This window comes from Piliocolobus tephrosceles, chromosome 11, assembly GCF_002776525.5.
Source record: "Piliocolobus tephrosceles isolate RC106 chromosome 11, ASM277652v3, whole genome shotgun sequence".
In the NCBI taxonomy this organism is placed as follows: domain Eukaryota; kingdom Metazoa; phylum Chordata; class Mammalia; order Primates; family Cercopithecidae; genus Piliocolobus; species Piliocolobus tephrosceles.
The window spans coordinates 31,834,738-31,978,916 of NC_045444.1; positions in this window are offsets into that span (position 1 = coordinate 31,834,738).

Below are 144,179 nucleotides of genomic sequence, written 5' to 3' on the forward strand. Positions count from 1 at the left end.
CTAGGAGATGTGTGCAACTTCAAGCCTGTGCCTCACCCTGGAAGGGACTCTCCCCTTGTCTCCTACCTGTCTGTAATCATTCTCAAAATAATCTGTGGAGGTTAAAACAAGCTTGGAAATGAGTGCCAATCTAATAATTCTTGGGGATTCTCCAGGCTTCTAATCTGTCACAGTAGACCACATTTACCATTTAAGAATTCAGTAATAATTTTCATTGTTTTCTTCTAATCCATGTCTGTGGCAACCACCTTCTCCTCCCATTCTCTGCCAAGATTAAAGAGCCTGTTTGGCTCATCTCTCCTTAGAAAAGCTTGTCACCCTTTGGAGTTCAGAGCTACTGGTTACTTTACCACCTCAAAAAATAGTAATTTTATAGTTTATTTGGCCTTCTTTATGGATGGTGAGCAATATTCTCTAGCTTTCTACACCCTACTACCCTACTTGGAAATAGAATTGTCTCCTTTTTTCTGTTTTATACTGAAAAGTATCCAAATCATATTTGATTTATACTTCAGACTCAAACTATAGCCTGGAGCTAACAAGTATATCAAGACTGGGCAGAAACATAATTTTCTGACTTTGCCATTCTGATTCATTCAACATTCAATCAGAGTTATTTCACTCACTCCTCTGTTCTTTCAAAAATAATCTGATTCCAAAATAAACTTGAGCTAGAGGTAGTTACAGAAATTATATTTGTATTTACCATCTCTAATTTTAATTACTTCTCTGATAGAATATACAGAATATTGCATTATTAAGTTATAAATGAAATACAAACTGTAGTGAAATTAGGGTGTTAGCTTCATATCTTAACTGAGAACAAAAAAACAATTGAGTTAAAAATAATGTAAACAATTTTTGAACTCTATTTTCTTATTTTTAAAAGGCAGAAATAGTATGAAAATTAGTTTCAAATAAGTAGTGAAATAATTTACTGTATTTTAAAAGTCTGTCTACATGTTTCAATGTAAAATTAAAATTACTGTATAAAATTTATACATAGTTCCATTTGACTCCTTGTGCTTCTTGTGCCTCAGGGTTTTCTATTGCTTTGGAACCATTATGGTTCACTCACTTGCTCTAACTAAATTCAAGAACATATAATACAAACATCTGCTAATTTATTAAGAAGTTTGAGTTTTTTAAAGACAATACAACTATAAGGATATTACTTGGCTTAATGTGATCACTTATGTTAAAAAATATATACATACATATGGAAATTAAGAAAATAAACCATAAAGAGATTAAGGCAAAAAGTTGATTAGCTCTGGGGGATTAAAATGAAAATGTGGATTGTCTGTATAATATTCTAAATTAATTAATTTTATTTTTAATAATCACTTTAGAGAAGTCACCAATTCATCTGAAAATGATTTGTTCAGATGACTGCAGCATTTTGTCAGTAATGTTTTGAGTTATCTAAACTTACCTTCCTCCTTAAACAGTAAAGAGGAACAAAAGGCACAGTTGATTCCATTTTAGTCTCTGGATCCATGTTTTATTCAACAAAAATTTCTTGAACATTTATCTTGTATAAGTCAGCAATCTGTTAGATATTGGAGATTTAACTGTAAATAAGTAAGTGTAATTCCTGAATCCTGACTTCATTTATAGTTGTAAAATAAGTAATTCCAATAAATTTAGATGGCATATTAGCCTCTTCTCCCATTGCTAATAAAGACGTACCAGAGACTGGGTAATTTATAAAGGAAAGTGGTTTAATTGGCTCACAGTTCCACAGGGCTGGGGAGGCCTCACTCTGGTGGAAGATGAAGGAGGAGCAAAATCATGTCTTACATGGTGACAGGCAAGAGAGCTTATGCAGGGGAACCCCTGTTTATAAAACCATCAGATTTTGTGAGACTTATTCACTGTCATGAGAACAGCACAGGAAAAACCCATCCCCATGATTCAATTACCTCCCCCTGGGTCCCTCCCATGACACATGGGGATTATTACAATTCAAGGTGAGATTTGAGTAGGTATACAGTCAAGTCATATCAGACAGTTATTTTATCAGGAGAAGTGGAAAGGATTTTGTAGGTGACAATATGGCAGTTCAGTTTATTCTTGGGACTTTTGAAATCACATGTTAGGTTTTACATGTTTCAGACTTGCTATTCTGAATGTTTACAGTGGTGCACAGCAGATAAGAAACACACACAAAAACATTTGTAGAATGAAAATGTAATGAGACCAATTTGCCAAAGATAATTTACCAAGAAGTTCTGGGCATTCATTAAAGAAGATGGTTTTGCTGCAACGTTTATCTTCGTTTATATGACCTCATGTTCTGGACTACAAAAAGTCAATGAAGATTCTCTTTAGATGTTTTCTCCACATTACATTTGAAGTATGGGCCGCTGGAAATCTTGTAAGGCAAGCATAGAAAGTGGAATCTTCCAGAGTAGGTTACTCTAAACTCTGCCCTTTCCTTGAACAAGAACCTTTTTAAAAAGTAGAATTAAACAGAATCAAAGGTAGCCATTTGCATGTAGCAAAACATACAAGATATCTGTTAACAGTAGCACACAAAGAAGTATAGAAACTCAAACTATGACAGGAATAGTAAAACTTGCTTAGACTTTCTATAAAACACATAGATCATTTAGGAAAGTGATTTACAAAATATGGTCCATTAATTACTATTGTCTTAGAAGTCTTATCATGTGCTTTTCAGCTGGCTTAGCATTTTTAAAAGAAAAAAATAATTATTTTTCTTTACATACATTTTACAAATTTGAAAGACATAGCTAGTTGTAATTTTCACAGGAACTTCTGCCATGCTTTTTAAAGTTTATTTTGGACTGGTCAATGTGTCTCCAACTTTCATGCAATAGAACAAAATATCTTTTCAGATAACATGCCATTGTATGTTGTAGCTTTAAATTTTTTTTTTTTTTGAGACGGAGTCTCGCTCTGTCACCCAGGCTGGGGTGCAGTGGCCGGATCTCAGCTCTCTGCAAGCTCCGCCTCCCGGGTTCACGCCATTCTCCTGCCTCAGCCTCCCGAGTAGCTGGGACTACAGGTGCCCGACACCTTGCCTGGCTAGTTTTTTGTATTTTTTTAGTAGAGATGGGGTTTCACCGTGTTAGCCAGGATGGTCTCGATCTCCTGACCTCGTGATCTGCCCGTCTCGGCCTCCCAAAGTGCTGGGATTACAGGCTTGAGCCACCGTGCCCAGCCTGTAGTTTTAAATGTACAATTTTGGTTATTCTTATTGTGCTTTATTGTATCTGTACTTTATTAAAATGAATCAAAAATTCAAATGTGGTTTATTAAAGAAAATAGTAATTAAGTTGTTAAACATCTGAAAATGAGTTTTATTAGAAAGCTGCTAAAATTTTTTCCCTAATATCTGTAAAGTCAATATATCACCAACTGCAAACTCACACAACAGTGAAAAAAAGTCATAGAAGATTTTCTATTATTTTTTATTATTTCCATAAAGTATAGGGACCTCTCTCATAAACCAAACTACACTTTAGAAAATGCCGCTATGTGAGGTGATGGACATGCTAATTAGCCTGATTGTGGTGATCATTGATATAGGTACATGTGTACTTACATCAAAACATCATATGTACAAGTTAAATATATACAATTCCTATTTGTCAATTATACTTAAATACAGCTAAAAATATCTTAAAAACAAAGAAAGAATAGAAATATAAAGTAAAAAGTTAATGAAATTGATTTTCATTAAGAAATGAGAAAGCACACAATTACAAAGGTATTATCCAATATCATACTTTGTCACATCAATAAGATGTGGATATTCACTCTGAGAAAGCAAACCAAGTCATTGTTAATTTTTAACTGTATTATTATATTGGACATTGCATGATATCACTATCTTTCAACACAGTTAACCAACTGTATTAGGCCCTTCTTGAGTGGCTATAAAGAAATAACTGAGGCTAATTTAGAAAGAAAGTTTGAATTGGCTCACAATTCTATACAAAGTACAAGATGCAAAGTGCTCGTATCTACTTCTGGTGAGGGTCTCAGCAGGCATACAATCATGGCAGAAGGCAAAGGTGGGGAGGCAAGCATCTCACATGGCAAGAGTGAGAGCAAGAGTTGGGGCAAGGTGCCACACACTTTTAAACAACCAGATCTCACAAGAACTCAGTCACTATTGCAAGGACAGCACCAAGAGGATGACTCTATTCCATTCCTGAGAAATCAGCCCCCATGATCCAATCACTTCCTACTAGGCCCCAACTCCAACACTGGGCATTATAATTCAATGTGAGATTTAGAAGGGACAACATCCAAACTATATCACCAATTTAATTCAATTGTTTATCATAGCAGTTTGTTCTGTAGTTGGACACATTTTTGATGTCCGGTATATATATGAAAATGACTCACCTACTTTTTCAATGTATATCTCAGAAAACCATGATACAAGAAAAATAGTAATTTAATTTATATTCTCAGCTGTTTCACAGATTAGAAAAGGTTGTGTTGAGTTAATTACTGAAGGAAAAAGCAGCAATGCACATACCTGAGCATCAATCCACATTCTGGGTTTAAAAAATAATAACATATTAAGGTGACATTCACATAACATAAAATCAACTATTCTTATAAGGAACAATTTCGTGGTATTCAGTATATTCACAGTGTTTTGCATCTATTACTTCTATCTACTTCCAAAACATTTTCATCACTCCAAAGTAAAGATTTTACTCATTAAGAAGATTTTTCCCCATTCCCCCTTCCCTTAAACTCTTCATAACTTATAAATCTGCTTTCTGTTTCTATGGATTTACCAATTCTGGATATTTCATATAAATTCAGTAATATGATATATGAGCTTTTGTGTCTGGTTTCTTTTACTTAGCAAATGTTTTGGAAGTTTCTTCATGTTGTGGCCTGTATCAGCACTGTATATTTTTATGGCTGAATAATGTTTCATTATATGCATATACACCAATTTATTTTTACTGATAGACATTTGGACTGTTTCTACCTTTTGGCTTTTGTCCATAGTGATGCCGTGAGCATGTGTGTATGTGTTTAGTACCTGCTTTCAGTTTATCTGTGTAAATTCATAGGAGTGAAATTATGGGGTCATATGAGTAATGTCATTGAGTTGTAGGAGTTATAGTCCTGCTCTATATAACCACTTTTCTGTCAACAACAGACAATGCTACAACAGTGTTCCCATAAGATTATGATACCATATTTATACTGTACCTTTTCTATGTTTAGATACACTGAGGCTTACCATTGTGTTACAATGGCCTACAGTAGTCAGTGCAGTAACATGATGTACAGGTTAGTAGCCTAGCAGCAAAAGGCTATACCATGTAAACTAGTGTGTGTAGTAGGCTATGCCATCTAGGTTTGTATGAGTAAACTCTGATGTTTGCAGGGACTAACAATGCAGTTCTCAGGATGTATCCCTGTCATTAAGTGATGATGATTGTATTTACATATTCTGAAAAACAGACCATTATTAGGTGTATGATTTGTGAATATATTCTGCATTTCAGTAAGTTGAAATATTTCCTTTCTTTTGGTTGAATGGCCAAACAGGGACAAGTGTCTTGAGTCCATCCTTCAAGTCATTTTGAGACAGGTTAGAATACACCTGAATAATAATTTAAAAGTAAAGCCCCTTCTGCTTTCTGTGGAACCAGGAATCAGGGGCACTTTAGTCTAAGTGGAGCTTTCTTCAATTAATATTGCATAACAACTGAAAAACAATAGGTAATAAATAGACATTTGAATGAATTAGTTTAATGTGTTACTCCTAAGCATTGTTTCTGTCAAATCCTATTTATCATGCTTTCAACATTTATTGACAACTTCTGTTTTGCCCCATCTCCACATCCCTAACCAAGGACACCATTGTTCTGAAGTTAACTACTACAATTTTCCATCCCCGGAAAGTTGACCTGTCAAATCCATTTGCCACACAATAATCTAAATAATCTGTTTAATAGCACACTCTGATATTTTTGTTCCCAACTCATTTAGTATGTTCTTCTTTCTCTTAGGATATTCTCAGCATTCTCAAAGTAATCTTATAAGAGTCCTAAATTATTTCACCTTGTCTTTGTCATAATTTCCAGCTCTTTGTCATTACAGCTCACTAAAGCCAAGCTACACTTCCTAGAAATTGCAAAGCTCTTTCCAGTTTCATTTGTACTGTTATATTTAGTCATGCAGGTTGGTGGGCTTCATACCTCTGGGAAGAATACCACATAAAGAGAACTTCCTGGGCTGATACCCAACTCCTTGCCCTGGAGTGGAGTATATAGAGGTCACAACCTTTCATGTATTGTATTCTGTATGGTATTTTTATGCTCATTCTTGTCCACTTTGTTCAAGGATTTCCTACTCATTCTTCTATTCTCAGCTTAAGTGTCACTAAATCAGGTGCTTAATAACATTTTTTGAAGGGATAAACTAATCATCATGAATGTAGAGTGTTCTAGTTAATAAAACAATAATAAATATAAATAAATAATATAAATAAATATAATAAATAAATAAATAATATAAATAAATAAATATAAATAAATAAAATAAAAATAAAACAATAAATAAAATTTATTTAGCTTTTCTCAGCAATCCTGTAAGATTTGCTAGCGTTTGTTTGATTATTTTTTGAGACAGAGTCTTGCTCTTTCACTCAGACTGAAGTGTAGTGGCACAAACTCAGCTCACTGCAACCTCTGCCTCGTGGGCTCAAGTCATCCTCCTGCTTCAGCCTCCCGAGTAGCTGGGATCACAGGCATGCACCACCATGCCCAGCTAATTTTTGTATTTTAGTAGAGATAAGGTTTTGCTATTTCGGCCAGGCTGGTCTCGAACTCCTGGCCTCAAGTGATTCACCTGCCTAGTGCTAAAATTTTTATTGTATCCTCATTTATATACAAAACTTTGAATCTCAATAAGCTTGTAATGGCCCATATTACTGACAGTAGGTAGACATATAGAATATAACCACTACGTCTTCCAACTTAAAATTCTTATTTATTTGTTAGTGAAAACGGTGCTTCACCATGTTGGCCACACTGATCTTGAACTCCTAACCTCAAGTGATCCACCCATCTTGACCTCCTAAAGTGCTGGGATTACAGGCGTGAGCCACTGCACCCAGTCCCAACTTAAAATTCTTAGTTCTTTTCAGTAAATCAATATGGATTTTGCTTGGTCACATGCAATATTATTTTCCAGTTGCATTATTTATAAAATTGTTTCTCGAACAAAATTATATTTTTCTTGAGAATGGGCATCATACAATTAATTTTAATAATATTAATTTTATTTATTTATTTATTTATTTTTGAGACAGTATCTTTCTTTGTCTCCCAGGCAGGAGTTCAGTGGTGCAATCTCGGCTCACTGCAACCTCCACTTCCCTGTTCAAGCGATTCTCATGCCTCAGCTTCCCGAGTAGCTGGGAGTACAAGTGTGAGCTACATTGACTGGCTAATTTTTGTATTTTTAGTAGAGATGGGTTTTCGTCATGTTGACCAAGCTGGCCTTCAACTCCTGACCTCAAGTGATCCACCTGCCTTGGCCTCCCAAAGGGCTGGGAATCACAGGCATGAATCACTGTGCCAGGCCTTGATATTAATTTTATTTAATGTTTTAATCTTTAGTCTTATATAATAAATTAGAATAAAATTCAACAAAAGAAGTCTGCTTTATACATATTATCAATGATGTTATTTATTAACACTGATCGAAACACCCCAACCTACTGTGATGAACTTTGTAATGATACAATAATGCAGGCTATACAAAAAGTTATTTCTTAAAAATTTTACGGAGTAATGTACTACATAATTTTAGTGGTCAGACAATCTTTAAACACATAACCTACACTAATTAGTTAATCGAATTTTATTGAGCTCGCCAAAACATTCTGTTTTCTGTTCAGTTCCTATGTTTTCAGAGGACTTTTATGATTGGATCTTGCAATGCTACTGAAAAAATGGCTAATTTCTAGCATGTGGCCCAAAGCCATTCCACAAACGAAATACCAAATCTCTCTCTTTAATTCATGTGGAATACCACTGCAGTAAAATATTACTCCTCAGTTTTGAGAGTATAATTTACATTGTTTTTGTTAGTAGAAGTTAATAGATTTTTAAAATATAAAATACTACTATAAAAATATTGATTCTAAAATTCATGATCACTAAAGAAAGCTGGGTCCCTTTTTCATGAAGGCCCTCAACTTGTTTAATCAGTGATTGAACCACTGGACCTAGTCTTTTCAACAAAACTAGAATTGCCACCCTATTTAGCTTATGGGTTTTTTAGGGAATTTGCATTGCAAGACATGGAGAGAATTCAAGTAGTTTCTGCTTGTCTCCCAACTTTCATATTTACAAATCATTTAGAGAGATTAGTCTTTTTATAAGATTTCTATCTCAACATAACAATGCTATCATGTTTTTCGCAAAGCTTGCAATAAGACCCTGGAGTTGTTCCCTTCATTCTTCTGCTCCTAAGTTTTTCACTCTGACTTTTTTCCTTCAGAAACAGCCATGTTCTAGTTGATTCCACTATTCACATCGCTGCTGATTTCTCAGCTCTTTACCATAAGCAATAAAAAATAAATTTAAAAGGCTCATTAGGTTGTTTGTCACCTGTTTTAATTCTGTCAAGAACAAATGCTTTATTTTGATGTAACCACATGAAGTTTCTGTGATAAAGTACTTACAAACAAAATGCAACTATGGAGCATAAAGTTTTTAGGTATTTAATCAAACAGCTTAATAAAAAATATTCTCTCACTAACAGAGACAAGATTCTGATTACCTATCTTTGAGGAAATGGAATGTTTGAGAAAATTATTTGGTGAGCTTCACTATTGTACCTGTCACACACTTTTAATTAAAAATGTATTGATGCATGACTAAACTATGCTTGGTGAAAAACAGACCCACTTTAGTTCAATTGCAGTAATGTACACATAGTCCAATAGAGTAAACCCATGTGATTACAGCACAAAGACAGCTCCGGCACAGAGAGCCTCTCATGCCTCAATCTCAAAACACATGGAGATGAAAGGTGTCAAATATCACAAATCTATGTGGATGCAATCAACAATGAATTTACTAATGTACTCTAAATGCCTGTAATAAAGCCATTTTACTTATCTATGGCAAATTAAATATGTGAAAAACTAAATGTGAATGATGATTAACCTCCTTTTTTTCCCATTTTTAGTATTTTAGCACAATGTATTAAATCTATCTACCCTGACTATCTACAATGTCAGTGGCTGAAGTGAAATGCCGTATTTGAATATTTCGTTCACTTATCGTATATGTTATGATAAGTTTGGAAACTAGATCTAAAATATACTTTTTATGGTGAGGGATTTTTTGTTGTTGTTGTAATTTTACTCACAAAAACATATCCATTAACACTTTATTGCCCTGAGAAATGGAAATCAGAGACTAACATTGAAGTCATTAACCTTTATTGATTATCTTTGAAGTAGAAAGGGTAAGGTGCTTTTAAGAATTTCCACAACTATAAAGTAGAAAATAAAACCATAAAATAATACATTATTCCAGTTTTGACAGTTCTTTTTATTCCTAAACCAGGACAATATATAGATCTAAAAATTGCTTTTAATAATGAAGTAACACAATGAAAATGACAATCACTGACTCAAAAATCTCTACAAGAACCCACTATCTCTTTATTATACTCATCACTTGGAAAAAGTTGAAGGCAATTTACTTAGTTCTTTACAGGAGAGGCCTCATATTTGTGTTTCTACATAGGGTATTTATTTTAATCCTCACCACACCATTGATTATTTTATAGGTGAGACAACTGCCATTCCAATAAATAAGCTGAAGTTCTCCACAAAGCTTGTGAGTGACAGATTCAAACATTCTGTCCTCTGAATGCAATCTAGCTTCTTCTTACACTATTATAAGTAATTATTTGTTCTTAGGTAAGTTAACAGTGCAAAAGTGAAGTTTACTTGGGGAAACTCGCCAACATGCATGACCCTAATACATGCTATGTGTTTGCATACCTTATCTTACTTTGTTACTCTAATGTTTTAGAGTTAGCATTACATCTTCATTCTACAATAAGAAAATAAGTTAAAAGGGGTTATATCTTCCAAGGCTACTTGTACATGAAGGGTTACATTTCTAATTTATATGTCCCTAATTCTCAAATTTCTGTTTTTTTCTGCACTTACAGAAATAACATACATGGAAGATAAATATGAGTATCCTACCATTTGGATGCTGGGAGGTGAAGTTTACATTGAAGTCTCTAGATTTGGGCAAATAATCGAAGGTTGTTGTTACAAGACAACTCACTGCAGCAACCATCCAATACACCAAGACAGCAGGGTTTGCAGCAAAGAAAGAGTTTAATGATCACAGGGTGTCAAGGAAGGAGATGGGAGGAGACCCTCAAATCTATCTCCTTGAGGAGTTCCAAGCTGGGGCTTTTAAGGGAATCATGAAAAATGAGGAGATAGAAAATTGGGGTCATTAATTGGTTGGGGTAAAGGGGCTGAAGTCATTAGGATATGAAAATTGCATTGTTTAGTGAGTCACCTCCTGTGTGGTCCTTCAGACCATCTGATGTCAGTAGTTTCACTGGTACACAGGACCTGAAAGAATGTCTCAAATGGAAAACTTAATGTTTCATAATGTTCAAGTTGTTACCTACAGAGCAGTTAAGAGGAACTGTAATCTAGAGTCTACATTATTCCAACACAAGAGGCAAACAACTATGAGGAAGCTGTCAGGGAGCAAGCTGACCTAATGATTAATGCTGAGCATACTGTAAACTTGATTCAGCTTCTTTTCTCCCTCTCCCTTCTTTCCTCATTAATTTTATAAAGTAAATAGGGAAGGCTTAATGTTTAGGTGAGAGAATAATATTCATTGGCATCTCACTACAAAGAATCAGGGTAATTATAGATATATATCTGGCAGCAATATAAAAGTTGATTTAAAAGGGCAGAATGTTGACAAATGATAATGAGGTAAAAGTTTCTGACGGCCAGATGAATTGGCAGAGTGGAAGCTATGATGGAGAGTGGTTATTAGGGATATCAAATTGATTGGATCATCCCTGTTCCCATTCAATGGCAGATCCAATGTTTCGATCATTGATGAAAAGATGAGAGAAAAAAAAAATGGCACAGAGAAGTAAAAGTTGGAATGTGAAGCAAAAACAGGAAGAAATCTTGATTTTGAGCATAATGAATTTGGGATTTCTTCCACTGGGAGTATATTCCTCTGAGTACATTTCTATCCACTGACTTCCACTCTGTTCCTTGGCTACAAATCTCCATTTGTCCTTCTTGTATTTGGAGTTGAGCCCAATCACTCTCCCTTATTACAAAACCTCGTTGCAGTAGTTCCTTGAATAAAATCTTCCTTACCATCTTTTAATAAGTTATAGAATAATTATTAATGGTTACTAAAGCCATTATTTGATAAGAAAGAGGGAATATAGACACGGACTTAGCTTTGGGAAAGGTCTCTTTTCATTGGGAGGTAGAAGAGTCACTACATGGTCATGCAATTTGGTGGAGAATCAAGAAAGACAATATGAGGAAAATTAAGAGATGAGACAATTTCATTTCGAAAAATAAGACAGCACCAAATACATTCCAGGCTATATTCTTATCTCTGGGAACCAGAAATTATAAGGGAACTTCAATATTCTCTTTCATAAAAACATGAAGGCTAATGGCACTGAAAAAAATATATAAGTTGACAGGATACTATAACATAGACTTCATGAAATGTTGCATTTTTGAAAGATGCAGTCGTACCGTATCTACATTTTCAAACTTCTGACTTCCTCTGATATTTTCCCCTTCATTTCACAGATATCGAAAAGACTTTGTACATTTTCTTCAATAAAATAATTCATTCATCACACATACATTAGTTCATTAATTAAAGATATACTTTCTGCTAACATAGATGCTAGAGACCATAGAATCAAGAAAAATAAAGACAAAATCCCTGACCTCATGGAGGATAGATGAATTCTTTTTCATAATTCAAAATTTAGAATCTAACAACATAAAAATGCTACTGCAGATCCAAATCAAAGAAGCAATAATTTTTGAAGATGTTACTGTATTTCTTATTCTCTTTCACTGTGAGAGGCTAAAATCGATCTCAATAGGCTTTTAAAAGTTTTTCTCTCATTCTGCTAAGTCTATTTATTTAGCTATGGCTTAACTTTATGGGGACAGTAGAAATTTTATTTATCGATGCATTCTCAGGCAACAGGCTACAATTTGCTAAAGTGTTCTTGAACTAGGATTCTCTGCTCACTTTTATGGCAGGCAAGATAAGAGAATGAGGTTATTCCCCTGGTAATAAGATTCATTGAGTGGATCAAGCAGCCATTTTGTTATTCATATTCCTGAACCCAGGGCTCTTGAGAGGAAAGTTATTTTTAAGAAAAAGAGTAAAACACTTAAAACACTAAGCATGCTACTGAAAGTGTGTTGATGAATCTACAGATAAACATAATGTGAAAGAGATACAAGTAAGTCTTCTCGAACAAATGCTATTGCAGTTGTTTTATTCACTGATTGGCATATCTCTTCCTTAGAAACATTATTTTGCAAGGATTTTTTTTTTTTTGGTTGTTGTTTTTTATTTTGTTTTTAATAAATTGCAACTCCAAATGAACACTATCCCAATAATCAAGGGAATTTGTAGTAATCAAGAGAATTTGGAATAAGCTTAACTTTCTTAAAGAACTTAAGAGCTATTGAATGATGCTGCAAGGTCTTCTCTGTTGCAGTCTTCACAGAAGCAGAGAATTGCCTCTAAACACACATGGAACCACTTTGGTTTGTAGCTCCACTGACCAATATTATTCACCTTTACTTACATAAACTCTTCACTAAAAGAGAAACAGCATATTTTGAACAGCACATTTTCAGTGTAGCATACTGGAAGAGATTTATTACTAGGAAGAGTTGAGTTCTAGGAATGCTGCATAGGCCAGAGGGCAGTGCAGATATATGCAGAAGGAGTCAATCACGGTTCTAGGCGCCTTCTTCCCGTATGCTTTCAGGGCCTCCCCAAAGTAGCCATCTATTCAACATCTTGAGAGAACATGTGGCATTAGGGGCACCCTTATGGTAAGGAATGTTATTTAGTAGACCTTTTCTTCCTTGCTGCTTCATTCATTTCATTCTTTTCTCGTTGCTACTGTCTTAGCAACTGCAGGTTCACTTTGTCTTCTTCCACTGACCAGCCAGTTTTCAACTTGCTAGCATTCTGGAAATATTCATAGATGTCTAAATCCACATTCAGGTAGTTATGCTCTTATGTAGACCCAAACAAATTCTTAAGTAATTTCCCTAATGTGTCAAGGAGATATCTTAAAATAATGCAAAGAACTGCTTAGTATGTCTGCACCCTAATGTTCAGATTGTAAGCTTATACACATTTTCATTTAAAAAAAAAATTTAAAAAAACAGAAAGTCTTTCATGAATCATCATAGATCGCATGGTGTACATCCATTATGAAAAGATGTTAGAAAGCTGGCCTTTTTAAATTCTGCTTCCTCAAATAAAGTTCCTTCTCAGAATAGAACTATTTCAGCACCAAGACACTGTATTCCAAGTGTTGCTCCAGTGGAGAGCAAAAATTATACTTAATTGGATTTTCATTCATGAATCATATATCAGAAAGAAGACTCAGAACAAAGTCTATTATGAACGAAAACTAGTGACACATACAGCGATATGACACACACATTGTAGTGTAGTTATGTATTCATAATTATGTAATTATACTATATAAGTACACATACTAATATATATTAGTATAAACATATTATATAATTGTTTTTGGTTTGTCATATTTAAGGAAAGATTAGTGAATCATATTCAGTAGCTATGAAATGTATAGTACAGTTTAAAATACCTCCTGATTTATAATTCTTAGGTCTAACCTTATTTCTATCTTATGCAAAACGTGCCTTTTTGACTAGTTTCTCATGAATTCTTAAATTGTGCAAAATATTTATCCTAATATTTCACTTATCTTTAATAGATCAAAAGACTGTTGTTGCAATCCCTTGAGAAAATAAGGTACATTTTCCTGTTACCTTCCACAAACAAAGTAAGGGGTTTCATTTAGTTTCTAAAAAGCTGTCGATTTTATCAATGAACCTTGAATTTGTAAAATGTTTTCCCTCAATTTAATTGGGTATGAGCCAAAAACAAGTTATGTGAGACATTTTCTTCAATTATTCACTTACAACAAATTTTTATGTATTTATATATCTAGCTCACACTATGTGTGTGTGTATGTGTGTATATATATATAGAGAGAGAGAGAGAGTGAGTGAGAGAGAGAGAGAGAGATCCATTTATTACTGACATTCTTTAATTTAAGGCAATCTCTGTGCATTCATCTAACATTTTCACTGCAATTTCTGCCTATTACTTACCAAAGCATTGGAGAATTGGAAGCATAGTCTTTTGATATGCTAATATAATCACTTTTTTTCTTAGAGTATAAAAATCACAAAGAGACCATGACTATACACATTCAGGATTTATCACCTACAACCCAGTACCTGAACCAAGCTAAGCCTTGAATTTTTAACTTTCAAGTGCCAAATATTCAAACTCATGTATTAATTGTCAGGACCCCACAGTTGCTGCCCCGTTAATGAGATCAAATTCTCCATGGTTCTAACCTTGTTTAAAATTGAAAAGCTTTATAGTACAAACAGGTTTGGGCATATGTAAATATGTTCTCTATTTGTTAGCCTGTCTTTCAATCTTATTTCAGGAATAAGTCACTCTTTCCACAAGCTTCTGTGACTTTCTTATATCTGTCACTTCTCACTTGTTACCCAGAAGAAATCTATCCTGCTGAAATGCGTAAAATGTTCTTTATCTATCTCAGAACAGCTTTCCCTATTATTTGCATTTTTAAACCTTTTTTCTGAACACATCCAAGCACCTACTCAGCCATTTCCAAAAAGATGTGCATTGGGGGACACCTTCTTTGAACCAGCAATGTTAGCAGTAAATGTCTTACCCCTCAGAGAATTTGCAAGTTCAAAACCTCAAGGTATACATGGAGAGTTTAGATTATAATTTTTCAATATTCCTTCCTGCACATTTATCAAAAATGAATTTCATCTGCCACTGGACTGCTCAATTCTCCAGTATGATTAGAGCCATCTGGAGCATCTCCCAAACCTCATTAGTTGTTAACTAACCAAAATAGTTTAGTGTTGTCAGAATATTTCACCACTTCCCTGTTTATGTTGTTCTCCTCATCATCAGCAAGTATATTGAAATACATAGGTCCCAACACCAAAAGCCACCAATCTATCTTTCAAGTTCTCACACAAAGGAATATGCATGCTTTATCAATCAGTGTTCCTAATCTCTTAGCCTCTTTTCCCAAAAAGCATATATATTGATTCATTGCCATGATGCCTTACATATATTCCTAAGAACTGGATTGTATACAGCTGAGTTAGTATGCTAGTAAAGAAGCAATATTGGCCGGGCGCGGTGGCTCAAGCCTGTAATCCCAGCACTTTGGGAGGCCGAGACGGGCGGATCACGAGGTCAGGAGATCGAGACCATCCTGGTTAACACGGTGAAACCCTGTCTCTACTAAAAAATACAAAAAACTAGCCGGGCGAGGTGGCAGGCACCTGTAGCCCCAGCTACTCGGGAGGCTGAGGCAGGAGAATGGCCTAAACCTGGGAGGCGGAGCTTGCAGTGAGCTGAGATCCGGCCACTGCACTCCAGCCTGGGTGACAGAGCGAGACTCCGTCTCAAAAATAAATAAATAAATAAATAAATAAATAAATAAATAAATAAATAAATAAAATAAAAAAGAAGCAATATTTCATTTCCCGCTGACATTTTGACAATTAGAAATCATGAAACTAAGAACTCAGAGAAGAGACAAAGAACATTAGGAAAATATTTCTCAAAGAATACTTGGCAGTGTTTCAGTTTCTTTTCACCTCTAGGAGCAGCAGGACCTTCTATTAGACCTTGAAGCTTCTGTTTAGTTATGACTTTAGTTTTGGATATACATTAACTCATCTGACATGTATTGTTACTTCTTTTAGTTTATTTGTGATAATGTTAGCTCATGATATTATCATTTTAGCTAATTAATTGTTGTAAAATACTTAAATTATTTAAAGTTTTATGTTATTGACTTTATCACATTCTAAGATGAACGATTATTTACCAGAAACATCACTGTATCTAATCTATGTATATATAGATATATAATAACGTGTACAATAAATATATGCCACAACATATATATGCTAGTGATACTGTGAAAAATATCTATATCTATATCCCTATTACCAGGGAATATTTAAATAATTACCTAATCTCATTGAACTTATTTTGAAGAGATACAATTTCTCCTTTGGATTAAATAAATATTTTGGTCCTCCTATTTTAAAAATCAATAAATTGTTATAGTTCTTAGTGTGTTTACAATGCATGTTTTTATTATATTATTGTTTTTCTTGGATTATAATTTTCAAATTTTAGGAAACTCATATAACTCATATTTCTAACTATTGACTAATAATGTGCAAAGTTTCACAAATATCAGTCCAATATATATTAGATATATGATATAATACATAATTATATATATTCTATATATGTAATAATAAGAGTCAAACACTCTGCATAACTTATGCCTCCAGACCATATGTGCACTCCTATAATGTATAATGGGATAACATAAAAATCAAATGCTTAAATGTCCAATTCATTTTTATGACTCAGTGAGTAACCCGTTTTGCACTTTATGTCAAAACATGAATTTATATTACTAACTCCTTTGTACCTGATCTTTACTGCCACTCATTATTTACTGGATCATAGATTTTGGAAATGATGTCTGATGGTCCTATTAAAACATGCATAGGTAAAGGCTTTAGATATTTTGTGAAATCTTAAACAAATACACATTAAAAATGGGTTAACAACATTGATGTACCCTTTATACAAGAATCATCCAGCGAAACAAAAAAAGAAATGAAAAGTAAAGCTAAACAAAAAAAAAGCAGCAATATTCTAGGAGGAAGTGTCCTTCTTTAGAAGTCTAAATACAATTAGTCGGATTTTGAAAAGGAAAGCTTTCAAAGTGCTAATAATATGCCATTTATTGACATGCACAGTTTAGTCAGATTTTTTCATTTTCATATGCATTCTCATTTCCAGCACATCCAATATGCACTGCTAACCTGTTGTCTTTACCTCCTTAATTATAAACCTTTGTAATTAAAAAAGTCAATCTTTACAATAATTAATTTAAATAATTTAATTTAATGAATGCTTCTGAAATGGAAGACTTAAAATTCCAGAAATAATTTTCTGGGGTCACTTTTAAAGTGGTGAATATTGTAATAATGAGTGCTCATAAATTCGGTGTTCCTACTTCATGTATTTTCAGCCATTTAATGTATTTTATGGCACTTGCTCTTCCTGTTCAATGAATGTGTTATTCTACTCACCTTTAGCCAGATGAAGGTAGGTTAGTCATCTGGATAAATAGTATATCCTCTATTACAGACAAATTAAGAAGTCTTTTTAAAAGGACATCATATATGACTTGAAATTTGTATGAATTTACCTTTTAAAAATAGCATATTTGAATTGCTTCTCATATTCAAATCTTTTCATTTGCTAAATAGTAATAACACTCCATCATAATTAGGGTTTCTTGAGGGTTAAATAAGTGTGTGTGGGTGTGGGTGTGTATGTGTGGGTAGCTCTCTATCTAAATTTTCCAAATTTCTACCTGTGACTATATAATTTATTTAACATTTTCTTTGCAGAAGCTTCAGACAGAAGACTCAGTAATGACTTCAGAAAAAGTCAATTCAGTTTCCATTTTTTCTTTTCACAAAGAATAAAGTATTAATATTTTGCTAAACTATCATAAAAATTTTTTTCCTTCATAGGAGTCCTTCAGAATGTGGGTGAAATTACTAAGACCTTAATTGACTGTAATCCAGTTAACCAAAATCTGCATTAAAGGAAATGTTATGCCCTTCACTTCTAATGTTGTTATAAGAAAGAAACATAATATTATATAAAATATCGTAGCCTCTTTTATAATATACATATTCAAGTAAACTACTTGTATCTTCTTCATATCTTATACTGATCATTTAAAAACTAGAACTATATTTAGCACATATAGTTAATATGTTAAGAAAATATACACGTAATACAATGGCAGGGATTGCTATGTATTTATATATATACAATAAAAAGGTAAATTTTAATACACAGATTTGCTACCTGAAAATTCAACCTATTTACACGTTTTTTTCTTTCATCTGATTATTAGCTTATTTCTTGGTCTGAAATTGCACAATAAAGCATGTGATTTCAGCTGTATTAGAGTTGAATCTGTGTCATTATAGTAAGCAACTGGATTTCCTTTATCTTGAAGTCTTTATTTGTTCTCAGCAGTGAAAGCAATTTAAAATTCACCCACAGTTTTCCATTTGCCTGATAAACATATGCATTATCCTCATTAAACATTATCTAAGTATAATTTTTATTTATTTATTTATTTTTAATTTTTTTTAATGAGGCAAGATCTGACTATGTTGTCCAGGCTGACTCCTGGGCTCAAGTGATCCTTCCAACTGAGTGTCTCAAGTAGCCGGGATTACAGGTATGTACTATCATGTCCTAATGTTTATATTTTTTACACCAATTTTAACTTTGAAATATTTCCAACTCGAGAAAATACACTCAGGTTTACCAATTGTTAACTTTTTATAATATTATGTTGATGCATATGAGAGTTAATTAAAGGTGTGGTGATATTTTACCTCTCAATATTTAAGTATGTAACTCCTAAGACAATAGCATTATCCTGTATGAATGCAGTAAAACTTTCACAATAAGGAAAGTTAACATCTAGTATCTAATATACAGTAAATATTTAAATTTTCCCAGTTATCTCAATAATGCTTTTTGTAGCTGTCTTTTGCTTTGTTCTTCAGTCAAGGATTCAATCAAGGGTCATTTTGTGAAACTTAGTTGTCAGGTCTTTTATGTTAGAAACTAAAGGAGTGGGCCGGGCACAGTGGCTCAAGCCTGTAATCCCAGCATTTTGGGAGGCCGGGTGGATCACCTGAGGTCGGGAGTTCGAGACCAGGATGACCAACATGGAGAAACTCCATCTCTACTAAAAATACAAAATTAGCTGGGCGTGGTGGTGCATGCATGCAATCCCAGCTACTCAGGAGGCTGAGGCAGGAGAATTGCTTGAACCCAGAGGTGGAGGTTGCAGTGAGCCAAGATTGTGCCATTGCACTCCAACCTGGGCAACAAAAGTGAAACTCTGTCTCAAAAAAAAAAAAAGAAAAAAGAGACTAAAGGAGTGCTCAAAAGCCTATTAGGCCATGTTAAAAGGACATAGGAGATAGAAGATACCTTCTTTTATTGCTCAAATTATAAACAATTTGCTATGAAATGAATATTGACAGAATTGGATTATAAAACATTGGTTAAGTAAGAGATCCATATGTCCTTATGTATTCTAAAAAACAAATTATTAAAACAGGAGCAGGTGGGGTACTTTACTTAACAAACTGTCTGCTAATAAATGTAGAAGGAAAAATTGAAAGAGTAATGGAAAGTAATTCCCTTACCACAAATATGGATATGATTCCTTCAAATAAAAATTGTCTATGGTTGCTATTCTCAGATAGTCTATCTGAGAACCATATACTCAGATTCAATGATCACCTCAGAAAGTACATATTAACACACAAAGAGAAAATAATTGAAGATTTCATGGACTGTATAAACAAAAAGATTAAACTTAACATCAGCGATAATGGAACAAACTGACATCCTATGCCCTCTGATGTGATACTGGGAAGGACACCACATCAATTTAATAGCAGGTTGAAGAAAGAATTATAATCTATTTTGCAAGTGTCAGTAGCATAACAGCCCAAGAAATTTATCAGAGATGGAACAACCAGCTGATTTAATTTGTCATACTAATTTTGTTATGACGGTATGTATATGGAGTCTAATTCACAATTAAAAAGAGAAAAAAGACCCCTTTACTGGTTAAATATCTGGCTCCTTGACTGATAGGTTTGGTAAAGCATTTAGATATTTCTGAATATGCGGGTGTTCTATATGGGAAATCAATCCAGGTGTGACTCAAATTTTCAGTTTTCCTGGATTCTTATTTTTTACAAGGTCTCTATGTAATGAAGTTAGTAAGTTGTGTGATTTTTGAAATTAGTTTTCTTTCTCACATAAAAGGGTAGAAATGTGTGATCTTGAATCATAAGCAATGGATGAGTGACATGATGCTTGCCAATTTATCTAATCATCCCATACCATTTACATATTAACTTTTATAAAGATACTTGAAAAATAAATTGATGTAACAGGTATGTCTCTCTGTTTTTAAAACACACCAAGAGAGTCAACTACACTCATGTGATACTTATTTACTTTAGGAGGAAAAAAAACACATGGTTTCAGAATAAGGTCACAGAGGTGTTACATTCTTACCTCATCTACCTTTAAATGACTTGTTTTGTAGGTACTCTTATTTTAAAGAAAAAAAAAAAAAAAAAAAAAAGGAAGAACCTCTCTTTTTCCCAGGCTGTCTCAGTACTTTGGCAATTTAAATACAGAAGGAATTCTTTTTCATGGTGAAAAGACTATATAACCTCATGAACACCAGGGTTTATGATGGCCTTCAGCAACAGTACTGTGCTTGGCGCCTCTATAATTTTATTTGATCCAGGGAAAAACAGCTTAAGTTATAATAACGAACATTTTCTTCAAATTTCCTTTCTTTGCAGGCTTTCACGTGTATTGTTTTATATACGCCAATATCAGTCTTTGTGATTCAATGCTGCCAAAAATACTCTTTGATGAATGCTAATAAATAATATTACTCTGTAGTTTTTAAGGTTGGGAGTGGGAAAGAACAAAAGCCAAGTCTGAATAAATTATAGTCTACATTTGACATTGAAAATTGGACCAAATACACATGACTTCAAAAGATGAAATCTATCCAGTCGGAATATTCCCTTCTCCTCCTGTCCATGTTAATCAATGGGACCGCTTAATATAAAAGTCTTTATAGTATACACCAGCAAATGCGGGATCACATGTTACAACACAATAATCTATAGTTAATGGATGTGGAGGTTTTTGCAAAATTCCATGACATGTTGGAATGCATATTGTAGCTATGTTTCTTACAAATGAAATGTGTAGCACATGCTCTTGGGATTCTGAAATATTCATCTATTCTGGCAATAGAACTCCATCAAGACTTTGCCCTTGAGGAAAAAAGGTAGAACTTTCTACCATCTCTTTGTTAATAACTAATTATAAAGTGATTATAAATTATTAGCCAAGAGATAAAAGACTCACAGATAATAACTAGTAACATGGTGAGTACTGATTTTGAGTACACCTGGAGCATTTCATTTCAAAATGGTATGGCATTATACTTTTTTCATGATCAATTTCAGGTATTCTGTCAAATAATTTGAGGATCCCCTGTATCAATCCTCAAGATCCGTGAACATTTTTCAAAATGTGGCATGATAAGATTGAAAGAGACTTAACATATATAGGGTGACAGTGTAAATTTTCATCCAAAAAGGGGTACTTTTGAAAGTGAAAGAGAATGCTATCCAGAAAGGACATGGGTGACTACAACTATCCTGCAGAGGAATGGGACCTATGGCAACTCAATTAAAACAAAAACTGAGGACGTTAAAATGGGTCACTCTATCAGTGTCAGACCTGAGTCTCCAAAGACCTTTGCTTTGTATTTTCTTATATGTCATGACATCAACCCAAACTTAAAATGTCTAACATGACAATTATCTACAAATTTGGCTTCACCACTGGCTTGCCTATTTTTGCCAGTGTTAACATCATTCTCCCAACTACTCATTTCCATAGGAAAAAAAAATCTAATTTGGCATTGTTAATTTTCCTCAGTGTGATTGTAATTTGCATTGTATTTGTTAGGCAAACATTTATTTATACATATCATTTATATGGCAGATATTGTAGACATCTTCTAAGTCACCTTTGATATTGTTAGATTTCATAGTTTTCTAATCTAATTTATTTATAATCATCTCTTATAGTAGTTAAAATTGGCAATTGCCTGAATGCTACTGAAATGTGGTACATTTTCCTACGTTTATTGGCCATTTGTGTTTCCTCCTCTGAGAAATACCTGTTCATATCTTTTATCAGGTTTAAAATTTGTTGTTTCTCTTGTTCATATTTGCCATTCTTTTTATATTTTCATATTAATTATTTTCAGTTATATGTGTTATAAATATGATTACCCCTTTATTGCTTGTGCTTTCACTTTATTCCTGACTTCAATTGAACAGAAGTTCTTAAATTTAAAGGTTTCAAATTTGTCAATATTTCTTTTTATGCTTATTGTATATTTAGGTGTGGTGTTTAAAAAGTTATTTTATAGCCTGAAATAATAGAAAAATTCATCTACACTTTCTACTTACATTTTAAAATATATCTTTAACTCATCTGTAATTAGTTTTCAATTTATAAGTGAATATATATCAGCATGGTGAAAGTTGAAATTTTTATCATATTGAGATATTCCATTCCATTACCTTGATATGTCTTTCTATGTACTTGGCTTTTTCAGTCCTTGGCAACATATTTTATAAAATTCTTCATACAAGTTTTAGTGTATCTTTCATTAGATTTATTCCTAGAAATGCATTGGTTTTTGTTACTATTTCAAATTGTACTCTTCTTTTAATTATATTTTTTTGTTTATTGCTGTTGAATAAAAGCATCATAGATTTTTGTATGTTTATCTTAAACTATCTAGAATATATTACTACTAATAATTTCACTGTAAATTCACTTGATTTGTGTATATAAACAATCATAGCATCTGTTTGGGGGGGGGTTTCTCTTAATAATTTGCCTGTACTTATTTATGCTTTTCTTTATTTTCTTTTTCCTGTGTTGGCTAGGGCATTTAGTATACAATTGAAAAAAGTAGTGATAATGGGTAAGTTTATTTTTTATTTTAAAGACAATGCTTTGAATATTTTTGATTTAGAGTACTGTTTACTGAGAGTCTTTTGGTAGATACCTCAATAGGTTACTTTGCTAGAAGACTGATGATAAATAGGTGTTGAATATTATCAAATACATTTTTCTGCTTCTTTTGGATTTATCATGTGGTGATTATCATACAGTTCTCCTCCTTTAATCTTTTTATTAGGTAAATTAACATTATGTATTTTCTAATGTTAATCCAACCTTTAAATCCTGGAATAAATTCAACTTGCTCATGTTGGATAATCATTTTTATGCACTGTAGGATTTGGCTTGTGAGTATAAAGACTTTTGATCTATATTCACAGCAAGATTGGCCTGTAAATTGGTTTTCTCATGCTAGCATTGTCTGGATTCAGAAGAAAGATTATATTGGCTTAATAGAAATGATTGTGAAGTATTCTGTCTTGTTTATTGCATATAATGGGAATTATCTGTTTGTTGAAATTGTGTGGAATTTGCCTGTAAAACCATCTAGACCTGGGTTTTTCCAACAAGGTCTTTTCAATTACTTCTCCTATTTCTTAACTAGTTGTAAAAACATTGAGGTGGGCTTTTTTTGTTTGTTTTTTTAATTTGGTTTCGGTAATTTTTAGTTTTCTACTTATTTGCTCATTTTATCTAAGTGTTCAGATTAACTGGAATACATTTACTAATACTACATTTCACTGCATTATACAATGTAGGTTCCCATTTTGTGATCCTACAATTGTTTATTTCTTCCTTCTCGGTTTTATTCACTAATTTTGTAGTGTTTGCCTATTTTACTAGACTCTTCAGAGCACAAACCTAAGCTTTTTTTTTTATTTTCTATGCGTTTTTGTTTTCTTTTTAAGTTTTCAAATGTTATCTTTACTTTGTTTTACTTGTCCTTAATTTAAGTTTATTTTGCTGTGTTTCTAGTTTCCTCATTTCTCTTGCATTATGTTAGCACACTTACTTTTCAGGTTTACTTATCTTCAAATCCATATTTAATGCTATAAATTTCCATTTAATATCCCTTTTGCTAAATCCTCCAAGTTATAACATATAGCAATATCATAATAATTTATCACTAAGCATTTTTGTTAAGTGTATACCTAAGTATGTCTTGCTGTGATGATATTGAAAATGATGTAATTTTCTATTTCATTTTCCAATTTTTCATGATTAGTATGTACAAAAGCAGTTGATTTTTGTTCACTGATCTCATATATTTGTAGCTACATAGTTTTTATTTCTTTTTTGACCATCTTATTTTGTTTCATAAGATATTTAGAAGGATTTGTTTACATTTCCAAACATATGGATATTTTAAACTTTGTATTTTTGAGTGCTCTAGTTTTGTGTGGGTTTTTTTCATTGTTGAGGATGGATAAATGGCTATTCTTTATAATTATTCTGAACATACTTGAAAAGAATGTATGATCTCTAACTGTTGCACACAACAATGGTATTTTTCTGCTTTACTTTCCAATTGTTCACTACTAATATAGATGGATTGATAAGAAGGTACAGATAGACGATAGACATATCTTAATGTTTCATCATGAAATATAATTGAATACACTTAATGAACTAGATTAAATACATTACTTATGCATTTATAATATGTATACTCATGTACATATGTTTACGGTTGTGTTTATGTTAATCCACTCTAGGTCATTAAATATATTATTCAAATATTATTCTATGGCTCTATTTATCTTTTTCTGCCTAACCTATCAATGATTGAAAGAGATCTCCTGTAACTTCAAACTATGAAATTTTCACCATTTCTTCTTGTAGTTAAATCAATTAATTCATATTTTGACTTTCTGAAGATAATATTGAAGTTTAAATTCATTTGTTTACTCTGTGAATATCTTTAATAATTATATAGTGAGCCTCTCTGTCCATCATAATGCTTTTTTCTTAAAGTCTATTTTAACTGATATTAATATGACCATATCAAGGTTTTGGGGGGACCCATATTTGTATTGTGGAATTTAAGTAATTTTACTTTTAACTCTTCTATGTATATATTCTCAATAGCATATATATAACATATAATAGCATATATGCAAATATATGTATACACACACACATACACACACACACACCACACATATAGAGTATGCTACCCTAAGACTTTACAATGGTGATTATGACCTGCACTGTTTCTATTATTGTGGTACAATCTTCTTCTATTTTTTGCTCTATTATCATATGCTTATTAACTTTAGTCTATTATTATAGTCTACTGTGGAATGATATCATATGTCTCCTTCTGGCAAGGCATGCAAATTTCAACCAACTAATCCGTTACAAAGAAGTATGAAAGTCTATGTTTGTGTCATATGAAAGTTCTTTAAATGCAGACTATTTTATTAATTTTTATGTCCCCAGCATCTAAGGCCTGTTTTACAGGAGTCATTTGTATGAATAAATGGGTTTTAAATGAATATAAATGAATAAAGGAGGTAAGAAAAGAAGGAAGGAGAAGGGCGAGGGAGGGAGGAGAGAAAAACCCAAGAAGAAAGGAAGGAAGGGAAAAGGGAGAGAAGGTAGGGAGAAAGAATGTTCAACATCCTCACATAAAAATCCTTATTTCATACAATGTATAGATTACCTGGTAAAATGTGTAATACTGTAACACTGTATTTTCAAGGTAGTTGCTCAGATATAAGAGTTAAAAGTGAATAGATAGTATAATGACATCTTTATTGTGCATTCATTAGTTTCATCAAATGATGGTGCATATACCCCTTTGGACCTACCTCTGAATCAAGTTAGTTAGAAGTAAGGTAAAGGTTTAATAAATGCAAATTTGAGCGAGGTTTCAAAATAGTCTCATTAAAATGTAATATGTTATCTGTGTAGTGTATTAAATCTACATGGAATGATGATGTATTGTGGGAAAAGCAGTAAAATGTCAGGTTTTTTGGGTGAATTCGTAACTCGTCATTATTATCCCTTTACTTGCCTTAATTATTCATTATACCCACAGCTAGTAAATAGTAGTTTATAAATTTGCTGATAAAAAAGACCCATTGGTTAGGATATAGACCAGTTAGGATTGCCTCTATTTAGTTTAATAATAAATATAATCTCAATTTAATTATGATTTTAAAGTTTCAAAGTTATTCTGGAGATACTACAATAATTATTTCATACATTTGTGTTTTACTAGATTTCCTGTATCATATCTTTTAGGAACTGATGCCTATAAATCATGTACAAGTGGACAGGATGATGTGAACTCACAAAAGTATTAGACAGTATTAATAACACATTTAATTCATGTCTGTCAAACTAAAATAGAATTTCACCATTCCATCACGGTCAAAAATCAATTTAACACATTTTGGATGGTGATAAAACCTTATCTATTAAGTACCGGTCAATTCTGCTGATAACATGTTGGGGTGTGTCTTGTTTTGCCATTAGTATTAACCTTTGGTTTTTCTTGAATCTATGAATTGACAGTTCTATTCATATGGCTGGAACCCACCCTACTTTAAAGTAAATGAAAGTTGTCAGTGGGCTAAGAAATTCTAGATCTTTAAAGCCTATATCAAAAGAGGTATGAAAAAAATAATACTAGTGTTTCTTTGGAGTCTATAGTTTTAGCTCTTATTCTAAATCATATGTAAGAATTGGAATCAGGATTTCCAAGAGATACCTGTATGCCCATATTCATCGCAACATTACTCACAATAGCCAAGGTAGGAAAACAACCCAAGTGGCCAAGGACTGATGAATGGGTAAATAAAATGTGGTACTCATATAAATGGAATATTTTTCAGCCTTAAAAACAATTCTGCCATTTGTGGCAACAAAGAGGGACCTGGGGGATATTATGATAAATTACATAAGCCAGTCATAGAAGGACCATATTTTATAATTTCACTTACATGAGGTATCTAAAATAGTCAAACTTATAGAAGCAGAGAGTATTGGAGTGGTTGTTAGCAGTTAGGGGGTGGGGGAAATGGAGAGTTTTTCTTCAGTGGGTATAAAGTTTCAGTTATGCTGGATGAAAAAATTCTAGAGTTCAGTACAGCATCGTGCCTATAGTTAACAATAGGGTATTGTGCACTTTCTTAAGAGGGTAGATCTGATGTTAAATGTTCTTAACACAATGAACAAAGAAAAAAGAAAACAAAACTATACAAGAAAATTTTAAGAGGTGTTGGATATGTCTATTATCTTGATTGTGGTGATGGCACCCCGGGTGCATGTGTCTGAACTCATCAAGTTTAACACATTAACATAAGCAGTTTTTTGTATATCTGCTATACTTCAACAAACCTGTTAAAGAATGAATGAATAAGTAAGTGAATAAAAGGCTTATTGAGGGCAGATACAATTCCTAGTGCAATGTCTTGTGTTTGATAAGCACTGAATTACTACCATTCCAATTTTGATTCAGTTCACATATATTTTACCATTCTCTTATACTAGTCTGTTCAATAATTTAAGAAACACTAGTATATTTACCTTTAAAAGAACATTTTTAATTTATTGCAATTCCAAGAACTATAACCATAAATTTATAATCATTAGTCTTAAATATCTTTCAATCTTTTTAAAAATAGAAATTGCCATTAAAACACATAATAATAATTCCTGTGAAAACACTTACACATTTGTAAACTGTTTTTCAACACTTACTAATCTCATTTGTTTCTCAGAGCAACTCTGAGAGTTTGACTGGTGTCACCAAAAGTTTCTATATTTTTCTGAGGTAACAGATATTCAGAAGAGTTACATAATGAGTCCAAAATCATACATACCTAATTAAGACAGACCTTATGATTTGAAACCCATTACATCTTTCACTACAATATGTTTATCATATTTCTCTCATAAACTTCAACAGTCTTAGAACAAACTGTTCCTTATACTATTTGATCTGACATCCCGCAGTCAAAGTCTGTATGCCCCATTTTTCTTGAAAATTTCTAGAACCTATGCATTTATAGATAGAATTTTGTTGATTACATCTTGCATATTTATCACTAACAGTAGGGGATTTTATTTTTCATGGCCCCACTATCTATGACAATTAAGAGTCAAATGATTACACAAAGCATTTATAAAATGTAATATACTTTTTAGGTTCTTTCTTCTGATAAGACAAATCCGAATTTTTTTTTTTCACTAAAGTTGTAAATGTGAAAAAAAAATATTGTTTTCTATTCTGTCTTTCTTTTCCAGCATTTGTCTTTACAGGTTTTTCTGGAGTTTTGTTTCTATGGAAGCACTTTGGATCATAATTTATGAGGTAGGTTAAATCAGATAATAATGCATGCCATTTATACTTTATCATACTCACATAGCTTTATGGGTGTGTACCTTAGAGGCAGAGAGGCAAATTTTTATTAACACATGTTTATACATAATGGACCAATTGGGAAGTGGTAAGAAGTAATGGCTGTGATTTACATAGACTAAGAAATGTCTTAGAGCACCTCACCCTGTCTGGAGCCCCCACTGTGACAGATAAGCCCATGCCTGTGGGGGATGACAGCATGCTATTTATGGCATTTCCTTCTGAGACAATTAAGTAACATATGCCAGGACCATAGGGATTATCTTTGAGCTACACAGTATGTAACTCTATCTGAAGAGAAATATAATATTTTACAAATTTGACAAACCATAAGAAAGCTTAAATTGATTCACCCATTTTAATAAATACAATAACTTTTTTGTGCCTCAATAAGATTTATCTCCTGATAAGAGTAAGTTATAAAACATTAACATATTATATATATATATATATATGTATTATTCAGAAAATATGGCATATTTATTTTGTGAGTGTGATCTTCATAATGAACTCTTACATAGGCCTCTTGTTTTAACAACTGCTTTATCTTGCTCTATTTAACCCAAGTCAAATGGAAAAGTTGGCTCATTGTAGAAATGAAAACTAATTTCTTATGGTGCTATTGCACTATTACCCTGCACGCTACAGTTTGGAAAAGACGATGGGTTGACTGGGACTAATGAGGGCTAAGGAAAGGAGGAATTAGATGTCAGGACCAGTACACTGTTATAACCTTGTCCTCAGTAACATAGTGACTCCATGCAGTGCTGTGTTTATTGGGAGCATTTATGTGGTCCAAACTATGGCCTCTACGAAATTTAGGTTTATTGTTTCTATTTTATTATAGAAGTCATTGAGGTCTAGTGAAGTTTATTTAAAAATTCAAGTTCCAATGGGAAGTTGATTACAAATTAGAAATTACACATTAGGAAATGCTGGGATTAAAAGATCCACTACAGATTATTTGGCATAATTGCCTCATGAGGTTTACAGGTCTGCACAGTCTAGCTCATTTTCTTGGCACAATATAGTAGCTCAAGAAGTATTTGTTAGATGCATGAAGAGAGAGGAAAAATTGTTCTCCTGGATCTCTTCTCAGATTTCTTATCTCACTCAAGTTGATTTATGACCTGATTCTTCTTATGTTTCTGAAGTTCATACTGCACACCCATGGCCTTCCACAAGTAATTATACTTGTAATTCTTGGTATTCTATGGCGAGGTGTGTATGAGGTCATCATTGGTAAGTGATTTCTATTATGGCCCAGTTTTTAAAGACCTCTATAAAGTCCAGTTTCCAAAAACAAAGAGGAGGGAGAGAGGGAGGGAGGGAGGGAGGGAAAGAAGGAAGGAAAGAGGGAAAGAAAGAGGGAAACAAGAACAAGTAGATGTGAAAAAGCAACTGTAAAAGAATTAACTGACTTTCCTGGCTGCCCAAGAAGTTCTTGTTTGGTCTTTCAAATGATATCAATTTGACAGAGTAACTTTATAACAACCTTAAGCCTTAAGGCTGTGTATACTACATCATTCCTTATGATACTACAGTGAAATTGTATTCCTGTTTTGCCAGTTGAACAGGTGAAGGACCATGAAACTGAATAGTGAAATAGTGACAATATTAGATTTGAATATCAGACCTATAGATCTTGCAGAGGGCTTTGTTGGGTTTATAATAACTTGATATGTAAGAATATCTTTATTTATATAGTGCTTTGCATTGAGAAATTATTTCATACATAACCATTTAAACTCTGTCTCACCTTCTTTAGTAGCATTTTTTTTGCTAGAATCTATGCAAACTTTATAATTCATCAAAGAATAAAGAACAAATTCATTCACTTTGTGTTATTCAAAAATCCACCTTACATGCATTGTTTATTCCTCCCTGCCTTCTCCTATCCTTTATTCTGTCTTTCTCTCTCCTTTCTTCTACTCATATTTATTGAGTTTCTTCTCTGAGCCAGAGCCTGCAGTAAACACTACTCTCCTTCATGCAGGCAACTCTGGACAGTTCCTCCTGGTCCCCTGAAACCCACACCCTTAGAATCACAGCACTCCTTTGATTCCACAATCCCAAACATTTTCATACAGAAGAATAAGACAAAGCAGCACAGAAAATATTTATTGGCTAAGCTTCATCCTCACTGATTTTCATTTCTATATCTCCTCCCATCTCCAAAAGATGGGAACGAAAGAAAAAATAAAGGCAGGCTAGCTGTATTTTTCACTCTAAGAGTAGTCTAATATTAATGTACAACATCTATACTGAGAGAAAAAGAGAAAGGGGTGGTTATACTAAAAGTCATAATTTGTTGAAATGAATACATCAGGCAGTATGGTTAGAGAGCATTGTAGTACCTGGCACACTGGTGCAAGTACAGGGTCTTTTACAAGTAGGACGTCATGAATGTTGTCCCTCATATATTAATCACTTAAATAAGTGGATTTCCATAAATTATTTTTAATTATATGCACTTTCATCCAATTAGCAAAAGCTGACAATGATGTAGTCTTGCAACATAGGATTTCATTTCCCAGCATTTTTCACCCTTCATTTTCACTCTTTTTCAATAGAAGCCTTTCTTATTTTTAATAATTACTCCTGTGTTAACAAGAATAAACTTCTTAAGAAATAATGACTCAGTGACAAGGCTAGATATGATGCCTAGGAATCCTTGAATGGTAAGAAATATACAGTAAATATATTTATTTGAAGGATATTTGGGGTTTTCAAGGTTGTAGGAAACAGTAGCGGACAATGGTTAGGAAAAACATACCTCTGAAGGCTGTGAAGTATGAGGCTCAGCTATCAACAGTCCACTGGAATGGATAGATCAGAGCAGAGCCTTCCATTAATTATTAAACTCGTTTTCTGTTGAGTACCTTGAGATACAAGACCCAGTTAGGGTCATTCAGCTGATCCTAGAACAGGGTTTAGTGCCCTGGCTACCAAGAGGGGACAGCAAGAAGATTTCCCCTTTCAGTTTCTAAAGTGGGAGGGAGAGCATGACCTCGAAGTTACTGTGGCAAGGGTACTGGAAGCAGGCAGTGACAAACCCTCAAAGAGAAATAGAGGTGGATACTAACAAAAAGTACTATTTATTAGAAACTATAAAAAATAAGAGGAATGTGAAGTGAAAGTAAACAATGTAATTTTCAGAGTTCTATTCTGACCTTGGGAGGGAGAGCATGGAAGGTAGCAGAAATAAGAGATCATTAAAACAGTGTAGAATCCCAATTCAGAGTCAGCCAAAGACAACCTGTCATTCACAGTAGTAATTTTATTAACAATTAATCTGATATTTGGGATGACATGATTTTAAAACCCAAGATTGTTTCAAAGAAGGACTCAGGGGCCAGGCGCAGTGGCTCATGCCTGTAATCCCTGCACTTTGGGAGGCCAAGGCGGGTGGATCACAAGGTCAGGAGATCAAGACCATCCTGGTCAACATGGTGAAACCCATCTCTACTGAAAATACAAAAAATTAGCTGGGCGTTGTGGTGCGTGCCTGTAGTCCCAGCTATTCAGGAGGCTGAGGCAGGAGAATCTTTTGAACCTGGGAGGTGGAGCTTGTGGTGAGCTGAGATGGTGCCACCACCATACACCAGTCTGGAGACAAAGAGAGATACTCTGTCAAAAAAAAAAAAAGAAAGAAAGAAAAAAGAAAAAAAGACTCAGATCCAGTTTTGTAGTATCTCAATGCTTATTCACATTTCCCCAAGATAGCAGGCTCATCATGAATGACAGAACTTCTCCCAGGCCCTCTCCTCACTTATTCAGGGCTGCTAATGCATCTGTAGTCTCACTCATTGAGTCCTCAAGAACTCCTTCAAAGCAGCAACCAAAGGAGATCAGCTGATCACAATCAATGAAATGTTGGGGGAATGTACATAATAGGTTTACACACGAACTCAGAGTTTAATTATTTTAATTAATTGACAGTTTAATAACTGGATATTAAACTAATAGTTTTTAAATAAAACTTTTAATTTTCAATGGCTATGTTGTAATTGTAATTCAATTTATTTCATGGGAATATTCAAAAAGCTTTCCCTCTTTATGAGCCTTTCTTTACTCCAGTAAACTGACATAATACAATATCTTTAGTTTCTAGAAATTTATTTTGTTTCTAGCCTCTGTAAGCTTGAGTCAGGAAGTATGCCTTGCTTATGTTGGCGTATTTCATTTCTCTCTTTGTCTCTCTCTGTACATACATATATGCCATGTAAGCACATTGACATGTTGAAGAACTCCAACCAAATCCCCAATAGTGTTCAAGCCACAACCTCTCACTAAAATAACAAAAATATTGGACACTTTTGAAAAATTCTCAAATATCCAACAGTCTAAAATACAATGACAGTTTGTAGTATTGAGAAAATTATTTATTTGTGTTTTTTAGGCAAAACATTAAAAGTATACAATGTGTAGAGAACGGTTTCTCTCCTACTCTGAGGATATATACAGTGCTACAACCACATTATAGGGAAATTTATCAAAGCTAAATGCAATTATAAATATGCCTGTCACTTGACTCAGGAATTCTCTTTCTGGGAATTTATTCTACAGAAATTCTGTTACCAATGCATAAAATAAGAACATAAGCGGATTTACTAGGACATTGTCAGTAATATCAGAAACTGGGGAGCCACTGCTCTACCTCTTCCTCTAAGTAGCCTGAGGTGATCTTTGAAAATGATTCACTATTCACTTGACATAGAAAACCCCACAAAGTCATGCAAATCAAGACATTCAAATCGTGTTCATTTAAGAACACTCGTGAAACTGCCCAGGCCATCAAGGATATGCATATATGAAAAGCCACTATGTGACCTGAAAGATGTCACTTTTCAGAAACAGCGTGTAGCAGTCCAACATGGCAATGGTGGAGTTGATAAATGTGCCCAGGCCAAACAGTGGAGCTGGATACAGGAACGGTGGCTTGAATTTTTGCTGCACATGCTTAAATATGCAGAGTTATGCTGAACTTAAGGGTTTACATGCAGATCATCTGGTCATCAAGCATATTCAAGTGAACGAAGCACCCGAGATATGCCTTTGGACTTACAGAGCTGATGGTCAGATTAACTCATATGTAAAGAAGCCCTCCTTGTCGCATTGAGATGATCCTTACCGAAAAGAAACAAATTGTTCCTAAACCAGAAGAGAAAGTTGCACAGAAGAAAAAGATATCTTGGAAGAAAATGAAGGAACAAAAACTTATGGCACGGGAATACATTCAGCATAAAACAAATGCAATAAAAGTGAAAAAAAAAAAAAAAACCCTGGAAACAGCCCAAATGTCCAGCAGTAAAGTAGTAACTTAATGAGTGTGGTATATTCCTATATTAAAATGCAGCTTTTAAAAGAAATGAAACAGACCTCAATGTACTGATTGGGAAAGATAGCCAAGATATATTACAAAGTAAAAACACCACACTAACAGTATGTATAATTATATTATATCATCTATATAGTTGTATATGTAAAGGAAATATTTCATAGAAATTTACAGAAAGCTAAAATAAAAATGCTCCCTGAGGAAAGGATTAAATATATTTCTTCATTTATATTGCTGCATTTTTTTAACCTTTTCAACATATATATATATCAACCTTACAATCAGAAGAGTTTAAAAACAAAACAGGTATTATAGTGTAAAATGAACAAATCCGATTATAAGACAATGAACTCAATGTATTTCTAATTTTGTTAAAAAATAAGATTAATTAAAAACCATTAGTAAGGTTTAATCAAAATTTAACAATGTTTGTAGGTGAGGGGAACTTATGTTTTCTATGCTTCTCTTTATTTCTAAAAATCTACATAATAGAATTGTGCTATTTTTATAATGATGAAAATACATAACAGCATATCCATTTATAAATGATTTAGGTATTATTATGCATGTTATTGAATTTTTTTTTTTTTTTTTTTTTTGACAGGATCTCACTCTGTCACCCTGGAGAGCAGCGGTGTGATTATGGCTCATTGCAGCCTCCACCTCCCGGGCTCAAGTGATCCTCCCACCTCAGCCTCCCAAGTAGCTGAGACTAAAGGTGCATGTCACCATGCCCAGCTGATTTTTTTTTTTCTTCTTTTCTTTTTGTGGACATGGGGTCTTACCATGTTGCCCAGGCTGCTCTCGAACTCCTGGACTTAAGTGATCCGTCCACATTGGCCTCCCAAAGTGCTGGGATTACAGGTGTGAGTCACCACACCCAGTCATGGAATGATTTGTTTTAAATTTATTGTAATAATCCCATGGAGATTTTAAGAGATCATTTTGATAACTTGTGATAACTTTAAATTTGTTTTTCTCAAACACCTATTTTAGTTTACTCACAATATACACCAAGCCATTTACACAACGGAAATCTCAATATTAATATCCTATAATGAAGGTCAACAACATGCAAGAATTTAGATTCTTGGTATGCTCAAGAAACTTGAAAATTAACTCAGCAATTTGACAAAAAAAGAGAGAGATTCTCATTTATTAAAGCAAAATGGAATGAGAAGGCAAATTATTAAGACAATGGTGAAGTCAATAGGATGCCAGAAAATGAATGTGTTCCTGTGAGTATTGTTCAAACACATGCAGCAATAACAGTGTGCCAGCATTTTTCTAAGCCCATAGCAAATATTAAGTTACCTCATACTTACAACAATCTTAGGAGTACATATCATTAAAATTTTTATATTTTATGAATGAGAAAACTTTGTTTAGAGAAATTAAGTAGCTTTCTCAATGTCAGGATTCAAAATAACAAAACACGTTTTTGATTGAATCAACCAAAGGCCATAGGAACCACTTTAAACAAAGAAGTATTTATTAATGAGTTTGGTAACTTGTAGATACCATAGTGTTCTGCATGTACTATGATGTTCCATAGGACAATATCTACACTTGGGGTCACTTAAGTTACCTACCTGCCCCTCTCCAAGTCCCATGCTACTAAGTCTATCTGTCAGATGAGAAGTTTTCTATTAAATAATTTTTAAGAATTCTGAAAAGATTCTACCACTCTGAGCTATAATCTCAATATATTTCCCTTATTTAACTCAAGTTTCTTTAATGTATGGATTGTAAAATTGAGTGATTATTTCAAGTCTTGTGTATAATGATATGTCTCCAGGCCAGCTTCACTGAGAAGATAGTGAATAAATTTGATGTCTCCTCTCGTCTTCTTTACTAATGTTGGCATTTCCGTCTTTTCCTCTGTTGTTTATTTGGTGTCACAGTTTCTCAGCCATGAGTTTTTAGTTAGAAGTCAGCTTGAATATGTCATTAAAATGTTCATTAAAACGGTTCTTCTCTCATGTATATACATTTTTGAAAATTTATCTAGAACATTTGAAGATGGAAAGAAAATTTAAAGAAATTATTATTTAACAATAAAAGTTAGTAACCATGAGATGTCTTAGTGTCCAGTGGTTTTTGCCATATTCCATTAAACCCACCATACAAAGAAATCTTCTATTAATGTTTTCAGAAGAATCTCATTAAAATTATTGGTTTTAAATTTCTGGCAGTGTTACAACATGAATATATGTCACATACAGTGTCTTGCAATCCAGGGGAAAAACTACTTCTAATTTTTATTCAGATTCTGGTGCATTAAAATAAAGTAGCAATCCTTAGACTACATTTAATTATTCTTTGTCTCCTGAACCTTTTCTTACTGTCTCTTCCCTTATCCCCAGTCTGGGCAAAACACACACATTTCATTAGTGAATTGAGCAAAACTACTTGATTTGAAATCCACTTCCTGCTCATGTTGGCCATGTACCCTTGGGCAAAGTTCTTTAACCTATCTGTGCCTCAGTTCCCAATTCTATAAAAAGGGAGCCATAATAGTATCCATGTCCAAGAGTTTCTGTGAGGATTGAGTAACTTAGTATACATAAAGTACTTACTTAGAGGAGTACCTGGCACATAAAATAGTTATATAATAGTTTGTCATTTACATTTCACAAAGATTAAACTTGTCATACTACAGTTTAATGCAGTTCTATAGAACTTATTTTAATTATTATTGTATTATAAAACCAATATATGCTTATACTGAAAACATGAAAAAATACAAACTCAAAGATTATAATATCTTCCTCAGCTTTTTCCCATACTCAGGTAGAGTCAATACTTTAATCTTATTGTTTACAGGCACATAAAAAACAGCCATATGCCATTTTTTTCTGAGAATAAATAAGTACAACTTGAAAATGACTTGGGTAAAATTATGAAAGGTGAAGAACATCTACTCCCACTCCACCTGATATGGTTTGGCTGTGCCCCCCCACCGAAATCTCATCTTGAATTCTCATGTGTTATGGAAGGGACCCTGTGGGAGGTAACTGAATCAGGGGGGCAAGTCTTTCCCATGCTGTTCTGAAGATAGTAAATAAGTCTCATGAGATCTGGTGGTTGTATAAAGAGGGGTTCCCCTGCACAAGTTCTCTCTATTTGCCTGCCACCATTCATGTAACATGAGGCTTACTCCTGCTTGTCTTCCACCATGATTGTGAGACTTCCCCAGTCATGTAGAACTGTAAGTCCATTATAAGCCTCTTCCTTTTGTAAATTGCCCGGTCTTAGGTATGTCTTTATCAGTAGTATGAAAATAGACTAAAACAGTAGATTGGTACCAGCAGAGTGGGGCGCTGCTGGAAAGATACCTGAAAATGTGGAAGAAACTTTGGAACTAGGTAACAGGCTGAGGTTGAAACAGTTTGGAGGGCTCAGAAGAAGACAGGACAATGTAGGAAAGTTTGGAATTTCCTAGAGACTTGTTAAACGGCTTTGAAAAAAATGCTGATGATAATATGAACAATGAAGTCCAGGCTGAAGTGGACTCAAATGGAGATGAGGAACTTGTTGGGAACTGGAGCAAAGGTGATCCTTGTTAGGTTTTAGCAAAGAGATTGGTGGCATTTTGCTCCTGCCCTAGAGATGTGTGGAACTTTGAACTTGAGAGAGATGATTTAGGGTATCTGGAGGAAGAAATTTTTCAGCAGCAAAGTGTTCAAGATATGACTTGGGTGCTGTTAAAGGCATTCCATTTTATAAAGGAAGCAGAGCATAAAAGTTCAGAAATTTGCAGCCTGTCAATGTGATAGAAAAGAAAATGCCACTTTTTTGAGGAGAAATTCGAGGTAGTTGCAGAAATTTGCATAAGTAATGAGGAGCTGAACGTTAACACCCAAGACAATGGGGAAAATGTCTCCTGGGTATGTCAGAGGCCTCTCCCATCACAGACCTGGAGGCCTAGGAGAAAATGAAATGGTTTTGTGCACCAGACCCAGGGCCCCCTTGCTGAGTGCAGCCTAGGGACTTGGTGCCCTGCATCTCAGCCACTCCAGCCATGACTAAAAAGATAAAAGGCATAGTTCAGGCTGTGGCTTCCGATAGTGCCAATCCCAAGCTTTGGCAGCTTCCATGTGGTGTTGAGTCTGTGGGTGCACAGAGATCAAGAATTGAGGTTTGGGAACCTTCACCTAGATTTCAGAAGATGTATGGAAATACCTGGATGTCTAGGCAGAAGTTTGCTGCAGCGGTGGGGTCCTCATGGAGAACCTCTGCTAGGGCAGTGCAGAACAGAAATGTGGGGTTGGAGCCCTCACACAGAGTCCCTCCTGGGACACTGCCTACTGGAGCTATGAGAAGAGGCCACCGTCCTCCAGACCCCAGAATGGTAGATCCACTGACAGCTTGTGCCATGTGCCTGGAAAAGCAGCAGATACTCAATACCAGCTCATCAAGGCAGCCAGGAGGGAGGCTGTGCCCTGAAAAGCCACAGGGGCAGAGCTGCACAAGACCATGGGAACCCACCTCTTGCATCAGCATGACCCAGATATGAGACATGGAGTCAAAGGAGATCATTTTGGAACTTTAAGATTTGACTGCCGCACTGGATTTTGGAGCTGCATGGGGCTGGTGGCACCTTTGTTTTGGCCAATTTCACCCATTTGGATTGGCTGTATTTACCCAATGCCTATAACCCCACTGTATCTAGGAAGTAACTAACTTGCTTTTGATTTTCAGGTTCATAGGCAGAAGGGATTTGCCTTGTCTCAGATGAGACATTGGACTGTGAACTTTTGAGTTAATGCTGAAATGAGTTAAGACTTTGGGGGACTGTTGGGAAGGCATGATTGGTTTTGAAATGTGAGGACATGAGATTTGGGAGTGGCCAGAGGTGGAATGATATGGTTTGACTGTGTCCCCATCCAAATCTCATCTTGAATTCCCACGTGCTGTGGGAGGGACCCCATGGGAGGTAACTGAATCATAGGGACAAGTCTTTCCCATGCTGTTCTCATGATAGTGAATAAGTCTCATGAGATCTAGTGGTTTTATAAAGAAAAGTTCCACTTCACAAGTTCTCTCTCTTTGCCTGCCACCATCTATGTAAGATGTGACTTACTCATTCTTGCTTTCCACCATGATTGTGAGGCTTTCTCAACCATGTGGAACTATAAGTCCATTATAAATCTCTTTTTTGTAAATTGCCCAATCTTGGGTGTGTCTATCAGCAGCATGAAAACAGACTAATACACCACTCATGACTCCTTCTTCTCAAATGTCTTAAGATTATCAGTAGAAGACATGTGTGTTTTTTTGTTTTTTGTTTTGTAAATATCATTAACAGTCTAGGGAAACAAGTGGTGTGCCAAAGACTCTCCTAAATATTATGATGAGCTATAAAAGACAGAAAATTAAAAGGGATCCTGTAGAAAGAACAGAGAGAAATTACAGATCTTGATATAGTACATATTGAAAAACTTTGGGGAAGGATAGAATATATCCAGAGAAACTAAACATGTGAAATCAACACATACATAGAAAAAGATGGCCTGGGAATAGATGAATCACTTTCAGTTCTGTATTCAGAAAAGCAGCACTGCTTCTCCAATCCCTAGCTCATTATCTGCAAAAGAAATCACCCACAGATGCACTGATCCTGAGACCTGTGTGGAAAGTGTATATTGCTTCCCAGGTGATCACTTGCATGAGTGAGAGAGAAGCTTGGATAGTTACATATTTCATAATAGGTCTAAAGAAAAACAAACAAAAGAAAGCTCTATGAAGGAGATTAATGCTAATTTCCAAGAGCCAAATCAAGCCATCCTCACTTTAGAATCTAGGGAAGGACAGAAACTGGTGGCTATCTTCACATCTAAACAGTATAACACAAAACATACAACTCCTCACTGCTCTCTTTATAAGGCACTTGTTGACCTTGTTTTTGCAACAGTCTATTTTGGAAACACTTCGATGAACTCCTGAAGAAATCAACACCACTACTCATGATAATTAATTGACTTCATCATTCATAACTACAAATATGTTGGAAACAAATCTCTTGAAAGAAAGGATCAAAATGAGAATATAGAAGAGTAGATATATGCAAAAGAAAGTAGGCAATAATTAAAAGCAAAATAATAGCTGGCATCTTTAGAATGTTTGAGGGGACATTTCTTTTCAAATAAGAACAGGCTGCTATGAAGACAGAACATTCAGAAAGCAAGGGAGTTAGTAGGAAATAAAAATTTCAAGAAAATCACAATAGAAGAATGCACTTACTAGATAACCTAAACCTTTGTATTGAAAATGTTCCTTAAGTGTTGGTCAGGCTGAATTTAAAAGCATATGCCAGGAGATGGAAAAATAGAAATAAGGGTCAGACATCTTATTAGGTAGCTGCTGGATAAGAACCAGCATTTTAAATCTTAAAATAAGGCGGCCAGGCACAGTGGCTCATGCCTGTAATCCCAGCACTCTGAGAGGCCGAGGCAGCAGATCACAAGATCAGGAGATCGAGATCATCCTGGCTAACGTGGTGATACCCCGCCTCTGCTGAAAATATAAAAAGTTAGCCAGGTGTGGTGGTGGACGCTTATAGTCCCAGCTACTCGGGAGGCTGAGGCAAGAGAATGGCATGAACTCAGTAGGTGGAGGTTGCAGTGAACTGAGATCGTGCCACTGCACTCCAGCCTGGGTGACAGAGTAAGACTCCATCTCAAAAATAAGTAAATAAATAAATAAATAAATAAGGCAAGTTCTTGTGGAACCATGATTTTAAAAGTAAGGACTCAGGCCTAATTAAAGTACAATTTAAAAGGAAAAACAAAATAAAGTCATTTACATAAAGAATACAACAAGATTATCTCCTTCTGAATTAATATCTCTGAAATAATTAATTAGGATGGACTGTAGAAAGGTGAGAATATATATATAGAAAAGAGGAATATGTGAAATCCAAGAAGCAAAACACAGTGGTATCAATAAATTACTAAACAATTTTAGCATTTCCAACTAAAGATGCAATGATTTTCTCCTTTACAGAGGGATTAGGCAAACATAATTGCCACAAAAGAAAGACCAAGAGCCTACTTACATAAAAAGTTTCTTAAATACAACAAAGATAAGGTGGCCTAATAGATGTATTTTTAAATGGTTAATGTAGCAATGTACTTAATAAGAAATACACATGATGATAAATGAACATTTAAAAACTCAGTAATAAGATAATGCAAGCAAAAACAAAGGCATTTCTTTCATACTCTTCCATAACATTGGAAAACATACATGTCTGTGATAATATCCAAGGCAGAGGGAAAGACATTCAATCTGGTGGGACAAAAAGCTAGCCAAGATTCTCTACAATAGCTACCAAACTCAAGATAAACATATAATTCAACCTAGAAACTACTTCTATGCATCTGCCTTCATAAGTACGCATGCATGTACACACATACAGATTTGTCCATTGATATAAATAACCAAATATTAGATGCCACCCGAACATCTATGAGCAAGTTAATGATTTCACTAATACAAAACAGTAATCACAAAAGCTGACTATCTGTATGTATTAAAATGAAAATATCCTTAAAATGTTATAAGTATATAAAAGCAATTTGAAACCTAGTAACTGTTTTATGATACCATGTAAGATAAGAAACATGACTATAGTTAATATACTTAGATACTATCAACTAGTAACTCAGATCAACTTCTTGAAACAGGGAACATAAGTAGCACCTGCTTAAGCAAATAAGAGCTTACTACTCTGTTGTATAGAAAGAAATGCAGAGATAAAGTATTCAGAGTCAGAATAATATCAGCAGGACTCCACCTTTTTACACGTTTTTTTGTTTTGTTTTGGTTTGTTTTTGGGCTTTTTCAGTGTGGCCCTTGGCATTGTGTTTACAAAACAAGCTGCTGCCGCCCCACCCTTCACTTCAGGCCCCAAGCATCTTGACAGAGCTCTAGGCAGGAAAAAGGAAAGACTTGTGTAAAGGGGAGCAGGCCCACTAAGTGTGTCCCATTTTAAGAAGTTTCTCCCAACCCTAACATAATGACTTATATTTATTGGCCAGAAGGACATCACACCCCTTTCTGAAAGGAATCTGTGGGGGAGATTTTGTTTCTCTATTCTGAGACATCCAATAACAGCTAGGTAACCTGCAGTCTTCCCATACATAGTATACAAGAAAATTAGAGGAAAATAAAGGTCTGGACAGTTCTCACTAACAACATCAGTTGCATCTGGGAAAACACTGGGTTATTAGGGTTCGAGAGCTGAAAGGGGATAGGAAAGGTCAAGACATCAAGAAAAAATACTTTGACATTTTATGCTGTATATTTGTTGAAAAACTTTGCAACAAGAAGAGATTTTTGTATTGCTTACATAAAGTAAATAAAAACTTATTTGTATTGTGTAAAATGTGAAGGCTATAGAAAAAATCAAAAGCAGTAACTAAAATCATGCAAAATTCCATTGCATTTTCACAGGTGATTTTGTGTATAATTTTCACACTATATACAAATACCACACAAACAGATAATGTACATGTTGAATTTTATTCATGGTAAACACAGGAATGACATGGGTTTTTGAAACAATATTATATATACAGGTTCTTCCCGGCAGATAGTATTCACCACTTGGTAGTCTTTCCAATTAAAAAAACCCATGAACCCAATTTTCAATGAGTTTTAAGGATGTAGAAATACATTATTTAAGTCCCTTGAAATAAAAATCATCCTTACATTACTATAAGTGGTTGGGGAGATATTTGTTTGATAACTCCATCTATAATGCCTCAACTGTGTAAACAGATAAATAATTTTAGTTCATAATTTAATAATTTGTGACTACAATAAATATTTAAAAAATCAAAGTCTCATGTTATCAAAATTTCTTAGAAGTGTGTTAATGTTTAATATTATAATATCAGCTGCACGGGATATATAAAAGAGATTTTTTTTTCAACTTAGATTGTCATAAACCATTGTGGTAACCTTAACATAAACTATTAATCCCAACACTAGGGCATTTTTCTCCAGTTTGGATTGTACCCATTGGACCCAGTATAAAGGGTGTGTCTAACGCATAAGTGAAGTATTGTAAAGTCTCTGTCACCTGTTTCTTTCTATTTTCTTCCCTTCTACTCTTGTTCTTTTAAGACAGTGGTTAAATATTTATTTCTAAATATTTCTCTCTTAAACTAGTTTTATAGTCTTCTAACTTCATTTGAATAAGAGACATAAAAGTAAGAAGTGAGAATTGGAAAGATGCACTAAAACTGTATCATGTTTCCCTCTAACTTCCCACCGGTCCTCATCATCTAACCAAACCCCTAACACAAAAGAAAAGAAGTGCAGGGACTTAGCCCAGGAATTGTCTCTCTACTGTTAGCCTGAGAGTGGAGGATGAATTTAAATCCAAGGGAATTTGTAAAGACCATGTATCTGGGTAATTTTGGCTCTGGCCACGTGTGGAAGAATGAACCTCTAGGAGATGGTTAATAAAGAATAGTTGTGAGTAAGAATTGTCTGATCAGTACTTGGCAAAGTAGCACAGACTAGGCAGTGGTTACACCATTGATTGATGTGTTAATTAATGTTAACTTAATGATATATTGTAACATTTTATTTTTCAGGTAGGAGGTATGCATCCATATGTGTCTGGGTCTGTGAACTCTTTATTCAGGGGAGACATAGGAAATTAAGCCATTTCTTTCTCTGTAGTCACATTAAAAAAAAAAAAAAAAGTCCTGGCAATGCAATATATTAGGAAGATATTTACCTCATATTTGTTTATCATAGAAAACTTTTTACATTTGCATAGAATTTTCCTAAATTTAACCACAAATTTTTTTTTCACAGAGCTGAAATTAATTGGTACAAATGGAAACAGTAAAGAAAATGACCATTTACTTTTATTTCTGACTATCAATATCTTTTCCATTTTAATAATTGGATTTTAATAACTGGATTATTGTTGTTCTGTGGGATGCAATGTTCCTGCAAGAATGTTTTCAAGTGTTTTTATTAAAAAGATTATAACTGGTTTAAGAGCTAAATGATGCATAAAATTCTTGATCAGAAATAGAAAACATTTTTAAATTTATTGATAAATAATGTTTTTAGCAGTGTTCAACATTTTGAAGAAGAATCTGAGGAATAAAATTATTACCTTTATTATTCATCGATTATTGTCTCATTTATGTTTTAAAAACACACTTAATAATCTCATGATTAAGCAAAATATTGCCAAAAATGAATTCACCTTTTATCCTTTAAGCTTGGACAGTGTCTTCAAAATTTACTGTAAATACTCATTTAATGCTTTTTATCTCATAGGTGAGAAAATGACATACTTTGCCAATACTATATTTTTAACATGAGTGCAGTTACATCAATATTATTATAATTAACGATTACATCATGCTTTAGGAGGAAAGTACAGAGAAGGTTGGTATTAACATGCACGGTACACCGTTGTGATATCAATACTCTTTTTACTGTTCAGATTTTTTTAAAGCTAATAGCTGTCAAAAATACCCATTATAGGCTAGTCTATAATTTGTAGAAGTCAAGTAATACATTTTTTCTGAAGGTATAATGGATGCTCCATGGAGCAATTATTTTAGAAAGACAACTTCATCTCAGCTGTCTCATGCCAGCAGAACTATTTAAGAGCCTGAGATGCATAATTCAACATGGAAGGGCTGTCAGAGTTAAGAATACCTTTAAATTATAAAAACTTAGCACCACGAGTCAGTTATAATTATAATGGAAATGTAGTTTTCTGTCATTTTATCATGGCAAACATCTCTCAAGAAGCAATTTTGCGTGTTAAAATATTTTGGCAAAATGACTTTTGATTCCAAAGGGATACAGATTATCTGGTTTTATACCTGATTTTTTTTTTTTTTTTTTTTTTTTCACAAATTGAGTTTAACAGCCTGCACTGCTTAAGATGGCAAACATCGGAATATTATTAAAATCCCATCGGAAAATCTTGCAGAGAGACCACAGGCTACAGTAACTCACAAAGGCAGGTCAGGTTATGCATAAAAATATATTATTTTAATAGCAAAATATGACAGGCAGTTCTTCATCTGACATTCAATTATTTTACATGGCAAATTTCTGAGTATAAAAATGGTTGCCATTGTAGACAGAGTCTCTTTTCCTAGCAAATATTTCCACAATTAAAAACTAAAGTAAAGGGTAATAGTTCAAGACCTTCCTGGATTCTTAGGTTCTTTGCCTTTGATGGCTTCCCAAAACTTTCTGCTCTCCAGATGGTAGCCCTTGTCTTCCTCCTCTTCTACAAAGCTTTTATTATTATGAAAGATCAAAAGTAAAAGAAAATTGTTTTAAGAAAATGAGCTAATGAATAAAAGCACAGTAGCATATATCATAAATTTCAAGTACTCTTGTAAATTCTAATAGATGGAATATTTAAATGAACTCAGAATCCGCAGTTCTTTCCTACCAATTTTGAATAACAAGACTTAACAGGACACTCAATTTTGCATACTGCCATCAAAAATAATTCCCTAGGACAATGAGTATATTTGTTAACTTTATGTAAGTTTTCTTTTCATGTCAGCCATGGTAGTAAACTAATATTCTTTTTTTCCAAATAATTGGAATGAATTTTGGGTTCCTAATTTATTTCTAAAAATGAGTAGGCTGATTCAAATATTTTTGTTTCCCCAAACCATTTGTTGACTTCCTATTATATGCATCATTTTCTCCTTTATGTAAATCATAAAACTAATTTTCAATTATTCAAAATATTTAATTGTCCATTTTTAATAAAACCAAGTCAAGCCAAAACTATATTCAATTAAAGCAGACTGAGAAGAATGTGTTGCAAATCAAGCTTGATTATATTTTCAATTCCACAAATGCTTGTTGGGTGCGAAATATGTCTGAGGTATTTTCTAGACACGGGATTTATCAATAAAAAGGGAAGAAAAAATATTTTCATCATGTGGTTTATATTACTTATCTCAAAAAAGAGAAAATCCAGCAAGCTAAACACAAACTTTAGATATAATATATTTAATTGATGTTCTTTTATTACAAGGCTTCAATAGTTTCTTAAAATGAAGAGATACTTCAATAAAATCAAGGGCAGTCTTATTAATATTCCTATTTTAAGAAGTATAGGAAAATAATTATCCTCACACACATAAAATCCCTAAAAATAAGGACAAACATATCTGAAAAAAAAGAGAGCAAGAAAGGAAGAGAGAAAGCATACTTATTTATGCTAGTTGGTTTAACTTTTGTTATATCATTGTATCTACACAATAACATTGAGAAATGCTGCCCTCACTCTAAGGAAAAAACTGAGTATCAAAGAATTAACTTTCCCAACAAATTGTAAGTTTTTTTAAGGGTAATTAAATCTGTTTATTTCGAATTCTTCAACTTCTACCAAATTAGTTTTAAATTTTTTCACAGATTAAACAACCTGAAATGATATTTAGAGATACATTAATTCATTTCTCTGCCTCTGGAGATAATCTATTGTTACTAATTTTAAAAAATGAGTTTTCCAAGAAAATGTTTTATAAACTATTTTATATTATTTTTCATTACACATGGAACACAATCTTTTCTATTCAGCATTAATTTTGTACTTAAGCACATATACACCTACACACACATGCACACTGCTTAAAAAACATTCTAACAAGAATTTAAGCTGATATTGGAATGCCAGATTTTTCCCCTGCTCCTTACTTAGCCTATTGTAATTCAAGATGATATAATACTTGCAATCAGTAGCTGACTTTTTTCATACATAGATATAAAAAAAGCTATAAATACTGCATTCTTCTTGTTCATAATAGTACAATCTTATAGACATTGTAATGCACCAATTTTTAAATCATTACCAGAATTAAGTGTATTTTGCTGAAAAATTGAACGTAGTTACGGTATTATTTTATTGTATCACAGATGTAATCATTATCTAGAAAATAAGAAATAATGCATTACAGTAATGCACTACACATATGATTACTTTTAGTATAATGCAGTATAATGCTTAAATTAATTCCAAGCAACTTCCTAATTTTATTTCAGTACAACTAGATTGCAAGATACAGGGAAGAAGAATATAAAACATAGCCAATATTTTATTTGATTCATTTTGACTGAATCATGAACTGCTATAACACATGAAGATTCTGAAAACGTTAATTGCTTTAGAAGTGAATTTAATAATTTGTCTTTACTCATCTCTGGGAATAAATGAATGGAATTCAGAACTGACATAGAAACATGCAAAGTTCTATTTGTACACCACTGGGGTGGAAGAACGTTTTCAAGAAGGAATATGGAGGAGAGAGAAAAAAAATGGAAAGAGGGCCAAAGAGAGGGAAAGAGATAAAAAAGAAAGAAGGGGTCAAGTTAATTTGCGGGGTGGTATGAGCTTATTTGTGTGTTCAGCAAATCGGAAAACTAAATAGGCAAAGCTCCCAGCTTAACTTTGAGATTTGCCTTTTTTTTATTCTTCTGTAATGTAACAGTTCAAATGGGGACTTAAAATTAATGCTATAAATACAGACTTTTTAATACAGTGTTGCATTGTTTGGAATATCACATTAGGTTTTTCTAATGAGTCAACAAAATTTCTACATTGCCCCCTAATACTCTAAAATTAAGAAATTTAATAATAATTAATAATAAATATATGCATTTTAATAGAGGAAGAGTTAGTTGTACAACTTTTATGATGCCAAGCTTTGTATTCTGCTCAAACTGTGAGGCAGAGTGTTCGTGGTGTGGGATCCTATAGATAGTAATCTTTCTTTTGAAGACACAGAGACATTTTGAAGCTGACTCATATTCTCATAAACTAAGGGAACAATGTGTCAAGATTTCAATCTGGGCGTAGGATCTTGCTGAATATTACTATTATATCTTTCTCTCTTTCTTCCTTTCTCTTCATCCAACTCTACTTCTTCCTTTCCACTTCTGCCTCCCTTGATATCTATCCCATTTTTTTCTGCCTCTCAAATCATTAAAATATAATTTAACTATTAATTTAGTAGAATTAAGTATTCACATTTACTGTCCTATGTCTGAAACCATTAAACTTAGAGGTAAACAATTTTTTATCCTGCTTTACTTGTGCAATTTATTTTAATATTATTTAGGTGGTTAAATTGACCTTAAAGTACACTTAACCCCAGTTTATTAAGTATTGTGATGCCATATCATGTAAGTTTTAAAATATCAAATGACAAACATATCAAAGACATATTGTAGATAAGAGAGTGGTATTAAATCACAGAAAATTCAAAGATGGTTGAAACACTTTGAATAGCAAACTATTTCAGATGACCTCTTAAGTAAAGCACTGCCTTCCTATGACTTGATCATTATGTTCCACCATATTCTTATTCAAGTAATCTAGCCACTTTCAAAGTTTATTTCTTAACAAGAATGCTTTTGAATTTTTGAAACTCTGTAACAATACGTATTCAAGTAGAAAATTTAAAAAACACATAAGGTACCAAGGCAAACACCCCCAAATCACTCGATATCTCACTATGCTCCCCCAAAATGCCAAACACCATTCTACTAGATTTTTCCATGCATATATCATGCTTGGCTGTGGGATAATACACTTTTTACATATCTAAGAGGTTTTTAAATAAGAATTTTGCAATGTGTACAGAGAAATCATGAAAATGAAATAATGCCTGTTCAAAATCAGCATTTGGATGAATGGTAAGAGACAAAAACAACATTTCATTATTGAGTGGCAAACAGTGATGGAAATTATTTCTCAAACCCAGTTCAAAGTATAGTAAACAAATAGGATGTAATGGTGGGGGAAAGGAAGTGGAGGCTGAATAGTACAGAGAAGGTTGCAACTAGTAGAAACCTTGGACACTTAGTTTACTATTATTATTTTTGTTTGTTTCCGTTGGTGTCTGATTAAAAGATGGCAAGTTATAGATAAAGTGGACTTGGTGACTATTCATTTATATCCAGTTTTCTTTATATTCCAGAAATGATGTTTAGGATTTTCTCTCCCTCTTGACTCCACTTTCTTTGCTTCCCTCCATACACATATACTTCTTAAGTCCACATAACTTTTTAATACAAACAGTAACAGAAATTACAAGTATCTGAACTCTCTTGTGACTCAAGCACTGGTAAAATAGTTTTGTGGGCTGATTTGAGGGAGCAGACCCATCTCAAGAGAACTTTATGCCAATCTATTGTTCTAAAATTAGTAGTTTTCACATGAGTTTCATTTATGAGACTATGCTAAAGCCAGATCCCATCATCCCATCATAGCCAGGCTCAGCCTTTCCCTTTCTGCCTCTTTTCATGTAGGCTTTGTGATCTAAAAAAATGTCTTGGTCCACTATTCGTGAATTCTATTAGCAGAGGCATTCTTGCACTTACGTCAAGTTTTATTGCATATAAATGGAGGATAAAAGGCTTACGAGATTATAAATCAAACAAGAGTTTCTGGCAATATAAATCTTGGTTAGGTAGGCTTTTGTGTTAATGGGATTGCAGAATTCCATTGGCCAGTAAGAATTTAAATTCTGTGTTAGAGGCCTCGCTAATTTCTCACAGGAGTCCCTCACTAAAATATACTGAAAAATAAAGAGGAAGGCTTGCAAGCAAATTTGTATCAGGTCTTGAAATTATTTTCTAAGATAGTGCCAAAAATATTCCTGGCTTTTGAAAATGTATTGTCAACATCCATGCTGTACAATTCTAAGAACTGTCTTAGAACTTATTTAGTTACTTTAATCACTCAAATAAATGCAGCCAAATTGTGTTAAATGCAAACCAGAAGTATATGTGACATTGAGATAAATGGGATATGTTAGCCAATGGATTAAAGTTCTGTAAGGTAGTATTTGGCTCAATCAAATGACTGAATCACTATGTTCAGGTTAATCAATTAATTAAGTCAAATGAGTGTGGTAAAATTTCTGTGTTTATGGTTATGTATTTTTTTGTATACATAAATGCAAAATTAACTGTTTTGGGGAATTAACATGGTTTAAGTAGTTGTGTTTGAATAATTAATAAATGACTTTATTTCTAAATGTGAATCTAATAGTGATACACATGGTAGTATTCTCTTGATTGATTAAAAGTCATATTTAATATGTGGTGGTTATATAATGGGATGCATTTTGAGATGGTGAAAAAAATTTTCATATATGGTAATTGTAAAACATTCTTGTTTCTTCAAAATAGTCTAGATATATTTTAAGATAATAAATATTCGGGCCGGGCACGGTGGCTCAAGCCTGTAATCCCAGCACTTTGGGAGGCCGAGACGGGTGGATCACGAGATCAGGAGATCGAGACCATCCTGGCTAACCCGGTGAAACCCCGTCTCTACTAAAAAATACAAAAAACTAGCCGGGCGAGGGGGCGGGCGCCTGTAGTCCCAGCCACTCGGGAGGCTGAGGCAGGAGAATGGCCTGAACCCAGGAGGTGGAGCTTGCAGTGGGCTGAGATCCGGCCACTGCACTCCAGCCTGGACAACAGAGCGAGACTCCGTCTCAAAATAAATAAATAAATAAATATTCATTTATTAAATCTATATTTGTTGAGCATCAAGAATATACAAAGGAGTATGCTAGGTGTGGGATTATGAAACATAGTAGGATATCGTGTCTACGCAAAAAGGGAGGACATATGGTTAAGGAGACCCTTCAGTAGGAATTGAAGCCACTTCCTTTCCATGTAAGAAATGACGGTCAGATATAATGTCTATATTTTTACTTTTTATCCAAATTCTCTGTAGGGTTAAACATGTGACACGCCATTGTCAGTTTGCACAAGGCCAGTCCCTGATATCCTTTAATTTTATTTTCTGTGGGATATTTTCCTTTATTTCTCCTCTAATATATAATGGTAGACAAAGTGGAGGGGGTCCCATCTATGGCTAACCCAGAAGTACAATACAGCTTAGACCTGTTAGTGCGTAAGAACAGTGTTGCAGATGTCAAAAATTCATTATAGGAGAAAAGTCTTGGAATACAAACTTTGCTAATTCCTTGCCTCACTGCACCTCTTTAAAATTTATTTAAAACATGTTTAAGTCTGGGCAGAAAACATTTAGTACTTTGGGTCCCATGATGAGTCTTGGATATAAAATGTGTTTAAAGAATGGATCACTCCTGACAAAGGGTTTTCTAATTGTCTCCAGGCCACAAAAGACCATTTCTCCAAAAGTGCATCCTGGCATTTACCACACACTAGCAAATATTTAAAATAATATAACATGACAGTGAATGGGAAAAAGTTTTACAATAGTTTTCATAGTTTAAATATTGACAATGATTTTAGAAGCACAGACCATATTTTAACAGGCTTTAGAGGTTAGTTAACATGAACCTTCAGGAATAACAAGAACATCAGGCATTTTAGATGAGGAAATACATCACAAGTTGAGAAAAGGGAATAGTCAATGGCATCAGGTAGGTGTCAAATTATGGTGAGCTGCAATACTGGAAGGTCCCATCATGTGGGTAGAGCAGAAAGGGACATGATGCAATTCATGATTTGCAGGGCTGTCTTTGGCCACAATATGAAATGAAGAACTGAGAAACGACTCAGAAAGAGCAACTAGGAAATTATTGCAAAAATTCACACAAAAGATGTAGAACCTGGCAATTAGAGTGAGAATGAAAAGGAGTTAGATTCAATAATTAGATCAACAGAGGAATTGAGAGTAATGATTTCACTATTGCTCTGTACCATTATTTGTCTGTTAATGTAGGAATGCAAATGGCATAGGAGTTGACTGAGGTCAATATATTGATGCTGCTGCTTATGAGATGTATAACCTTGCACAAGTTACTTAATCATCCTAAAGTTTCAGTTTTCTTACCAAAAGTGTGAAGATAATAAATCTCAATTTCATAGAATTTTGGAACTTAGCAAGCTATGATAACTTTTATATATTTCCTTCCTGCTATAAGTATCTATACCTGGACAGTGGTAGCAAGAAAAATTACAGCCATTTTTAAAGTTATTATGGATATTTTCACTTTATCACTTTTTCAGAGAAATCATATGTTTGTGTGTTTGTGTGTGTGTGCATATTTGTGTGTGTGTGTGTGTATATATATATGTGTGTACATATCTATCTATATCACACTTGAAGTCGATTGGATTCTGTAAAAAATTGGAGGAGACACATCATATATAATGGTGCTATTTGGGCTCCAAGTTGGGAGTTCTCAAACGTGGCTATATATTGAGCTCATCAGGAATTCGGAAAACAAAATTTCTGGGATAAAAGCTGAGCCAATGGAATTAGAGTATCTGGAAATGGAAGACAGGAGTCATTTACTAGAGGATCACAAGTAATTCTAGTGCACAGCTTAAATTGATGACCACTGCTCAAAGTGTTTCAGGTCAGCACTTCCCAAAATTGAATATGCATAAAAATCACCTGGGAAACCTGTTGAAATGCAGGTTCCATAAATCTAATATGGAGTCTGAGATTCTGCATTTCTGCAAGATCTCAGTGGCTGGCTTTTCACTGATGAGTACACCAAACTTTGAGTAGAACAGATCTTGATAATTGAATTCAGAGATGCTTCTGTAGACCAGAAAAGTTTCTAGGAGCTTGGGCCAAGTGTTGTTGGATTTCAACAGCTGGTAAAGGATGGAGATTCCATTCAGTCACATGGATCAAGAAGAACAGAGTGTACATGGGGGATGCACAGAGAACAATGGTGGTCTCCCTCTAATGCTAAAGAGCCTGGGCAAGAGTTCAAATGCGGCACTATTCACAATAGCAAAGACTTGGAACCAACCCAAATGTCCATTAATGATAGACTGGATTAAGAAAATGTGGCATATATACATGATGAATACTATGCAGCCATAAAAAAGGATGAGTTCATGTCCTTTGTGGGTACATGGATGAAGATGGAAACCATTACTCTGAGCAAACTATCGCAAGGACAGAAAACCAAACACTGCATGTTCTCACTCATAGGTGGGAATTGAACAATGAGAACACCTGGACACAGGGCGGGGAACATCACACACTGGGGCCTGTCAAGGGGTGGGGGAATGGGGGAGGGATAGCATTAGGAGAAATACCTAATGTAAATGACGAATTAATGGGTGCAGCACACCAACATGGCACATGTATGCATATGCAACAAACCTGCAAGTTGTGCAGATGTACCCTAGAACTTCAAGTATAATTAAAAAAAGAAGTATATATTTAAAAATAATTATAACAATTGCAATAACAAATATCATTCATTGATTTTGTATATTGTAGGCACTCTGATAAACACTTCATGCTGATTATGTGATTTTATTCTCATGATAGTACTATGAGATAGATACTATCACCCCATTTTATTATTCATGAAACTTAAATAGGCAGAAAATCAGTATCTTGCTCAAGGTCATAAGGCTGATAATGAATTCAGACCTAATTAGCTCATTCTTTCATTCTTTGTCAGTTTTTCAGAGATGGTACAATTCTGCTTTAAAAAAAATCAAGTTACCAAATTTACAATTGTATATTCATATACTGCTAAAATGGAGTTTTAGTCCAAACTGAGTAAACTATTACAAATTCATTCAAACTCAGCTAAAAAAGCAACAATCTCTTGCATGCCTTAGTGTGTGAAACCAGATGATTCTCAACATGTGTACGGGTCTATCCAACATGGTTTAGAAAAGACATTTCTGAAAAATAATATCAATTTATTGATTCTGGGATTACAATACCTACTTGTGTTGGAGCAGATAGATCATAAAGAATCCTTCCTTAAATGATCAGTACATGTATACTGTTCCAGGAATGTGACAGGCCAAAAACAGAATAAAATTTTCTGGATAATCTGATTCAACATATCTGTCCCCAAGGATCTAGAATCAAAAATTTTCACAAGTACCCTATGTAAATATTACGGTATCCCATACAGCTTGAGAAACACGAATGTAGTTCATTGAATTCTGGCAAATAGAATTTTGAGACATTTTTAGTAATAGTTATTTGAAAAACATGATCGAGCTAATGGGACAGTAGACATTCTTATCCAGAAAACGGAAGATGATTTTACTATGTGCCATGTATATTGATTATTAAAAGTAACTACACAAAATGTATCCTCTATGACTCTGAATCCCTCTGTCAGTAGCTATACAGCAAGAGGGTAAACACTGTCATTTTCCAGTGCTGTAACAGTCCATAGACCATTCTGGCTACATATGACAGGGAAAATAGTTTAAATAAAATTATTCCCAAGAACTGCAAAACATGCCAGCCTAAAGTATTTTCATGAAACATTTTTTTCCTTCTATCAACCCAACTCTATCATTAGAATGCAATTATGACATCCAAATATAATGTATTCAAAATGTTTTCTTGCCATTCCTCACTATCCCCTAACTTCTCTTTCAGTATACTGAACCTTAGTCTAAGACTACACGTTAGAAAGAGCTACCTTAAAAAGCATCAGTAACTAAATCTGCACGCTATTAGTTTTATTTCAAGCAAATTTATAATTGCTAGAGAAATGGAAATGAAAATGGAAGCACTCCACAGAATGCTCCCCATGTCCCAAATAAAATGTTAATATCATAAATATAAAATTGGGGAGAAACTTTTATTTATTCAAAAATGTATATCATAAGTCAAGATGGATGCTGGTCTAAGAACTGAACAGGTGTGATCCTACAATATATTTTGCTAATTGTAGGACAAAACAATTGTCTAAAATCTTTCTTTGCTGTGAATAGTTTATGAAGAAATTCGATAGAGTTTTTGGCCCCCAAATTTGTCTATTATTCCTAACAAAAAATGTGAAGAAAGAGCTGATGCTGAAAACTTTTTACTTTTTTAATAGCAACTGCTTTTAAAATATCTAATTATTTGAAACTTGAAAAAGGCAGAGTACAGGAAATTGTCATTTAACTGTGAGCTATATCTTTTCTTGCAACTCACAAGGCCAAATAATGTCAGATGTTAGAAACACAAAAATAAAGATAAACGGGAAATCACTGTCTATAGATTCTTCTCAAGGTAATAAATTTAAGACACTTCTGAAATCACATCCTAGGGTTTTTAGGAAAATATCTGACAGCTAAGATGATACTTGAGAGAGAAACTAAATGAAAAATATCTCCAGGAAACAGAGAAAGACAAATATAAATTAGTGACTCAAGGGCATCATGAACTTATTGCCTTGTGATTTTCTTCACAATAACACTTTTTTTGCTGATTATTATAAGAAATAAATGTCAATGAGACAATATGGCAGAAGTTGATTCTGCTAGGTTGGTAAAACTGTGAAGGATATTTTTCCTTTGCAAAGTTGGCTGAGAGTTTATAAATATGGTTTCTGGACAGATTGAAAACAAATGAGCTTCAGTGTAAGACATTTCAAGGCATTTTTTATGCTTTTTTGATCTATCAACAATCAGGTATTTAATGTGTAACTAGCAATTCTACTCTTTATTGGGAAACAGGGCTAAAATTGAGACTTTAACTTTGCTTTATTAAAACATAAAATGATGGGAAAATCCTTGGAATGCTGTATTATATATATTTCCAACAAGGAACTTTTGGTAGGTACTTACAAATGTGTGCTATGTACTATTTGAAATAATGACAATGCATTGAGAAGGCATGGCCCTAAGCAACTCAGGGAGTGGGGGCAGCTGAAGAGGAGGGCGTCATAGGAGATATTAAATCATGCTTCCCTTTGTCATTAACAATTATGTATTCGGGTTCCAAGTCAATGTTTCATATATCATCGGAGCAATGCATTATAATTCTAGTATGGCTGGCACAGCCAAAGTAACATCACTCTGATGTCATATTAAACTCTGGCAAAGAGCCACAATGAGCATGAAAGTTTAGCCATTCTGAGAAGCATCTCTAGTATTATTTTTTTCAAACAAATGATTAATATTAAGCAAACTAAAGAAATAACACATTTGAAGAAGTGGAGGTCATTTTCCAACTGTTACTTCATAGTGTACACTGGAATCATGCCAGAGAGACAGAAGGGAAAGCCCTGTCATAAAATATGTTTCAATAAATTATTAATTTTTTCATAGGCAGTCTAAAGATTTAGAAGGAAGATGGCATTTTCTAACTAGGCCATAGGCTTATTGAGGTTAAAACTCTTTTTCTTTGCCCAACATTGCAATATGGATGAGCCTTTGCTCTAGCTTATCGTAACTGCAGTGCACAATCGATATTTAAATCCTGAAAGATCAGCAATAATGGATGCAAACTGAACAGATCAATATTTAGCCTTTTGTGGACTGTAACTTTTATCTTAGCCCCAATTACTCTGTGGCACAAGAGTTGATTTTTAATGTCTTGGGTGTCTGGAATCTCACTAATTTTAATTTTAATTTTAAATGTTAAATAATACATTGTGAGACACTTATAGAAATAACTGTTAATAAAAAATATTCAAAACATAGGCTTAAATAGGTTCAATGTCTTTTCAGAACCATTTAATAATAATAAATTTCAATTGTGATGGGCATATCTTTTTGTAATTAGAGAGTATCAGATTATTTTTAAATCCATGAAAAGATATTTCCTTGTAATGTCCTTTGGCAACATTGCATGACCACTTGTGAATGATTTGACCAGTTTATCTTTTTAGGATAAAAACTAATTACAGATCTAATACAACATTAACATTAAATATTATTTAATCAGATATCACAGTATAATTAATCAAATGTGATCATTTGTCATTGCAGTTCTATAAAGGATCTTAAGGAAATGAAGATTCTGAAGAAAGAAATAACTTTCTCTAGAAATAGCAATTCTCATTTATCACTGAGACCATTTATTCATAAATGTGAGCTCTGTTCCCAAATGCCCAAACTTATCTGATGCTAACAAAAAAAACCTGTAACTTTTACCACTAGGTAAATTAGAACATTTGCTATGAAGAAATACAAAGTACTCATTCTTTTTTTTTAGTACTTCTCAGTGTGTGTGTGCATATTGTCTCAGAATTTAAAAAGAGAGGAGGTGAAAATTCCACTTGAAGGAAGCACATTAAGGTTGATTACTGCTTAAAAACTGACAAAACACAAAAGGCAACCACCTGAAGAATATGAAAAGTAGATGACAACAGTAAAATTGGGAGAGACATGACAGCTTGAGGAACAACCAATATGGTCAAGTTTGGTTTCATGTAGTTTTTTTTTTTTCTTCTTCTTTTTCTTCTTTAGCTCCCCACTGCAAGACAAATAAATCAAAATCTCTTAGTAATCTCTTTCTGGCTCGCAGACTGGGGGGATAGAAAAGCCCCCTATAAGCTGAAGAGCATAAAGAGAATTCATTTTCTTACCCTGTTGTTTGTTTGTTTGTTTTTAACCTTCTCAGTCCCACACCAAATCCAGTCTTGTCATAGAACTGTAATGCAGCAGTGTAGCAGTGACACAAGTACCTAATGACATAAGAAAAAAAAAGCCATCATTCTAGATTCAGAAATGGAGAATGGAGTCCCCTTGTACAAAGCATGTAGAAGATTTCCAATTTTTTCTCTATATTGTCTTCCTTTGCTTGCCCCACAAGGTAGGTTCAGTTACATGGAACTGCACACCAGCTTGAGAGGCTAAAACACTGAGAGAATATCATGATTTTGTCTACACGAACCGCAACAAACCAGTTCATAGATACTGGAGTGTGAGGGAGAGATCCGAGAGAGGAGTGAGCTGAAGAGACCTAAATTTGTATATGAACCAATACAAGTTGTAAGCTTACCCTAAGCTGTCCATGTGCAGAACATACCCTGAAAGCATAGCAGAAGATTTGGAAAGTGAGCTGCTATATTAAACCTGGGCCTAAGTTCTAGCTCATCCTCTGAGTTGCTCTGATGAGAGGCAGATGCAAAAAATATAGTAGGCACTTTAAAAATTGAATTTACTTTAGATTCACCACCTACAAAAGGCAGTCTGACTTGTATTCTGTACATAAGTTGATTGTCTGCTAAAACGAATAAACAAAAATCAATAGCATCCACTGGATTTTAAGAAGACCCAGTTTCTCACAACATGGTTTTCCTTATGTCCAGGATACAATCCAAAGTAACTCAAATTATCAAGAACCAGGAAAATATTACCAACAATCAAGAGATAGACAATCAATAGATGACAATCCTGAGATGAACCAGATGTTGAAATTACCAAAGACTTTAAAGAAGTTACTATAATCATGTTTTATGAAATAAAAATGAGCAATTCAAATGAACAGGAAGTTGGGGAAAGAGAAACCATAAAATAGAAGCAAATGAAAATTTTAAGACAGAGAAATTTGCTCATTTTCCAATGTGTAAAATAAAATTACATGTTGGAATACTATTTAGCTTGTAAAAATCAGGAAATTCTGTCATTTGTGATAACACAGATGAATCCAGAGTATGTAACACTTGGTGAAATAAGCCAGGCACAGAGAAAAAAATACTGTGTAATCTTACTTATATGTGAAATCTAAAAAGTGAACTAATAGAAATAGAAAATAGAGTGGTAGTTACCAGAGGCTGGGGTGTGGTGGGATGGAGGAGTGGAGGGGAAAAGGGTAATGTTTATCAAAAGGTTCAAAGTTTCAGTTGAATAGGAGAAATAGGTTCCGCTGATTGATTGCACAGCATGGTTACTATAGTTACTAATAATGTATTGTGTATTTCAAAATAGCTAAAAAATGGATTTTAAATGTTCTCATAATAAAGAAATGGCAAGTATTTGAATTGATGAATATGGTAAAAATCTGATTTTTTCATTTGATTGAAGCATCACATTTTGTATGCCTCATCAATATATACATAATTATTATTTGTCAATTAAAAATAAAGAAAACTTTAAAAATAAATAATAAATCATTGGAAGGCCTGAATAGCAGAACAGATATGACAGAGGAAAAAAAAGTAAAATCAAACAATAGAAATTATCTAATCTGAACAACATAATGAAAAAAATACAGAAAATAAAGTGAACACAGCCTTAGAAACCAGTGGAATAATATTTAGATATTTACCATTTTGAAATTGGATTTCCTGAAATAGTGGAGAAAAGTGTTTTTGCACAAAGTGTATTTGATGAAACTGGTTAAAAGCATCCCAAACTTGGCAAAAGGCATATGTTTATAGACAGATAGATAGATATCTAGATAGACAGGCAAGAAGCTCAACAAATTCCAACTACAATTCTCTTAAAAGTATTTGTACATAGAGAACTCTAAAATATAAGAAATATTACAAACAGATAAAATTAATATGGGAAATAGATAAGTTCACAGGTTTAAACACTCTTGTTTGTATATTTGATAGAACAAGTAGAGAATATTTGCAAGGATATAAAAAATTATAACAATACTGTAGAGGACTACGTGTTCGCAAACGAGACGTTTCCGGTAAGTCCTGCACTTGGAAACGAAGCAGGGCGTTCCCGATAGGAGCCAGCTGCAAACAGCAGACCCTGGGGGCTTGTTTATGTGTAAACATCTTGAAAATCCAGAAAGTCAGTGAAAGGTCAGAAAAACAACAATGTGTCTTGTGACTTGGTAACATTCCGCAAATGACTGTATAAAATAAAGCGGAGCATTGTTTGGGGTGGCCGCCATGTTTGTCTTGTCTTGTGTTGTCTTGTGTGTTCATTCCTTTGTTTAGGAAACACGCGGACCCCAACACAATACCATAAACTAATTAGAACCAAAACTGGCAAACTATGGTTTATCAATCAAATCCAGACCACCACTTTTTTGGTAAGGTCTATGAGATAAGAATGGTTTTCATACTTTTAATAGTTGCATTTTAAATGGTTCAGTAAGTATCTACATAATGTCCTCAATTTTGCACCTTGGTCTGCAAAGTCTAAAATATTTACTGCTTAATAAAAAGTTTTCTAGTCTCTGAATGAGAGCTTAATTGACATTTATAGAACATGCCAGTTAGCCACTGCAGAAAAATGTAAAAAAAAAACACGCACAATATTCTTTCAAGTATTCATTGACTAGTCATTAAAATGGACCATATTCTTAGCCATATAACAAACTTTTAAAAAATAGTAGAATTAAAACCAAATATAATATGTTCTATGATAATATCAGCATTGATATAGAAATCAGATTAACCAAAATATATCTGGAAAATCCTCAACTATGTTAAAATTAAACAGCACACATGTATAATGGGGGTTATAAGATTATGTCTAAAATACAAATTAAAAATATTTTTAATTATAGTATATCAAATGAAGCTAAAACAGGTTTAAGAGAGACATTTATGGTAGCAAATGTTTATATCGAAATGTTATAAGTCTTACATAAAAAATAGGAGGATCCATCTTGAGAAACTGGAAAAAGAAAAGCAAATTAAACACTCCCCCCCCCCAAATAAAGAACAAAATGATGATGTAAAAACAAAATACAAAAAATTCAATACAAGAAATGGTATTATCTTAGGAAATATCAGGAAAATATGTAGACTACTATTGAAACTGACAAAAAAAAAGACTCAAATTCATATTATCAATAAAAAAGGAGCTGTCACTATTTTCAGTAACTAAAACCTGAAAACAACCCAGATACCCCTGAAATAGGGAATAAACAAACAAAAACGGAAAGAAACTTGATGTATGCAAACATATCAATTCCTAAATGCGTGATACAACATCATAAAAGCCAGTATCAAGTCAGGATATTGTATTCTATTTATATGGCATTCCAGAAAATGCAAAACTGTAGAAATGGCTAATAGATGAGTGATTTCGGAGGTCATGGATCAAGGTAGATTTTGACTGCAAATGTAGCCTGAGGGTTTCTTTTGAGAGGTGACAAAACTATTCTATATGCTAATTTGGTTGGTGTATGACTTCATGCATCAGTGAAAAATTATACTACTGTACACTCTAAAGGAGTTTATTTTACTGTAAGTAAATTTCAAAATAATTCAATTAATAATGGTAAACTTTTCTGTGGCTAATATGTGCTAGCCATTCTTAGATCCTTTAATGTTACTACTCTAGGAAACACAATATGAGTTAAACATTATCATTCTTATGTTCATCTCACAGATGAGAAACTGGGTTGAAAGTTTGAAAAATTTAACCCAAGTCACAAACCTAACACTTATTGGATCAGGGGATTTGAACCCAGCCAACATGACATCAGAAACCAAACTCTTGGCCAGGTGCGGTGGCTCACGCCTGTAACCCCAGCACTTTGAGAGGCTGAGGCGGGCAGATCATGAGGTCAAGAGATCGAGATCATGCTGTTCAACATGATGAAACCCCGTCTCTACTAAAAATACAAAAATTAGCCTGGTGTGATGGTACATGCCTGTAGTCCCAGCTATTCGGGAGGCTGAGGCAGATGTATCGCTTGAACCTGGGAGGCAGAGGTTGCAGTGAGCTGAGATCGCACAACTGCACTCCAGCCTGGCAACAGAGTGAGACTCTGTCTCAAAAAACACAAAAGAAAAAGAAAGAAAGAAAAAAAAAAAAAAAAAAAAAAAAACTCTTAAGCTTTACACATAATGCATGCATTTATATACACTATGTTTTCTCATACATGTACAAAAATGGATTAAAATAATTACTGCTAAACAAATGGAAACTATAAAATCAACAATAAAATTTGTGGTTTTGATAAGTCATTTAAAGAGTCTGGAAAAGAACATAAGTGACCTGAAGTGACTGGATTATGTCTGAGTGCCTCACTGTCCAAGAAGCTGATCTAGATATCAGGGAAAAATGAGTATCTATTGATGTGGTTCTAAGGTAACAGGTAACTTCTGCTTCTTTTTGTTATTACCTCATGACATGAATTTTGTGAAAGTGTTCAAATTGTAAGTATATTTTGGTGTGTACTCTGCATTGTTTGTGAATATTTTTAAGATTACCTCCTAAATTCCCCAGAAAATGCATTTTTTTCTTAATTAAGAAATATTTCATCTCATAACCTACACAGTCAAAAGTCTCCAAAATAATTAAACTGGCACATATGCCAGCTTTTTATCTCAGGTGTTTTGACAAACACATAACACTAAAGTCATATATATTACATAACTATCTTAATTGATGAACACCACTAATTACTCTTAACAAAATGTGTCTTTGAGTTGGCCCACCAGTAGTTTGATTAGAAATAAAGTTTCTAATAACTAATGTTAATGTTTAAAGTCATTCAGGAGAAAATATATCTGATTTCTTCTTCCTTTAGACAACACTGAATAAGACTTATTTTAATTGTTCATTTATCTGAACCCCTTGACTCCAATGTAATTTGAACTTTAAACTGATTAAATATTTATTATATTTTAATCTGACGTTGAAGAGTTCAGAACTTATCAGTGTCCAAAGGTGGGGAGAGAATGATTGAAAACAACAACAACAACAAAAAAAAAAAAACTTTAGAATTGGCTCTTATTAAGAGAAGTTGTCTCATCTGTATTATTTACTCTCTCACATTTTCAGTCTGATATAATCCTGATTAAAAAACTATCAATTTCACATTTTTAGAGACAAACTATATGAAATTCAAGCAAATGTTCATGGGAAAGTCTAATGTGTGCTTTGTTCCACCAAATAAAGTCATTTGGACTTTGTCAGTAATCTCTTTGTCTTTGGGTTTACATTCCATCTGTAATTAATTTCAACAACCTTCTTTCTGTGCCAATTAATAGATCATCGACATGTAGAAGTGAAGTTCAGTAACTGCCGGTCATTTTAAATATGAGACATGGTGCATTTTAAGGAGATAAATAAAAATCATCGGTAGATCACTTTGGATTTCTCAACACTTTATGGCATAGAAACAGCGTTTTCAGCCAATGAGAGAAGTTTATGCTTCATTTATTTGTTTTATCATTAGGTTTCATTGTTTGTAATGATTTTTTACTCCCAAATCCAATTTTTGTTAATATTTCCTTATTCTTTTTGTGGCCATTTGAAATTTATTCAGCAATGCAAACACCAAATAGATTACTGATCCAATGGAATATCAATCTTCAAATTTCTTAAAATACCAACATATTCATTAACATAAGAAGCATATGGACTATCAAAGTGGAGTTTGTCTTTGTATAAATAAATATTATCTGTTCTCCTTTTGTGGTTACTGAAACCACACGGTATGCACCCATCGAACTGAATGTATTTTCTTTTCCCCTTCCTCAACATATCCAAACCTTGTATCACCCCATTGTATTTTATGTTTACTCCATAAGCTCTCAGCACAGCGAAGACAATAGACAAACACTAGCAATAAGAAAGCAAAAAAAAAAAAAAAAAAAAACTCCAATCACCACTATGCCTGAGACAAAAGAAAGTTGTAGTTAAGTACATTTTTTTAAATAATGATCAACTCCCATACAACATCTCTGCTCCCTTAACTCAATAATGAACACCATTTATACTCAATTACTCATTATGATTTTCCATTGGAGTAATTCACAATAGGGTTACTAAAAGACACTCTTCTCCATATACTCCCAGAGCTATGTGGTAAGAGCATATCACAAATCTTTCTGTCCATTAATTACTCCTTTTGTAGCATAAGTTGAAAATTTTTGAAACTTGAGAATATTTCATTCCACAAACCACAATTGTCATTAAGTAGAACAAATGGGAACCAAAAAAACAAGTGTTTCGATTTTTTTGAATATGTCTGAAAGTCTGGTTCTTAATATGCTTGTCAGTTTCATATAATTTTCTGGACCTTAATAACTTGAAGTTCGTATACCAGTGAGAATATTAGTAACATGAAGAAATGTTAAATATTATAAGATAATTGAATATGTGGTGCCTCTTTTGTGTCAGTGCATTATATTCTTTATGATTATTCTGATTATTAACGTAATTGACTTATGTATTCTATAGTATATAAAAAGTCAGAATTCTGCACCATATATGCTTTTTCTTTAATTGTTGGAAAGAAATTTACTATAAGTACAAGTTTCAACTTGCCCTCAAGTTTGGTAGCTGTTACACATTATAGTCACTTTGAGGAGCACTTTGGGATACAATTTACTATTATCTTACACAGGATTCTTTAAAGGCATAAAAGGTTTGAGGGACTGCTGAGGCATCTTCCTGGAAACTCAGAAACTTTCTCTCTCTCTCTCTCTGAAACAAAATCCTTTATCACATTTTTTCGAAATTAATTATGAAAGCTAAAAATGAAATCTTACTTTTGTCCCCCACATTAATCCTAACTAGATCAAGGGTTTTTTTGTTCATATTAATGTGAGCATAGAACTAGTGAGATTTAATTTCAAACTTTTGTAATTATAGTTAAAATTAAATTTTACCATGGATGAATTGTCCATTTCTGTAGATGAAAGCAGAGTAGGAGGATTAGCAACTGGACCTCCAGTATGAGCTATGTTATCTTTGGTAATTAATTAAAATCTATGGGTAGAGACCTATATTTGGAACATTAAGGAATTTCCAAGCAGGGATTTTTCAAATTCCCTATAAGTTTAGTGTAAGAGGTGGGAAAGTAAGCAGTTCTTTGAGGAAACTTGAGAAGATCATAAAATAGTAGGGTAAACCTACAGTATCTTTTTCTGTTTACTGAAATAAGCAGAATTAGGAGCTCTTCTTGGTGTACTCTAGAAATTTCATAAAGCTGAAAAGCATGATTTTTATTTCCACAAAGGATAAACAATTGAGAAGCCACTACAGAGTGTGAGAAGGTAGTTAATTTATCCTTAAAATTGAGCTTGTACAGAGAAAATGAGGGAGGAAGCCAACTGACCTTGAGAAAGTGCTCTAAGAGAAAACAAATACACAACTAAAATTACTGGCTAAATGCAAAAACATAAATATTTTTATGCCAATGGCCAGAGTTGAGAATCGTAAAATATGGATATGTGTCATAGACGCATACTAGCAAAACAGGGTATTATTTTAAAAAACATTGCCCAAGAGAAAGTTTTTGTAGAGTTTGAAGGGAAAGGTCCTATAAATCTCTGAAGTAGTATCACAGCAAACAACATTATGACGTCCAGTGACCTAGGCCACCAAAGAGTTTTCCTGGTTTTACCTTTTTTATAAAAGCCATTCCATGACACAATGCATTACACAAGTGTTACACCATTAAAAAGTACAACAAAGTATCCATTTTCCTTAACCTGGCAGCCCTGTGCTTTCCAACTGCAGGGTTGTACTTAGAAAGGCAGCCCCCCTTTTCACAGCCAGGGCTGAGGTGTAAATATGTGTGTTTCCTTGGCAGTGACAATGAGTGTAATTGGGACAGATGTACACTAATTCCTTTCATCTCAGTCCAGGCTGCTGTATCCTCATCCAGATTTTATCTTAAGAAAATAATTTTTTGACACTGCCAATAAAAATTTTTGAATTGTTTTTCATAAATCAAATACACTACAAATGCCTAAAATGGTAAGACTTAAGCTTTGCATGTAATCCCATAGCAATTGTGTTATTGTGGGAAAGGAATAGTTTTGCTCATTTTATCCTAATACATATCTACTGTAGATTTGAGGGATTTATTTCCTTGAACTCTTCCCTTAATATTTTGTTATAATTTTTAGTTCTGGTTATTTGAGTTTTCAGGGTGGGCTGAGCCATTCTCCACTACTAGCCTAACCAGCCTTAAATTTGACTTGAAAAATATTATACACCCCACTTCGAGGCCTTGTCATCTGTTAATATGACATCTCTTTGGAAGCACATCCTGCACTCCTTTGCCTGAGTTTTTGCTCATGTTGTCCAGGCTCTTCCTCTCCTCTCAGTTTCATCTGTCATTACTGTCCATGGCAGCCTCAGTCTTCAGAGAAGTGTTTCCAGTCCAGGACATTGCCCTCTCTGCTACCCTACACTCATATCTTAGTTCTTCCTGTAGAAACATTATCCTGAATTGCTCCGTGACCTCTCTTGTGCTGCTGAATGAATATCTGATGTCGGTATTTTACCAGGCTTTCCATGTATAAGCATTCTGTCTATAACTAGACTGTAAAGTGTGTGATATGCATTTTTGTGTATTGCCCATCTTTCCCCATCCTACCCTCAGATGAACTAACATGTTACATTTGATATAATAGTATTTGTTCAATACATTTTTGCTAATTCCCTTTTAGTGGCCAATTATAAGTAGAAAATATCAAATTCAGTTCTCCATTTGTAATAGTTTAGACATTTTTAATAATTTAGTCAGAAGTAGCAAATACATAATCAAAGAGAATTGCAAAAATCATCTGTCGAGGAGCACTAACTGAGTTGGTATGTGTTACTATTTTGTCCAAGTGTATGATAATTCAGTGATCATCTGCCATTCACAGAAAATAGATTCATTTATTTTGTCCTAGAAAGTAGTAATAACATAATAACTTCAATAGTATTTTTTTAATGAGAAGCAACATGGTAAAAGCCAAATACACAATGTAGAGATTATGCCCTTCCATAATTATCGCCATCTACAATGTGATCCAAATCATCAATGTTACCACTATTAGGCCACTAATAATTGACATTTCATAGTCACAAATTTCCCTTGACAGAACAGCATGTCAGACATCTGTTACCACTCCACTCCATTGCTTCTGCATATTTATATTAACCTCCTTATTGACCTAATATTTGTCTTGTGCTTCCAGTCGCTGTATAAAAAGGTACTCTGAACACTTGTTCTGAGGGTTATAGGGCTCGCCGCCATGCTATGCAGCAGTCTCTGTGTCCTGAGAACTTATGCCCATCAGCTTGTTGAATCTTCTGTTAGATTTTATGCTGCATAGCTAGAATTTCACTCAAAAGCCATTGAACACATTAGAAAGATTACTTTGCCCCTTCTGACTCTAGCAGAAGCAATAAACCTGAACGCTATGAAAAGGCTATGAATTGATGGCCCCTGAGCTTAACAGTTGGAAATAATAAGTGACCAGGCTGACTGTTATGACAGTGTCCATCACTGAAAGTCCATAGGCTCTCACCATCTCTATGTGTGCAGTTTACTTGGAGCAGACATTTTCCTTTTCAGCCAGAAGAGAGTGTTGACTATATACTTGCCTTTGACTTAAATGGTCAAGTTATACTAACTGGTGAAATACACATTTCTAAATGCTGCTTCTTTCAGATTTTTTGCTACCCTTCTTAGAGGTTTCTAGGGGTTCTCCATTTATAATCCTGAGACTGATTCCACTGTGAAGTTTTTATTTATTCTTTGAATTTTAACGATTTCATTTAATCAGGCAAAAGGGAAACTCTTATCTGTATTTTAAAATTCGCCTATAGAATTTCCTTTTATTCTAGGTGTCTGAATAAAGTTCCAGCATGGGATTATCATTTTTGACATTTGAAAGAATCATATGGCTACTCTCTTGTGCTTGCTCAGAAATGCATTTAACAAATGGTACTTTCCTATGCTAACCTTTTTATTCCTACTTTAATCTATTGACCATTTCCTGTATCATCAAAAGAGTTCACTGTCTCTCAGTTTTTCCTTTACTTCTCAGTTGTTAAGATTGCATCATAGTTGTAGATCAAGGTTGCACTTCTGCACCTGAGAATGCCCCTTCCACATATTTCCCAGGCTGCTTCATCATTTACATGAGTCAGATATAAAAAGACGATAAAATGGAAAGTAAAAGGTTGACGGGATAGGCATAAAACCTCCAGACAAAATGTATGCTCAACAAATATTCATGGTTCAATGCTGTTGCCCAGACTGTGCATCCATAAGACCTACTAGAATTTTGAGATGTGATTATGAATGGGAGAAGATAAAGATTATAAACCGTGGCACATTCCTGTAATCTCAGCACTTTTAGGGGCTAAGGCAGGAGGATCACTTGAGGGCAGGAATTGAAGACCAGCCTGATCAATGTAGCGAGACCCAGTATCAACAAAAAATTGAAAATTGAAAAAATTAAATGGCTGTGGTGGTGCACGCCTGTAGTCCTAGCTACAGGGATTACTGGAAGACTGAGGTGGGAGGACTGCTTGAGCATGAAAGGTCAAGGCTGCAGTGAGCTGTTATTATTGCACTATTGCCCTCAGGCCTGAGTGACAGAGCAAGATCCTGTCTCAAAAAAAAAAAAAAAAAAAAAAAAGGAAAGGATTATAAGCTTTCAAAATGAATATGGGTGGCAGTCATTACCACACTCACTGTGCCAAGAATTTCCAGCTCTTGGGTAGAGTGATAACTGGGAAAGGAGCATCTTTCACTTTGTGTCAGGAAGGTTGGTGCCAGATATAGACAGGGACTATCATAAAATACTTACACATGTGCTTTGAAAGACTCACCACAACTTTATGAGGTTTGTGTTGTTCCAGTTTACAGAGAATGAAAAACTAAGCATGGTGATGTTAGGTAACCTTTTTAAGGTCACAGAACTGAGAAGGAGTTAGGGATGAGAATTAAATGCTAGCAGTTCTACCCCATCACCAGAGCTTTTCATTGAACTAATGCAGTCACATTTTAGGGTGATTTAAATATCTAAAGATTGCTTTTTGTTTGTTTGCTTTGGTTTTTACTAGAATGATAAAAATACTTTACAAAACCTTTTGGATGAGAATCTTGTAGATGAAACAACATGCTTCCTTTGGTGCTGGCATGGAACGAGATCTTATTTCCTCTGTCTTGGAAGTGTTAGGAGAAAGGAAGATATTTTCCCATGCATTGTGTTATTAGGTGCACTATCTTTGGAGACCAATATAATTTTTTTAAATGTTTTCTCCAGAGAAGACGTAATGATACAGAATTTTCAGTTTGAACCATCCACGCACAACGGAAACAAAAATAGTTTCCATCTTTGTAAACTGGATGACAAACAACTGAAATTACTACAAGCCAGGTACTTCCCAGGTTTAAATTAGTGAACAAGTATACCTATGTAACAAAACTGCACGTTCAGCACATGTATCCCAGAACTTAAAGTAAAACTAAAAAAAAAAAATACATGTCATGTCTCAATAAAAGTCTTTAAAAATAGCAAATGTAGTAGCTTCAGAAAAGAATTATGTCCACAAGAGGAAGTTCAAAAATGATAGAATCGAATAGAAAGTTTGAAATCCTGAACCGTATATGTTAAAAGTTGAGGATACCTTATTTTGTCCTTACCATATGTGATTGCATATGTGTATCTCAACTGTAAATGTTCAGCTGAGGTTTTATCTTTTTAATTTTGTTCTAGTCTTCTCTCTAGATGAGTACATGAATAGAGAAATAAAGTATATGGGTTGGCTTACAGGGCCTGAGGGTGTACACAGCTTTCAATGATAGTTTCAAATGGCCATGAATTTACATTGACCTTACAATGTCCCTGTTTATCCTGAAGTGCACATACCATTTTCCCCTTTGTTGCCTTGATTAATGACTCTTCACTTCTTTTCTGTAGTTTCTCTTTTCTAAACTTTCCTGTTGATAAGTATGTTTCGATTGGAAAGCAGAGTGTCACCACGGAGTTGGGGTCACTTCCCGTTGGTCTTAGTTACTTGGAATTGCCAGCCCCATGGGTTTAGCTTTTACAGTGCTGCAGATATTTCATCTTGGTTATGTAGTCCCTGTGACTGGGCCACATTGTCTATTATTTTAGATTGAGTAGCCTGTGCTCCCTTTTTTGTATGGCACTTGAGTAACATTCCATGACTGCTGACCCTAAAGAAAATGAGATGTGCCTCCCACAAGACAAGAACTGAACACTGAAACTTCTAAATAACGTTTAAATAGAAGTCAATGCACTAACTCTAGACTGTAAATCTATGAACACTTTTTAAGTTCCCAAATTTAATTTTCTTTACATCCCCCATATGCCAGTTTCACTTGTGTTGAGTCCTGCAAACTATACTATCTTTACTCTGTTCCCTTTAAGCATCCGGGTGCACGGACCTAATTTTATCACAGAGCTGGCTCTACTTTTAAAAATTACAACTCAACTCAAGACTCTAGGCTGACAGTTTCAAGTACTTGGTTACATCTGTTTGCCTCATACATAGGAGAACCCCATCCCTTAGGTAAAATTTGAGGTTTCTGGTATTTTTTATAATCTGAAAAAACAAAAATAAACTGCAAGGTCTTGGTCTTGTTCCCCTTATTAGCAAAAAAAACAACAACAACAACAACAAAAAAAACCACCTTTTGAAGTAATTTGAGAATAACAAAGGTGGCCATCTCGTTCTCTCTCTCTCTCTCTCCCCCCATCTCTTCCTTCCTCTCTCTCTTCATCCTTCCCTCCCCTCGCTCCCTTTCTCGCTTGCCACTGTGGAACATGCAATAAGAAAACAAATCTTAACTGCATAATTTGTAACATTTTTTCCCATGATGCAGTCTATCATTATTTGGATGACTAAAAGCTTTAATTATTTACTTTTGGGAGTCCCTGAAACCCATGTCATTACAAATACTGAAGAATTTTCTGGGAAAGGTTTAAAACACTTCCAGTTACACCCTTGACTTAATATCTCAAGAAGGAAAAAAAAAAAATAATGTTTCTACCACATATTTTATTAAACCCTTTAGGTCCTTTTACAAGAGAGGAAATACCAATTAATGTATAATTTAGCAGAACAAAATATTATCCCATTTCAACCAGTGCCCACTTCCTTGAAGTTTATTCAAGCATTAATAACCATTTAATGCAATTTAACTACACTGAGGTATCCATTACATTAATATAATATATCCATCAGGAAATTAGAGTTTTGTCTCCATAAATTTTGTATTACAAGAAGGTCCTTATAATTTTATTCTGCATTTTATGATGCTTAATTTTAAATCCTCAGTCTCTGTTGCAGTGTGAGATGATCAAAATGTTCCTAACGTTAAAAGATTACAATTACTTGATTTATTGAGCCACAAAAAAGAATTATATATATATGTATAGATAGATAGATAGATAGATATACATATTATTAGCATAGTGGAGGATTTAAATCACTGGATTTGCCAGAATCATCAAATCTCATTAAGAATATAACAATGTGACTACATTTTTGAAACTTAATCATTAATAGTGATCCTTTGAAAGAATATACATTGGAATGGTGTCCATAAAGTAATATCTTCAGAGTTTTATCTGTGTTTTCAAGGATAAGTTACATTACCTGTCTATGAAAAATTATATCTGTATATATAGTCTTACATGCTTTAGCTTAAGAAATATCTGATCATGGAACTTCAGCTACATTTCAATATGTAAGAAAAGAATGTAACCACATGACAGTGTATGTTAGAATGTTAGATATTTAGGGGACTTGATAATCTTTCTAATGGACATTCTTATTTTTCAGGGAATGCTTAGAGATAAAAAAAAAAACAAAAAAAAAAAACAAAAAAACACTTCATCAAAGTGCCTCGGCTATATTTAGTGTTGGGATCAGAGAACAGGGCTATCGTGTCCAGGTTTACGCATTTCCTACAACCTTCCAAACTCTCATCCAGGTGATGTATAAACATGTACAAACAGTAATGGCAGACACAAATTTATGCTTCAGAGTGTCTTTCCTTCCATGTCAGGAGGATTGAGGAAATATGCCATCAAGCCTTCTGAGCCATTTGCAACTTTTCCCATATCACAACAGCATAAAAACAAACTATACTGTAAAGAGTTCAACCTATCTCCATTAGGTAAGGGTTACAAGCCTATCTGGGTCAGATTTGTCTTCTCAAGTAAAACTTGAACCTTTATCCCAGGAATTTTATTCTTTTTACATAATTATTATGATCTACTGTTTACTTTTTTTTCTTATTGCATAGCATTTGCTTAAACGGTATCTACAAAGAGAAGATTTTGAAAGTAATAATCTGAAAGATCAAATAAAGGGTGAAAACTTCTAAAGTCTTGTTAAGTGAATTGCTGAAGTTGTAATTTGATTAATTCAAGAAAAAGTTTGTTACTAAGGAGGCTGTAATGGTGTTTACATGGGGAAAACAAATATAAAGCCAGGAAGATATTCCACAAGTTTCAGCAAGATAGACCAACCCAATGTACACATCTGACCCCTTATCCATTGCAAAGTTGAGACACTATCCAGGGAAACAGAATAATTTCCTAAGTTTTCCTGCCTACGTTTCCTAATTGATTCAGTTCAAGAGGTTACTCAAAAACCACTGTTCTGAATGCTAGAAGGCAAACAACTGTACAAAAGATAAATGAATTTTTCAGTGATTTTTAGCTTAGTCCATATGAGTAAGTGTTATGTCTCAAGCTATCGTTTCCTATTCCATCTTTGTTATCTATATGCCTTGTAACGAAATAAAGTGAGATCATAAACATATGTTGTTTGGCTCTATTTATCTTGCTGATCAAACAGTAAGGATGAGATCCTAAAGAGTAATGCCTCAGCAAGAATAGATCAATAGCTTTAAATTCAATGAGTAGAGTTTTCTTCCTTGACAACAAGGAAGGAGAGAAGAGAATGAAGAGAGGCAGCCAAGTACTCACTTTGGCAGAGAAATGAATCCTGGAAAGGGCTTCTGCTGGAAGGTGAGTTCGCTCTGTTTCTCTCATGCTTTCTTTACTGTTTCCCATCTTTTCTCTATCATTTTAAAATATTCTCACATCTATCTTCAGGTAAAATAAACGTAAAAGCTCTTGCCTTATTTTTCTTTTTTAATTTGTGTCTATCAAACCTGTAAGCAAACTTTCACATTATTCATTCAATAAACATTTATTGGGCACCTACTGTGTACCAAACAAGTTCATCTTATGGCTCTTGCACAACTTTTTAGCATAACCATTGGCTTCTTGGCTTTCCTCCATCCGGGAGGTGTGCTCAGATGATAATTGTGGATCTGTCCTACCTACACTTAGGCCTGGCGTGGCGGTTCACGCCTGTAATCTCAGCTCTTTGGGAGGCCAACGCAGGTGAATCACTTTAGGTCGGGAGTTCTAGACCAGCCTGGCCAATATGGAGAAATCTCATTTCTACTAAAAATACAAAATTAGCCAGGCATGGTGGCAGGCGCCTGTAATTCCTGCTCCTCAGGAAGCTGAGGCAAGAGTATCTCTTGAATCTGAGAGGCGGAGGTTGCAGTGAACTGAGATCACACAACTGCACTCCAGCCTGGGCAACAGAGAGAGACTTTGTCTCAAAGAAAATAAAATAAAAATAAATAAACTTCATGTTCAGGCATTCAGACACCATGCATGACCCAGAACGTCCAACTCAAAAATTATTCCTCACACTTTATCAACTCCACAGTTGTACAGAGGTTAATTTAACAAAGACTAAAAAATAAAAGTATTACTTTATTCATTCAAAATAAGATGTGTCTGGCATATAAAAATCCTTACCAAGAGTATTTGTATTTGATTTTTTAATGTCTTAAATAATTTGTAGATGAGTCTTTCACTGGTAAATTATCTCAAAGTTTTGTACAAAATCTCCCCACTACCACATACTTGTTGAATCCTGAGATCCCATTTCTACAATTTTGAATTGTTCTCCTCTGCTGATGTTTAAAGTGAAAACTCACCTACTAAATCAAACATTCTGACTGGCTATACAGAAAATTGATAAAGTAATTTCTAAATTATCTGATTATCTTATACTGGGATGACGTGGCCTTAAATTTGAGAGGAGGTTTTAAAAATAGATGCCAGATTTCATTTTTTATATAGAAAACGGGATCAGTGGAGAAAACAAAGTACAAACACGAAAATATTGGTTATCTCTGTGTAACAAATCATGTGAGCAGAATTGTTTTTTAGACTGCAGTGAACATTGTGTGTCACTGTATAACAGTAAGGTCTATGTTACACAAATTTCATATTCTTTTTCACTGTTGGCTATATTTATTGAGACAAGTTTATTGGAACCCATTGATAGTTATTAAATACTTATTTCACCAATTTTCTTCTTTTTTAGAATGATAGCAGTTCTGAATTCAATCATTTGAATTTGCCAAGAAAAAATATTATTACTTCTACATTTACCAATAGAATAAGCAGGTAGAAAAGTAAAAGTCGACTAACACTTGAATCTGTTTCCCCAAATCAACAGGAAATATGTTGATTTATCAGTAGTTTTATGGATGATAAAATTGTACTTGATAAACACAAAAAAGATATTACTCAGTAAAATATTTAACATTTTAAGAAAGAAGAGGCATGCAATTTCAGTTTCAAGAGGCAGTGATAGATACTTAGAGATTTCATGTTTAGTTTGACTTGGCCTGTTTAGATTTAACAGTTAATTTCCAGTTAGAATTAATGTTGAGATGCCCTTCCTTTGTGACCTAAAAGTTAAAGGTTTCAGTTTAAATTATTTGAATTTCAGCTTGTCCAATTAAAACAACACAAATTATATCCTGAAGAAATTAAAAATAGCTTTGGTACTATGTTCTTTCATGCAGTAATCTTTTACTTTTTACTCTAGTATAATAATTATTAGCTTCCAAAATGTTTAACTCAACTCTTAAGACCTTCTATAAAATCGTAACTTTTGTTCTCTGAATGATTACAATGTACCCAGCATTGTGGGAGACACTATCAACAAATTTATCCACAACACACGAAAGAGTTGTTATTATCTCCAATTTTCATTGTTCAAAAATAGAGCTTCAAACAAGTAAATTAGCCAAGGTAACCAATATTATGCACTGCAGAATCGGGCCATTCAAATGTGAGTCTAGCTGTTCTAAACCTTGAGTATATTCAATCAGGCTACACAAATTTTGGCAATTTGATATCTGTGGCTCTGGAAAGTTACGCCCTGTCTTTATTCTAATTCTAATTTTTTTTACTCAGTGTAAATGACTATTGCATATATAAGCAAGCTGGTCTTTATTATATTATACATGTGAAACAGTGGATACAACAGAATGGATTCCCTATTACATGAATTCCCAATTAGAGAATCAAATATTGGGCATAGTAATAAGAGTCACTGAGTCAGTGTGCCTGCGCACACACTCTGTCTCTTTCTCTATTGGCTTCTTCTAAGCATCCAAACTGTAAGGTATGGCTTAACTCCAAAAAGTAGAAATGTCTGAGGTTGACATTAAGAATATAACAACACCCAGAAAAAGCTATTTTGCCAAAGGAGCTGTTCTGCTTTTCTGATGTTGACTTGTAACTGCTCATCTTATGTCTACTTTTCAAAACAGACTCAGTACATTTTCTCCAGCAATTTGGAAACTTAGAATTTTTATCCTGAGGTTTATTATCCATTAAAATATAGAATTAAAACTATAATCAAACAACTCTGCAAGACAGAAGTTGAAGATTTATATTTACTTTTATATCCATTTCTTTCATAATTGACAAGGAAAAAAATGTTCTTCAATCACTAATCTGATTTTTATCTTATCAATTTAAATATCAATGGTAAGTAAAAGAAGACTAGATCTGCTCTTTTCACAAATTCTAGTTTTATTTTATTTTTTAGGGCAAGTAAAGCTATAGGATTTTAAAATATTTGTGCTCTGGGGCCAGAAAGAAGTCTCCTGTAATTCTAGCTGCTCCATTTATTTATTCCTACCACACTGAAACATTACATAATCTCTGGATCCTCAGTTTACTGGTCTGTAAAATGAAGATAATAATGTTTACTTTTCAGTGTTGTCAAAAAAGTGAGGGACAGCAGGTATAAAACATCTTCAGATCAGTAAGCATTCAGTAAATGTGTGGTCATTATGATTATTTAGGATTTAGTATAATGGCAATTTGTCTGTTAGAGAGGTAGGAAAAAATAATCCTGTAGAAATTTAACAATATGAGCATTCTATACCCTTTGGGAATGACACACAAACACATTTTTTGTATCACTGCTTTCTGTAGAAGGAGTCAATGAAGTATTATAGAGCTATGCTGTTTTTGTTTTGTCGTGTTGTGTTTTCTGTTTCCCCTAAGTGGCATTAAATAAACATTACAGACTGCAATAGGATAAAGGCTGGTTTCTACTGCAATATAAAAAACATCCTAGGAAGACAGGGTATAGCTATGCAGTTCCAATTGGGGCAAGGAAAAGTATATATAAAAGAGCGGAGTTTGGATTGCTGAAATACGACTTCTCATCATCAAAACAAACAAAAAAACAAACAAACAAAAACCTTTGTTAAACTTCCATACATAGGATATTTGGCGGACAATGCTCCCGTAAATTAAATATCCAATATGCAGGTGATTGTTTTCAAATACAGATATTTAGGATTTATATCTCCTTGAGTTTATGAAATTAAATGAGTAGAGGTCCAGAATTTGTGTATAGTATTATTCAGTAAATGAATCAGTGCTTATCTTCTAATCATGTTTATTGTCAACGAATTTCAGCAGGAAAACCTGAAGAAAAGATTGTTATAGCTCACAATTGCCAGGCATAGAATCCCTTCCATGCATTTTAGCTTGAAAATGATCATTTATGGCAAAAGCAATTGTCTTTATAATTTGATTGAAACAAGCATATTATGACAAAAAGTTATCAGCAATACGGAGACACTGTGTGTCCTCTCCCACTATTTCAAAAAGTGAGTGGATAATTGTGCGGTAGGCTTTGGTAATCTTTGCTAATTGCCCTCACTACTTAGATGATACCTCACCACTTTTTGTGTGCAGTACACAATTATGCCTTTCATTTAGACAATTCGCTATTATTCTCTGCTTCCTAGTTCTTGTTTCAAACAGGCGATAAGCATCTTGGGAACAAGGTTGTTTCTTATCCATGTTAATCCTGTGTAGGCCACAATCTTCATGGTGCTGAGCAAAAGACACACAGCTAGCGGTTAGTTAATAAATCTTAAGATTTCTAGCCCTAGTGAAACATGTGGGAACGTGGACCTGCTTGTGAGCTCTCAGTGGGAATATAAATTGATACAGCCTTCCTAGGGGGTAATTTGTCATGTATCAAATGTAAATGTTGAAGTCCTTCAACCTAACAATTCCTAGCTAACATGTTTTTCTTGAGGTCTTTCTCTGTGTATCATTTCCCCATATCACCACCACTTCATTCTCTACCCCACCTATTTTTCCAAATTGCTTAAATCTCAGTCTTTACTTTCTTTTAATTCTACATTTATTGAGCTTTAAGTAACAAATTAAAATTGGATATGTTTAAGGAGCACAATGTGCTCTTTTGATGTAGGTATAGATTGTGAAATGTTTATTAATCAAGCTAATTAACATATCCCTCACCTCTCACTGATGTGTAAGTGTACATTGTGAGAATACTTAAATTCTGAGGTCAAATGTAACCTCCTATTGGCAGCTCTTCTTAATCTTAAAAATGTCAGGTGGTTTTATTTTGAATTCCCCAAAATACCTCTTATCTCAGCATTCACTATTTAACTTCATAACTGTTGTGTACTCTGTGCTCATCAGAGTGTCTACCATATTGCATATACTAATACACGTCTATTAAATTAGTGAATAAATGATTGAGTAAATGAATGAATACACTGATGTGTTTGTATCCATGGTGTGAATAATTGTCTGCACATATTTAAAAATTACATTAAAATTTAAGAACCACCGTAACAACATTTTTTACACAGTGGAAGTCTTTATTTTATTAAAGAATTATTAAAGTATAAAAGAAAAGAAAAATCAAATTTAATGTTCTTTTTCTATAATCGCTTCATTAAAGAATAGTCCATATGCTTTCTATAGACACTGTCTTAGCAATTATAATATAGACGTCTATAAACAGAAAATGCATGGATCTGGGCCCTCCATTAGTGAGTGTAATAAAACTGGGAACGAATTATCCCGTGATCTTTGAATTGTTTATATCCGTGTTCTACTGTGGTCCAAACTAGCAAGGATTTACTCCTTAAAAACACTAAACAACAGCATGACTAATAAGAGGATCCTCACAGATCATTCCAACTAGAATGATTATTTCCTTTTTTCCACTTCTTACACTGCTAAGAATCCTTTAACAGAGAACCCTCTTATAAATCTATAGTGAAGATAAAGAAGGCAACAAAGCAGCTATGTGAAAGTTCATTTTTTGATTCAATTTTCTTATATGTTGTACATATTGAGAATAATCACTTTAGTTATCTCTATTTTCCTTAAAAAGAATCTAAGATCTCACTTTGTAAAATAGTAGACTATCACTCCTATGTATGTATGTATGTGTGTATATGTATGTGTATGTATATGTATGTATGTATATATGTATATGTGTGTATATATAAAAAATTTGGGGGAAAACAATCATACCCTAACTCATCTAATCCTTAGTCAATTAATTAAATGACTTTTATATCTACCCAGATTCTTAGCATTCATTTGATACAATTGCCTAAATTATAACTGGGGAAACTCAATCACAGAGAGAATTTTTTTGTGTCTTTCGTGGAAACTGAACCCAAGTACCTGACAGACATGCCACTGGAAACTACCTCCTCAGACCCAGTCCAGGGCTTCCAGCACCCACAGATTCCCTCCCACTTCAATCAGTGTGTGACATTCAAGTATTTTAAATGACAATTGAGATCTCAAACCTTGTACATCTCAATCTGGTACTCACTCATCCCTGAATTCATTCTAGCAAATACTTACAAGTTGAAAATAATATTTTACAAATTTTTATTATACTGATTTGCCAAAAATAACACACAGCAGTAACCCAAACACATCACAGACTCTCTCTGTCTTTCACGCACACACACCTACACACTCTCTCTTTCTCTCTGTCTCTACTAAACCAAGGGTAGTAATGATTCCTGTCTAAAAGCAAGAAAACTTAAAAGAAAAAACATCTATTATACAGCATGCAAATATTTCCTATGACTCTCTTAGGCCATCCCCCCACCCCTTTGGTGAGATTAATTGTGTGACAAATGACATGAGATGGCCTTATGAAATTTCAGTCTGGAGCAATTTTTACTGCTAATGGAAATTATAAATAATATGTGCCTTTCGTCAACTGCATTCTTCAGTAATCTAATTGTATCAAGCTAATGAGACCTGGGTTAGGAAATGTTCTGAGGTTCCCATGCCCCAGGTCAGGGAAGGCTGAAAACATCTCGGAGCAGATGTGCTCAGTCTCAGGAGGATGGCGGCTGGAGCACTTGGTCACTCCACAAAGCACTGGCTGTGCAGGAGCCTGTGCACTTGACCTCTCCGCTAGAGGTAAAGAGCCTTCCTGTTGGTTAGCAGCAAAAATGAGGAGGGAGGAAGGGCAGAGGAAGATAAAAATTCTCCTTCTTACCCTCTGTACCTCCATCTTTTATTAATTTTGTAGAAAATTATCTCCATTTCTTCCCAGGGACAATGGCTGTAAATGCTGTCTTTTCAGAAACTAACACATGTCTTGGCATCTGCCTGTGTTGAAGTGTCCAGGAGGTCAGGGGAGGGTTGCATGAGAACTAAAACACCTCTTTTCTTCATTTCTCCAAATCAATATTGTTTACTCTATAATTACAAAGGTTGATGCAACACCACTCCAGGCTGTTATAGACTTCAACTGCTTCAAAGAATATTTTATATTATGGTTGGATGACAGGCGTTTAAATAAAAATTTTCAACATGTTCCTAAAGTTGCATATACTATAACCTCCACCAACAACACACACACACACACACACAGCCTTGAGGTTAGGATGTGTGGGCGGCTGAGCTGAGATATAATTACCTACATCCTCCAAATGATGTCACATAAGGGCAAGATGATCTTAGGGGTTGATTTTCATATTTTGGTCAATATCCAAAATCCAATATGAGATTTTTCCCCTATCAGTTACTCATAAGTTATTTTTTGTTTTGCTTTGTTTAGTTTTTTCATTTCAATTCAGCTGGAAAATAGTTTTCTTACTCTCTCTTATTTTTTTCTTTGTGTGTGTGTGTGTGTTTTTTTTTAACCAAAGTACAATCATTCCTACTTTCCCATCTTTCCCCAGCCCTGTGTACCATGAGAGTGAGTACACACACACACACACACATCTGTCACATCTGTGCTGCCTTTGTTCCTTTGACGCAAGGGAACACTGATTTCAAAGTAGAATACTAGCAAAGAATTGTTCCTTTAGTAAGCCTCCTGGGGTTTTATTTAAGATGTTTCAAATGTCCAAGAATGAGGACGCTCACTGCTTTTGTAAGAATGTGATCAGTTCTCACGGTGAGCCTTTTTCCCTCTTTCTTCTCATGTTCAACTCAAATTCTTTCCTCGCCCTTTGTGCTGTCCATTTGCTGTCGGCCAAAAGATTCTTCCTCTCCTGAGGCATTTAAATCTTTCACATATCTGTAGACTGTTATCATGCTCCTCTTAGCAATCACTTAGCCAAAATATACATTACTTTGTGCTGTTTTAATCTCTGCACATAAATCAAGCCATTGGTCCCCTAATCATTTTGTTGTTCTTCTGTGAAGTCACTCCAATTTGGCTTTGTGTTCTGAGGTGACAAAAATGGAAGACAGATATCCCTACTTAGACTCAATTCTGTCATGTTGAGACACCATCACCTCCTGCTCCCTAACATGAAGCTTTTTGTATGTGAACTAAACCAATACTCTTCTCATATTGTTGGATTGCATTGCTGTTACATCCCTTTCTCCCTGAAGGTCTAATCTGGTGGAAACCTGGAAGTGGTTCATTATATTGTTTTTCAGCAACAATGAATATAGAAATCACATTTATATTTCTTTAAGACAGCAGAAGCAGACCTTCATGCCCCCACCCCAAATTCTCCAAACATTTATTGGAGCTATGAATTTTTCACATTTTTCCAGGGAGTTTCCGTTAAGAACGAAACCAGACATGGAAATTTCTAGGCCGAACATTTTAGGAGAGGGAAGCAACAGCTTATAATGAAAATACTTCTTGCAACTTTACCAAATATGCTTCGATATAGGCATAGAATCAAAAGTAGTTTCTTTATAAGCACTTGCTAAATTTCAGAAAGAAAATTAAATGAAACCTGAATACTTATGAAGTTCTTTGGAGGCACTTTCTTCCACAAGTGTATCAGATTGCTTCTTTTACATTTGTGTCATTCAGTGATAATCCTTCAGCTTCCTGATTGGCTAAAGTATTTGGAACCTACTGGCCTTTGAATCACTCTTTATGCTGAAGGCGGGCGTGGCTGCTAATCTGTGGGTCATTAACACCTCATATATGTTAGTTCAGAGATGTGGGGTGTGCCTGCGTTTGCACTGCCAACATTAGTAGCATTTCTTGGAAATTCGGAGGTTTTGTTTTCTGAGGGTTTGGTTTGAAATATTTTCCACATAGGCATTTCACTCTCACTCTGAGTAATCAGTGTTTTTGGAATTTGATTTTATTTTAATTCTTCTTTTCTGAACTCATTGATTAGTGGGGATATGCACCAGCTGGAAAGTCTGAAGAGGAGGTATAAGGCTTGCTTAATTGCTCTCTGAAGATGGTATCTTGGGTAAAATGAGTATATCGCATGTTTCAGCTCCATCTTGATCCTGATTCCCAGTCTTTATCTACAACAATATTTTCATTCTTATGGAACATACAAACTCCAAGTTTGACTCTCGTGATAAGTCTGAGACTGTTTTTCTATTAACATTAGAAAACTGAACTAATTCTCTTTCTCATGCTTTCTTTGGCATTTGACGTTGTGTGCTACCTGTTAAATTAAGTTTAGCCTAAAGCTGCCTCCTAACGTATTTTAAGTTCAGCCTAAAGGTTTCTCTGTACATAGTGAACTCTATCCTAACTGTATATGTAAACAGACTGTAGCCTACTCTTGTACCAATCACTGAGTTTTAGCCAATCAAAGGAGACCAACTGTTCAAACTGTGCTCAAATAAAGCAAATGCCAAGCTGTAAGCAATCCAGCTGTTTCCAAAACTCACTTCTGCTTTCTGCATGTCATTTTCCTTTTTTTGTCCATAAATCTTCTTTGCCCATGTGGTAGCTCTGGAGCCTCTCTGAACCTATTCTGGTTTGGGGACTGCCTGATTCTCAAATCGTCCTTTGCTCAATCCAACTCTGTTCAATTTAATTTGACTTAGGGTTTTTTATTTTTTGTTTTTTCATACCTCTTAGGCCATCATATCTTTAATCTAAATATTATACATTATACATAGGATATATATACATACATATATATATACACACACACCTAAGTACAAAACTAAGGGACTTACATACAAATATATTATATAGAAGCCTTGAGTTTGTTTTTTAATTCATATGTCCGTACACATTAATGTACATTTCTTGCTTTTATCTCATTAGAATAAACATTTAAAATTATAGTAGAGCAAAGTTCTTATCTGCCTTGCCCAACGTTTCTCAGAAGCCAAAATAATCTATTGAAAAATACCAAGGTAAGGAATATCAAACACTTTGGAGAAAAGGTTTGTTTTGAAAATTTCATGAATATATTTGCTTTTTAGGATATAGATCATTTTATGATACCAAATGCATGATACAGAACAATAGCAGCAACACCAAACTCAACTCCTTACTGCAGCAAAGTAGTAATCCCAGGCAGTAACTCACTTAGGCAGTGCTTCCTGCCAGCAAGCTTTTGCAGTCTCTGTTCTTTCTACCTGAAATGCTCTTCACTCAGATACAGGCATGGCTTGTCACTTCTGCTCTAGCACATTTTTACTTAAATGTTCCCTTCTATGTGAGGCTGCCTTTGACCACTTTAAAACTGCAACATTGATACAAACACTTCTATACACCTTCTCTGATTTATTGATTTCCTCTATCCCTTATTAATATTGAGCATATCCGATGTTTTACATAATTATTCTGATGTTTTTCTGTCTTTTCTGCTAGAATGTAAGCCTATAAAGGAAGACCTTCTTGTCTTGTTGTTGTATCTTTGGAATCTATTGTAGTCTTTAGCCCATTGTAGCACTTGACAGGTATTTGTTGAATGAATAAATAAAAATAAAATTCCAATAGAAGCCAGTGAATTGGAAAGTACCTTGGAATTTAGTGTAACAGACTGATGTCTAACAGATAAATTTCCATAAAGCAAAACTAAAAATGAAGTAAATGTAATTGAAATGGCAGAACTGAATTTAGGGAAATTAATATGTTAATAAGAAATTTTTATTTCCTCTTTACTTTTGCATTATACATACACACATATAGTCAACTTGCAAATAAATCATTAACTTCTAAATGATAGTCTAATCGGATGAGGCATGTAGTCCATTGCTAATGTTATATCTCCCAACATTCTATAAGATATAAAATAGAGAAGAGTATTGATTTAAGTAGGAGTGCTTACATAGAAGTAATGTTTTCCGAATCTCTCTATGTCTTCAGAAGTAAATGAAATCACATTTCTCCCATAAAACCACTGCCAACTACTTCAGTCCATATACATTATTCTATTCTCTACATTCATATTTTCAGTTGATAGGTTTTGATCATTTCTTTGTGCTATATACCACTGAAGCGCTGGAGAGACACAGCTAAAGAGACAAAATCTTATGAGACAATCTTGTTTAATTTTACCATGATCATTAAACAAAAATACCACTTCCTACTCACTTTCCCTGCTTTGTTTTTTCTCCCTTGCACGTATTACTATCCAACATACTACATACTTTACTTATTTATCCTATTTACTTTCAGCTCGTTTACTAAAATGAAAGGCATGCAATCTTATCGCATATAGGACAAGATTCAGCACACAGAAGAACCTTCTTATCCTGCCTTTCATTGACATTATGTGGAAATACAACAACTGTACTCCTGTGTCTGTCAGGATACAACCAAGGAGCACAGACCATTCTGACTATATAAAACAAAAGGAATTGAAGACAGAATCACTGATTACACCAAGATTTAGAAGAGGCAGCAAAGGCAAACAGGGTACGATGAGGCAATCCGGAGTTCAGCAACAACAGAAAGTGTCCATCATCCATACATTTGAGGGACAATGGGCCAGGTAGGTTTTGTGGAGCTCAAGGCCATGTTTACATGGAAGAACTGGAACCATACTGGGCTCCTCCAGCAGAAACTGAGCGACAGAAGAAACTGGGCTACTGCTGGAGACACTGCTGTGGGTCAGAAAAGGGAAATCATTCCGCTTTCCCCTCACATGCTGTCCAGCCTCTCAGCAGCATTTCCCACTGGTGAAACCTAAGCCAAAGTCACCCACTTCTTCTTGTGGGAGATGGGCCAGAGGCAAACAAAACATTTGGGCAAAGGGGCAGGGTGGATGTGTCTGAAGGCAAGGAGGCTCAGCAACTGAGAACACCTAACATGGCAACACTTTTGACATGACAGTTTGAACATTAAATTCAATTACATTTTTCTTCAGTAATGATTATTATCAGAGGATAATTTACAAATTGACATTAAGAAAAGAAGGTCTTGGCCGGGCACAGTGGCTCACACCTGTAATCCTAGCACTTTGGGAGGCCACGGTGGGTGGGTCACCTGAGGTCAGGAGTTCGAGACTAGCCTGGCCAACATGATGAAACCCCATCTCTAATAAAAATACAAAAATTAGCTGGGTGTGATGGCAAGCACCTGAATCCCAGCTCAGGCAGCCGAGGCAGGAGAATTGCTTGAACCCAGGAGGCAGAGATTGCAGTGAGCCGAGATCACACCACTGCACTCTAACCTGGGCAACCGGGCAAGACTTCATCTCAAAAAATAAAATAAAATAAAATAAAATAAAAGTCTTACGGTTTAATCTCTTCTGTTTTTTACAAATCTCAACATTACCCAAGTAACAAATCTGTTTAATTTGATCTTTATATTTTCTGTGTAAATAAGTAAGAAGTGGTAAGAAAATAACTGCATTAGTTTAGCTTTTTTTAGGAGAATTAGGAATAAAAAAACTAATGCTTTTATGCCCTCCTCAGAAAAAAAAAAAAAAAAAAAAAATGCATAACAAAGAGAGAGAGAGAGAGAGAGAGAAATCTGTAAACACCATATCGAAGGAAGAGCCTCTGTAAATACAGAAGTTTGGTGAGTATTTTCAAGCTGCTTAATACTGCTGACTGGGCATCTTTACATGACAAACACCAGATGGAAAAATCAGTTGAGAGTCACAAGCTGAGGATGATTTCATTATAAAATGATCATTTACTCATAATTATCCAGAAAAGTCCAAAACCCTTCAGTGCTTTTGTAATAACATTTGTGTTACCCAAATATAACATGAGTGTACTTTTGCTAAAAGTTTATACTCTAATCTGCAGGAGAAACCTAATTATTCTAATAAGACACATAAAATGTCTGTCTAATTTTAAAACTGGAATTCCGATTTCCAGTAAAACATTTCACCATCACACCATTTGCAGTTTTTCCTCCTAAACTGCTGTCTACAAAAATACTGTAATAACACAGCTTTTCTGATTAACCAAACAACCAATAATCAAGAAGACAGAGTGACTTACTCTCATCCTTATGTAAATAAAAAGCTTATTTTCGTCCTCTAATAGCTGCACATAACAATAAAATGCTTTTAATAAGTTTTAAGAGACTTAGACCAAAAAATCTATTTAGCCAATGTCACTTCCAATGACCACACAGCGTGTCTAGGGCTGCATCATGACATGTTTGCATCGTTATTTGGTGGTAAACAAAATGAAAAGATCTGTCATTGGAATTTAAATAAGAGAGACTGGTTACATAAACTACAGCATTCTAAATTTCAGTACTGTACAGTCAACAGCTCGAAGCTCCCCCTGCCAGCTAAACACAGTTGAATTGTTTTCCCAGAGAGGAAAGATTAATAGCTACAAATCATGGCCTTTGACCTTTGACATAAATTCTAAGTGAAATGCAATTGGAAAAGCTGGTGAAACCTTAAGTTATTGCTGTAAAGGAGTATAATGACCACATATCTATAATAACTAAATATATACACCCAATTTGGAGTCACAGATTTTCTCTCTAGCTTACATTACAGTATGTCTTATGAATGTACAAGTTTTAGGTTTACATCCCCACTGTACTTCTGCAAAGGAAAGCCTCAAATTGCTGACTCCCTCAATAATGCAGATAGTTTACAAGTATGATATCCAAAGAAAATAAACATGTATAAATATAAGGAATATATTTCCTTTGACATTTTAATTGCCTTTATTTAAAAGTCATTTTGTACATTACTTTGTGGTATTGCAATTCTGAGCCTTCTTGAGGAACAGAGAGGCTGACGACTTTTCCTAAACATTTAACTAGTTAAAATTAGAGAATTACCATAAAGTTGGGTTATATGTGTGTTCTTTGAAAGAAAAACATGTAGCTTTTATTATTGACCATGACATTCAGCAGTAACTTATTTACCATATTATAATTACTAAAATAAGAATGACATCATAGCTTAATTATAAAATGATAATCATTCATAATTATATCATTCAGCATTATATCATTCATAATTCATTTATGATAATAATAAAATATCAGTTACAGGCAACTACCAAGAACAAGTCAAGTCTGTAGCTTTTTAATTATATTCAACTATGCTTTCTATGAAGAAACAATTAAATTAATACCTATGTACCAAATGAGTGTGCAATAGTTAATGGCCTTTTTCACTGCAATGTAAAAATGGAATTCCAAATACTATTCAGTGGCACAGAAACACCACACCAAGCTGTACTTTTCATATCCCTTTAGGAATAAGAGTTATCCTATTATAAATTCTGGAGGAAAAATATCCCAGGATTACAGAACTGATAAGCAACAAGCCATGTTCTGATGGGTCAAATAAAAAGCTTTCTGTAAAACAATAAAACACCCTTTTTCATAAATCTCATAATCCTGGATAGGCCTATGCAATGTAACATAGACAGTATCACCAGTTTCCAAAAGAAAAGAGAAACACACACACACACACACACACACACACACACAGAGAGAGAGAGAGAGAAACAGCCCATTTTTATGATTCTGAGAGTCTAATCCTGAAATATGACTCATGGTTCATATAACACATTCATTCGGTGGTGGTTACGGACATGCATTAGTGTTGAAATGAAAAAATAATTCCTTAAAAGGGAATTTCTGTTTGTTAGCTCTCTCTTAAAATTCATCATTTTGTTTGTAAGAGCATTAAAATAACTTGTTATAATTCTCTAAGGAGAAAGAGGTAAATGCTCTGCTGTTGTTAATCTTAAATGTGTGTCATTAATATTTAGTTGTTTCCAGATGCTGAGCTATTAGAAACCCGAGCATTTGCATATCTCTTCTTGGCTTTCAATTCTAGATGGCATGCTGAGAAAATGGGTTCGTTTCCTTTTCCTCCTGAGACCTAGATGAAAAATACGACACATGTATTTAATAGGAACAGAGAATGTAAGATGACTGGGTAGTTATCAACATCATAATAGATACTTCAATGAGGTTTTAGGAGACGGAAAGTGGACACAAGTGTGTAAATCAATGAGCACTGCAGAATTTGCTACAAAGAGGCTGCTCTGGGAGATGAAAGCAAGTCTTCTCCTCAGACACTAAAGTGGATTGGGCTCAGAAGAGAAGTGTTCATGGAGCAAGGGAGGGCGAAGTAGTCACAGGTGTTCATGGAGTGAGAGAGGGAGAAGTAGTCACAATGCTGACTTAAGGATCAGTATTGGTGATAGTTCTGTCAGGCAGCACAGTCTGCCCCTGTGCAAAGCCTAGGCAGTCCAGCATTTGTCTCTGTGGGGACAAAACAACAGGAATTATTTACTAAAGAACTTAAATGAACTATCTGGGGAGGAAACAGTCAGAAGACAAGTGTGGATATTGGACTTCTAAATACAATTCTGTCCATTGTGACATTTGACGTGTAGCCACACACCCAGCACGTTGTTGCTAATCCTGTAATAAAATATGACAGTTGTCCTGCCCCTCTCATATGCACAAGGCTGACTGCCTATTCAAGGGAGGAGCACGAATAGAACTGTTTGCAAATTTGCCAAAGAAGCCCACATCTGCTGACCAACTCTGCATTCTTAACTATGGACAGGCAAATCAGGATCATCAGATGTGTGAAAAAAAGCAACAGCATGAAAAAGAAACGCCAAAACAAACAGAAACATTGATCGCAGGAGAAGGAAAGAGAGCAGGTACTTCTGTAAGCAAATAAAAAGGTAAAAACCATCATTCTTAGCAAACTATCACAAGAAGAGAAAACCAAACACCGCATGTTCTCACTCATAGGTGGGAACTGAACAATGAGATCACTTGGACTCGGGAAGGGGAACAATACACACTGGGGCCTATCACAGGGAGGGGGGAGGGGGGAGGGATAGCACTGGGGAGTTATACATGATATAAGTGATGAATTGATGGGTGCTGACGAGTTGATGGGTGCAGCACACCAACATGGCACAAGTATACATATGTAACAAACCTGCATGTTATGCACATGTACCCTAGAACTTAAAGTATAATAATAAAAAAAAAGGTATAAACAACAAAACCTCTCTTGTATAAACAGAAATCGGAGGTGACATTATGTCAATATAACAAAAACATGATGTTATATAAAAGAAAGAAAAAGATCACAGAGTGAAATTAGTATGCTTGGATAAATAGAGATGTAAATATGATATAAAGATAAAAAGATCAGAGAGTGAAATTAGTATGCTTGGATAAGTAGAGATGTAAATATGATATAAGGAGAAAAAAGAGGGGAAGCAGGAGGAGGAAGAAGTTTGTCCCCACATGTAGAACAGAAAGACAAAAAGTGTGAGAGACAAAATATTAGTCATGATGAAACAGTAACATTCTACTAAAAATATTTCTTAAAAAATAAAATTGAAAGCAAAGTTGGAAGGAAATTATCTAATTATCAGAAGAATAACAGTGGAGAACTTCATGGACTTAAGACAGGAGTCTAAGTCTAAAGATTCAACAAGTGCTCAATACCTAATGAAATTTATATATTTCTAAACTATTCTTGTGAAAATTTCAGAACACCAAGGATAAAGATACCGTAAGCTTCTAAAGAAGTGAAACAGCTAGCATACAAATAAAACTGAGACTAGTATAGGCATTCTCCCCAGAAATACCAGATTGTAGAATAAAGCACTGCAGAAAAACAAACAAACAAACAAACAAAACCACATGATTTTTATTTCAAACTCCATGTCATGCCAAGATATCACTCAAATGTGCAGCCCAAATAAGGACATTTTCAAACAGACATGATCTTTTAAAATGTACCTTCTGTATATCATTTTCTAGAAGGTTCTTTGAATATGTGTTTCAAAAAAAATAATACCTGCGAAACAAAAAGAGGCAAATATTGGATCTAAAGAAGGGTGGATATAGCCCAGGCCAAGTGTGGGCTGATGGCTGTACATTAGGTTTAAAAATGAGCTGGTCAGAATTGAAGCACACAGGCAGAAGGACTAAAGGGGGAGGTCTTCAGGTAGAAAGAGGGTGTTAGAGAGGATGGAAATAGGACATAAGACAGCATGTATGAGAGGTTGGAAGTCTTGAGATTTTGATGAATTCACAGAGAGAGTAGCATTAAAGTTTTCAAGAAAATAAAAAGATGCACAAATAAGATGCTCCAAATAAAAGATCAAACAAAATGCTTCGTAGCACTTGGATGAAGTATAAGAAATGAGAATCCAGTTGTCCTCAATCCTGGAAATGTTTTTCTTTAAGTGTTCCAGACATCATGACACCAGACTTTCAGGAAAGAAAATTTAATCCCATTTGCTGTGGCAGTGAACAATGTTTACAGGGTCACAGCAATGCAAACACTGCAAATTGGTTTCCAACTTCAAAAATCAATCTATGGACAAAAGATGAAAAGAGAACCAGTTTGATAAGTTAAAATAAATCAAAAGAATAAAGGAAGAATGAGGCAGATGAAAGGTGGAGGGAAGGGTAGTGTGAAATACTGACTAGAGCTGATGGTTTATACATAGAAGAGTATGTACCCTATTCAAAGTTATAAACATAATATACGGAAAAACTGAAAGTAATGATAAAACTGTCAAATGTTGAAAGCAGGGAGCAGAAGAGAAGATGAGAGAGAATGAAATACACACACACACACACACATTTTTTTCTTTCTTTCTTTCTTTCTTTTGAGATGGAGTCTTGCTCTGTCACCCAGGCTGGAGCGCAGTGGTGTGATCTCAGCTCGCTGCAACCTCTGCCTGCCGGGCTCAGGCGAGTCTCCTGCCTCACCCTCCTGAGCAGCTGGGACTACAGGTGACCGCCACCATGCCCAGCTAATTTTTGTATTTTTAGTAGAGATGGGATTTCACCATGTTGGCCAGGCTAGTCTCGAACTCCTAACCTCGTGAACCACCCACCCTGGCCTTCCAAAGTGCTGGGACTACAGGCGTGAGCCACCGTGCACGGCCATAAATCATATGTGTTTAAGGAAGTGAACAGACATTGCCTCCAGTTGGAAAATTAAGAAAAACAGATATAAACATACCTAGAGTTAAAACGATAACCTGCAGAAGAATGAAAACAGAAATGATTAGAGAAAAATTTTCCTGGAGATTGGGACTAGGAGCAGAAAAAAATGAATTGGGTGACTCTGCTTTTCATTAGAAGACTTTTTGTACTATTTTCTTTGCTATAATGCACACATAACCCTGACAAAATTTCAAAATGAAAATAAATTTAAATTCTTTTAGAACATTTCCACCCAGTTTCAAATGACTGAAATTTAAAAATCACATTTTTAATACTAAAAACTACTATACCAATTAAAAAAATGTCTTTGTGAAACCACCGACTACTCTGAACTGTAACATATATACTATTTCCACTAGAAACTTATTTCAGAATGTGAAAGAGCATTTAGGAGCACCAAAATTAGCTATGAGTTCAACCTAATGTAATTTGTTTGAATGTTTGGGAGCATGATCAAAGTGATTCATTTTTTTTTTTTTTTTTTTTTTATCAGCGTCTGCTTGCATACCTGTGACTTTTTCAGAAAACTCAATATTTTATTATTCGAAATTATTTCATTGGACAAATTTTGTTTCTAGATTAAGATAGAAGGTTGTAATGGTTCTCAGAGATTTGTGATGATTTCCAAGATCTCTAATCTGTGAATTAAAGAGGATTTGTGAGTCTCAACATGGTCTAACAGGTTAAAAAATGCACTCCTTTAAAAGCTGCTACATATGAAATTGAGTAAATATAAGCATTTTTCACATTGAGTATATCTCCCGTTACTTGGTTTTTGAATCAGTAATACAGTGTCAATACAGCAAATATTGTGCCGTAAGTTTCGTTTTGCTTTGTTTTTAGAGACTGGGTCTCGCTCTGTCACCCATCCTGGAGTACAGTGGTGCAAGTATAGCTTACTGTAGCCTTGAACTCCTGGGCTCAATCAATCTTCTTACCTCAACCTCTTGAGTACTTGGGACTATAGGCAAAGACTGCCATGCCTGGCTAACTTTTTTGTCGAGACAAGGCCTCACTATGTTGCTCAGGCTGGTCTTGAACTCCTGGCCTCAAGTGTTCCTCCTGCCTCAGCCTCCCAAAGTGCCAGGATTACAAGCATCAGCCACCATGCCTGGTACCATAGCTCTTCTTAGACAGTCAGCAAAGGTCAACCAGTGACCTGTAGCATTGGCATACTATTAACTACTTCAGGCCAAGTAACAATCTGAGCTGGATCCATATTAACGATTCCAAGAATCATCCTAGCTATGACGTTTGGTGAAATTTACTGCTTTTGTATGGGATACAATGAGTATTACCAATTCATCTCTAGTCTCTCCTGATTTCACCAATGGCTAGAAGAGAAATCAGGTTGGTATGTATATTGAAAATTGGACAATACACACACACATACACACACACAATTAGGATCAATATATAATAGGACCATATGTAAAAAATATATATGGAACATATATATTATATATATAACATATATGTTATATATTTTATATATATATAATATATATAATGTATGGTCCAATTTTCCATAACTGAGCTGATAGGAAGATGTCAGTGGACTCTTTCAAACATTAAGGATTTTCAAGTATGGAATCTTTTTTATTGGAATCCAGATGCAATACTATACAAATAGGAGGCACATTGAAAGTTCGCAGGCATGGTCAGCAGTTATAAACCAAACTAGACATTGATTCCATGTGGAAATGCTTGGGAGAAAAAGGAATGGTCAACAGGATGTATCACATCTCTTGGAAATAAACACCCAAAGACTATCTCCAACAAAGGAATACAACAGGAGCATCAGGAGCATCATTGTTGCAATAAAGGCAGAACGTTTATTCTAAATCCATGTCTATCTCTGTGAATTCTGGATATCATAACCAGCAACTTGATTTTTACATATTATGTCTATGTAAAAATGAATTTTAGTTCTTTATAATACTAGGGGAAAGATTGAGCTCACTATCAGCCTAATATTAAATCCATGTCAGTTCCCTTTCTGTTTCTCACATTTTTCTTAGAGTTTATTATATTTTACATTTAATGTTGAAGATTTCATAGAACATGCTTCTATAACATGAAATTGTATTCCATGCAATTCTTCTTTGCACTGAAATATTTTCAATGTTTAAAATATTGGAAATACATTGAAAGCCTATGATAACAATATCAGCATGCAAGATACGGTCACTGGGGCTGTGGCTTCTCATTTTTTCTGATGCATTCTATAACAATGGTGCATGGAGGACATAATTTCACACACAGCATAAAGTAAAAGAGTGAAAAGAAGCCCTGCTTTATAGTAGGACTTTAAGTAATATAAACGTAACTAAGATTTCTGTTTTATCCCATTGGGCCAATTTGATCAACTGGTGAAATTTACTATCTGATCAGAGAGCTAAGAAAGAATGATTATTATTACTAACAGCAAGGAGAGAGTTTCAGAGCAACTGAACAAAATGAAACACACTTTAAATTAATTTGATGTTTCTCTAGAGTCTAGAGAAGTAAAGGATGTATATTTAAGCAGTCTAACAGCTGAGACAAAGCACTACAACCTTTCTCAGTCAATTGCATTATCAAGCAGAATATATTTGTAAATATCTTTTAAGACACTAAAATCTGCTACTTAAATTAAAATCACAGTGTTACCATAATTCATAGCATATAGTAAAATAGTTAAAGGTAAATTACTGATGTCCACAGGAATCAAGATGAAGAATCATGGTAATATTCTTGAGAAAAGGTATTTTGTCCTCTAGAAAGCTGTAGTTCCCCTGCTAGGGCCGGAAAAAGGTAGATGGGCAGTAAATCTACATTGTGTGAATGAGTGTTAGATGGCTCATTTGTAATTACAAGTGGCACTGGACAGTTAGCCTATCCTGGTTCAACTCCTGAATGCAGGATTTACTATTAACTGCGTGACTGGGGAAACAAAGTAAACATTTCTGGGTCTCAGTTTTTTCATATGCAAAGAAAAGAGAATGTAATAGTTCCTACCTCCTAGGGTTGCTGGGAGAATTACATAATCAATTCCATGAGAAGTTGTAGATCTCTACCTGGCATAGAGTAAGCACTCAATAAATGTTAAATCCTATTTTTATGTATACCCAAGGGCAAATATTCTCAACCCAATATGCACTAAAATGTGTACTCCATCTTCGTGTGGGATTTTTTGTGTTCATTTATTTTATTTTATTTTTAGTGATAGTGGTTAATGAATTTGTTTTGCTTTGGTCCCAACAACTTGGTCCTAACATGTAAAGAAAAATGCTTAGAAATTCCAAAAGTATGCCATGCCTATATGTTATCCACACATTTGTCTGTCCAGGCATTCTTTTTCAGCAAAATTTTCAAGAACTGACACAAAAGACTATTTTTATTGATGCTGGACACCTTGGTGCCCCAGTGTTACACAGAGAGTGACATATTCAAAATTCTAGAGAAATGACAAATTTCAACTTTACACACTGTTGGTAAATGTCCATCTGTAAGATATAATTAAGTAGGGTATAACTAATACTTACATAAAAATACCATTTTATTGCTGAACTTTTCTATTTTCAATTAACATTGCTAATCTTATGTTTTTACTTTCTTTCTTTATTACATTATTTTTTCACAAATATTAACTGAGTACACACATTATCCTATCAACCCATTAATTAAAACACTTCAATTTCTTCCCCTTTCTCTAAAGATATAAACTAAATAGTTAATTTACTCTGTAAGACCCTGAAGAATCTTTACCTTACAAATCGCTTTGGCTTCTTTTAGAAACATGATTTCCAGTGCCTCCTGCTTTCAGCCCCTGGTCCCCCTTTAGTTCCTCCAATGTGCTACGTCCTTTCCTGTTACAAGATTCTTCAAGTGGTCTTTTTCTCCTCTGATTACTCTCACAGCCTCTTTCTTTTTCTTCTACAAGAAGGTATGTCCCATAAAATAAAATAAGTAGTGACAACATTGTACCTCTCTCTTTCTCTCTCTCTCCCAATGATAGATAGATAGATAGATAGATAGATAGATAGATAGATAGATAGATAGATAGATAGATGTGTGTGCATATGTACGTGTGTATATAGATGTATGTATATATAGATATATGTGATGTTTTATGAAGCAGAGATGAATAACAGTTTATGAGCCCTGCTCAAAATGTCGGGTCCATGAACAAAATAAATTATTTTGTTTCTCTCTCTCTCCCAATGATAGATAGATAGATAGATAGATAGATAGATAGATAGATAGATAGATGTGTGTGCATATGTACGTGTGTATATAGATGTGTGTATATATAGATATATGTGATGTTTTATGAAGCAGAGATGAATAACAGTTTATGAGCCCTGCTCAAAATGTCGGGTCCATGAACAAAATAAATTATTATTGTAGTTTTAAGGCATTAGGTATTGAAATAGTTTGTTAAGTACCAATAGATAAACAAAACATGTTGCACCCATGTGGATTAACGTCACTAGAAAAAAACCACACAGCTATGGAGACTAGTTTTGATTTAAATTCCAGTCTACTGGAATACATGCACTTGTCTACTTGACATGTTCACTTTGATGCCAAATATACAGTTAAAACTTAGCATGCCCAGGTTCAAATTCTTAATGCTACCCCTCTGAAAAACTGCTCCTTGAGATATTCCCATCTCAGTTGATTATAAATCCTCTTCCCAGTTGCTCAGGCCTAACAAGATTGTGGTCATCTTTGACTTCATTTTTACATTCAACAATAAATTCGGCAGCAAATCCTGTTGGCTCGTGCATAATAATATATCCAGAATTTCATCATGTCTCTTTATGGCCACAGCTGCCATCATCTTCATCTCCACATTGATCTCTGTGTTTCCTAAAGTCCTGGGGTGGTTGGTGAGGGCTGTTGGGACAGGAAGGTTGTGCTCAACACAACAGGCCATGTTATCCTTATATGTTATCCTTATACAACTGTGAAGTCAGATCACATCATCAGATCACTCCTCTTTCCAGCACCCTCCAGTGGCTTCCTAATTCACTCAGTAAAAGCCAAAGTCCTTAAATGCCCAAATCGTCTTTGTGATCCAGGACTTTTATGTCTGACTCATCTCCCACCCAAGCTTCCCTCCACTCACTCACTTCTAACTATATTGGCTTCCTTGCTTTTCCTTGAATTTACCTGCCTAGTTCTAGCTCTTGGGCTTCTGGGTGCTATTTTCTATTCTTCTTGGAATCTTTTACTTGCTGTTGGCTTCCTTGCCTCCATCAGATCTTTGTTCAAATGTAAAATTCTGAACATCTTATTTAAAATTGGAAAACTCTCAGCCCATCTCTCTCTAGCAACCTGCATAGGTTTATTTTTCTCTATCACCTTTATCCTATCTGCTATTAAACATTTCCTTTTATTCTTCACTCTCCCAAACCCTTAAAACACTGGCATCATGACTTGTGTAGCCTGTTTTATTTACTGCAACATCCTATCCTGTGGAGCAGTGGAGATGTTACAAGCATTTGCCTGATGAACAACTGTACATATGTCAGTCTTGCCTTCTTCCTGATTAAAACCCAGGCTCCTCAAAGATTGATCTGACGCCACATGCTTCACCAGTACCCTCATGATATCCAGCACATATTTGAGAATAGGAAAGTTTTATACAAACGTTCAATGCTTGCATTGAAAGGATTCTCAGGAATTTGGTAGCATCCATAAGACTCTATTGATAGTCTTAAAAATATTTTTTCCTATATCAGTGCTCATTTACAAGAAAAATTATGTTATAGAATTGTAATATAATTATATTATAGAAATAGTTTCTTGTAGAAATTTGGTCTAAAGTCACACAAGAAACATTAGTTAATAATATTTACTAACATTTAAACCATACATCAAAAATACAGATTTGTTATTATGTATTATTATATTTCATTTTGCTTTGTTTTGCTGCAATGTTCTTTAGAACCACCTTTGGATGGTTAATTTTATGTATCAGCATGACTGGGCAGGGGAGACACAGATAACTGGTAAAATATTATTTCTGGATGTGTCTGTGAGGGTGTTTCCAGATGAGATGAACATTCGAATTGGTTGACTGAGTAAAGATTGCCCCCATCAATGTGGTTGAGTATTATGCCATGTGTTAACAGCTTAAATAAAGCAAAGAGTCTGAGGAAGGGTAATTTGCTCTCTCTTATTGAGCTGAGACATCCATCTTCTGCTCTCTTATGTTGTAGCTCCCAGTCTTCAGACCTTCAGACTCTGGGATTTATACCCATCACAGTTCTCAGGCCTTCAAATTTGAGAGCCACACTATCAACTCCCCTGGTCCTCTGGCCTTTCAACTTACACTGAACTACACCACTGGCTTTCCGAGTTCTCTAGTTTGCAGACAGCAGACTTTGGTATCTCTCAGTTTCCATAATCATGTGAAACAATTGTTATAATACATCTTCTGTATATATCTCTCTATATAGTCATTGGTTCTGTTTCTCAGGTGAACCCCAACTAATATGTATCTAATTTATCTTAAATTATTTAAGGCTCAAGAAAATGCAAGAATATAGTACTATTACTCTCCCAAGTTTACAGATGGGCAACTGAAGCACAGAGACCTTATGAATCTTTTTCAAAATCACAGAAAATAACAAATGTCTAAGCTGGATTACAAGCTTAGAATAGCTCCAAAATCAGTGATCTTCAATGCCAGACTATGTTGCTTCTCTAATATTAAACACAAGTACAACACATCTCACACACATAGGCACATACATGTATACCATTCTAGGAGTAAGTAAAGAGATATTTATGTATTTTTTCTGAGTGAGTTATTGGCACATTAGGAAAGTCAGAAATGGTACAATACAGTACAGATATGTCCTGTGCATTGCAGAACTTTCTATCTATGGTTCCCGTTCCGTATGTGATGCAGCATGCCCTTCAGTCATCACAAGATCCAGAAGCCCCTCACACTTACAAATGTCTCTGGGATGGAGAATGCAGTGCAGCACCAATGGTAAAATTAGCCCCATTCCTTCATTTCTTATCAATAATCTTCCCAAGTAAAACTTACAGGTCGGCTGGGTATGGTGGCTCACGCCTGTAATCCTAACACTTTGCGAGGCGGACGTGTGCAGATTACCTGAGGTCAGGAGTTCAAGACCAGCCTGGCCAATACAGTGAAACCCTATCTTTATTAAAAATACAAACAATTAGCTGGGTGCTGTGGCACGCACTTGTAATCCCAGCTACTCGGGAGGCTGAGGTAGGAGAATCTCTTGAACGTGGGAGATGGAGGTTGTGGTGAGCTGAGATCCCACCACTGCACTCCAGCCTGGGCTACAGAGCAAGACTTCGTCTCAAAACAAACAAACAAACAAAACCTTATAGGTTAATGTGAGTCTATCTTAATTAAAAATTATATACATAAAAAAACAAAGATTGTCCAGCTTCCCATGTGAACGTCACTCAATGCTAAACCAATCTTCTTGGTTAAGTATCTCCTGTATTTCTTTATTGAGTTATCCCATTGCAACTAATTGTATTTCTTTCTCGTCTATTTGTATTGAGATATTAAAACATAAAGTGACTATTGTCTTGGCATGAATTTCATACTCATAGCGTATTATCTACTATGTCTACTATAAACCCATATTTCATATGAAAACTTTCTATAATTTATCATACTTCTCTCAAAAAAATAGTTGATCAAAATAAGGAATAGAATTGTATTTGCAACCAAGCATCCATTCAATTAGGTGAGTGGAGTCTGGAAAGAAATACAATTTCTTTCACAAACACCTCAAACAGTGCTTAAAACAGATTGGGCTGACAACTCTCACAACCTTAGTGTCTCCTCCAAGATTTACAATGGCATACCTCCCCTTTTTAGCAAATTAAACCTTATGTCAAGGCTTAAAATGAAATCCAAACCCCTTCTTCTTTCTCTGCAGAAGGAACAAATTGGCCCCACATGCCAGTAGTCGAGGAGTGCTGATAGAAAACAGAGTGAAGTGAGAGCTCCCCAACCTGGAAGGCGTCACGTGGCCTAATCACCCAGGATAAACAGTCAATTCTACTTTAAGTTTTACATAAAAAGACTGGTAAAATACAGAGGATTTAAATATAAGAAGTTTTTTATACCACACAAAACTGACTGGATGCCAAAATTTTACATTTCTGTGCTGTGCAAGCACTTTATGGGGAATGTGCTTTTTATTCCACTTTTACATGTTTGTTATGAGTCTGTTTTGCAAAGATTGCTCCAAGCCTAGGTAATAAAAATAAAAAATGCACACAAATGGTCATGATTAACGCATAGAGCAATCTATGCTTTTATACATATGAAATGCATATCTGTTTCTTGATATTTCAATATAGCAAAATATGTGTAAGTTGCTCTAGTTTTCACAAATTCATTGTAACAGCAGATCTTGCTGTGAAATTATTCTAAAAGTCCTAGAACACAAAGTTCTTAGTTTTTTAGGCTTATTTTGCCAGGAAAATATTCCGAGTCTGTTTCTTATATGTTACTTGGCATTAGTCTATATTGAGAATTGACAGGAATTGCTTCTCCCTAAGAATCTGAGAATGTGGCATGCATATAAAAAACTCTAAATGCATTATTAGATTATCGTCTTAAAATGAAATGTAGTATATTGATCACTACACATATCACACTAATTTACCAAATTAGTATGATGTTTTCCAATGACAGTGGAACAAAATCTGGTTTTAAACACTGTAACCAGTGAGAAATGTGGTGGATGTCCTGATGAGCCATCACTTTTTAAGAGAGTTTTATTTTCAGGATGCATTTCTAGATGTGAATGTGTGTTTCTTTACTGTTAAGATAGTATGGAGAGATATGAAAGCTCTTCAAGGAAAACCTGAACTATAGAAAATTAAAGTTTAAAACAGCCGTATGCATATATTGTTTTTGAGGTTGGGCACTGCACAGTTCTAAAAGACTGTCATTAATATGTGTGATCATAATAGACTTTTATTTTTATAAAGTGTCTTATCGAAAATCTGCTCTTTTTCTTGTGCACATAAGTACCACCTAAGCTAGAGAGGACAGGTATTTTACAAGCAAGAGAGAAAACTATCTTTATAATCATTGAATGGCTGGGCCGTAGATGAAATTAGAGCATGAAAATACTTCCTGTTTTCTGTTTGCATTCATATGGGATATTTTAAATAATCTGAGAAGATATTTTACATTAATTCTCTCAGTGACGTTTTGAGATTTTGAGGTAAACTTTCAGAAACTAGTATCTAAAGGTGAGAGTTTAAGAAAGAAGAAATAAAAAAAGATAGAGGCTTTCAGTGTATTACTACAATAAATTCTTATCCCGTCTCTTACTTCTTTCAGATTCTTCTGGCTTTCATTTGTAATTAAATCCCTGGTTTAGTTTATCTTAGCTCCATAGCAGGCAGCATATTAGAAAGTATATGGTAGTTGCCAATTTATTTTGCAGCGATTTGGTTTAGAGTTACATATGGATTAGTATGAAATGATTGATCTCTTTGTCTTATAATATATATGGTCTAAATTCAACTTCAGTTTCACAAACTCTTAGATGAAAAACAATATCAGGTTTATTTTACTACGGAAATTTCTTGTTTAATAGGTAAACCTGTAAGATGTTTGAAGAAAGTGGAAAGAAACTTGATTCATCCCACAATATGCAATTTTTTGTAGATGCATGCACATATGCCTGTTTAGAACAAATAAGTCAATTCAACGATGATCTATTTGTTGTGGTTCAGTTCCATATAAGTCATCCTGTGATGTTGCATCAGTTTCTGAATTGTCCCTGAACAAGTGATCCTGCAATTTCTTCCAGTCATTGTGGAGAATCTTGTGATTAAAACTGTCAGGAGTTCTGTGAATGATTATTTTCCGTGGCTCCACAGCCTTGCACCCACTAAAAGCCAATTTTAAAAAAAATATTGGATCAGTTATTTTACGTATGAACCACAACTGCCTTAGAGGATCTATTTCAGTTTTGCCTATAAGTTGAAATGTGAGTAAAATAAACCTTTTGCCCCAGCCTCTTCTTTATATTTGGGCCAGATACATTCCTGTAAGATCCTCCTCCCTTAGGAAAAAGGTAAACAGAAGAATCACATAGTACAGAATGAACTTTTTTTCCAATTAATTGGTGGTAAAATGGAAGAAGATGTGTCTCCTAGCACTACTTAGGACAGGACATCAAGAGAAAACCAGAAAATGTGAAGTTATGAATGAGACACACTGTCTGCAGTTTCAGCTGGTTTTCCTCTAGCTGTTTCTCCAAAACATAAAATTTCTATGTCCCACCAATACAGTGCATTGGCAGAGACATTATTGTTTCAATAAATCTTAATTTTGGAACAGATTCTCATTTGACATCTGAATCATTTCAATTCATTTTAGTTCCATCACTTTTTGCTTCCTGCAAACCAGACGCGGGTCCTTTAAATTTTTACTATTGCCAAAAGTCTATTACTTCAAACTAGACATCGTCTGCCTGTTTTCAAAGAGCAGTGAGTGACTGCCTACTTGGGCTTCATGGCTCTGGGAAGAATTCCTCTGAGAATGGAAAATTCATTTGGGTTTGCATCCATTGTTTGGATTTCATAAAAGGAAGTGAATTTTAGGATGATCGCATACAAACACACACAAACACAAAGTCTTATGCTGTAAGGCCTCAGGAATTAAAATATACATTGAATGTAAAAATTGGACCAAATTTCTGAAGTGAGGAATATATGTGAATGTAATTTGCATGGATTTTTTTCTAAGACTAGTTGGTTCTAGAAGAAACTGCAAACTTTATTGTTATCCATCACCTTGTGAAGCTGCATTTATATTTAACAAGTTTTTTAAAAATTTTCCAAGATTTATTTTCTTGTACCTAGAATACTAAGTAGAAATATAATTTGTGAATTCCTAAAGAGTTAGTGATAGAATATATGTGAGATAAGAGTCTCTATGAGTTTATTTTAGATATAATTATAATTGTATCAAAAATATTTTTGTATTTACATGTCTGTTATAACTGCAAGTTTAATCCTCAACTTATGAAATGTCTTTATGATATGTAATATTCAATAATATTGCTTTATTAATTATAATAATAATATATTTTTAACATTCTACTTGAAATAAATGAATGCATTTTCCATTTTACAGATTAAAAAAATATAAATCAATATAATATAATGACCAGAACAATAGATTTTTAAGTAGAATAGATTTTTAACTATAATTTTTAAGTAAAATAGATTTTTAAGAACAATCAAATTTCTCATGAGTCAAAAACTTCACTTGTCAAATTTTTCCAGTTCTCAATCCTTCTTTCATTCTTTCTCTTTTCCTCCCCTCAATCCCCACCCCCCATTCTCCTCTCTCTCTTTTTCTGTTATTTCTATAACTGCACTTGAAATTAACTGCCATGGGAAATCATCTTGGGCAAATGCAAACAAGATAAATCCTATTTTCTAGTTCCTCCCCTTTTGTCATTAGTTTTATCCGTGCATTCCTCAGCCTGCCCACCATTTTATGCAATGTCGAATTAAAACAGTTGCCACTTGGAAAAACAATTTTATTGTTTTGAATGAGTTGTCAAAACATTTCTGTAAATAGAACAGATTCTATTTTAAATAAGTTCTGCCAGAATCCAAGTGACTGCTTTAAAAGCTACAATTCCAGGCAGACCAATACATTACTATTTAGTTAATCTCCATATCATGAACCTAATCTAATATCTGGAGAAGGCTGCTTTGTTTTCAATGCCACCACCAAACAACTGACTTTCTCAATTTGGCAAATTAAACCAAACAAGCAAACATTGACTGTCATGAAGTGAAAACAATATTCTTGAGGAAATGCAGTTTAAATAGCCGGTTGTAATGACTATGATAAACATAATAAAGCTATTTTGGCAAATGAGGTGTTTGAATATCTTTGAAGATCTGCAAATATTTAAGCAAAATAAGTTATGATAAGATTCTGAAATCAATTTTTTTTTTTATAAGTGCTGTTTTGGTCAGGGTCTTTGCAGGGAATGGATGGGAACATTGGAGAAAAGTATAATAAATGAACTATTTTCAAAGATATAGACAATGTATAATGCAACTATCAGAACAGTAGAAACCTGGGGCTGGTAGGAAGGAGATGCCAACTGCATTAGGCCTGAATGGTGAAGGGGAGGGTGGCTACTAGAACCCAGAGCCACAGAGCGCAGACTGCCAGGTGGAGAGGGTGCCTGCCAAGAGCTGCTGACCTCAAATCCTGGAACTCAGCCAGCTAAGGAGGTGACCCCAGGGCTCAGGTGCCAAGGCAATGCATTGCCTGAACACACTCTCCTCCTCTAGTCTCCTGCCAATTTTCCTCATCAATTACTCCACCTTAAGCCAGAGGTCAGTGGACCTGATGAAGTGTGATGAATGATTCTGTATGAATCATTGTCCTGGACCTTAGGGCAGAGGGAAGAAGAGTTTGGATTAGGAGAAGCAAAGAAGACACAAAAAGCTGATTAAATGCATAGATATTTGTGTTCTTGGATATATTAAGATCACTGATGGGATTGTTTCCTTTGGTGTCTGTATTTGGGGTTGATATAAAGACTTACTTTTATGTAAAGCTTGCTACATACTCTCCTAAGAACTTTACATCTATTAACCCATGAAATCTATCCCAGTGATCTTGTTTTATTATCCTCATTTCACAGACAAAGACACTGAGGAACTAGGTGGTTAAGTTAGATCTCACAGCTAGGGCATCTAGGCAGAATTCTTACCTGTTACATAATAAATTCAGTCCCTGCCATGTTGTAGCAAAGTCCTTTTGATTATTTCAGAAATCTGAGTGGGCATGATAGCTCAAAATACTATCTGCATTTTAATTTACTATTAGAAATACTTATGTATATTAAAACAATATTATAATACATAAAAGGCAATATGTGTTTACTCAACCAAAAATTATTGATTATCTTTTATGTACCAGAGTTTCCACTAGCTAATTAAAAAACTGAACACATACAAAGTTCAAAGGTTTACTTATGGGGGAGATGGCAAATTTTATTTATGGGATATATAAAATCATTGCAGGAGACATATATTAAAAAATTGTTCATTGTTTATTAGAAATCCAAATTTACCCAGGTCGTCTTTATTTTTATCTGCTAAATCTGGCAATCCTGGGATAAAGAGATGTGTGACCCTTGGAGAATGTGTGGAAAGACATTCCAAATGGAATGAATGAGAAAAAACCCTTGTGCATGAAAGTGTACGTATATATTGAAATGCTTATTTGGAGAAGAGAGAAGCATAAGGTGATTTCATGGTGTGCAGAAGAAGGCAGATCAGAAAAATTTTACTGAAAACACAGATTGAGATTAGATGATTAAAGACCATCTAGTCTGTCAAGAAGAAATCTGAATCACAGAGAGATTTTAAGTAGAGACAGGATGTGATCATATTTTCATTTTAAAACCATAACTTAGATGGCAATATGAAGGATTAACCAAAGTAGAAAGGGGAGACATTTGAGAAATCTCTTGCAATCCTCCAGAAAAGCCTATAGTAGAATGAAAAGAGATTAATTATTTATATTAAATATGAAAAAAGCTTTCTTTTTTTCTCTTAACATTTTTGCCCACTCCCATCCAAACTTTGGACCATCTACTGCCTCATAAGGTGGTGGTGGTGGTTGTTGTTGTTGTTTTTAAATCTCCACAAGCCTTACAAAGTGTGGAAACTGGCCTGTGGACACTACAGTGATCCCTGGCCCTTCTTGGACCTATGAAGAAAATGATAAATTGTCTTTTGATGAATGCACTTGGCCCTGGCAGTTGGTGAGTGCTGTGTATTTGTGAGACTATCCAGGGCTACCACAACGAAATGGATGTCTAAAACAAGAATCCCCAAAGATTCCCAGGTGTGGTCCATTTGGAGGACTGGAAACAAATGTGAGAATCCCAGCGTAGCTCCCAATAGGAAAATGGAAAGGACAGGACTGGTCTCCTTCTCTATTTCCTTATTCAGGAGGTGGCAGGAGCCTACAGTAAGGATACTCCAAGTGTGTTAGCATAGTTTCATCTCTGCAATATTTTATGTTAAATTTTTAAGATCACTTATTGTAAGTGCACTCTCTAAAGGTAGTTTCATCCTAGTTAAGTATATCAAAATTGAATTTCTATTATTTCCACCAAGTACCTTCTTAAGTATAAAATAAGCAGTTAATCTTAAGTATAAAATTGATCATAGGAAAAATATTTTTAGAAATAAATTTCTCATAAGAAATGGAGGCAATATTCTGTATTTTCCTTTTCAATGAAATAACCATTCATACAAAACACATGTTCTTCTTATCTTACCTATACAATTCCTGAAAAGTCACAATCTGATGCTAAATGCAAAGGTTACAAAAACACCTTAATAAATTTATGTCATATAATATTAACTCCTACAGTTGCTCTTTTTAAAATGTGCTTTTTGTAAAAAAAAAAAAAAAATAGCAGAAATTATTTAAAGTCTCGATTTCTTCACACCACAACACAACATGACTTGAACAAGAAAAACCAATGTATCAAAAGTACCTAATATAGTAATAAAAATATCCATTGTATTCAATCTGTAGTGTAAGAGAGCACTTTATGTATTGAGAGAGCATAGAAATAGCGAGGGCCTATATCTTATTAATATAAAAGAATAGCTGAGCTTTACCCTCATACAGTTGAAATCATTCCGGAGTGACTGGAAGTAAAGTTTACCTTATTGAATACATGAATGTTTCTTATAAGGAAAAAATAAACAAAGAGCCCACTATTTAAAAGCCTTTCCATTCATTAAAACAAACCAAATAGGAACATATTTTGATACGATTCCATAAAGAATGAGACATTGCTCTAGTTTGTCATGCATTCATTTCTGTATGTGATGCATAGAGACACTAAGAATGGATTCTATACTAACTACCGGTGCTTACTTTCCTTCAATGGTAATTGTCTTAATGTCTGTTTTAATCAGTATTAACTACTAGCAATAACATGCTTTTAATTATGTTTTAAGCGAGTCCTTTATTGGGCTGTTTTGGGAAGCAAATTAGTCAAACGGAGCTGTTAATCAAAAACGTGTTACTGGCACAAAATAAATGTTCATTTAAGGAGCCATTTGAAATAAACCTGGCTCATTGCCTCTGACAACCTGCAAGGACACCAGGGCCTCCGGAGGATAACTTCTTCAGTACTCGCCTGGATACGCCTTGCTGCTCAGAAGTTATAAGGAGAAACATTAAGCAGTTTAGGTCATTCATCAGCGAACTTTTACTACTGTACTCAAGAAATTAGCCTCCTAGGAACTTCACAGCAGATCTATCCCTTCATTAGCCAAGCAATATTGAGAGAGATGTTCCTGTCACTTCCAATGGAGAAATCTATTGCACTGAATTTTAGTGGTATCCCTTTTGTCTATGAGCTGTCTTTGCAAATTCCAAGGTATTTAGGCTGAAAAACTAGCATAATTATCTCTGAACATTTTTCGTATATATTCATTTCCTTTTATTGAACGATCTCTGGCCAAAATGTACCGCTATGCACAATTATTTATTTTCTGTTACTCTTTAGTCTTAGGATTGGGCTTTTTCACTATTATCCTTTATTAGCAAGCTGTAAATCGATATACAAATTTGGGAAAATATCTCAGAGAAATTGAATGGATGAATTAATTCTTCAATTTTAAAATTAAGCTACATAAAGGATATTCTACCATATTATGATTAAAATATTAATTTTAAAGTCTATGTATATTTATTTGTTGGCCAATCTACTTGCCCTTAAGGTTTTGGGTTATATTTTACTATTCTTTCCTATCCTCCATGTTTGAAGGTTAATTTTCTCCCTGTATCATAAAATATTTTTGAAAATCCAATCTCCGAAGTGGATCTACTCCTTTTGAAAAGATTATTATGTATGTGGCCACTCAAATTGTTCCTTATACAGTCAGTTAATTCACTACAGTGTCTGGCATGCAACAAATAAGTGGTTAATGTTTGCTGAATATTTGTTCAACAAGTACATATATCAAGCACCGACTATGTGTCCCATTGAGAAAGGCATGAGGACTACATAGGGAAGAAGTCACGGCAGCAATCCTCACTGACCTGTACAGTCTGGTATAGGGTTTCAGTAGTTTCCTACTTTCTCAACAATGACAGTAATCCAATACAGCATTAAGAAAGCTCCACAGGCTGTCTGAGGGTGTCACCATCTGTGGTATCTATTTGCCACTGTCTGACTTTCTGCAAAGTGTTGCCATATTTGTAGACCTTTCACCACGGACTTCTTGTTTCTTTTTAAATTGTTGTTTTGTGTATCTTTTAGTTTTCTCTGTTTTGACTTTTGATCTTTGCATAAAAAGAGTCAAACAGGAACAAGTATCCGCATAGATTTCCAGGTGTGGTACATTTGGAGGACTGGAAACAAATGTGAGAATCCCAATGTAGCTCCCAATAGGAAAATGGAAAGGACAGGACTGGTCTCCTTCTCTATTTCCTTATTCAGGAGGTGGCAGGAGCCTACAGTAAGGATACTCCAAAATGATGCCAGGACATAAGATGTAATCTGATCAGGAGACAGAGCTTGAGAGGCTAAAACCCCCAGTCAGATGCAGAGGAAAAAAAAAAAAAAATCAGAAAATTCACTCTGAAGGAAGAAAGAACAGTGAAGCCAAAACATCCTGGGTTTGGTTTGGCCAGCCCCAGAAATACCTGGCACAGAAAGAAAGAATCATAACAGCATGTCCAGAGTACAGTACAGCTGTAAAGAATGCAGCTTTTCACATTGACTCTCAGACACCAGAAGCTGCAGTCCTGGTGAAAGCAGGATGTGGAAAGTGGGATTGGGAGGGTGACGGAGAGTCGGAGGTGCTCAAGAAACATGGATACAGTTTTGTTTCCATAAAGATTAGAAATGAGAGAGAGTTTTGAGGCATCTTGCATGAGTTTATTACTACCATACACCCTGACTTTTCCCAGAAAAAAATAATGACTCACATTAATTGACCTCATGCTGTGTGTCATTTTGGTGAAAAGTACTTTATAAATATTATCTCATTTAATTTTCTCTCTAGGTAGCTCTTATTTTTGTCCTCAATTACAAATGATGAGACTGGTAATTTAAAAGATTAAGTAATTTCTCAATCACACCTCAGAGATAGGACTTGAACCCAAGTCTCAAACCGAAACTTACAGCTTGGAGAACAACCAAGGAAAGACACAGATCTGCGTGACTGTGACACGAACTAGAAATAAGCATTTATTTTATTATTCTAGTGAGCTGTTGCAGTTGCTTGCTCTAAAACGCAGCTTTATCTTATGCTGAATAATATAGGAACTTCTCCAGCATCACATACACAATACTCTCCAAATCGTTGTGAGTTAGATGGATGAATGGATAAGAGATTAAATAAATATAAGCAGTTACCAGGACTTAAATTTTTATTTATCTAACATACCAGTTAAATATAATTAACCCTGGCTGCTGGTGGGGAGTGTGGCTTGCAGACTGCTCCACACTGTATATTAAAGCTCTTTCCTGCTGTCCTGGCTATATATCAATTTCCACTGTCTTATAGCTATAAATTATTTTTCTTATAAAAATTCAGTGATGAAAATTTCATTATCCTATTTGTTTGTTTTGTTTTTACTGGTGAGGAAACTGAGGCTTAGATATGTCAAGTAATTTATGAAAGGCCACATAATTATTAAAAATAAAAGCATAATTTTAAATGCAGATGTTCTTATTCAAGGATTTTTGGATTTTGCTTTCTTTCTTCCTTTTTTTTAAACTATTAATGTCTTCTCCTATCGTAGCTCTCAATAGTCTGAACATCCTAAAAAATAAATGAGGCAAGGGTTCTCTTTTTCAAGACTTGTCTCCATTTATTAACTAGCTAATGTTGCAATGTGAATTTGAATGATTTAGAAATCATTTCTGTATATAATGGACAATTAATATGTCAAAGGATTATATACTTAATCTGTACCATAACAGTTATTTTAATGAAAATATATTTCAATTTAAGTTGTGTCAATTTAAATCATGCTCTCTCTTGACTAATTCCTGTCATAAATGAAGTACTTCTATCATAAAATTTTTCTAACAGTAGAACTTTTTAAAAACACTTCTCCTTAAAGGGTATAGGCAGACATGAAAGATGATCAGGAAACAGGTGAGAAATATGAAGAGATGGTCATAAGAATTGCACTGAATTTTCCTTTTTGTCTTCATTGGTTCCAATTCTACCCTGCCCCCTGCAAAGCACTGCTGTGGTTTCTCTCTCATAGCTGTCAAAGGTGGTGGAGGGGAAAGCATCCTTCTAATCCTTCTGCAGAAAACCATAGATGATCAAAGGTGGAATAAAAAGTTGAGTTCTTGTGCTGATACCATACAGCTGCTCAATTAACATGTGCTAATTGACTCAATATAAAAGAGAGTTAAGAATTGAAGGCCTGGATTATGGTGGGTGACTTGTGCAATACTGATTTTATTCGTTCCCATTAAATTCTATCATGTATCTACTCAGAAAAAAAAAAAAGCTTTTAATTATTAAACATTAGAAGTTTAATTCAGCATTAAGAATGACTCAATTTTTCTATCTATTTAAGGCCATGAAACATCTCTCAGTCAAATATTTTAATAAAATTGGAAATTATTGAGGGTTTCTGAAACTATCTTTATGAAATATACAAAGTTATATAAATTAAGACAATTTTGACTATTGTTTTTTCTTTGATATTTAAAAGCTCATTATTTTTTTGGAAGAACACTTGAACATATCAACAAAAAATTTGGGGTTATAGGAAAAGTGGATGTGCGCGTATGATAGAGACTGACCACATAACTTTTCAAATGATCATGTTGTTCATTAAGTGTTAGGTTAGACATCTCTAGTGATCATCATGTTGCACAAGCCACAGTGAGAGATTACTCCCGACTCCACTGTAAAGGATTTCCAGTAAATGGTACAACCACAGTCTGCCTGTCTTAGATTTCTGGACCTACAGAAATATGATATTTGCAATATAAAGTAATTTCCAATTTCCTTGCCTATATCATATGATGCATTTATTTTAACCAGCACTGACAGCAACTTTCTTTTGGTTTTAAAATTCCATCGAACTCTCCTTTTCTTTCTTATGGGTATAGAGCCAAACAGATATCACTGGTGGAAGACTATGGGGAAGCTAAAGACTAAGTCCATGCAGGTCACAAATCAGAACTACCCAGCATCCATGTATAGCGCCAATGTGGAATGAAATCTTATTTGGAAAATTTTAATAGCAAAATAAAAGCTTTCATTTTCAAAGTGAGATGTTTTGGCCCTTCCGCATGTCATTCAGAATGGAACCAGAAGTTATAGAACTTTGTGAAAACCCTATATAGGATTTGTTAGGCCTAACCATCCTAACATTTATTAGGCCTAGTATTTAATTTTTTTAAGTAATAATTGTGTCATTTGGATTTCTCATCTTTGTTTTTTTGGGTGGGCGGGATAAACACCTATAGTTTTGATACTCCACAAAATGAAATTTAACTATCACATTAAGAATAATTTCATGGATTCTCACAGCGGGTGATACTGCCCTGAAGGGGGCGATCATTCATTCTGTGGGAGGTGAAAAAAATTTCTCTTTTTGAAACACAGATACTCTTACAGTATATTACAGTACATACACTAAAATGCATGAAGGGATTAGACAAAAAATGCATGAAGGTATTCGACAAAAAAATTAGACAGTATATAAACAGACATACAGTAAATACACTAAAATGCATGAAAGGATTAGACAAAAAAATGCATGAAGGTATTCGACAAAAAAATTAGACAGTATATAAACAGACATACAGTACATACACTAAAATGCATGAAGGGATTAGACAAAAATAAAAATATCCAAAGGCTTCTTAGAGGAGCAATAATAAAAGCAAGTTTGGAAGTTCCTGCACTATTCCATTACATTCAAAGGTCAGGGGAAAGCCAACATATGATACACATTTCATAGCAATTTATGCAATCATTCAGTTTCTAGTTGCTGCATTTTGTAAACTAAGACAACATTATTATTTCAACTTTATTCATTTTAAATATTTTTCATTAAGTTATGTTCTAGGAACAGAAATCTGCCAGCTCTAAATAATCTATAAATATCTAATTTCCTTCCTTGGAGTTATAAGTACATGTTTGACCCATATAAAATATTTTCTCCTATTCTAGATATCTTTAAGGATAATTTAGAGTTTACAGGAATATTTTCATCACCATCCTTCTTCCTACATGAGTCACTTACTGACCTTGGATAAACCGTACACTAATGCACCTCTGGGTACCACTATTTTCTAACTAGGTGAGATGCTCATTCAATATTCACTTTTATGTGATATGCTTACATGAGTGTAAATGATGTCCTTCAAACTCTTAGACAATAGACCCATGCTGTTTAGTTCATAGAGAGTATAAATCAAGTATAAATATGGAGCTTAATTATCACTGACATGTAAACCTGTTACCACTACTATGTTTATCTGCCTCACAATATTTAAGCTTCTATCACCTCTGTTCATAACCAAATCTCCAAGAGTAAGATAAGCAAAGAAAAAAAAAAGAAAATTGGCACATTATTTTGAAAAGATTACCAATACTTGTCCTAAGTCTAAGGATGAAGTAACTTTTAAATGTAACCTAAAATAATAAAAAGAAATTCAAGAATGTCTTAACTTATATATAACAGAAACATTAATACAAATAGTAACACAGTATATAATTTCTGTTAAAGTTAATCAAAGAATGAGTCATGGGAAAACATCTCAAACATATCAGAAAATACTTATAATTCTCTCAAAGCTGACTTGAGAAATTATTACATTTGGTTGAGGGTGATTCAGAATAAAATACCACAGTATTTCTATTATAAATCCATATTTTAAATGCTTAAAAGTAACATTGGAAGGAAATAAAATAATCTTTAATCTCACACAAATTGGAAACAAAAACTACCCAATGTATACATTTATAGTAACTATAATGACTGTATGGCATATCCTAGATTGTATTTCTATGTTAAAAAGTCTAAAACAATCCTTGACTATAGTTTACATTCCTACCAACAGAGTAAAAGTGTTCCCTTTTCACTACATATATGCCAACAGCTATTTTTTTTTTATGATGGTCATTCTTGCAGAAGTGAGGTGTTATCACATTGTGGTTTTGGATTTGCATTTCCTTGATAATTAGTGATGCTGAGCATTTGTTCTTATTTTTGAGAATTGTCTATTTATGTCCTTAGATCACTTTTTGATGAGATTGTTTGTTCTTTTATTAGTGATTTGTTTGAGTTTCTTGTAAATTCTGGATATATTAGTCTTTTATCAGGTGTATAGACTGTGAAGATTTTATTCCACTCTGTGGGTTGTCTATTTACTCTGCTGTTTATTTCTTTTGCTGTGCAGAAGTTTTTAGTTTAATGAAGTCCCATCTATTTATGTTTGTTTTTGTTGCATTTGCTTTTGGGTTCTTGGTCACAAGTCTGCCTAAGCCATTGTCTAGAAAGTATTTTCCAATGCTCAGGGAAAAGTTGAAAGCAATCCCCCTGAGAACTGGAACAAGACAAGGATGCTCACTTTGGCCACTTCTATTCAGCATGGTACTGAAAGTTCTAGCCAGAGCAATCAGACAAGAGAAAAAAATAACGAGCATGCAAATTAGTAATGAGGAAGTCAAACTGTTGCTGTTTGCTGATGACATAATTGTATACTTAGAAAACCCTAAAGATTCATCCAAAAAGCTCCTAGAACTGGTAAATGAATTCAGCAAAGTCTCAGAATACAAAATTAATGTACCCAAATCAGTAGCTCTGCTATACACCAACAATGACCAAGCTGAGAATTAAATCAAGAACTCAACCCCTTTTACAATAGCTGCAAAAAAACAAAACAATAAAATACTTGGGAATAAATTTAACCAAGGACGTGTAAGACCTATATAAGGAAACTTACACAAAACACTGCTGAAAGAAATCAAAGATGACACAAACAGAAGAAAACATATCCCATGCTTATGGATGGGTAGAATCAATATTGTGAAAATGACCACACCACCAAAAGCAATCTATAAATTCAATGAAATTCTCATCAAAATACCACCATTATTCTTCACAGAACTAGAAAACAACCCTAAAATTCACATGGAACCAAAGAAGAACCCACGTAGCCAAAGCAAGACTAAGAAAAAAGAACAAATCTGGAGGTATCACATTACCCGACCTCAAACTACACCATAAGGCAATAGTCACCAAAACAGCACAGTATTGGCATAAAAATAGTAATACAGACCAATGGAACAGAATAGAGAACCCAGAAATAAAGCGAAATACTTCCAACTGATCTTCAACAAAGTAAACAAAAACTTAAAGTGGGTAAAGGACACCCTATTCAACAAATGGTGCTAGGATAATTGGCTAACCACATGTAGAAGAATGAAACAGGATCCTCATCTCTTACCCTATACAAAAATCAACTCACGATGGATAAAAGACTTAAATCTAAGACCTGAAAGCGAAACATAAAGTATTTAAACTTCAGAGGAATGAATGCCATTGATGAGAGTGAAAACTTGTCAGAAAGCATTAAAACACTTTCTGTGAGGTTCAGTGTCATAGCATTATAAACACTATAATTCAATGCTGTAGTTTCTACCTACAGTTACACTTTTAGATTAATTATATTGCAGTAGCATCTTAATAGGAAAAAAAAAACACACAAAGAAGAACACTACAAAATGCTGGGTGACTACTGGTTGCTTCTGGAGTGATCTTTTTTTTTTTTTTTCTCAAACCTTCATGAGTTACTGTAGGCCAGGCATTTAGGCTTAAGAACTCACAGGGTTGCCAGAGACAGACAACAAATAACCATAGAAAGTGAAATATCCACCAGTAATTGTTCTAGGCAATGAAAGCACTTCTTTTTCACTGTCAAGTTATAACAATGAAATTTCATAGATTGATTTTGAATATGACAAGGAAAATTTATTAAAGGGAATCTCAATGGAACCATTAACCACCGTGTGGGATTTGGTAAGACTTGGACCCTATCTCCCTATCTGCAGTGTTTTAGTGACCCAGGTAATAAACATTTTCTCATATTTTGTAGTGTCTCATCAGTCACTGAGGATAGCATTCAAGGTTTCCAGGGTATTAAGTTGTAATATAAATTCAGTAGTAATGAAACCATTATACATAGTACTGATTGGATAAGCAATTTACAATGCACCATAAAAATCAGCAGATCTTTTAGAAAATAATGTTATTGAATAACATCAAGAAATTAAATCAGAAAAAAATGAAGGTATTTAATAAAAGTACCTATATATTGTTTCTTTAAGCAGAATACTCAAAGTAGCATTTAGTATAAAATGAAAAAATATTTCAGGGAATGATTTCTTAAATTATTACTATCATATAACTAGTATTCCAAAATTATTCAGGAAAGAGATTTTCAGAAAACAAAATAAAATATAGCACAATAATTTAAATGCAGCCTCACATTTCTACATATTCTTAATAAATTAACTTATTCCCATAATCTTGAAATAGTATTTTTTTTATTTTAAATTCTGACAGGGACACACCACAAGCTGATCGTCACAGTCCTTGGTAATGGTTAATGATTTTAAAATAATTTATCTGTTAAAACAAAATCACAAAAAGTCTCGGGAAGAAGCAGACTAAGAATGTTATAGAAAATGGCCATGGCATGTGAGTAGCTACAAAAAACTATATTTTAACCAGACTGAATTATGTGTTGTTTAGTAAATTTTTCTGCCTGGAGCACTATTTTCATTTTTACGTATAAATTGTAAACTAGTTCTTGTCATTTTATTGTCTCATGTAAATATCAGTATTGAAATATTTAGTAACACCTATTTTACTAAATATTATAATTGTCTGATCAAAATTTTGCCATAATATTCAAATTAAATACTTTATAGAGCTCATTTTGAATAAAGAAATTACAAGGAATTAAACAGAAAAGTAATTATTGGGAAGCAAAACTACCTTTGTTTGGACTAGAACTTTTTCCCTTGCCATTGGTTTGCTTTCAATCAGTTTGAACCTCTATACTTTTACAAGTATAAGCAACAAGGCAAGAGTAGTAGGGAATATCCCTCAAAACTTATTGTGTAAGCTCAAATATTAGGTTCTTCTTTGGAGTAAAATAGGCTTTTCACTGTTTACAAAGTTATCCCAGAGTTTTGAAAATTCTTTGTGTTTTTCCCATGTATTCGTCTATTCAATCTCAGCTGCTACAATTAGAAAGAAAGCATGAAAATGCTTTTTTTCTTGCGTCTGCAAGTTGGATTACAACTTTCTATGTGACAAGTTTAAAGTTTAAAGAAAAAGCAAGGGTATTAGAGAGGGAAGATAGAATAGAAATTCATATCTACAATACGCTAAAGATAAAAAGTACTTCCACTACTGTCATTTTTTCACTCTCAGTTGAAATTTTTTCAAAAATAAAAATAAGTTTTATCACGATTATCTCCATTTTCATTCTTCTTTAACTGTACTTAGTTCTCATTGAAAGTAACCCTAATGTAAGTACCTGGACCAAATCATACTTTTTTGCGTTTATTTTGACACAACTTGCCTTATTTATAAAACAAACTAATGGCCTAAAGTGTCGCCTTATCCTCCCTTTGCAATAAAATTCTATATTGCTATAAACTTTATGCACTTTTTAAATACAAAATTGTCACCTGAAAAGATGCATTTACTTTTTAATCTCTATATATAGCCTACTAAGAGAAATGTAACAATGAATCAAATCCATTATATCAAGAATAGAATTGAAGAGCCTAAATGGACCAAAGACTTTGGTTAATTTTTTAAAAACTAAAACTAAACTGCATATTACTGTAGAATATGCCAGAGTCGAGAGTTACATCCACACAAGAGAAGGCTATAGCAAAGATGGGAATGTGACAGCTGGAAGGAGAGAAATATATGCTCAGAGGCATATTGACTTTATCTTTTAAGATGAGAGACATTTGGGAATGTTTAATTATTGATGAGAAGCATCCAGCCATGAGATTATACCCAAATAAACAAAATGCAAAAAGAAAAAAAAAACTACATGAGGTTTGTGTTAAGATGTTATGGGATTTTTTGCATGAATTTCTCCACTTAAGCTAAGATGCTTGGGCATGGGGCAGAGAATAAAGATTGCAGGATTTATCCAGCTTTGAGTTTTCACTGAGTAAGCGTGATGAAAAGGCAGAAGATGGAAATTGATTACTGGCAAGAAAATGTTCTTAAAATAATAAATCTTGAGATCTAAATTGCATAAGACATGGAGTAATAAAAAGAGAAGATGAAGAAAGATGAATTTAGACAAAGGAAAATAGTTAATAAACTGAAAGTTTTGAGTATGTCATTGAAGAAATACTGTTGCAGAGGACCTTGAAAAGGCAACTGAGAAGGTACCACATCTTCAATCAAGTGTGAAATTATAATAGTGAGTTTTAAACATGCAGTTATCTACAAGTGGTACCCTAACACATTTTTGCAAATAAAAAAGTATTTGATGCCCTCCAGAATATTAAATAAGGAATCTATGGAGGTCAATATCATAGGGTCCATGAAGAAGTGGAACTCACCCAGAAGTGTAACAGAAAAAGAAATCGAAATCCCAAACTGATTTGGGCCACAGGGATGAACTGTAATCAATATAAATGAGAACAGGAAGCCACAGGGCTCTTAGGTGAATATTTTCTTGAAGAAAGAGGAAATTTTTTTTAAGTATGATTAAGAATCTACAAATTCTTAGTTTTATAAGAAAGGCAACTTCCTTGTCTTAAAAATTACAGAGAAAGTGATAGGTCTAACATCATATTCTACAAAGTAAATATTTTCATTTTTGAATCACTTATTTTTTTCTAATTTATGTTATATTAACATAGAAAATTTAAAATTATGAAGTTGAAAACAACTCAAAAGTTGTCTCTTTTCTCTGTATTCCCAGGAAGAAATGATTAGCAAAGAATTTAGAAAGAATGATTATAATACCCATAACTTTTAAATAGCATATATTTAGAAGGAAACGTTTCAATTATTTGTTATACAAAAAGAGATGTTTAGACTATCATACGTTCATTTTAGGATACAAAATACGCTTTCACATTTTAGGCAGTAATTACTGAACTATTCCTTAGATTCATATTTGCAACAATACACTTTTAGGCTCTTTGTTTAATAAGATAATGTATTGATCTTAATGAAGAACACTTCCATTTCATATTGTATTGTTTCTAGCTAAATAACAATCGTATGCTGGTAAAAAGGATTGCAGTTAAAAGCAGAATAAAAGAACAAATACAACTGGTCATTAGAATAACTACATTGTGCTCTATTTAACCAACAACACTACATAATTTAGAAGACAAAGGTTTGTAAGACAAGTCAGTATTTAAACGAGCATCACAGGGATAAACCTCCATCATTCTAAATATTCTATCTATACTTGGCAGCAACGTGAGAAGTGTGATACATGTGAACCCAACAAATTCAAAGTTGCACTTTTCAAGATTTGAGAAGGTGCTAAAACTTAGTACTAAGATATGAGAGGGAAAATATGTGTAAACCTCTTAATGTTATTTTCACTGGCTAAATTCTTTATTTCTTGACTTTTTAAAAAAGTAGGCTATTAAAATTAAAACAATATGCTAGAAGACATTTTGGCAGAAATAAGTCTATAACACTATTTTTGTCATGTATCTTTTTCTTGGAAAAATTTATCCAGCTATAGACATCTTAAACCCTACAAATTGTTCTTGTTAAAAGTGACTAATACTGGGGGTGCTCAATATACATATAGTGTTTTTCATTGATAATTTATATTTAGTTCTTAAGAAACCTACTCTTAATGTTGGCATGTCATATTTTTCTGTTACTATAATCAGAAAATGTGTAGTCTGTTATACTGTAAAAAAAAGGAAGCTACTTTTGGAATGTAGCATGTTAACATGACAGCATACTCTTAATATTCATCTTAATCTTCCTAATATAAGCATTCACATGTGGCTTTTTGTAGGAAATAGCTCTGCTTATGAGATGTTTTTTGGTGTATTTTGTTAGAATGGGTGACGCAATAAATCATTCTGCTTTTGGAAAAAAAATTACAAAGAAAGTGATTAAAATTTCAGGTAAAATAGAGTTGACCAGGATGAAGCAAATATGAATGAGATGAAAATATAAACATTAGTAGCTCATATTTTTTTTATTCTGCACTAAATAATATGTGGAACAGTAATATTATAAATAATGTATATTGGTTTTTCAATGTCTATGGGAAGTTATAGAGTAACAAAACAATATAAATGGCATAAAATCGGACAATGTAAAATAATCTATATAACTAAAATGTGTCTGAGGATACAAAGGAGAATATAGATCAATATAGATGAGAGTGTAATAGAAAATCAAAATAATAGAGGTTTGATTCATGACCTAAAATAGAGATATAGTTACTAGAAGAAGTAGAAATTATAACATAACTGACCCAACTTGAAGAATGGAAGAAATGAAAGTGTAAAGTAATGTATTTTATTTCACTTCCCCATCTTCCATGTAGATAATGTGCAACATTGATCAACTAGGATTCAGAGGTAAAATAATAATTTTTAGAATTACTTTTTTTCAAAATGCTGAAAGTTTTAACATTTTACTCACATGAAAGAAGATGAAGTGTGACAGAGAAAATGATGTTCAACTAATATCATTTTTAGTCTTTGGGTGTTTGTTTATAATCTATTTGTTTATACTTTATTATACAGAACACATGATGTTTCTTATTTCCTGGTTCTGGAAACCATTTTGGCTCTACTTTGGTTTATTGCAAGCCATTCTCCTTGGGACCTATCCATGAAGACCACCCAAAAGTCAAAGGCAGGAAATGGAATGGCTCAGTAATTTCTCAATGATTTGGGTCATACTAAAGCTCCACATTCTTTAATAATTGCCTATTTTACTTTAGATAAAGTTCAAGGTGTAAAACCGTGGCTCATAAATCCCTAAATATTAACTGAGTCCTAACTGCTTGTGAGGTTGTGCTCCTCCTTGTGCTTATTGGGAAAATGATGATGAGCTGTGCTTCTGGCAGTTCCCAAGGTCCATCCTTAGGAAGTTAGGCAGGATGTCTCCCATAACAGACCTTTCCTTAGAAGTCCCTGACTTGGGCAAACTTTAGTCTCCGGAGAAGCAGAATGAATATGAGTGTATATGTGCAGAGAGGATAGGGATTTATTTTAAGGAACTGGCTTATGTAATTGTAGAGGCTGACAAGTCAAAACTCTGCTGAGCATGTCCTCAGACTAGAGACCCAGGGAAGAACTGATGTTGCAGCTCAAGTCAGAAGACAGTCTGGAGGCAGAATTATCTTTTTCATTGGAACTCAGACTTTTTCTTCTTAAGGCCTTCAACTGATTGAATGAGGTCCACATACATTACGGAGGGTGACCTGCTTTAGTCAGAGTCTACTGATTTAAATGTTAATCTCATCCACAAAATATCTTCCCAAGGGCATCTAGATGGGTATTTGACCAAATTTCTGGGTCCCATGGCCTAGCCAAGTTGATACATAAAGTTACCCATAACTTCTAACCATAGAAGAAAATTTTTGACTATTTAAATACTGTATATGACTTTAATTTTTTAATTGTTATTTAAGATATCTACTATAAAAAAGGACAAACAGTGATAAATTAATTATTACAAATAGAAGCAGTGAATTTTGGCGATCACTACACACAACACTAAAATACCACAGGGATTTCCTGGTCTCCAAAGATTTTATTTTTCTTTTCACATAATTGAAGATTATATTAACCTTTGTTCTCAAGGCTTCTGTGGAAATTTGTTCTACTTTGTATTTTCTGCTATAACTTTTATAAAATTCTCATGCATGTTTCTCAATCCCTGTTTCTTCTATGCCATGTAAAAAATTGCTGTAAAAATAGGTTGTCACATCAACTCTGCCTTTGACTTCATTTGTTCCCATTGAAAGCTATTTTTAAAACTGTACACTTAACCTAAAATAATTCCAGCATAGTTTAACTTACATTGTTCTAGCTTACATGATACAAATAAATTTTTACTGTAAAGCTTTTATATCTTAATGTGAAATGAGAAAAACTGATTTAGTAATAAGTAACCTTTACTTTTTACCCACTTCATAGTAAAACTGGCAAAAAAAAAAAAAAAAAAAAAAAAAAAAAAAAAAAAAAAAAAAAAAAACCTACTGACCTGCCCACTTTGTTTTATGTGCTAACACTGAATTAGAGTTGGATTGGAGATTATTTCTTTCTTTTTCTGCACTGTTGATTTCTTTGTAAAACTAAATAGCCGTCATGTTCTGATTCTGGGAATATGAGTTTATGTTCTGATTCTGGGAATACGAGTTTTAGGAGAGTCAATGAGAGAACAATGTATGTGCTCACAGCCAATCTATATACATTCTGTTGTCTATTTATATGAAATACATGTAAACTGTATTTGTAATGTCCTTACTTGTTCTCTCCAGGCTCTATAGATAGAACACATAGAGCATGTATTCTGTGTCCACACATTTGTGAAAAACGTCTATACTCACTGCTTCAAATGATTCAAAAAACAGGAAATTAATATAGAAATCTCTGTGTGTGGAGAAAAACATAGAACAGGCATCCTATCAAGTATGATTTATAACTTGGAAGATAAAATTACTCAGTGATACATGTATAAAAGGCTGACTTTTAGAGAAAATATACAAAATATCTTGCTGAAATCACTAATCTTAATGTCAAGGATTCTGAAGCTCGCAAAAGTTGAGTGATCGTCCAAGATCATATGTGGAATCAGTGTCAGGTTGAGATTAGAGGTCACCTTTCTTGAAGAATAATTTAGACCCACATCCCTATTCTTCTCTTGTGACTCAATTTTCCTATTACACTTCATACTTGATAGATTCCTATGTGCAAAGACATTCAGAATAATTCTAAAGGAATTTCGGAAAAAAGAAATTGTTTCCACAGAAACCAATACAGGTTTTTAATATTGTTAAGAATAAAAAATTAGCTAAATATGTTAGACATAATTAATGGAAACTAGTGTAACTATGAGATTTAACTAATAAAAAATATCCAAGCAAGAAACTTAAATCCTTAGTGCTGTAGTTTCTACCATGTTGCAGAAATAGCAATGCATGTTCTGACTGACAAAACAATTAAATCATCTATTGGACTGAGCAATAGTCAGCTCTTTCATGAGAGGCACAGAGCTTGAAGTTATGCAACCAGAGTGAGTTAGTTTGAAAAGTCAGAAATTTATCAGAAGACTATAAAGACTATAATTAGGCTGGGCATGGTGGCTCAGGCCTGTAATCCCAGCACTTTGTGAGGCTGAAGCAGTTGGATCACTTGAGGTCTGGAGTCAAATAGCAGCCTGGCCAAAATGCAGAAACCCAGTCTCTACTAAAAATACAAAAATTAGCCAGGCAAAGTGGCACACGCCTGTAGTCCCAGCTACTTGCCAGGCTGAGGCAGAAGAAACACTTGAACCTGGGAGGCAGAGGTGACAGTGAACCAAGATCACGCCTCTGCACTTCAGCCTGGGTGACAGAGTGAGACCCCATCTTAAAAAAAAAAAAAAAGTATAATTAGTTAACAAGTTAACATATAAATGTTATATTGATTTTATGTTTGGACAAAATCTTTCAGGAGTGATTTAATAACCATACTTTGCAAGTAGAACGAGAACTTTCATGAAGAATGATAACCAGCTATTTTCTAATACCATATATAAGGCATGTAATTTTATGATGATATACCAAAATAGAACATGTTAGTGCAATTCCATTAGGGCTTTGGCAATTACACGAAAGCACTAATAATAAAGTTGGCTATATCTTGACGTCAGCAAAGAGAGGTGATTCTTTTGAGCTCTTCAAAAATGAGAGAGAATCTTGATATGAGGAAGAGGTGTCAGGTTTAGCTTGATTTGCTTAAATATAGTACGATAGACTCCTGTTTAAGGTCCTTTTGACTCTATGATTGTGTCATAATTTAACAGTAATATGTCTCAAGAAATATTTTCATAGGTGTCAAATGGAAATTGAGTTTGGTATGAACTTGGGAAAGTTATTAAACTTTCTGGGTTCTAGTTTTAAATACATAAGATTAGGAAGCTGGGCTAGGGTGAAATTTTTAAAATGTGTCTTCTTTAACCATAGATATGAGATATTCCACAGTGCCAACTGAGTGATGCTCACAACTCTCTCCTTTCTTCAACCTGTACAGGAAAAGAGATATTACTCATAACCTTTTTGGGATAACAACAATAGCATTCCTATTATTTGATTGCCAGTATGCTTTCATATGGCTCGTTCCAGAATTGAAGTGATTGTACAGTATTTTTTTTCTTTAAAAAAAAAAAATAGAGATGGGGGTCTCACTATGCTGCCCAGTCTGGTCTTGAACTCCTGGGCTCAAGCGATTCTCCCACTGTAGCCTCCCAAGGTGTTGAGATTACAGGCGTGAGTCACTGTACCCTGCCAGAGTAATTTTTTTTTCAAGTTTTTCATGTTGATACATTTTTATTATTATTTAAATAAATACATATTATTTTATTTTATTGTGCTACTGGTAGATACTAAATTTATTTATTTATCATTTTAAAAAAATATTGCCATAGATAGATATATCTGTAGTTTTTTCCATCTTTACTGGTTTTTCCATTTGATATATTTGCAGAAGTGGAATTATTAGGTTCAAAGGTGTGAACATTATATAAATCACCACATTATTAAAAAAATTATACATGATTCACCAGCAGAGTACTGAAATCCCAATTTCATAGTATCTTCACCAGCATTGGAAATTACTTAAACTTTTCTTTGCTAATGTAATATGGAAAATAAATTGCACTTTGCTATCTTTATGATATTTCTTGGGTTACTGTATTATTTTTACTCTGAGTTATATTTTGTCTATGATAATTCATATGAGTGGATGATAGGTGTTAACCAGAAAACAATAATGATAGTTAATATTCCTAGTATTTTGAATATATTATCTCACTTAATCCTTAAACATCCCTATGAAGATAGCACTGTTTCAGCTTTCTAAAATAGATATGGACGTTTTGAAACAGGAAGTGAAGTCACTCAGTTCACACCTGTTGTAGCTCTGATATTTCAGAATTGTCCAAATGTCTAGAGAACAGGATGGTAGGTGTGAATGAATACACACAAGATAAATGAGACTACTTAAGTCTCTGTGGAGTTTTACAAGTCTCCTAACTGGACTTTTACAATGTTTTATTTGACTTCTTTGTTAGTTTTTTTCATTTTTATTTTTTTAATTCCTGTATATTCTACAATCATTTATTAAAACTCATATGCTGATATGTCATCTGATATCCTAAGGAAATCATAGTACAAAATTCTCTTTCTCTTCATAAACAATATTCTAACAATCTATACTAATTTTTTAGGTAGAATAAAACATGGGAGGCTTTAGTTCAATGTAGTAATACATTTTTAACTGAATAGCTTGAGAACTAGCAGGTCAAGTGATTGGCCCAAATCTCAGTTAGCAAGTGATAAAACTGACATTTTGTTACACCACGCTTCCTTTCTTTATCTTGCTATTGACTCTTCTTTGTCTAGAAATATGTTTGCTGTAATTATGGCAAGCATGATGCCAGAGTCTCTCTGTTTTAAACTCTCTTACAAGCAAGGTGTTAAATTCTCATTATTCTAAGGCACTACCTGTACATTAAATCTTCACGTAGAGGCAGAATGTGAGAGTACAGTACGTGCTTCTGAGGAGGATACAATTAACCCCATTCCTATTTGTACTCCATGTCACATGGTCACATTAAAAGATTTTATTGTTTTGCAGATAAGGATTGTTTGAGGCATCCAATGTTAATCTTGAATTATTCATGAAGTAACATTATTTATTCATTAGTTCCTGGATAATTTTGCTTAGCCCAAGTACCTACAGTCTTTTGTTTCTTATATGAAGATGGGTTAGGACATTAGACTTATATGAGATGTACTGTATTACAGGGCAGCTTCTAACCATGCAACCTAACATAGATACTTGGAGATGGGATGCACTGTTAAAGGAATAGATAAGAAAATTAAGCTACGGGATGCTAATCAGAAACAAAGTCAAATCTTTTTGCACTGATGGACAATTGCTCAAATGCTAGTATCTCACAATTATCAGTGCTTCTTGATAACCTAGTATTCGAATCTCTAAAAGGACTCAAATAGTGAAGGGACTCAAAACATCAGTTCTGGACAAGGAGAGTATTTAAAACCCTTAGCTTGAGAACATATGTAAATGCTCCCAAACAATGCTTTATCAACCTGTTGACTTGAGAATAGCATAGAAACTCTCTGGGGAGCATATAAAACAGTGTTTTAGGGATTATCATATAATAAGAAATGGTCTGTGTGAATGAGAAATAGAGCAGGAGAAAGATAGAGGATAAAAACGGAAATACAAGAAAAATAAGGTGAGGGTGCTCCAAAAGGTTTTTATGATTTAGAAGATATCCCCATGTATGAGAATAGGAAGGAGTTACAATTGACACACACAAAACTAAGCACATGAGTTTATTGCTGGAATAATTACGTGATGTATTTTTCAACCAATCCCTTTTAAAAGTGAAGGGGATGGCTCTATTACACCAGGACAACAGATAAAATCCAAGACTGTGTTGGATATATCAGGTCATGTCACTATGCTAAAAATACAGGACTTAAGTGAATACTTAAAATGAATAAATAGTATTATGTTTTTATCAGGACACACTGGAATACACACCTGGAAACTTTGGAGTACCATGCTTTAATAGAAATAATGCCAGTAGAATACATTTAAAGTGAAATATCTTGGATGGGTGTGGAGGTTCATGTCTGTAATCCCAGCAATTTGGGAGGCTGAAGTGGGAGGATTGCTTGAGCCCAGGAGTCCAGGACCAGCCTGGGCAACATAGCGAGGCCCCATCTCTAAATATCTATATATGTGTGTATATATATGTATATATATGTGTGTATATAAATATAAATATATATGTGCATATACACACACACACATATATATATGAAAAACAGAAGAAAATAAAAAATAATAAGTTAATGTCCTTTAAAATATATGTGAAATTGTTGAAGAAACTCAAAACATCTAGCTGGACTAAACAAATGCAAAAATAATGATAGTCCTTTTAAAATGGTTGAAAATATATCAAATAACCTGTGAATGAGACTAACGTGGTCTAGATACATAGGCTATAACTGTAGCCAATGTGTGTGATGCATGAAGTATTTCAGTACAACATAAAAAGAGTTGAAAATACATTGTCATGTTTTAGGGAGTTTGAGTTCACCTGGGTTAGACCACAGCTCTGCTGTTAGTTATGTAGGTGACCTTGAGGAAGTCACTATCTTTTTGTGTCTATTGAGTCACTATCTAAGGATATGCACGTAGCCTTCTTCTCAGATTCCTCACTGCTAGCCATGTCTGAAAAATCTTTACATAAAGAGAAGTAGCTGCAACACCAACCCCCATACTTGGTTAACAAGATGTCTCTGAGAAATTTCTCTCTAATTAAGACTATCATTGTATGTTGTTAGAGTTGGACACACTCGTTTTCTTTTAACCTTATAGTCTAGAAGTAGGAATACAGTCCATCTGATACCAGGCTAGGGCACCTAGCGAAAACCTGCGTAAAGGGTAGATGTTAAAACAATTAAGAAGGAATAGCATGAAACAAGGTGATCTAGAATTTAGAAAAGTGAATATAGGTTCAATATAGCCCTAAACCAGGAAATTCTTGGTCAGTTATCACTGAGCAAGTACCATCTTGATTGAACCTACACTAAGCTATAATTCCATTATATATCTGAAAAGAACTCAAGGTCCTGATGCTAAAACTGAGTTTTTTTCTCCTTCTTACCTGACACATGTGTTTCAAGTATAAGAACCATCCTTTCCAGATTTCTGAATGAAAGAACAATGTCACCTTCAGAGAACACTAAGTCTAACACCAGCGGTGCATTTTTTACCCTCCAGGCTACAGGAAAGGATTATTGCTTCAATATATTAAAAGGATGAGTTTTATAAACATTTCCAACAAATTATCCTTGATAGAGTAAGCAGAATACAATGGGGCTCCCATTGTGTGCGTGCTTGTATGTGTGTGTGTGTGTGTGTGTGTGTGTCCACTCATGCAAACTTTGAGGAAGGATTGTATGTGACTAATGTGTGTGTTATCAGGCCTATAGGTTATCACGCTAAAATTTTCCATCAGAAACATCACATTTCTTGTATTTTATGCAATATATTTTAATAATTTTGTGCATAAAATAAAGTTTGTGTTAAGTATCTATATGTAAAATTTTCCACTTGTGGCATCATATTGGAGCTTAAACAGTTTTAGATTTTTGAGCACCTTGGATTTTGGAATTTTGGATTAGGGATGCTCAACCTAAATTATCTATCTACCTAGCTAGCTATCATCTATTAATATCTATCTATGAAATTACTGAGTCATATGTCAACTTCATATTGAATATTTTGAAGAATCAAACTGTTTTCCAAAACACCTTTCCAATTTTACATTTCCATTAATAATGCACGAGAATTCCAATTTCTCTACATCCTCAGGAATATTTGGTATCTTTTTGATAATAGCCAATCTAATGGGTGTGAAGTAGTATCTCACTGTGGTGTCAACTAGCATTTTGCCATGGCTACTGACTTTATCTGCCATTTATATATCTTCTTTGGAAAATATCTGTTTAGATCCTTTGCTCATTTGTAATTGGGTTATCTGTTCTTTTATCAACTGGTTATAAAAATATAAAAGTATACCAATTAGTTTTATAAAAATGGGTTATAAAAATATATAAATATACCAATGGGTTTTATACAATGGGTTATAAAAATATGTATTCTGAAAGCAAGTTACCTATCAGATATATGATTTGAACATATCTTCATTCACTGTGGATTTTCTATATTAACTAAGATGATTATGTAGTTTTTGTCCTTCATTCTATTAAGGTAGCACATTACATTGATTGAAATTTGTATGTTGAATTATCCTTGCATTCCAATAGTAAATCTAACTGGGTCATGATATATAATCCTTTGAATGAGTTGTTGAATTCAGTTTGCTAGTGTTTTCTGAGAATTTTTGCATCAATAATTGTCAAGAATATTAATCAAGAATATTGTCAAAAGTGTTCATCTTTTCTTATAGTATTTTAATCTGGGTTTGGTGTTAGGGTAATGCTGGTCTCATACAATCAGTTTAGAAGTGTTTCTTTCTCTTCAAAGTTTTGAAAGACTTTGAAGAGATTTGTTGTTTATTCTTCTTTAAATATTTGGTAGAATTCACACGTGAAGTCATCTTGTCCAGAGCTTATCTTTCTTTGGAGGTTTTTGATAACAAATTTAATCTCCACACTAGATGTAAATCTGTTGTTGGTTTTGTGGATTTTTTCTGTTCTTTTATATTCTCCATTTAATTTCATTTATCTTTTCTCTAACCTTAATACGGCCTTATTTCTACTAGTTTTAGATTTATTTTGTTATCTTTTTCTAGTTCCTTAAAGTGTGAAGTTGAGTTCTTAGTTTGAGATTCTTCCTCTTTTTTAAGTGTTTACAATAGTAAATTTTCCTCTTTGTACTGCTTTCACTGTATTTTATAAGCTTTGATGTGTTGTGATTTTGTTTTCATTTGTATCAAGACATTTTTAAGGTCCCTTGCAATTTCTTTTTTGGCCTATTGGTTGTCTAAGAGGGTGCTGTTTAATCTTCTCATATTTTTGAGGCTTTTAGTTTTTCTTCTGCAATTGATTTCTAGTTCATTTTATTGTGATTGGAAAGGATGTATTTTCTGATTTCCTTACTTTTTGATTAATAAAGAATTGTTGTGTGGACTAATAGATGGACTATCCTGAAGAATATCCTATGTACACTTTAGATGATGGTGCACTCTGCTGTTGTTGGGTGGGGTGTTCTGTTTTTATTTTTAGGTCCAGTTGACTTATAGTATTGTTCAAGTCCTCTATTTTCAAATTGATTTTCTGTCTGATTGCTCTATCCATTATCCAAGTGAAGTGATAAAGGCTCCTACTATTTTTGCAGAGCCATTTATTTCTCCTTTCAATTCTGTCAGTGTCTGCATCATATATTTTGGAGCACTGATGTTTGTTGAAGATATATTTGCAATTGCTACATCACCTTGATAGACTGACCTTTTTATCAGTATGTAATGTCTTTCATTTGTCTCTTGTAACCATTTCACTTGAAATCTATTTGTGTGATAGTAGTATACCATTTCTGTTTTATTTTTGTTATTGGTTATTAATTACATAAAATATCTTTTTGCATCTCTTTCCTTTCAACATATTTTTGTCTGGATATAAATTGAGTTTTTCGTAGACAACATATACTTGGCTAATGTTTGGTTGGTTGGGAACATTTTTAGTCATTCTGCCCCTCTTTGCCTTCTGACTGGTGAATTTAATCCATTTATATTTAAAGTAATTAATGATAAGGAACCATTTACTTCTGCTATTTTTCTGTTTGTTTTTGTACGTCTTTTACCTTTTCTGTTTTGTTTCTCATCTCTTCCACTACTGCTTTTGTTCTTGTTTAATTAATTTTGCTTTTAGTATACTACTTTGATTACCATGTAATTTTCTTCTGTATATGCGTTTTAAAGATTTTTCTTGGTTGTTAACAAGAGAATGACGAATGATGAGTGACATCTTAAATTTATAGCAATCTAATTTAATTTGTTCTCAACCTAGATCTGATAGCATGTGAAAACTCTACTCCTACACAGATCAGTTCATGTCCCCCTTATGTTACTGTTGCAACAGTTAAGTCTTTGTACGTTGTGATCCCATTAACATAGACTTTTTGTTGAGCATTTGTCTTTTAAATCATAGAAGAAATAGAAAAAGAAGTTTTAAACCACAAATACAGTAGTCCTGGCTTTTATGTTCCATATATAATTATTTTACTGGAGATGTTTATTATTTATTCATGTGACTTTGAGTTGCTGTCTAGGATCCTTTTGTTTCAGCTTGAAGGATAACCTTTAGTATATTTAGTAGTGCAGATTAGCAATAAACACCATCAGTGTTTGTTAGTCTAGGAATTTCTTAGTTTCTTCTTCATTTTTGAAGTTTTCTTCTGCATTTTAATAATTTTGCCAAATAAAAAAATTTGGTTGTCATTTTTTTGTCTTCCAACACATTAAATATTATCTCACTACCTTTTGGCTACCATGGTTTCTTATGAAAAATTGGCTGTTAATATTATTGAGGACTGTTTAGGTCAAGTCATTTCTTTCTTGCCACTTTTCAGATTTTCTTTTTGTCATTTGCTTTTGCCAATTGGATTATAATGTGTTTTAATGTGAAACTCTTTGACTTTACTCTACTGAGAGTTTAATGCCCTTCATGTATGTGTAGATTCATGTTTTTCACCGAATTTGGCAAATTATCTGCCAATATTTTATCCAATATTTTTCTTCTTTCTTTTATTCAGTGACTTTTGTAATGTGTATAAGATATACTTTATGATGTTGCAGAGTTCCTTTAGATTTTTTTTCTTCATACTTTTTTTTTTACTGTTTTTTTAATTTTCTTGGTACTTTTCTTCATACATTTTATTACTTACTTCTCTGCAGATTGAATAATTTCAATTGTCCTATGTTTATGTTCATAAATTCTTTCTTCTGTCTATTGACATCTGCTGTTAAATCCCTCTAGTGAGTTTTTCATTTTAGTTGTTACACTTCTCGGGTCCAGAAGTTTTGTTATATTCTATTTTATAATTTCTGTCCTTTTGTTGATAGTCTCATTTTGGTCACACATTGTTTTCCTGGTCTCCTTCAGTTCTTTCTCTATGATTTCCCATAATTCTTTGAGCACATTTAAAACAGTGGACTTAAAGCTACATCTAGTGAGTCCAATGTCTGGGCTTTCTTAGGACTATTCCTGTCAATAAGTTTTCCTTTCAATTTTCCATAGTTTTATCTTTTTTTTGAATGCTTTATATTTTCTTTTGGTGGAAACTAAATTACAACGTGGTAACTCTGGAATGAGATTCTCCTTCTTCCCCAGAGTTTACTGCTGTGGATTGTTTAAAGTTGTAATTGTCTTTTGTTTTGTGACTTTTCCATATAATTTTTCAAAGAATATATTTATTGCAGTATGTGGTCACTGAACCCTCTATTTCTTCATTTAGTGGTCAGCCAGGGACCAAGCAGGTATTTCCTTAAAGGCTTGAAGTGAAAAACAGAGAGAGAAAATACTCTGTTCTTCAAGTCTTTGTAGCATAAATCTGAGCTAGAACACTCTTTATCCTTTATCGCCTGCTTACATGGAGCCTGCAAATCAGCCGGAGTTTCAAGCCTAGAGTCTTCTCATATTTCTTTGAGTATAAAATGTCTGGTATTCAGATAAATGTTTTAGTCTTTCTCCTGCTATATATAATCGACGTCTAAGCTCTTATTCTCCACCCACCTTAAATTCTTTCCCCTCTGCCTCCTTATTCCAGGACTTTTGGGTCTGTCTCTATCTGGCCTCATCTGACATCCCTTACCATAGGTGGGCAGAAGAGGTATATGCCTTTAAATCTTTGGACAGACACCGTTATCCAGAAATCCACTTAATTGTAGGAGGAGGTAAACATATATTCTGCACTGGTTTCCCAGTGATTACCCAATGAGACAAAACTCACAACCGCAGTATTTTAAGAACAAAGCTCATGGTAGCCCCTTGGAATCAGCAAGCTGTATCAGGAATGTGAGTTGTCATCAAGGCTGCTAAAACACTTCTGGGGATGAGAGATGATAAGTAGGTGAGCAAAAATGCCTCAAAGTTGTTACCAAAACTGAAGTGCCATTTTCTTATTAAGCATTCCTCTTATTATTACACATTTTAGATTAAATTAGAGTTTCACAAAATTGATTCTGTTTGTCTCTGCCAGTTTATAGTTGCTTTAGTGGAGGGACCAATTCTTTGAGTTCTCTATTCTGCTATATTCTGTGTCTTTATTTATTCACCACATTGATTTTTTTAAATTTGCATTCTTGGGAAAAGGAGGCATCTGGACAGTTTCAGAGGTTTCTATTTGGACTTCCCCACTATAATAACTACTTCTCAATAGATGAATGGCCAATATAGAACTACCAATACTGCAAAGTATATCAATTCTAATTAAGCACTCACGGATTTGAGAAATACCACTGCATGGATCAGTGGATTATTTGGGTTTAATGGAACAAGACTTAAGGCAATCCAGTCTGATTACTAAAAAGCAGGACTCCATTTGTTACCTGGCTACCAAAGACCCCCACTCGAGGGGTGCTGTGGCAATTTTTTGAATCTTCAGATATCACTGTTAATTCAGAACCTATACTGAATAATCTTTGAATAGTCTGGATACTCCCATTTTTTCCTATATATAGTCACCCAAGTAAATAGCTGTAGGCTCCTTTGGGGAAAGATGTGAGGTATTAGCAAAGTATATACCTGCCATAATGTTGGAATGTCCTTATTTCTAGAGACATTGGTAAGTCAATTGGTTCTGGATATAGAAATTGGTTCATATGTAGAAACTGAGCAAAGAATTATGACTTTTTTTTTTTTTTTTTTTTTTTTTTGAGATGGTGTCCTGCTCTGTCACCCAGGCTGGAGTGATGTGGCTGCAACCTCTGCCTCCCAGGTTCAAGTGATTCTCCTGCCTTAGCCTCCCAAGCAGCTGGGATTACATGCAGGCACCACCATGCCTGGATAAATTTTTTTGTATGTGTATTTTTAGTAGAGACAGGTTTTCATCACGTTAGCCTTGAACTCCTGACCTCAAGTAATCTGCCTGCCTCAGCCTCCCAAAGTGCTGGGATTACAGGAGTGAGCCACCATGCCCAGCAAGAATTATGAGTTCTATTAGAATATTGATATAACTCTCCTTATCTTTCATTCTTGATTTTTGTTTATTTTGGTTATAGATGTTCAGCAGTATCTTTGTTGGCCATCCATTTATTTTTTTCTCCTAGTTGTCCTGTAATCCATTTATTTAACTCCCTGTGGGTCAAGCCTCCATGGGTACCTCAGCAACCTTCCCAGTCATTATAATAATTGAATTCTCTATTATTTTAGGGGTACTATCAATATCCCGAAGGATGGTAACAAGCACAGTGTTGGTAATGCCTCCCCAGCCATCCTCTCCTTCAGAAGAGAACCATCAACATACTCAGTGATACTGGTGCCTCTCTTATAATATTTCTTATGGCTGTAAACCAAAGGTATGTGAAGCAGATCTAAATTAATTTGGAAAGTCTATCTTGTCAAGGTTAAGGACGCATCTGTGACTCAGCTTCAGAAGATGTACTTTGGATTGATTTGGAAAGATGGAAAAACTTAAAGTAGGGGCTTCTACGTCATAGGTAAATTTAAAGATTTTTTGTTTGGCAGTGGTTAAAGGAGTTATTATCAGATGAGATCAGGTGCATCCAGGGTGATACGGCCATAGGAAACAGTTATTATCTAAATAAAGGAATGTCTAGGTTACAATAAGGGGTTGTGATGACCAAGGTTTTATCTTGCAGATGAAGCTTCCTGGTAGAGAAGGCTTCAGAGAAAATAGATTGTAAATGTTTCTTGTCAGACTTAAAAGGTCTGTTTTATCAGTAATTCCAAAAGGGAGGAGGTTATAATGAGGCATGTTTGCCCCCCCACCCACCCGTTCCCACTATGGCTTGAACTGGTTTTTCAGGTTAACTTTGGAATGCCCTTGTTGAGAGAAGGGGTACATTTAGGTGATTGGGGGGCTTAGAATTTTATTTACGGTTTATTTACATGGCCTTAATAAATGTTGCATCCACTTGGTTTTCCCATTGAATATAATCCTTTGATAGGTCTTCTGGCCTTACATGATGATATATAAATGTTGCCATTAACTTCCTGTTAATAGTGTCAGTCTCATTATTCTCTGCAGAGCTTCAATACAATGTAGCAGTAACCAGCCAACCCTACTGTCTTTGTAGGCATTACTACTCCCATATTTTTCAAATGTTCACACCTATATACCTGTCATAGAATTTTCTCTAAGTAAACATTTTCCCAGGTTACTATTAGTATAGCTATTAAACCAACATATTGTGTTAGGTGATATCTATGCCCTATATACCAACCAAGATGCCATCCTGTTTGTTGGGCAGTAAGTGAGTCAGTTCCAAATCCCAGTCTTGTAACATGTTTACTCATACTACTCCAGTTGTGGCATCACTTGTGTTAGTCTAGTTCTTCCAAGAAGCAGATATCAACATTAGATGAGCCATACAAGAATTTTATCAGGGGACATATCTGTGAGAGAAAAATGGAGAAGAAGCAAGAAAAGACTGGGAGATCCAGTACACCAGAATGTAATTCTGATCCTGAGTGAAGAAAAGGGGGAATGAAGACTTAGGAGAAGCATCAAATAATGAAGTTTAAGAATGCTGTAAAAAGACTTTCAGAGAGAGTTTGAGCCAAAATCTACCATCAGAGGAGTCTACTCTTTCCAGGATTGGTCTCATGTTATTGTTATATCCCTGGTATGCTTAATCATTTGCTGTTAGAAAGCTGTGGCCTTGGGAAGCATGGCCTTACTGCAGATGAAGCAATGGATTATGGAGTTCAACTACTCCATGGTTGTTGGAGTTCTACAGTCAGTCTCATGGAAGACACACGGTATAAGGTATCAACTCAAGTCTAGCTATTTATTTTAAAAATTGATCAGGTTGGGTTTTATGGATGTATGAAGCTGTTCAATTCAAAATACTCTATTAACATACCTAATTAAATTAATAATTAAAGAAACAAGGACAGTATTCCTGGCATTATTGCTTAGCATAAAAAATACCGTAAGACTAGAAAAATAAATGAATGTGTATAATTCCATATATATGCACATATGTATGGAAAGGAATGACCATTATGTCATTATTCATAGAGGATAAGATTGTATGAACAGACTATTGAAATAATAAGAAAATTTAACAATTTTTATTAGACATAATCAAAAATTAAATTTGCTCCTGTAATTAAAACTAGTCAGAAATTGCCATTGAAATGCATAAAATTTAAAAGTAATTAAAAATAAAAATAAAATAAATATTAGAAAAAATACTTAAGAAATTTATTTTAAACATTTATACATTTTTATAAGACAACTTTAAAAAATAGAGGGGAAAATTATGCTCATGAATGGGAATGTTTAATATTTTTAAGTTCCTCAAGTTAATTTCTAAATTCAATGTAATTTCAATCAAAATCACAACAAAATTTTTTATGAATTTGGGCAAGCTAATTTTAAATTTTGTATTAAAAATAGGGTTATGAATCCATAAAACAACTTTTAAAGAAGAATAAACTTGAAAATGCAATTTCTCTATTAAAACATAAAATGTTTTCATAATTATATAGAATGAACAGACTGTAGAATTTCTACAGAGACAGATAAAGTAGATGGATAGTTCAGAACAGAAAGCCACACATACAGAAATGTTAAAAATGACAGAAGATCGGCCAGGTGTGGTGGTTCATGCCTATAGTCCCAGTACTTTACGAGACCAAGGTGGGCGGATCATGAGGTCAAGAGATCGAGACCATCCTGGCCAAGATGGCGAAACCCCGTCTCTACTAAAAAATACAGAAATTAGCCGGGCGTGGTGGCACACGCCTGTAATCCCAGCTACTTGGGAGGCTGAGGCAGGAGAATAGATTGAACCTGGGAGGCGGAGGTTGCAGTGAGTCGAGATTGCGCCATTGCAGTCCAGCCTGGGAATAGAAAGAGACTCCATCAAAAATAAATACATAAATAAAGTAAAAAAAAAATCTTTCACTTCTGTGAAGAAATGGTAACAAGGACTGTATTTGCCCTTTTGCCCTCTGAGCCTAACACCACTAAAAAACTGAAAAATATGTGAGAAAATCATTTTCAGCTATCAGATATTAGGCAGTGCAGGACGGTCATCCCTGAGAGAAGGGAAACAAACAAAGGGAGCTTGTGATTGCACAAGATTGGTGCCCAGAAAAATATATCTAAGCCTTGAAAAAAGCAGGGAAGGGGAGGACCTGGTAGAATCTAGCAGTCTCCTTGAGGTGAAGGGATAAAGTTGTGAGTCCAGGAAGTGAGGTGGGAGGGTAAATAGCTAGAATTCACAGATTAGAGGACCAGTAAGGAGAAAACAACAAAAACCACAAAAAGGCAGAGTTCTGAGCTTCTGTCCTCACTCAGTCAGAAATTTCCTGAGGCTCAGGAAACATTCACCTGAGAAAATTAGAGAAAACAATTCCTGAATTTGACAAGGAACCACAAGCAGTTTGTGTTTCCATCAACCAGACTGGAGAAAGCTTGTAATTAATTTTCCTTTTTTTGAGACGGAGTCTCACTCTGTCACCCAGGCTGGAGGGCAGTGGTGCCATCTCAGCTTACTGCAACCTCCGCCTTCCAGGTTAAAGCGATTCTCTGGTCTCAGCCTCCTGAGTAGCCGGGATTGCAGGCATCCACCACCACACACCTGGCTAAGTTTTTGTATGTTTAGTAGAGATCGGGTTTCTCCTTGTTGGCCAGGCTGTTCTTGAACTCTTGACCTCAAGTGATCCACCAGCCTCAGTCTCCCAAAGTGCTGGGATTACAGGCATGAGTCCCATGCCCGGCCAAAAGTTTGCAATTCATGAAAATTCAGGGAGTATGTTTAGAAGTGTCTGCCTTAACAGTGAGTCAAATTTAATTCTAAAGACTGCTCTGATCCTGACCCTTATAGCAAATTTCAATGCAGAACTTGAAAGGAATAACCTGTTTTCAAGCCACTTAAGTGCACACCAATAATAAGCTTAAACTTATTTGCAGAAGTACAAAAGTATCCATCATTCAAGGTAAAATTCCTAAAGTCTGGCACCACATAAAAATTTCCAGGTATGCAAAAAAGCAGAAAGGAATATCAATAGTAATGAGGAAAATGATTCAACAGAAATCAATTAGTATTAAAGGATACAAAAACAAATTATATAAAATATATTCCAAATGTTCAAGAAGGTATATGGATCATGTTTTATATAGAAATGCAAGATATAGAAAATACACTGTAACAAGTTTCTAGAAATGTAAAATAAAGTAACTTAGATAAATAAAACACACACAGATTGAGATTAACAACAGATTAGACTTGTGAGCTGAATGATTGGTGAACCTGAAGACACAGCAATAGTAAGCATCCAAAATAAAACACACAAAATAAATACTAAAAATAAGTGAACAGATCATAAGTGGGCTGTGTGGCAATTTCAAGCAGCATAATATACAGGATATTGGCTTCTCTGAAGGAGAATGTGTATATATATATAAAGTGTTTGCATATGGGCAGACATTTTGTCTTTGCATTTATATATGTTTTTGCATTTATAAATGTGTTTGCATTTATATTATATATATATATACACACACACACACACACACACACACATATGTATAAAGTGTTTGCATATGGGCAGAGTGGGCAGAGTAAAGTGGGCAGAGAATGGGAAACTGTCCTTTACAAAAGGAAATAAACAATTTGGGGGTAACTGATGAGTTTATTTTCTTGATTTTAATTATGATTTTATTAATACATATGTAATAATATGTAAACACTTCTCCCTTTATACAATTTATGCACATTATATTTTATTTATAAATTTTAAAACTTAAAAATCAGTGGAGAAAAAATGACAAATAATCTGATGATGTGGGGACATCTTGCTATAGGAAAATAAAGACTACTTTACATTTCATACAAAAATATATACCAAGTTTGAAGTATAAAATTTGAAACATCAAGAAGATATCTTTAGAACTGTAAAAGAGAGAGCAATTTTTAAATAGGACCTGAAAATGAAACCATAAAAGTGAGAGATTGAAAAATTTAGTTAGATTGAAACTAAAATATCCCATACATGAAAAGCCTTCAAAAAAATGTGAAAAAAGGCTGCAAAAAACTATTTACAATGCAGAGAATTAATGTATGTAACATATAGCAACTCTTTCCTAATTGATAACAGAAAGACAACTTATTATACTTATTAGTAAAACTGAAGAAATATGAAAATAGCTGAGTCATTGTAGAAATTAAATGTCCAATACATATAAAAAAGATTCTCAATCTTACTAGTAATAAAAAGCTGTAATTTAAAAATCACAGCAAGATTCCAACTGTATTTCAATAAGTTTGTCAAAAAGTTAAAAATTTTGATATTATAGGAAGAATACAGGATAACTATAACTAACATTGTTAAATACTCCTAGTAGGAGTGTAATTTTCTTTTTCTTTTTTCTTTTTTTTTTTTTTTTATGAGATGGAGTCTCACTCTATCACGTAGGCTGGAGTGCAGTGGTACAACCTTGGTTCACTGCACCTTCCACCTCCCAGGTTCAAGTGATTCTCCTGCCATAGCCTCCCAAGCAGCTGGGACTACAGGTGTGTGCAACCACACCCAGTTAATTTTTTTGGTGTTTTTAGTACAGACAGGGTTTCACTGTGTTAGCCATGATGGTCTCAGGGTGTGATCCCAGGGTGCTGGGATTACAGGCTTGAGCAACCATGCCCAGCTGAGTGTAAATTTTTTAAACACTTTGCTAAGCTATATGTTAATGTCTATTAAAATAAAAATTTATAATACATACTCTTTAACTGAAAATTACACACCAAATCTTATACCACAGAGAAAAATCCATCAGCAAGAAATAGATTTTTAAATTGATGTTACAGATACAATAAAATACCCCACAATCAATAAAATAGATGAACTAGTTATGTACATCAACAGAGAATCCTCAAAAACATAGCACTTAGTCCCCATATATAAGTAACATAAGAAATGTAAAACAAAATAACATGTACATGCTACTTTATATTTGGCCTTTGTTTGGGATAATATTTTTACTACATAGGGGATTTTGAATTAGCTTTATTTTTAAATTTTGGTACTATAAAGAAAACCATTGTCTTCAGGTTTGCATGCTTTCTCAGGAGAAGTCAGCAGTATTTCTTATACTTCTTCATATGTATATCATTTCCCTTTCTTTCTGGCTTCTTACAAGATGTTCCCTTTATTTTCTGTTTTATTTTTAGGAATGTGAATATGATATCCAGGAGTGTGTGTTTGTATCTATTTGTACATGCACATGCTTGTGTGTGCTTTCCTAAAAGACACCCAAGCTTCTTGGCTCTGTGTTTTTTCATATATTTTATTATTGTTGGAAATTGCTTAGCTGTTCTCTCTCAAACTTTTCTTCTGCCATATTCTTTCTCTGTTTTCCTTGAGGAGTTCTAATTACATGTACGTTAGCATATACGGTGTTGTATTACAGCTGTAGATGCTTTCTGTTTTTATTTTATTACAGGTTTTGGATACTTTGTTTTCTTCTTTTTCTCTTTTGTGATTATATTTAAGTAATTTTATTGACAAATTTTCAATTTTGTTTACCTTTCCTTAGCTGTTTTGTGGGTTGGCTCTTTAAGTAAATTTTTCATTGCTATTAACTTTTCCTTCCTATTATTTTAATTTAAATCTTCATTCTAGTTTTCATCTCTGCTGAAATGCCCTATTTTTCCTTCATGTTGTATATCTTTTCTATTAAATCTTTTAACATATTAGTTAGAGTTATTTTAAAATTTAATCCAACCTTTAAAAATTTAGATTTTATATATGTGTCTGTATTTTTCATAACTTTCTTTCTTTATTATGGGTATTTGTTTTTGGTTTTTTCTTATAATTTTGATTAAATGTTGGTCACAATGTATAAAGCAGTAGTGACTAAGAGAAAGAGTAACATGCCTGAAAATAATCAATTTGTCAAGCTGTTAGTATGAGGTACTGGCTGGTTTGTTGGTATGTTTTGCTGAGAGTATGTTTAAGAAACAACAGTCTTAAAGTTTTTGCAGTAGTAAAATTCTATTGCCTAAGCTTAGAGTAGGGGCTGCAGAGTCAAAAGGATTTTCTCCTTTTTCTTGCCCCATCCTCAGCTTTCAAACTTACATACATGCCTTTGTCACAGATGTAGCTTCTCTCCTCTTGCTTGCCCCTCCTCTAGTGCTCTGCTGCTGTTGTTACTAGATGGTTACTCAGATGATGGGCAGGAGCAGAGATTTTATATGTTGTCCTAGTTCAGCCTCAGCCTTATGTGTTTATGCCTCAAAAGTGTGATTTTATATTTGAGATATACATTATAAAACTAAATATTATATACCGAAACATACATATATTTTGAAGTATATAGCCATATATATTGAGAAGTATTAAAGTACATGCAAGAATGGGGCTTACATTTGCAGAAAGAAGATGGAGAATAAATTTCAGCAAGAAACCCAGAAATAACAATGATATATGTAATATATAATTTCCTAAGCAGGTTAGTTGTTAAAAGAGTGCTATTGTATTCTTATGTTTTTGTGTCCATTTTATGTGAATATTAGGCACACATGGTTTATATTTAATAAGATAAAAACTGCTAACTTAGTTTGAAATTTTATTCTGATTAGTTTTATTCCTTCTTTTGGCAATAATAAACATGTATTATGAACAGACACAATATTCTTATCAAGATCACTCAGATTTTTTTCAACTTGACAATTAGTAAAACAGAAAAAGTGTATTTTAACCATCTACAAAAGAATTGCACAGTTGCTATTTTTCTACAAATACTTAGCACAAGTGAAGTAAATTTTGTTCAATTAATTGGCAGTCATAATCTCCATCAAAAAAAAGTTATAAGGGAAAGTATGACTTGTGAAGTATCATTCAGAATACAAAACTAGACCAATTTAAGATGCTATACAATTTGAAAAGACTGACCTTTAAAGCCAGCCCTAGTAAGATTAGAACATCAGATTATTACTTACCAGTTGCATAAAACTGGGAAAGTTAATTAATTCTAGACTTCTGTTTCCTCAACTGTAAAATAAAGATAGAACCAACCTTGAAATAGGGATGAAATAACCAGGGCAATTACTCTCCTTAATATTTCACTTTGTATGGAATGAAAATAAGAATTAATTATCAATTAGTTCTGTGATTTTAGTAAACTCACTTCCTTCTTATGTGCTTCAGTTTCTTTCTTTCAAACTGAGCATAGCATTTTCCACATATCTCTGTAATAAAAGAAGGATAAAACAAGACAACATACAAAACCTGCTTTAAAAATTATGCTATTATATAGTTAATATATTTCAGTAATCAGGTGTTTGCTTTCTTTTAGAAAACTGAATATGTGGTTAGAGGAGCAATAACTTGAGAGAAATCAGAGACTTATCATTTTTCAGTGGTGGGATAAACACATAATAACATGTTTCTCAGTCCAAAGGAAACAGCTATGGACAAAAGTTTAAAACACACACAGACACATACACACACACACACACAGACCAAGAAAGAGCAAAATAACCTAGAAATTTTGGATTTTGTTGGTAGTGCTGTTGCTTTTTTTTGGCTTTCATTTTGGACATGATGATTGTAATTTTTTGTGAAATAAATTTACGTCTTTTTCAGTTGAATGGCAGAATAATGCATGAACGGGTCCATAATAAATATCAGCCATGGGTCATACAATCATACATATGAAACTATAAAGTTCCATAGGAGGAAATGTTAAAATATTCTTCAAATATATATTTTTGAATATCAGGAAAATTTTGATTGTATGGACTCAATGATAGATGTAACTTTAGAAGCAACAGGAATGTGTATTTCCCAAATTGTAACCAAGGATAACTTGCTACTTAATAAGAATCCGTGATAATTTCTCTACCTTGAGAAGAGGATCATCATGGTAGATGGGAGGCAGGACTAGATTGCAGCTCTGGACAAAGCAGTTTGCAGAAGCTCGCATTGTGAATGTTAACTCCAGATCTAATGCAAGAACAAACCAGCAATCCCAAGAGGACCCACAGACCCTCTGAAAGAAGAAGACTGTTTCTGCAGGACCTGGGAGACACATCAAATACTGTGAGTGCCCCAACTGCAGAAGTGGGAAAGAGAGACCCTCCTCTCCTAAACACACACCCACACTGGAGAAGCTGAAGGTCTGTATGTGAGAGAAGTTCCGACCTTACCTGAAACAGCCAATTTAGAGAGCCCAGCAAAATGCAGGAGTAGAGGAAGCAGCAGAGAGGCCCTGGGAACTCTCTGTGTCCCCTAGCAGATCACTCCTGCCTGGCACCACAGGGATCCATCAGGTGGGTGACCAGAGGTGCAGGTGGTAAAACTTCACTGGGAGAAGGAGAAGGAAATCTCTAGCTGAAATTTTTAGCAATTTGAATGGGATGAGTCGCCTCCTGGCCAGAATTCAGGGGAGGGTGCAAATCTGGTGCACAGACTCCACAGGCAGGGAAAGAACCAAGCCCTTTTCTCTCGCAGTTGAGAGGTGGATAGCCTGGGACAATTTTTAAAGCCCATTATGCTCTCTACCTAAAAACAGACTCGGAACTGTTGGTGGAGCATGGTGGGAGTGAGACCAGCCCTTTGGTTTGCATGGAGCTGGGTGAGGCCTGTGACTGCTGACTTTCCTCCACTTCCCTGACAACCTGCATGACTCAGCAGAGGCAGACATAATCCTCCTAGATACACTACTCCAGTGACCTGGGAATCTCACCCCATCACCAACAGCAGCTGCAGCAAGACCTTCCCAAAGACAATCTCAGCCCAGATACACCTGACCCCATCCCCACCTGATTATTCTTTCCTATCCACCCTGGTAGCAGAAGACAAAGGGCATATAATCCTGGGAGTTCTAGGGCTTACCCACCACTGGTCCCTCTCCATATTACTACAGCTGATGCTTTCTGGAAAGCACCGCCTCCTGGCAGGAGGCCAACCAGCACAAAAATAGAGCATTAAACCACCAAAGCTAAAAATGCTCACAGAGTCCATTGCACCCTCCACCACCTCCACCAAAATAGGCGCAAATATCCACGGCTGAGAGATGCATAGATGGTTCATATCACAGGACTCTGTGCAGACAACCCCCACTACCAGCCCAGAGGTGGGTAGACTCGTTGGGTGGCCAGGCCTAGAAGAGAGAAAACAATCACTGCAGTTCAGCTAACAGGAAGCCACATTCATAGAGAAAGGGGGAGAATACTACATCAAGGGAACACCCTGTGGGACAAAAGAATCTGAACAACAGCCTTCAGCACTAGACTTTCCCTCTGACAGAGCTTGCCCAAATGAGAAGGAACCAGAAAACCAACCCTGATAATATGACAAAACAAGGCTTTTCAACATCCCCAAGAATCACACTAGTTCACCAGCAATGGATCCAAACCAAGAAGAAATCCCTGATTTACTTGAAAAATAATTCAGGAGGTTAGTTATTAAGCTGATCAAGGAGGGACCAGAGAAAGGCAAAGCCCAAAGGAAGGAAATCCAAAAAATGATACAAGAAGTGAAGGGAGAAATATTCAAGGAAACAGATAGCTTAAAGAAAAAAAAAAAAAAAACATAAAAAATTCAGGAAACTTTGAACACACTTTTAGAAATGTGAAACTCCCTGGAGAGTCCCAGAAATAGAACTGAACAAGTAGAAGAAAGGAATTCAGAGCTCAAAGGTAAGGTCTTTGAATTAAACCAATCCAATAAAGACAAAGAAAAAAAAAAAAAACAAGAAAATATGAACAAAGTCTCCAAGAAGTCTGGGATTATGTTTAATGACCAAACTTATGAATAATTGGTGTTCCTGAGGAAGAACAGAATTCTTCCTCAGGCTTGGAAAACATTTTCAGGGGAATAATTGAGGAAAATTTCCCTGGCCTCGCTAGAGACCTTGACATCCAAATACAAGAAGCACAAAGAACACCTGGAAAATTCATTGCAAAAAGATCTTCACCTAGGCACATTGTCATCAGGTTATCCAAAGTTAAGATGAAGAAAAGAACCTTAAGAACTGTGAGACAGAAGCACCAACTCACCTATAAAGGAAAACCTATCAGATTAATAGCAGATGTCTCTGCAGAAACCCTACAGGCTAGAAGGGAATGGATCCCTATATTCAGCCTCTTCAAACAAAACAGTTATCAGCCAAGAATTTTGTATCCAGTGAAACCAAGTATCATATGTGAAGGAAAAATACAGTCATTCTTAGACAAACAAATGCTGAGGGAATTCGCCATTACCAAGCCACCACTACAAGAACTGCTAAAAGGAGCTCTAAATATTGAAACAAATCCTGGTAACAAATCAAAACAGTACATCTTTAAAGAATAAATCACACAGGACCTATAAAACAAAAATATTTGTTAAAAAGCAAAAACATAAAACAAAAAACCAAAGTACACAGGCAACAAAAAGCATGATGAATGCAACCATATCTCACATTTCAATACTAACATTGAATGTAAATGACCTAAATGCTCCACTTAAAAGATACAGAACTACAGAATGGATAAGAACTCACCAACCAATTATCTGCTGCCTTCAGGAGACTCACCTAACACATAAGGACTCACATAAGTTTAAAGTAAAGGGATGGAAAAAGGCATCTTACACAAATGAATACCAAAAGTTAGCAGGGGTAACTATTCTTATATAAGACAAAACAATTTTTAAGACCTCAGCAGTTAAAAGCGACAAAGAGGAACATTATATAATGATAAAATGTCTTGTCCAACATGAAAATATCACAATCCTAAACCTATATGCACCTAACATTGGAGTTCCCGAATTTGTAAAACAATTACTAATAGACCTAAGAAATGAAATAGACAGCAACTCAATAATAGTGCGGGACTTCAATACACCACTGACAACACTAGATAGGCCATCAAGACAGAAAGTCAACAAACAATGGATTTAAACTATATGTTGGAACAAATGGACTTAACAGGTATATACAGAACATTTCATCCAACAACAGCAGAATAAACATTCTGTTCAACAGTGTATAGAACTTTCTCCAAGATAGGCCATATGATAGACCATAAAATGAGCCTCAGCAAATATAAGAAAATGGAAATTATATCAAGCACTCTCTCAGACCACAGTTGAATAAAATTGGAAATCAACTCTTAAAGGAACCTTCAGAATCATGCAAATACATGGAAATTAAATAACCTGCTCCCGAATGAGCATTGGGCCAAAAACAAAATCAAGATGGAAATTAGAAAATTCTTCAAACTGAATGGCAATAATGACAAAACCTATCAAAACTTCTGGGATAAAGCAAAGGCTAAGAGGAAAGTTCATAGCCCTAAACACCGACATCAAAAAGACCGAAAGTGCACAAACTGACATTCTGAGGTCACACCTCAAGGAACTAGAGAAACAAGAACAAACCAAACCCAGACTTAGGAGAATAAAGGAAATCACCAAGATCAAAGCAGAACTAAATGAAATTGAAAAATACAAAAGACAAATGAAACCAAAAGCTGGTTCTTTAAAAACATAAATAAAATTGATAGACCATTAGCAAGATAAACCAAAAAAGGAAGAGAGAAAATCCAAATAACCTCACTAGAAATGAAACAGGAGATACTACAACTGACACAACTGAAATACAAAAGATCACTCATGGCTACTATGAACACCTTTATGCACATAAGCTAGAAAACCTAGAGGAGATGGATAAATTCCAAGAAAAATACAAGCCTCCTAGCTTAAATCAGGAAGAATTAGATACCCTGAACAGACCACTGAAATGGTAATTAAAAAATTTCCAACAGAAAAAGTCCAGGACCAGAGAGATTCACAGCAGAATTCTACTAGACATTCAAAGAAGAATTGGTGCCAATATTTTCAAAACTATTCTATGAGATGGATAAAGAAAGAATCCCCCTAATTCATTTTATGAAGCCAGAATCATCCTGAAACCAAAACCAGGAAAGGATGTAACCAAAAAAGAAAACTACAGACCAATATCCTTGATGACCATTGATGCTAAAATCCTTAACAAAATATTAGCTAACATAATCCAACAATAATCAAAAAGATAATCCACCATGATCAAGTGAGTTTCATACCAGGGATGTAGGGAAGGTTTAACACATGCAAGTTCATAAATGTGGTACACT